The following is a 129,991-nucleotide window of genomic DNA, read 5'->3' as shown; positions in this document are numbered from 1 at the left end:
TTGGTATGGTTCCCAATCAGAGGCAGCTGTCTATCGTTGTCTCTGATTGGGGATCATATTTAGGCAGCCTTTTCCCACCTGTTTGTTGTGGGATCTTGTTTGTGTATAGTTGCCTTGAGCACTGCATAGCTTCTCGTTCGTTTTGTTCTTTATTGTTTTTTGCCGGTTCACGTAATAAAGATGATGAACCCAAACCACGCTGCATTTTGGTCCGATTCTTACAACAACAATCGTGACACATACCAGCAGAGGGCATAATTTGTCCACTGAAAGTGTGCCATAACACGTCTGTATATCAATCAGTGAAATCTTTATTTTTATTGCATAGAGACTTCAGTCAACGCTTTAGATTAAAATATTTCCATTTCCATATACAAACAGTTAAGATCAAGCTTGCATATCAAAATCCCTGTATGATACGATAAACCTCAAAACAAAAACACACAAATGCAAGATCACATAAATTGGCTCCATATTCCTCACTCCATTCCTCCAGGTAGTGCAATCAGTATAGGTACAGTAACAACAATTAGAGTCCCTGCAGTAATTATACTCTTCAAAGAAAGAAATCATACAAAAAAGAGATGAATAGCAGCTGTGGCACAGCAATGATACTTTTCAAGGCTTTGATATAAAATAGTGCACCAAAAGCTGCGTATACAAATGGAAACACTTGGATAGGAATAAAATGAAGTTATCGAATTTTTAATCAAAAACATTCCACACACTTGAAAATAAACAAAATAGCTACAAATACAATATCTTAGTAACCTGAGATACATTTTGGGAGTGGAACAAAGGCCACCTGTGAAAAGTATTATCAGTTTCACAGAGCTGGATGTATGCATGTATTGGTCATAATACAAAAGCACAATTTAAAATGTCTGAATGGTGCAATCAGTGTAACCGCTTTGGTGCATGTGAATCCAATGTCGGAGAGTGACAATACGGTACCACTTCCAACAACAGTGGTAAGGTAACATTGTTGGCTTCAAGTACTGATAAATGGGGCTGGAAATTGCTAGGGACCTTCCTCATGATACAATTCTCACGATACTTAGGTACCGATAGAATATGTATTGCGATTCGATACTGCGATTTGATGTTCCAAACATATTGCTCACAATACGTCTGCTGCAGAGAGACTAGAGAGCATGAGAAATGTTTTGATCAGTCAGGGAAATAAGTGCTGAAAACATGTTGGCTCACAATTTTAAAAGGAAATGGAGAACAAGCCTTGGATGAAGAATTCTGGAGTTCTGGCGCATGTACAGCAGACTTTATTTTTTACAAATCGATACTTTGAGTCAAATGTCAATATAATATTGTCCACAAATATTGCGATATGTACAGTGGTTGCTCCACTAAAAGTTTTGTGATTATGCCGTGGTACTTAGAGGTAGTTTGTGGTTTAGTACGGCACCCTGCGTCACTGCTTCATTGCTCCAGACCAGCGCAAGTGGGAGTTAGAGCACTGATTATGCTTTGGGGTCCTACTGTGTCTCTAACTGACAATGGGCGACATAAACCTAAATAGAAACTGATAATTGTGCACGACTTCAGTATTACTTACTAAAACTGTTGTTACACTAAGGTTTTTATTATTTTATTTTGTTCTTACTGTAGTAGTGTAGTCCACTCCCGACCGGTCACGTTGTACAGCACCTGAGTGTCGTGAAGGTCTAAGACATTGCTAAGCAGTGCAAGCTGTGTTGCTACAGATGCTGGTTTAATACCCGTGCCGGACTCGACTGGGAAACCCATGAGATGACTGTAGGTTTTTGGTTTCTCTCCCTCTAAAAACAGAAATAAATAATTCTAAATAACAATCTGGCTTTATTTACAAATTAGTAACAATGTCTCACCCCATGATCAAAAATGGCCTTTTTCTCTCATTTTACGTTTTTTGAAAACAAAATAATCTTCAAAATAGTTATTTTTTAACAAAGCAATTATTAATATTAATTTAGAGTGATATAAAAGCCCCTTGGATATTCTCAGATATATTATTAACTCTGTTAAAGGCAGGACAATATATATTGGTCATGGCTCCCGAGTTGCGTACAATGGGATTGCCTTGCAGTTCTCCAGCTGTATCCACTGAAAGCCCACGAGGTTCAAGGCACGAGGGCAGGGGGCACGGGATGGGCCTCAGAGCCGCGCACAGAAGACAGACCTAGCCCATGGGGAAGGGAGGAGGACGAAGGGAAGGGGGTGGAGCCCCACCCCGCCACACTGGGTAGCACAGAGCAACACTTTGCATTGCACTAATAATGGCGTTGACTAGGGATATGTTCCCGCTGTTCTTAGTGCCAGTCTGCACATTCAAACTCAAACAAGAATGGCATCTAAGAATGGCATCTTTATGCTTTCGTTAATAAAATAATCAAAATACACTTTCAAAATGCCAATCAATCAACTACAAAAACTGATTTCGAAAACATTCCCGAACTGTGAAAAACGATTATAAAAGACAAAGTGAAGAAGCTTTAGTCAGTATCATTCATACAGAGGTGCATTTCGAAGATTTGACCAGCTTTAACCCTTGAACCCCTGGCCCGTGTCAAGTATGGCTGGGGGAATCAGTTGTGTTTGACTCTGAGGCATTGTAGACAGATGCTGCAGAGCCAGAGCATATTCAGCCCACAGAACCAGGACACCAACTGGGGAACGGGGTAGGTCATCCTGGGGAAGTACATCCTCCAGTGTTTTGTGATGTCACTTCCTGTGAGCAGGTGCAGCGTGCAGTTGCTCCAGTGCTTGGAGTTGCCACAGATGGCAGTGACCGTCCTTCCCCTCTCCAACAACTAGACGGCGCAGTCCGAGTTGCAGTTATTCTCTGCCCACTGCAAGGTGAAGTCTCTGTCTACTATAGCTTGTACTGTGTGTGTGTGTTGTCATATATATATATATATATATATATATATATATATATATATATACATACATACATACATACATACATACATACATACATACACACACACTCAGCAAAAAAAGAAATGTCCTCACTGTCAACTGCGTTTATTTTCAGCAAACTTAACGTGTGTAAATATTTGTATGACCATAACAAGATTCAACAACTGAGACAAACTGACCAAGTTCCACAGACATGTGACTAACAGAAATGGAATAATGTGTCCCTGAACAAAGGGGGGGTCAAAATCAAAAGTGACAGTCAGTATCTGGTGTGGCCACCAGCTGCATTAAGTCCTGCAGTGCATCTCCTCCTCATGGGCTACACCAGATTTGCCAGTTCTTGCTGTGAGATGTTACCCCACTCTTCCACCAAGGCACCTGCAAGTTCCTGGACATTTCTGTGAGGGAATGTCCCTAGCCTTCATCCTCCGATCCAACAGGTCCCAGATGTTCTCAATGGGATTGAGATCCGGGCTCTTGCTGGCCACGGCAGAACACTGACATTCCTGTCTTGCAGGAAATCACGCATAGAACAAGCAGTATGGCTGGTGGCATTGTCATGCTGGAGGGTCATGTCAGGATGAGCCTGCAGGAAAGGTACCACATGAGGGAGGAAGATGTCTTCCCTGTAACGCACAGCGTTGAGATCGCCTGCAATGAAAACAAGCTCAGTCCGATGAGGCTGTGACACCCCCGCCCCAGACCATGATGGACCCTCCACCTCCAAATCGATCCCGCTCCAGAGTACCAGGCCTTGGTGTAACGAGGCCTTGGTGTAATCGATCCCGCACCGGGCCTTGGTGTAACGGTCATTCCTTCGATGATAAACGCGAATCCGACAATCACCCCTGGTGAGACAAAACCGCGACTCATCAGTGAAGAGCACTTTTTGCCAGTCCTGTCTGGTCCAGCGACGGTGGGTTTGTGCCCATAGGCGACGTTGTTGCCGGTGATGTCTGGTGAGGACCTGCCTTACAACAGACCTACAAGCCCTCAGTCCAGCCTCTCTCAGCCTATTGCGGACAGTCTGAGCACTGATGGAGGGATTGTGCGTTCCTGGTGTAACTAGGGCAGATGTTGTTGCCATCCTGTACCTGACCCGCAGGTGTGATGTTCTGATGTACCTATCATGTGCAGGTGTTGTTACACGTGGTCTGCCACTGCGAGGACGATCAGCTGTCCATCCTGTCTCCCTGTAGCGCTGTTTTAGGCGTCTCACAGTACGGACATTGAAATGTATTGCCCTGGCCACATCTGCAGTCCTCATGCCTACTTGCAGCATACCTAAGGCACGTTCACGCAGATGAGCAGGGACCCTGGGCATCTTTCTTTTGGTGTTTTTCAGAGTCAGTAGAAAGGCCTCTTTAGTGTCCTAAGTTTTCATAACTGCCTACTGTCTGTAAGCTTTTAGTGTCTTAACGACCATTACATGTTCATTAATTGTTTATGGTTCATTGAACAAGCATGGGAAACAGTGTTTAAACCCTTTGCAATGAAGATCTGTGAAGTTATTTGGATTTTTACAAATTATATTTGAAAGACAGGGTCCTGAAAAAGGGACATTTATTTTTTTCTGAGTTATATATATATATATATATATATATATATATATATCACACACACACACACACACACACACACACTGAACAAAAAATAAAAACGCAACATGCAACAATTTCTAAGATTTTACTGAGTTACAGTTCATATAAGGAAATCAGTCAATTAGGCTCTAATCTATGGATTTATACATAACTGGGAATACAGATATGCATTTGTTGGTCACAGATACCTTAAAAAAAGGTAGGGCATGTATCAGAAAACCAATCCGTATCTGGTGTGACCACCATTTGCCTCATGCAGCGTGGCACATTTCCTTTTTATATAGTTGATCAGACTGTTGATTGTGGCCTGTGGAATGGTGTCCCACTCCTCTTCAATGCCTGTGCGAAGTCGGTGGGAACTGGAATACGTTGTTGTACACGTTGATCCAGAGCATCCCAAACATGTTCAATGGGTGACATGTCTGAGTATACAGGCCATGGAAGAACTGGGACATTTTCAGCTTCCAGGAATTGTGCACAGAAACATGAGGTGATGGCTGCGGATGAATGGCACGACAATGGGCATCAGGATCTCGTCAGGTATCTCTGTGCATTCAAATTGCCATCGATAAAATGCAATTGTGTTCATTGTCCGTAGCTTATGCCTGCCCATACCATAACCCCTCTGCCACCATGGGGCACTCTTTTCAGCAGCAAACCGCTCGTACTTCAACATTTTCTAAATTAACGTTGGAAGCAGCTTATGGTAGAGAAATAACATTAAATTCTCTGGCAACAGCTCTGGTGGACATTCCTGCAAACAGCATGCCAATTGCACACTCCCTGAACTTGAGATGTCTGTGGCATTGTTTTGTATGGCTTGGTCCTAGATTTGGTGCTCCAGCACCACTTGCCGTGCAGTAGCAGAGAGAACAGTCTATGACTTGGGTGACTGGAGTCTGACCATTTTTTGGGTTTCCTCTGACACCACCTAGTACAGGCCTGTGCAACTCCAGGCCGCGGGGGCCTGATTGGTTTCACACTTTTTCCCCAGCCCCAGCTAACACACCTGACTCCATCAACTAATTATGATCTTCAGTTAAAAATTCAATTCGTTTAAATCAGGTGTGTTTGCTAGGAATAGGGGGAAAGTGTGACACCAATCAGGCCCCCCGAGGACTAGTCGTGGGTGAACAGGGAGTACAGAAGGGGGATTAAGCACGCACCCGAGGAGCCCCGGTGTTGACGATCAGCGTGGCAGGCATGTTGTTGCCTACCCTCACCACCTGGGGGCGGTCCGGAAGTCCAGGATCCAGTTGCAGAGGGAGATGTTTAGTCCCAGGGTCCTTAGCTTAGTGACGAGCTTTGTGGGCACTATGGTGTTGAACGCTGAGCTGTAATCAATGAACAGTATTCTCACATAGGTGTTCCTTTTGTCCAGGTGGGAAAGGGCAGTGTGGAGTGCGATTGAGATTGCGTCATCTATGGATCTGTTGGGGAGGTATGCGAATTGGAGTGGGTCTAGGGTATCCGGGATGGTGCTCTTGATGTGAGCCATGACCAGCCTTTCAAAGCACTTCATGGCTACCGACATGAGTGCTACGGGGCGGTAATCATTTAGGCAGGTTACCTTCGCTTCCTTGGACACAGGGACTATGGTGGTCTGCTTGAAACATGTAGTTTTACCGACTCCATCCAGGAGAGGTTGAAAATGTCAGTGAAGACACTTGCCAGTTGATCCGCGCATGCTTTTTAGTACACGTCCTGGTAATCCGTCTAGCCCCGCGGCTTTGTGAATGTTGACCTGTTTTAAAGGTCTTGCTCACATCAGCTACCGAGAGCGTTGTCACACAGTCGCCCAGAACAGCTGGTGCTCTCATGCATGCTTCAGTGCTGCTTGCCTCGAAGCGAGGTATAAAAGGCATTTAGCATTTCCCTTTGTAGTCCGTAATAATTTGCAATCCCTGCCACATCTGATGAGCGTCAGAGTTGTAGGATTCAATCTTAGTCCTGTATTGACGCTTTGCCTGTTTGATGGTTTGTCTGACAGCGTAGCGGGATTTCTTGTAAGTGTCCGTATTAGTGTCCCGCTCCTTGAAAGCGGCAGCTCTAGCCTTTAGCTCGATGCGGATGTTGCCTGTAATCCATGGCTTCTGGTTGGGATATGTACATACAGCTACGGTGGGGTCGACATCGTCAATGCACTTATTGATGAAGCCGGTGACTGAGGTGGTATACTCCTCAATACCATTGGATGAATCCTAGAACATATTCCAGTCTGTGCTAGCAAAACAGTCCTGTAGCGTAGTATCCGCATCATCGGACCACTTCCGTATTGAGCGAGTCACTGGTACTTCTTGCTTTAGTTTTTGCTTGTACTGTAAACAGGAATCAGGATAGAATTATTGTCAGATTTCCCAAATGGAGGGCGCTGGAGACCATTGTATGCATCTGTGTGTGGAGTAAAGATGGTCTAGAGGTTTTTTTCCTCTGGTTGCACGTGACATGCCGGTAGAAATGAGGTAAATCAGATTTTAGTTTGCCTGCATTAAAATCCCCAGCCACTAGGAGCATTTTCTTATGGGCTTATACAGCTGGTTGAGTGCGGCTACGAATAATATAGATGAGAACTCTCTTGGTAGATAGCGTGGACTACAACTTATCATAAGGTACTCTATCTCAGGTGTGTAATACCTTGAGACTTCTTTAATATTAGACATCATGCATCAGCTGTTATTGACAAATAGACACACACCCCCGCCCCTTGTCTTACCAGATGTAGCTTCTCTGTTTTGCCAATGCATGGAAAATCCCGCCAGCTCTATATAATCCGTATCGTCGCTCAGTCACGACTTGGTGAAACATAAGATATTACAGTTAATGTCCCGTTGGTAGGAGTCTTGATCGTATATCATCAATTTTGTCTTCCAATGATTTCACATTGGCCAATAGAACGGATGTTAGTGGAGGTTTACTCACTTGCCTACAAATTCTTAGAAGTCAGCCTGACCTCCACCCCCTTTAGTTCCGTCTTTTCTTCACGCAAATGACAGGGATTTGGGCACATTCCCGAGAAAGCAGTAGATCCTTCGCGTCGGACTTGTTCTGATGTCCAGAAGTTATTTTCGGTCATAAGAGACGGTAGCAGCAACATTATGTACAAAATAAGTGATGCAAGATTCTAGGTGTAATTTAGATGTGGTCCACAAGATGGCAGCAGTTTCAGACTGATCCATTGAAGAATTACATCACTACACAATATTTTGTATCAAGTCTGCCAGGTGTCCTACACGAGTTTGCCCAAATATACCGAATTGGTCAATTGATACATTTTCAAGTACATAACTATAAGGAACATACAAAAAGGCTATGGTAATAAAAAAAATAAGTTTACACACTTCCAGGAATATCATACATGATTAATCATTAGCTTCCCTACAGAAAAGACATTAACCTTCACACATCTAGATGGCATAGGCAGGGTGGGTGTGGAGCCAGAGACAGCAGTGGGGTCAAACTGTAGAACCCAGTTCCTATATTTGAATATAAAAATATATTTTATCAAACAAAACTACGCTACATTTTATCTCCGGGACCCTCAGGATGACAAATCAAAGAAAGATTACTGAATGACATTATTTACCTTCTGAGGTGAATGTATCAAACCAGTTGCCAAGATTAAAAGGGTTTTGTTGTTGTGCACTATCCTCAAAAAATAGTGTGGTATTTTTTCGCTGTAATAGCTTCTGTAAATTGGACACTGCAGTTAGATTAACAATAATTTCTTCCCATATAAGACATGTCTATGTCCCGGAAAGTTGGCTGTTGTTTACAACATCATTCTAGTCACATTATCGCATGTTGAGCAACAACTGTCTTGATTTAGGGACACCAATCTTGTAGAGGTACCCGGAAGCCAGCCGCACCAATGTGTCGGAGGAAACATTGTCTGGCTGGCGACTGAAGTCAGATTGCAGGCGCCTGGCCCACCACAAGGAGTTGCTAGAGCGCGATGGGACAATGAAATCCTTGCCGGCCAAACCCTCCCCTAACTTGGATGACACTGGGCCAATTGTGCACCGCCTCATTGGTCTCCCGGTCATGGCCGGCTGTGACACTACCTGGGATCGAACCTGGGTCTGTAGTGACGCCTCAAGCATTGCGATGCTGTGCCTTAGACCGTTGCACCACTCGGGAGGCTGGGACCAACATTTTACCTGTTGCGTTTATCTTTTTGTTCAGTATGTGTATGTATTTTGAATTTTTTGGGGGGTGTCCACGATCAACATTACCGGCTATGTAGCTTGGCTTGCTGATGAAAAACTTGAGTACATTACATTTGATAGTAGTTTGATGAATTATCTTAGCTAGCGAATAGCTATGGTTCACCCACCTTTCGGGTCGATCCATTGCAAGTCACCTCTTAATCTGTCGCATCTCTCCAACCACCCGCTTCCAGTAGTCTTTTGACCAATGTTCTCAATTTGAATTAAAAACTGGATGGTTCGAACCCTGACTGCTGTGGTATGTCAGACCGTATCAGACCCCGGGTATGACACGCCTGGTGCTCCTGAAGAGCTTTGAAAGGTTGGTCATGGCTCACATCAACACCATTATCCCAGAAACCCTAGACCCACTCCAATTTGCATACCGCCCAAACAGATCCACAGATGATGCAATCTCTATTGCACTCCACACTGCCCTTTCCCACCTGGACAAAAGGAACACTTATGTGAGAATGCTATTCATTGACTACAGCTCAGCGTTCAACACCATAGTACCCTCAAAGCTCATCACTAAGCTAAGGATCCTGGGACCAAACACCTCCCTCTGCAACTGGATCCTGGACTTCCTGTCGGGCCGCCCCCAGGTGGTGAGGGTAGGTAGCAACACATCTGCCACGCTGATCCGCAACACTGGAGCTCCCCAGGGGTGCGTGCTCAGTCCCCTCCTGTACTCCGTTCACCCACGACTGCATGGCCAGGCACGACTCCAACACCATCATTAAGTTTGCAGACAACACAACAGTGGTTGGCCTGATCACCGACAACGACGAGACAGCCTACAGGGAGGAGATCAGGGACCTGGCCGGGTGGTGACAGAATAACAACCTATCCCTCAACGTAACCATGATTAAGAAGATGATTGTGGACTACAGGAAAAGGAGGACTGAGCACGCACCCATTCTCATCGACGGGGCTGTAGTGGAGCAGGTTGAGAGCTTCAAGTTCCTTGGTGTCCACATCAACAACAAACTAGAATGGTCCAAACACACCAAGACAGTCGTGAAGAGGGCACGACAAAGCCTATTCCCCCTCAGGAAACTAAAAAGATTTGGCATGGGTCCTGAGATCCTCAAAAGGTTCTACAGCTGCAACATCGAGAGCATCCTGACTGGTTGCATCACTGCCTGGTACTGCAATTGCTCGGCCTCCGACCGCAAGGCACTACAGAGGGTAGTGTGAACAGCCCAGTACATCACTCGGATTAAGCTGCCTGCCATCCAGGACCTCTACACCAGGCGGTGTCAGAGGAAGGCCCTAAAAATTGCCCCAGCCACCCCAGTCATAGACTGTTCTTCTCTCTACTACCGCATGGCAAGCGGTACCGGAGTGCCAAGTCTAGGACAAAAAGGCTTCTCAACAGTTTTTACCCCCAAGCCATAAGACTCCTGAACAGGTAATCAAATGGCTACCCAGACTATTTGCATTGTGTGCCCCCCTCAACCCCTATTTTTTACGCTGCTGCTACTCTGTTTATCATATATGCAGTCACTAACTATACATTCATGTACATACTACCTCAATTGGGCCGACCAACCAGTGCTCCCGCACATTGGCTAACCAGACTATCTGCATTGTGTCCCACCCACCACCTGCCAACCCCCTCTTTTTCGCTACTGCTACTCTCTATTCACCATATCTACATGTACATACTACCTCAATCAGCCTGACTAACCGGTGTCTGTATGTAGCCTCGCTACTTGTAAAAGCCTCGCTACTGTATATAGCCTGTCTTTTTACTGTTGTTTTATTTCTTTACCTTTTTTTGCACTATTGGTTTGAGCCTGTAAGTAAGCATTTCACTGTAAAGTCTACACTTGTATTTGGCGCACGTGACAAATAAACTTTGATTTTACTGCTCTAATTACATTGGTAACCAGTTTATAATAGCAATAAAGCACCTCGGGGGTTTGTGGTATACCACGGCTAAGGGCTGTATCCAGGCACTCCGCGTTGCGTCATGCTAAGAACAGCCCTTTGCCGTGGTATATTAGCCATATACCACACCCCCTCGGGACTTATTGCTTAATTATAAAGACGACCAACCTTTTCTCACGAGCGCAATGCTGGTTCCAAAACAACCCCTCTTTTGAAGAGTTCTTCAAAAGCACCCTTAAGTCGACAAAGGTTAAAAAAACAAACTGATGGCAGAGTATATATTCTTACATTAACCTTAAGGTAATTTTTTTAACCTTATATTATCCCAAAGGACCCAAACCTTTTCTTTTTAGAGTGCAGTCGGTGATAGTTTGCCTTTGGCCGACTCCAATACCAGCAAGTGAAGAAGAGAGCCCATCTCATGAAGCCTGGTGATCAATAATAAATCATATATAGTCTACAGTAGCAACAACTTTTGACATGTAGCACATCTAGACCTACTGTAGAGTTATTCTCATCAACTGAACATTCAAATTACAATAGAAGTGAAACCTACTACACGTTCCTATATTTATGCTCAATACAACGACTCAAGTTCACCTCAGTCCTATTAAAAAAACTAAAACAGAATGGAGATCACAAAATCAGACATGGAAGCTGCATTAACATTCATTTATAAAATAGAATAACAACCATGCACACATTGTCCTGCAATTGTCAAAATCCTTAATACTGAAAATGAAGCTGTTTATGAAAGTAATGGAATCAAACTCTTGGAAGACAGATACAAAGATGAGTGTGTCACTAATTGCTTACTGGTACAATTCACAACCATCAAGCAAATTATTTGTAATGAGAAATGTCTGTCTTTTCTGTTACTAAAGATAAATAGTTTAAAGTACACCAAACATTAACTGACCAGAAAGTTATCTAGTTACAACGTATGTATAGCAAGTTGAAAGCAATATGTAATCATTATCAATGACAAATTACATCATTTAAACAAAACACATTGTTCTTAGGGTAAAACATTGAGCCAATTATACTTTTAAGTGGAAGCTGGTAGCTCATTTGTACAGTTGCACATAACACAATTATTTGGCAAAGAAAACCCATTGTATACTGCCAAGTGAAAAGTGTGAGTTTTCTAACATATGGGCATGAGAACCAGGACTGCAAAAACATTACCGGGGATAAGTAAGAAGGCACCTTTAGGATTTCAGGTAAACTGATGTGAGAACATTTGGGTACAGGTACATCATACTGATTATATTCATAAGGGCACGTCCCAAATGGCACCCTATTCCCTACATAGTGGACTAATTTTGACCAAGGTCCATAGGGAATAGGGTGCCATTTTGGGACGCACCCTATATTCCCCATGACTCATGGCAGCTGAGAGATTAGTCTACTATTTATGAAGTACATTACAACAAAACACTCATGCACACTCAACCTACATATCTCCACACACACACACACAAAAAAAGGAAATATCATTACAAATATATAACAAATGAGTATTTGTGTGCTAGTGTCATTGAGAACAACACAGAAACCTTCCCCATAAGGATACAGTACAGGATAAAGCTGGCTATTGCTAAAATGCACTTTGATGAGATCAGAGATTACATGACGAGACCGTGTGGTATTAGTGCAAAACCTCGAGGCGAATCTTTTGGAATTCTATTAGAGTTTATAAGACCATTTTGACAACTGTTTTGAGATAATACATTTTTTTAAGCAGAGTACACACTAAGTACTTTCATGTTGTGGATGAAAATACATATAAAAAGGGATAGTCAAATTAACTTACTGATGCAATGAATGACTCAGTATTTGTTGATACTATACTTATTCTACCAACCTATGAATGAAAAGCAAATATTGAAGAAAAAACCCATTTTGAATTCAGAAATTCTTCCTACGGCCAATGTTGCTCTCCTCAGATATGAAGTACTTTAAAGGAAAACAGTAACTGACAGCTAAAGCTGGTGTCTTAGTCGATATGTTTCACTTCAGTGGACATAGTGTGGTCAGTATAATTTGTCTAGTTACCAGTACCTATAGAGAAGCCAACAGTTACCTATAAAGAAGCCAAGACATCACTACAGACCTATTATTGATCAGATAATGAAGCCTAAATATTGTTCCTCACAAAAGTATTTTTTTTACAAATAAGGTTGTATTGAACATTGAAGGTAAGCTAACATCTGTGCATATTTACATAGCAGTTTCTTCACACCAGCAGAGAAAATAGAGCAATGACTATTTTGCAACACTCGTACCATGGTACACTATGAAAAAAACCCAACAGTTTCACATTAGGAAAAGTTGTTTTTTGTAGTTTTTTTTATTTTTAACCTTTATTTAACTAGACAAAGTAACTACATACATTAAGGTTCTGAAAATGCTACAAATATCACTTTAATTGTTATGAATCAGTGAAAAAGAGGCTGAAATAAAATGGCGTTGCCACACATCGTGTTGGACAAAACCAGTGTTCAAAAGTGAACAAAATCACATAGTTTGCTGAGTACGACAATGTTTTATTTTTTCTTTATATTTTGGAAAACTAAATGCACGCCAAGAATTAGAGAAAGCCTCGCCTGATTTACAGAATCAAGCATACCCCTCTTTCCATCTCAATCTTTCCACTAACCAAACCTGATAAACCTCTGTGGTATCGGTCTCTTTAAGAGGGATTTAAAGTCAGCGGCTTGCTGGCACTGAAGCACATTCACGGTTTAACTACTAAAACAAAGCCTTTGAAAGATTGACTGTCTTCTGTTAGTAGAGCGTGACAGATCACAAAGATGGGATGAAATGCAAGGGGCAGGCTAACTGCATCTATCCTGAGAGCATTCAGCTACCGTGTCTTCATTTTAAAAAACTAATTTATTTTGTGTGTGTGTGTGTGTGTGTGTGTGTGTGTGTGTGTGTGTGTGTGTGTGTGTGTGTAGTTGTGTTGAGAGACTAACCATGTAAGATATCGAATAATAAACAACTCACTTCTGTAAACTTATTTTTCTTTCACTCTGTGCAAACTGCGTTGTTAAGTTAAGGGAAAAGAAGAGTGTGAGAAGAATGCAGCAGGTTCATTTGGCAGCGCAGCAGTTGGGGACAGAGACAGCCGGTCTCAAATTGCTCCCCATCCCTCCCACTTGCCCCTCCCATGTTGCATGTCTGAAGGCTCTGGTTAGGTATAAGCAGTGCAGTGGCAAAGCTACAACAATATTGCTTTCCTCCTTTCAGATCTGCAAACATTGAAAGGTTAGGGCCAAGGGGAGCCTTAGGGATTGAATAAGGACTTAGAGAGTAGCTAGTAGGGTTTTAGCTCATCTAGCTCTGCAGCAGTATGGGGTCCTCCAGCTCGTGTAGGAAGGGCAAGGAACTGCTCTGACTCTCTCCTGAATCCGAGTCGTAGGGCGTGTCTGGCAGCTCCGTGAAGCCCCACGCCAGCTGGTCGTCCTCGAAGACGGAGTGGGCCTGAACCAGCACGTCTGTGTAGTCCTCCTCCTCGTGGGATTGGAAGTCCTGAGGGATGTAGAGCATCTCGGGGTAGTTACCGCTGACCAGGTCACTGGTGGTGGTCAGGGACACCTTGCGGAAGGCTATGAGGTGCATGTGGGAGAACTTGATGTACTTGCAGCGCCTGAAGCCCAGTGACTCCACCGCCACGCGCCAGCTGCGCATCATGAGGGCGTGGCGGTTCTGGTGGGAGGAGTCGGGGGTGATGATGAGCAGCAGGCCATGCAGTTCCAGCAGCTCGTGGGCCTTCTTGCAGCAGATCCAGCGCTGGTAAGGCGAGGGGAAGTAGGAGAGGAGCAGTGAGAAGACCACCACGTTGAAGAGTTGGGCGGGCAGCGCGTCGATGGGGCTACACAGCTGTCTCAGGAAGGCTTCCACTGCGTCACCAGCCAGCTGCAGGGGCTGCTGGAGCTGGAGGTTAAGGAAGTCACACTTGTATACACTCTGGGGTGGGGGAGAGAGAGCAGAAACAGATACTTTAGAGTAGCTCCCAAAAGAGTATCAAGTTGCAGTATTTTAGACTCACATTTAAAACCCATCATTCTTATTCCATTTGGTTACCCAAATCACTCTATGCTAATATTCTACCAGTTCCTTCACAGCAGGTCAGGTTTCATTGCAGTCAAGCGTTGACACTCTCTGCCAAGGGACGGCATTGTTTTGTGGTCTGATATTCACACAATGAACGAGCTACCAGTCTAGAAAACCCCTGACATTCTGTCGCGGCCGTAGAGGAGTGAGTAAGACGGTAAGAGTCAGGATTTTTTTTAAGCCGAGGGAGTGACCACTGACTGTAAATTGTACATACCTCGACCGCAGGCACTATGTCAATACCGACTGTGAGGAACTCGTCAAACTTCAGGAAGGGGTTAAAACAGCTGCCAACGTCCAGCAGCCGCATTTTACCAAGCTGGGAGATGGACCTGAAAGTGGAGAAATCAGAGGCATTAAAGAGTTAGTGTTAAGTCTGACACAGTGAGTGTGCTTAATGAGAGCAGTGGCTAATATAAGTCAATATGAATATTGAATGTCAATTATGAACGTACAACAGAGCATGCTGAAGTTGGGCAAAATAGTCATGAAAATCATCAGGGTTTGATTTAACATTGCAACGGTGCAGTACCTGGGGATGAAGGAGCTATAAGGCTGGGCACTCAGAGTTGCAGCTGAGGCGGCCATGGCAAGCCTGGCACTCTTCTCATCCTTCTTCAACATTCTTTTCATCCCACCATCCAGGAAATACTCCTGACAAACACTGGAAAAATAGTCCCAAAACATCACATCACGGTATTGATGCCTCACCGTTAAAACGACACGGATGTGCAGAAATTCAACGAGCAGAAGTTAGGATTTACCCAACAGCATTGATATCGAAAAGGCTTGATGAGTCATCGCACCTAACATTGGAGTTCTGAGCTAGTACAGCGCAGCCAGAGGGTTATTTGTTTACCTGCGACACCACTCGATGCGGCCCTCTCCCTCACAGGTCTTGGCCCAGTGGTTATCGGCCAGGTTCTTCATGGCCAGGGCGTATTCACTCAGAGTCTGCTCATCCTCACAGTGCTCTCGCCAGATCTTCTCAAAATCCCCCACTGTGGAAAGAACGAGATAGATATTTTCAAAAAGACAGGAAGAAGGTTGAAACAGAGAAAAGAAACCAAACACGCCTACCTCACAATATACAGTATGAGATAGCAAAACAAATAAGCAGAAATGAAAGTGGGCCAGGCAGAGATTTGTTTCCCATTTCATTTCATCACATTCAAATTCATCATTAGTAAATGGTAAGAAATGAAATTGAAAGTCCTGTCAGTTTTGTTTCTAAAAATGGCATGCAAGCATAGTACATACAGTACCAGTCAAAAGTTGACACACCTACAAGTTTTTTTTTTTTTATATATATTTTTTTTTACTATTTTCTACATTGTAGAATAATATTGAAGACATCAAAACTATGAAATAACACATATGGAATCATGTAGTAACCAAAAAAGGGTAAAAAAAATTCGAAATATATACATTTGAAGAATCTAAGTAGCCACCCTTTGTCTTTGGCACCTTTGCACACTTCACATTCCCTCAACCAGTTTCACCTGGAATGCTTTTCCAACAGTCTTGAAGGAGTTCCCACATATGCTGAGCACTTGTTGGCTGCTTTTCCTTCACTCTGCAGTCCAACTCATCCCAAACCATCTCAAATTGGATTGATGTCGGGTGATTGTGGAGGCCAGGTCATCTGATGCAGCACTCCATCACTCTCCTTGGTCAAATAGCCCTTACAGAACCTGGAGGTGTGTTGGGTCATTGTCCTGTTAAAAAATAAATAAAAAATAGTCCCACTAAGCGCAAACCAGATGGGATGGCGTATCGCTGTAGAATGCTGTGGTAGCCATGCTGGTTAAGTGTGCCTTGAATTCTAAATAAATCACAGACAGTGTTACCAGCAAAGCACCCCAACACACCTCCTCCTCCATGCTTCACGGTGGGAACCACACGTTAAGATCATCCGTTCACCTACTCTGCGTCACAAAGACACGGCAGTTGGAACAAAAAAATCTCACATTTGGACTCATCAGACGAAAGGACAGATGTCCACCAGTCTAATGTCCATTGCTCATGTTTCTTAGCTCAAGCAAGTCTCTTCTTCTCATTGGTGTCCTTTAGTAGTGGTTTCTTTGCAAATATTCGACCACGAATGCTTGATTAACGCAGTCTCCTCTGAACAGTTGATGTGTTTGTTAGTTGAACTCTGAAGGATTTATTTGGGCTGTATTTGGAGGCTGGTAACTCTAATGAACTTATCCTCTGCAGCAGAGGTAACTCTGGGTCTTCCTTTCCTGTGGCGGTCCTCATGAGAGCCAGTTTCATCATAGCGCTTGATGGTTTTTGCGATTACACTTGAGGAAACTTTCAAAGTTCTTGAACTTTTCCAGATTGACTGACCTTAATGATGGACTGTCATTTCTCTTTTCTTATTTGAGCTGTTCTTGCCACAATATGGACTTGTTTTTTTACCAAATAGGGCTATCTTCTGTATACCAACCGTAGCTTGTCACAACACAACTGATTGGCTCAAACGTATTAAGGAAAGAAATTCTCAAATGAACTTTTAACAAGGCACACCTGTTAATTGAAATGCATTCCAGGTGACTACCTCATGAAGCTGGTTGAGAGAATGCCAAGTGTGCAAAGCTGTCATCAATGCAAAGGGTGGCTACTTTGAAGAATCTTAAATATAAAATAGATTTGTTAAACACTTTTTTTAGCTACTACATGTGTGTTATTTCATAGTTTTAATGTCTTCAATATTATTCTACAATGTAGAAAATGGTAAAAATAAAGAAAAACCCTGGAATGAGTAGGTGTCCAAACTTTTGACTGGTATTGTACATTGTGTACACAATAAGCCAACATTGAGATGTACCTACTTGTAAAGTTTTTTTTACATTCATTCAATAGAGGAATCACTGTCATTCAGCCCCACATAGGCTAACACAACATTGCTTCAACATTTTCTAAAAACAGTTACTCATGTCATCCTTCCAGCAATATAGAGAGGTATAGCTGAAAACCAGTCTTTCAACATAAGTCTTCACATCTGTTCCTATATATCTTCACAAATTCCCTTCACCAGGTCTTCACAGGCGTACAGCAGAATGTGTTTAGCTTGTGTGAGCAAACATCCTGATAAAGGAAGAAATCCCATGACCACAAGAGGAAAAAAATGATATCAGATTGGCAGAAATAAAACGACAAGACGACCGGTTGGAATAAACAGCAGTGCCCTAGTACAAAGCATGACTACTGTGGTACCAATGCCAAGCAGACCAGATCATGCTTTACTTATTAACTAATCACGGTGTCAGCTGACAGGACAACTGCCCAGTGTCTTGTCTTTCAAGACCAGTTGCTAGGCCAGTCAGTCCTTCTGCTGGTAGAGTGGAAAATACCGGTTGTATGCCGTTTTTAAATTTGTGTGAAGATTGCAACACAGTGGGAAATAGACCTAGGCTATTCATAGATGTCGCTATTTTTCACCAGGCCGGTATCTAGCCAAACCGATGCTAAATAAACAAAATGAAAACATTGGTTGCAAAGTAAAATGAGTGGCTAATAGGCCTATATTCTGTCCAGGCTGACAACCACAAGAGCACATTACATTACACTATTAGCAGCCGAGCTACACACAGAATGCAGAGCTCCATTACGGTTTGACTAAAACTGAAAGTGTGGCCCTGGACATTCTTCCAGTAAGATTAGCCAATTTTAGGGTCCAAAATAGCTGAAGTTGACACGAGAGACTTGCCTCATGATAAACAATCTGTTAAGAATAGGATTACTGGCAGATTCCTCAACTGGTTGTCTCAACAACCCTACATCTGAATGCAAGACTAATTCCTGCAAAGGCCAATAAACTGAATTGAACCAGAAATGCATATCATGTTTTTACACAATCTTTAGGCCTATAGGCTACCCTTATCTTTCCTCCCCAATTATATGGGCCTATGTGGAAAACAGCCGAAGTAATAGAACATCTACCCTGGTGCCGAAAAAAAATAAAGAGAAAAGGGAAATCCAAGAAAATATATATTTTTTAAAGATCTGCTGTTGGGATGAAATGGAAGAGGTACGCATGTACAGTACCAGTCAGAAGTTTGGACATACTTACTCATTCCAGAGTTTCTTTATTTTTACTATTTTCTACATTGTAGAAAAGTGAAGATGTCAAAACTATGAAATAACACATGGAATCATGTAGTAACCAAAAAAGTGTTAAACAAATCAAAATATATTTCAGATATTTCAGATTCTTCAAAGTAGCCACCCTTTGCCTTGATGACATCTTTGCACACTCTTGGCACTCTCTCAACCAGCTTCATGAGGTAGCCACCTGGAATGCATTTCAATTAACAGGTGTGCTTTGTTAAGTTCATTTTTAGAATTTCTTTCCTTCTTAATGCGTTTGTGCCAATCAGTTGGGTTGTGACATGGTTGGGGTGGTATACAGAAGATAGCCCTATTTGGTAAAATACCAAGTTCATATTAAATGGCAAGAACAGCTCAAATAAGCAAAGAGAAACGGCAGTCCATCATTACTTTAAGACATGAAGGTCAGTCAATCCGGAAAAGTTCAAGAACTTTGAATGTTTCTTCAAGTGCAGTCGCAAAAACCATCAAGCGCTATGATGAAACTGGCTCTCATGCGGACCACCACAGGAAAGGAAGACCCAGAGTTACCTCTGCCGCAGAGGATAAGTTCATTTGAGTTACGGGCCTCAGAAATTAGAGCCCAAATAAGTTCAAGAAACAGATACATCAACAACTGTTCAGAGGACACCGCGTGAAATCAGGCCTTCATGGTTGAATTGCTGCAAAGAAACCACTACTAAAGGACACCAATAATAAGAAGAGACTTGCTTGGGCCAAGAAACACGAGGAATGGACATTAGACTGGTGGAAATCGGTCCTTTCATCTGATGAGTCCAAATATGAGATTTTTGGTTCCAACCGCCGTGTCTTTGTGAGACGCCGAGTAGGTGTGTGGTTCCCACCGTGAAGCATGGAGGAGGTGTCATGGTGCTTTGCTGGTGACACTGTGTTTATTTAGAATTCAAGGCACACTTAACCAGCATGGCTACCACAGCATTCTGCAGCAATACGCCATCCCATCTTGTTTGCGCTTAGTGGGACTATCATTTGTTTTTCAACAGAACAATGACCCAACACACCTCCAGGTTATGTAAGGGCTATTTGCCCAAGAAGGAGAGTGATGGAGTGCTGCATCAGATTACCTGGCCTCCACAATCACCCGACCTCAACAAAATTGAGATGGTTTTGGATGAGTTGGACCGCAGAGTTAAGGAAAAGCAGCCAACAAGTGCTCAGCATGTGGGAACTCCTTCAAGACTTTGGAAAAACATTACAGGTGACGCTGGTTGAGAGAATGTGAAGTGTGCGCAAAGCTGTCAAAAGCAAAGGGTGGCTACTTTGAAGAATCTAAAATATATTTTGATTTGTTTTAACCCTTTTTTGGTTACTACATGATTCCATGTGTGTTATTTCATAGTTTTGATGTCGTCAATATTATTCTACAATGTAGAAAACAGTAAAAATAAAAACTCTTGAATGAGTAGGTGTCCAAACTTTTGGACTGGTGCTGTATGTATGCATGCATGTATGTATGGCCTATAAATATATGTGTGTGTGGAGAGAAAACAGGTGCACATGTTTACTGGCTAAAAATGGTCAGAACTGCATGTGCTTTATTTCGGTCTTGCCCTGGCTGTGTCAGGGTTGATTATAAGTGAAATGTATGTATCCCTTCATGGGTAGTGTGATGTGTATGGCGGATATTCACTCGCAGTCATTTGCGCCTGTCAAAATATATCTTCCATCTTCCTTTTTGCGAGAACATAACAAGGACTACATGAAATACAGAGCGCACAAAACATTAAGAACACATTCCTAATATTGAGTCACATTGGTCAAATTGTCAAGAAATGCTACTAAAGTGTGACTTTGTCCTTGTGTTTCTTGGCAAGTTATATTGTTTTGTTCACATGCTAAGTTGTTTTTCAATGTTAGTTTAAAGCTACAATATGAAACTTTTTGGGCACATTGGACCAAATTCACAGAAATGTGTGTTATAGATCTGTCACTCATGGAAAGTAAGTCTAAGAAGCAGTAGATTTGTTCTGTGCGCTATTTCTATGCTTCCCATTATGTTCCGTTTTTGCTTTTTTTTTTACCTTCAGTTTTGTACAACAGCTTCAAACAGCTGAATAGACAAAATGTTTGATTATGGAAAGATATTTCACGACAGTGTAGATGGTACAATGATGCTCTGTACTATAATTGCTTGTTTTGTCAAACTGAAATTAGGCTATTAGAATTTTTGCAACCAGGAAATTACGGAGCGATTTCTGCATAGTGCATCTTTAAGTTTGCTGCAACGGTCTGCTGCTCGGAAGACATTGCAGTGTGAGATTTTTTTCATCACAGACAAGCGAGTGCCCAAGTTACCATGGTAACGGCCAGTCCCTTAAAGCAGCAGCTGAACATTTGTCTCACCTAATGATTGCGCTTGAATCATGGTTCACTCCTAAAAATAAATAATGAACTTTGTCATTTCTTATCATTAAAACACTCAAATACTTTAATTGTTCTCCTAGATTAATTTGTGTGCTTCTACATTTCTATTTAGGAGCACATTATGTACTCCTTGTAAAAAATGTCAGCGTAGAGGCCTGAACTAAACTCAGCAAAAAAAAAAAAATCCTCTCACTGTCAACTACGGTATGTTAATTTTCAGCAAACTTAACGTGTGTAAATATTTGTATGAACATAAGATTCAACAACAGACAAACTGAACAAGTTCCACAGACATGTGACTAACAGAAATTGAATTATGTGTCCCTGAACAAAGGGGGGGGGGGGGGTCAAAATCAAAAGTAACAGTCAGTATCTGGTGTGGCCACCAGCTGCATTAAGTACTGCAGTGCATCTCCTCCTCATGGACTGCACCAGATTTGCCAGCTCTTGCTGTGAGATGTTACCCCACTCTTCCACCAAGGCACCTGCAAGTTCCCGGACATTTCTGGAGGGGGATTGAGATCCGGGCTCTTCGCTGGCCATGGCAGAACACTGATATTCCGGTCTTGCAGGAAACGAGAAGAGCAGTATGGCTGGTGAACGAGCAGTATGGCTGGTGGCATTGTCATGCTGGAAGGTCATGTCAGGATGAGCCTGCAGGAAGGGTAACACAAGGGAAGAGGATGTTTTCCCTGTAACGCACACCATTGAGATTGCCTGCAATGACAACAAGCTCAGTCTGATGATGCTGTGACACACCGCCCCAGACCATGACGGACCCTCCACCTCCAAATCGATCCTGCTCCAGAGTACAGGCCTCGGTGTAACGCTCATCCCTTCAACGATAAACGTGAATCCGACAATCACCCCTGGTGAGACAAAACCACGACTCGTCAGTGAAGAGCACTTTTTGTCAGTCCTGTCTGGTCCAGCGATGGTGGGTTTGTGCCCATAGGCGATGTCGTTGCCGGTGATGTCTGGTGAGGACCTGCCTTACAACAGGCCTACAAAGCCCTCAGTCCAGCCTCTCTCAGCCTATTGTGGACAGTCTAAGCACTGATAGAGAGATTGTGCGTTCCTGGTGTAACTCGGGCAGTTGTTGTTGCCATCCTGTACCTGTCCCGCAGGTGTGATGTTTAGATGTACCGATCCTGTGCAGGTGTTACACGTGGTCTGCCACTGCGAGGACGACCAGCTGTCCGTCCTGTCTTAGGCATCCACAGGTGTATGTTCATTAATTCTTTATGGTTCATTAAACAAGCATGGGAAACAGTGTTTAAACCCTTTTACAATGAAGATCTGTGAAGTTATTTGGATTTTTACGAATTATCTTTGAAAGACAGGGTTCTGAAAAAGGGACATTTTTTTTATTGCTGAGTTTATAATAATAAATAAGCAATATCACTCAACCTTTTGTGGCAGGGTAGCCACTTTGTTGATTCTTGATGTTCATTAGTAAAACTGTTCTTATTATTGTATCTATTTGAACATAAATTGGTTAAAGATGCAGGTTACAGAAATGAAATTAAGCAATACACCCCATTACTTCTTACTAGTAATACATTTCTTGTTTTAGAAAAACAGAAAGCATGCTCATCCAGGGCGAGCGCAATGTAATTACATCAAATATTTTTGCTGGCTTGTGGACCAAAAAAGAAAAATCTCCCACCCTGGTCATGGAAAGAGCAGGTGTCCTTAATGTTTTGTATACTCAGTGTATATAGTCTAGTAGCAGAGTGAACAGTCTATGACTTGGGTGGCTGGAGTCTTTTGCAATTTTTCGGGTCTTCCTCTGACACCGCCTGACACAGAGGTCCTGGATGGCAGGGAGCTCAGCCCCAGTGATGTACTGGGCTGTCTGCACCACCCCCTGTAGCACTGTGGTCAAGGACAGTGCATTTGCCATACCAAGCGGTGATGCAGCCAGTCAAAATGCTCTCAATGGTGCATCTGTACAACTTTTTGAGGATCCGAGAGCCCATGCCAAATCCTTTCAGCCTCCTGAGGGGGAAGAGGCACTGCCGTGCCCTCTTCATGACTGGGTGTGTGTGGACCACTTATGTTCTTAGGGATGTGGATGCCAAGGAACTTGAATCTCTCGACCCGCTCCACAATAGCCCCGGTGATGTGGATGGGGGCATGCGCTCCCCTCTTTCTCCCTATAGTCCACGATCAGCTCCTTGATCTTTCTGACGTTGAGGGAGAGGTTGTTGTACAGGCACCACACTGCCAAGTCTCTGACCTCCTCCCTGTAGGCTGACTCATCGCCGTCGGTGATCAGGCCTACCACCGTCAGCAAACTTGTTGTTGGTGTTGGAGTTGTGCGTGGCCACGCAGTCGGGGACTACGCACACACTCTTTAGGGGGTCCCGTGTTAAGGGTCAGTGTGGCCGAGGTGTTGTTGCCTACCCTTAGATTCAAGCACAAAGACCAGGGAGGTTTTCCAATGCATCGCAAAGGTCACCTATTGGTAGATAGGTTCAAAATAAAATAGACATTGAATATCATGGAGCATGGTGAAGATATCTCCTGCATCGGAGTTAGGAAGGATGCCTGTATCCTTGTTGTGACTAGGTCTACTGATACACCTTCTTTGCAAGACATTGGAAAACCTCCCTGCTCTTTGTGGTTGAATCTGTTTGGAACTCATTGTTCGACTGAGGGACCTTACAATTATCTGTATGTGTTGGGTACAGAGATTAGGAAGTCATGCCATGAGGCCAATTGTGACGTTAACACAGTTACAAAGTTGAATGGCTGTGATAGGAGAAAACTGAGGATGGATCAACAACATTGTAGTTAATCCACAATACTAACCAAATTGACAGAGTGAAAAGAAGGAAGCCTGTTCATGCATCCTGTTTGCAACAAAGAACTAAAGTAATACTGAAAAAAAAAGTGGCAAAACAATACACTTTTTGTCCTGAATACAACACAATACCACTATCCATATTTTCAAGCAAGCTGCATCTTGTTGTGGGTATGCTTAATTGTTAAATACTGGGGAGTTGTTCAGGATAAAAAAAATAAACAGAATGGAGCTAAGCACAGGCAGAGGAAAACCTGTTTCAATATGCCTTCCACCAGACACTGGGAGATAAATTCACCTTTCAGCAGGACAATAACAAAGGGTAAATCTACACCTGAGTTGCTTACGAAGAAGACAGTGAATGTTCCTGATTGACCAAGTTTCAGTTTTGACTTAAATCTACTTGAAGATCTATGTTAAGACCTGAAAATGGTTGTCTAGCAATGATCAACAACCAATTTGACAGAGCTTGAAGACTTTTGAAAATAATAATGTACAAATGTTGCACAATCCTGGTGTGGAAATCTCTTAGAGACTTACCCAGAGAGACTCACAGCTGTAATCACTGTCAAAGGTGTTTCTACAAAGTATTGACTCAGGGGTGTGAATACCTACATAAAATAGATATTTCAATATTTCATTTTCAATAAATGTGCTAAAATATCTAAAAACATGTTTTCATTTTGTCATTATGGGGTAATGTGTGTAGATGGATGATAAACAAAATATATGAATACATTTAATTCAGGCTGTAACACAAACAAGTAACAACAAAATGTGGAATAAGTCAAGGGGTATGAATACTTTCTGATGGCACAGTATCCGGTGTGTGACAATAAAACATATTTTCCTCGTTATTTTCAGTTTCAGAACAGGTGACACAAAAGCCATACAATCCAGGCTCACCTGTCTGACAGTACCCATGAGCCAGTATGTTACGATCGAACAACATTCCCAAATGACTATGACTGTAGGTAAGAGGAGGCTATTATGAATTTTGTTGCCAAATCATACAATAAGATCCAAACAAGCCTAGTTTTAGTAAGTGCACACTGCAGCTTGAAATATTCTCAGGCGGCCCTGATCGAACGTTACATTAGTCTAGTTTGGTCATAAATAAAGTGAAATGTAGCCACACAAGCTAGCCACCTAACGTTACCTACTATTATATGACAATGTTTTTTTAAGACAGTAGTCGAGACTGACATGTTCCCCGTCACTTGCAGTATGTGCAAGGCACCCAAAATAATAAATAATGCTAGCAAGCTAGCTAATGTTACTTAGCGAACTACGTTAGCGTTCTACTTGGGGCCTTATTTTCACCAAGTTTAATGGCCTGTTTGCTGAGACAGACCGGACTCCTGAATTGTTCTAGCGGGTTAAATTAACTAACGTTAGTTAGATAAAGCTAGCGACGCGTAACTACCTTCTCGGTATTTTCTTCGCAGTTTTCTATGGACATTCTTGACGACTCCGGACAGCTTTTCCTGCTCCTTCTTCTTGCACCTCGTTTCCTTCGGAATAAGAACATATTCCGGCTCCAGTTCGGTTTCTGTATCTCCTGTCTCAGCATTGTTCACCGGGTCCATAGTCCTGCGCCGCTTCTCCTTCCTCACCAGGGCAAGGCTTGTATTTTTACAGACTAGCTACAATTCTTCACATTCTAGGTTAACTACCGGTGCCAGCCAGCACACCAGGGCCACAAGCGAACAACGTGCGCGCTGATTGGTTCCCCTGGACACACATGCTGCAGGGCTGACAGCTATATGACCAATCATAGAGCTGAAAACAGAAACACCTTCAGCGTTTAGTTGCATGCTTTATTTGCTGTTTAAATCGAAATAATAGCTCCATTTAGCGGTGGCAGCTTTATAATGTAGCCTATTGCGATCTAAAATGTGTGTGCAAATGAGGATGTAAGAGTACAGGTTGCTCTGGTTTTAAAATCTGTCCACATTAGCTACTGTATGGAGGCCTTTCTCCTGTATGATGTTCCTGGCACAAGAATTAGTCAAATAAATTCCATACTTTCTGCTTTAGGTTTGACGTTCCTAAATGAAGTCCCTTGGAGCCTCTCTAGCAGCTCCTGTAGAGGCCTTGCCTTTAGATACAGGCCTTGTAACACACAGGGTTTGTAGCATAGTTTGTGGCTACATACTGCCACCTTATGGTAGGTAATATTGAGACAGATTCCACAGACCTTCCAGAGTCCAACTTCGGAGGACATGTTAGAAAACTTTTTAGAAAAATAAATATATCTTTAAAAATAAATATATATATATATATATATGTTTACTCAAACAGGGATCTCAATTCAGCAGCTCTGGATGTACCATGTGCTCATAGTATTAGCATAGGCCTGTGGCTCATAAGATCCCATTATGGATTAGAGTGAACTTGACATTCGATTTATAAGATCTTGCTCTAGTCAGTTTCAGAACAGATAGTAATGACCTCACACAAAAGGCATTACAACCAAGACTCACCTGGGCCCATAATATAGGCTTAGGGGTAAGTGGGGTACGTTGAGCAATTTCTTACATTCAGCATCACTCCGTCAAGGGAAATATAGTATTCTTTCTAACAAAGATATCTACATACTGTATATTTCAGGATGTTGTGTATCCCTGGAATTGATCAGAATTCATGTAAACATTACAGTTTTGAAAACCTAGCTTGTCCTAAAAAACTGTTCTCTTGGTACAATTTACTCCGGGTATGGGGTAAGTTGAGCTGCGGGACAGGGTAAGGTGACGCTGCCTACAAAATTCTGTACTGAATAAAATATTACCACTATTCACTGGACGTTGATTCAACCAGTTTTTGCCCAGTGGGTACCTTTTTAAAACAGTGTCTATCTTTATTTCCCAAACATATTTTAACACAATCATAATTGCTTTTTTGTCTTTTAATAATTTTAAGCATATTTTAACACAGGCTTAACACCTAACAAACACGTTGTACTTTTGAAACACTTTTAATTAATTTGACTTAGTGAAAATCAGTTTTTCTGACCTAACTTGCTTACCACTTTTTCCATGTGGCTTCTTCCTTCACACACTCCATGAAATGATGACCTCTTTCTAAATATTTGGTCAAATTATAAATGTTGTGTATGGTTTCTTAGAAACAAGGGTGGCGTTCAACTTACCCCTTGTGCTCAACTTACCCCACTCTCCACTATGTGTGATTGAATAATCCATTTATGATTTAAGTAAAATGCTATCACCAATACATGTATTCACCAATTCAAACCTCATAGACCTGATTTCTCCCAGGAATGACCGGGTGGATGCATTTCTTTGAAAATATAGGCCTTCCATAGATTTAGGGCAGTCTAATAATAATAATACATTGTATTTAAAGTGCCTTTCAAAAAGAAGCAAGAACACTATACAACAAAAGAAAAGAGAAAAAAGCAAGGATAAAAACAAAACTGTGAGTACTGTGAAAGCTAAATGTCTCTTGTGTTCCAGATCTAGGCATTGGATCTAATGCTTAGTGTACACAGGATGTCCACTCTGCATGTGGCTGCCTCCCAGGGTCACTCTGAGGGCCCCATACTTCTAGTGGAGAACACAGGCGCCAGCTGCTCCCTCTCACACACACACACACACACACACAGCTCCGTCTTAGCCTAACAGTTAAGTAGAGGCACATAAATAGCACATATGTCAAAAATAACTCAGTACTTGTCGAGACACCCAAAAAGATATCGCTTTTCAGTAGATTGAAGAGATATAACACATATTTGATGGGATTTCAATGGGTTGTTTTTTTATTAAAAATCTATTTAGTTGTGGTCTAGGTTTTGGTCTAGGTAAAACTTTGAAAGTAACCAGTTGGCTCATACAATGTTGCAATCAAATGTACGAGATAATACAATACAAAAGTTTGGAGGAATAAAATCATTGCAGTCTCATGGTAAAAAGTTAGGTCAAACCTTTACAGTCACGCTTTCAGCCCTCTAAACTTTGGTTTACATGCTTAAGAAAAATTATTAAATTAAATTATGTTTTAACTGGAGGGGGATTTCTTTGGAAACATTTCAGAAAAATGAAAATGTTCCTTTTTATTTTAAATTGTTAGGATGTTTTTCGTATTCCAAACATCAGTAAGCACTGAGAAATTTGCCTAAAAGCTGTCATTCTAAACCATAACAATCTCACATATGCTAGTAGTACTACCACACAAGGCAGTTGTAATGTCTGTGGGTGGTTCATGTCTCTTTGTAAAGGCAATGATGGCTGCTGTAACTTGGCTGGCAAACTCATTGGCAGGATTCTGATTTTCACTTATCCTTTCTCCTTGTTTCCTACAAATAGAAACATGTTTCTACTTTTTCATCCTCGGCTTTTTCCACACAAATGCCAGTTGTTTTACTTTCACACAGTACAAAAGTAAACCAACATTTTCCATTTTAAATTATGAAACCAGGGAGTGTGACTGAGTGTCCAGTCTAAAGGGGCAAGTGTCAGTAATAAATAGATTCTCCAGTACTTTTGTATACTTTAGCCTGTAGTTCTGAAAGTAGTGCCCACGAGCCAAAGGTGGACACTGAAGACTGTGTACTACCTCACATATGTGAAGATATGTGCACCACTTCATTGCTTGCTCTCTCTGCTCTGTTGTGGGTGCAACATGTGCATCTGGCTAGCTGTCAATCATACCGCCTAAAATCTAAAAAATTAAAATAAAAAAAGACCTGTCAATATTATGGCGAGGGGCTGAAGCTCATTGGTTGAACTCAAATGACTAGGGGGCTGGCCCAAGTGGGAGAACATTTTGGGAAAATGGTGCCGTACAGCTTTCAAACTAGGGATTTCGTGGCTAATTGAGGTAAGACAGTAATTCTGCTCATAGATTATGCACGTATGAACTACACATTGACACATCCAGCCCAAAGAGGGAGGTTTAACAAATACTAAGTAGTCGCTAAAGTTCCAGAGCATGTCTTTAAATGGCTTCTGGTTTCAAATTCCCATATCCTTGATTGCCATTCATTTTGGTTTTGGGGACCAAAACCCCAGACTGGGGGGTTGCGTTTAAAACAGACAGGTGCTGTAGACAGTGACTTTGTGACTGATCTCCTGCAGAAGCTCTTTGATGGACTTCTCCAGATCCACCAACTGGTTGGCCTTGTGTTCCAAAGTCTTCTGGTTGTCCTCATACGACTTCTCTAAATCTAAATGGGAACCAAAAAGGAGAGTCATGCTTCCGTCAATCAAGGAACAAGATGTGTAGTATCCCTCCACACACCGGTTTTATAATCAGAACGTGGAATTTCACACAGTGAATAGGCACACTTGAGAAGAGAATGTTAGAGGGACTGCGTAATTTTATGTTAAACTCTGTATTGGAAAAAGTGAGTCAACATGGATATGGAACGCTCATAGGTATTATAAAGTGATCATGTTTATACTGTATATCCACTAAGTAGGCACCAGTGGCGCAGTGGTCTAAGGCACTGCGTCTCAGTGCTAGAGGCGCCACTACAGACCCTGGTTCGTTTCCAGGCTGTATCACAACCGGCCGGGATTGGGAGTCCCATTGGGCGAAATAACAATAATAAATAAGAATGTAAATAAGAATTTGTTCTTAACTGACTAGCCTAGTTAAATAAAGGTTTAAAAGTGTAGTGTTTGTGATAATGCCTCAATGTGTTGTAAGGACATGTCATGATTGGACCCCAAGGGTGTGTGTTTTAGGTAGTGAGTTGTGATTGTATATACATTACATGCAAGGCACTCTCCAAGCTGTTCTTGATGTGTGTGTGTATAGGAGTATGCATATGTACCTTTCAGTAGCTGCAGCTTGTCGCTGGCCTGTAGCAGCAGGTCTTTGGCTTCCTGCTGTAGAAGCTCCGCCCTCTTCTTGGCGTTGGCCACGCCCCCGGCCTTCTGTGTGATCAGGTCCTCCACGGTGCTGTACTTATCCTTCAGCTCCGAGTCCAGGTCCTGTACACACACACAGTCATATACAAGGTCGGACATTTATTTTAAGACGGACAAGGCCTGAAAATGAACCACAAACTCTCACATTTGTCCCAATATAACGCAGAGTGGATCACACACACCTTTTTGACCTGCTCAGCCACTTTGTTGATGCTCTCTGTGTCTTTTTCAGTTTGTTCAGAGCTGAGTGAGGTGTTCAGTGTCTTCTCTCTGAGCAGCGTGACGTCTCGCTCTAACCGCAGCAGCCTCTGGGTGGCATTGTTCAGCTTGTACTCCGAGTCCGCTGTCTCCGACTCCACCTGTTCCAAGATGTAAAGACGGGAACAGGGTTCATTTCTGTGTCTTTACCGTATTAGCTGTCAAGCAAAATACTTTCAAATATTTGAACTGCGCTTTATTTAGTTTTCCCAGTAGAATGGAACCAATGGATTAGTCCCAAAAGTTCAAACTCACTGTGTGCAGTAAAATGGAGGATGTTGACTCACTGAGGTCAGGAGGTCATTGGTGCCTTTGATGTCGGTGGTGGCCTGTTTGATGGCCTTGGCCGCTGCGCTCTGGGCACGCTCAGCCTCCTCTAGAACCTGCTTCACCATCTCTGCTGTGTCTCTCACGTTTGTCGCCTCTTTACTGTGGGACACACACACACGCACACACACAGAGGGGGAAAATAAGAAGCACACCAAGCATAACAGTGTGTGTATGTGTGGAGTACCTGGCGTTGCACACTTGCCTCATCTTCTGCGCTCTGTTCAAGGATGATCTAGAGGTGTATGTGTGTGTTACCTGACTCTGCGTGCCTGCTCCAGTAGGCTCTCGGCTCTCTGGATGTCGTCGGAGCTCTGGTTAAGGATGGTCTCCACGTGGGCTAGGTCTCCTACTCTCTTCTTGATCTCGTCTGTCAGGGTTTGGAGCTGGGCTGGTGTGGTGGGCATCTGCATGGCCAGCACCTCGTTGGCCACTGCCTCAATGCTCTCCAGGTCCGCTGCATCCTCTAGGGGGCGCCACAGGAGAGACAAGGGTTACGATGGGGGGACTAAGCTCATGAGGCATTTACAAGTTACATTCTTCTAGAATCAATGGGTGAAATTAAAGTAAAACATTTAATTGAAATGGCCATTGAACAGCTGCAGATTGTACCGTTAAATAACGGGGTAGTAAACATATGTAGGAGTTAAACTATGAGGGCTACGTGGAAGTTGATTGGAAGAGTACACATACGTGTGAGGAAGTCTCTGATCTGTCGGATGAGGCTGCGCAGCTCCTCGTTGCTCTGGTCCACACGCTGCTTGGTACCGTTGGTCTTCAGCAGCACGTTCTGGGCACTCAGCTTAGCCTCATCCGCCTTCACCTTGGCCTCCGACACCTGATCTCACACAGACAGGTTAGGAACCAGAGGAGAGGTAGTGGGGTGTATTTCTCGTCTAAAGAGGGTTGGTTCAGTTTAATTTAAAGACAGGGTCTCACCATTTTGGCGAGCTTGTCCACTTCCTCCATGGCCGTGAGGATCTCCTGGTCAAAGTCCTTGGCCTTCTGCCAGGCGTTATTGGCCAGGGTGACCAGACCGTCGCACCCCTCGCCACCGCACCTCCTGTTCCCCTCGGAGTCCACACAGCTCAGCCCCCCGCACGGAGAGTCCCCACACGCCTCATCAGCTGGGCTGCCACACGTCTGCAGAGAGAGGACCAGTAGAGTGAGAAGAGTTCAACTTGGATGCAAGTTCGTGGTTATCTTTTAATCAAACTTCCTGACCCACATAAAGAAAGCTTTGATTTAACAGCTCAAGAAAATGTCTTCTTTTTGGTGGTTTTATCTCGCAAACTGGGATTAGATTGAGTCCCATCTGTGTCAAACTCAGAGTCACACCTCTGTTATGTCAACATCAGCAAGCCAGTGTCAGGCCTCAGATATGGCCTTGTTTGGACTTACCTTCACGCTGAGTTCTGATAAGTCCAGTGTCTCCAGTTGTCCTGCCAGGTCGTCCAGTCTCTTGGCGTGTTCTTCCTGCCTCCTGTGGAACTCCTCCCTGGTGTCGTTCATCTTGTCCTCTGTGGCTTGCCGTAAAATGGCAGAGCTCTCCACAGGGTTGCCTGGGCCACTAGTGGAGGCGTTGGCGCGAGCATCTGCAGCCAGAGACTGCTGGTAGTACTTGGTGACACTGTCTGTCGCTCCTGTCATTACAAAAACAATGTTGAATGTCACAGAGTTGACAAATGGAAGTATAATGGAGATTGACATTGTATATCTCTTCTATATCATAATTCTCAACATGTACCCTTACCCCGAATGTCAGTGTTCTTGATGAACTCCACTTGGTCCAGCAGATCCTTGACAGTGCGATCCAGCTTCTGGGTGTCCTCTTTGAGTGAGTCCAGTTTGGTGTTGGTGCTGTTGTCATCAGATGATACCTGGGCCAGCGCCTCCTCAGTGAGGTTCAGCTTGTTGCTCATCTTTTCCATTAGATCTCTTAAGAACATAAATATATCATAAAAAAAGAATACAGTACATAATTGGTTTTGATGCAGCTACAATAGTTTTTGCCATTAATGAATATTGTCATTGACCCATTTTGACCCCAACTTTTTGACCCCACTTACGTGGCCTGCTCCAGTAGCTGCTGTATCTCTGACAGTGGCTGGGTAGCCGGGTTCTGGGCCAGGATAGTTCTTATGGCCCCGGCGCTCTGCTCCATGTTATCTATGGTGTGTTTATAGGGTCCGGTGATGCCGCTGGCCTTGATGGTGTTCACCTTGTTGACCAGCCTGTGGGTCTGATTGGTCAGCTGACCCACGACCAGGTCCCAGTCGGCGAAGCACTGGTGGCAGCGTTCGCAGTAGGGGAAGGTGCCAGAGTAGCCACGGATGCAGACGTCACAGCGGGGACCAGACACGCCCTCCACGCACACGCAGTGACCGTTGGCCTTGTGGCACTGCTGCTCGGCAATGCCTCGCGGGTCACAGTCACATGCTGCAAGGCAACAGGAAACCAGTTACTACAATTTTTAATGCATGACTCAACTCACAAAACATCACTTTTTCCACAAGTCATTAGCATTTTGTTCCATCCTGATCCTGATCAGTCAGTCACCCTCCAAAGGTCCTGAATGGGAGAGAGACATTTCAAACAGCTTGGTGAAATCCCATAACAAGGGGACAACAGCCTACACAGCGGTCTTACAAAGCCAGGGAAGTGCTTCTTAGCAGCCCTCCTCTCTCTCGCTACCTCTTCAAAGGACGCATCTGCCTCGTCAGGTCAACTCATGAACACATTTAGTCTATTGGGATCCTCTTAATCTAATTTTAAAGTGTGCCACTCGGGAAAGGAAGGGAGCTCCTGTCGCTTTATGGGACGGAACCTTTATGGGTTTATATTCACATGTTACTGCTATGTTTGGTGGTGTTCAGCACGATTAGCACCCTATTTAATGGTAGAAACTAATACGCCTTGCCATATCTTCCATTTTTAAATCTACTGGTAAGCCTATGTCTTTCTGGGTGAGTTAAGAGTAGCCAGGTGATGTTTTGACTTTTCCATTTTGGGAATTTCACCTAGTTTAGATAGTCTACTTAAGTTCTGGGGAGCCAAAGATCAATGAACTACAGCTACATTACCCTGGTGACGTTAAGCTTACTACAAGCTTTACGCAGATGCAAGATTTGGAGTGTTGCAATGTCGTTTTTCGTCACAAAAAGGGGCGGCTCCTTGTAATACGCTCCAGCTGTCGACGTGATTTTTTACTACCTGAAAATTGAGACACGCAGTTTCATTCCTTCCGCAGCCGTCAAGGCATTGTTGTCGCTTGGTTCCTTGATCTGGGCCAAGTTTCCCGATAGCGATGGAACTTACATGCTGACCACACCGCTCGTGTTGCTAAATAAATGTACACATACATGTTATTCAATCATTGCACCCACACTGCTCGCGCGCTTGACACCCTACAAGTCCTGCGTCTCCCATCTCCTCACTGGTTTTTAGGAGCATATACCCACGTGGGTGATTGAAAGATGAACTGAGGTCCACACTCCAGTCCAGTTGGTAGTGGTAATGCACCTTAAAGTTGGTTGTCAACCGCAATATAAAGTCCGAAGAAGAAGAAGCCAGAAGGAGGAAAGATTAATAGAAATAATTTTTACCCTTTTATCTATGGATCAATTGTCAGAGTAGAGGACCGTGTGCATTTCAGGTAAAATAGCAACCCAATGTTTATATCCCAGGACAAATTAGCTAGCAACAGCAAGCTAGTTAGCTAAATTGCCATAAATGTTTAATGCTTTTCGACCTGTCCCCAAATTACTATAGTTGGTTCAGAGTTCATTTTGATATTTCAACATGCGGACACGCGTGCGAGCGGTCTGGTCAGTATGTTAGGCTTACAAGTGTTTTAACGATGCCTCTTTCCTATAACGGCAGAAGATGTAACATTCGTTTCCCAAAACACCACGCAGAGAGAACGTTTGCTAACTGCATCGTTGAGGTATGTGTTGATACTGATAGGACTGCTCTCAGATCAGCGTTCTCCTTTCCAATCTTACCTTAACATTAGGAATTGCTGCGTCTCTCCCGAGCCCGTACGGGAGTTATAGCAATGAGACAAGATAGTAACTACTAACAATTGGATACCACGAAATTGGGAAGAAAAAGGGGGTCAAATTTTTAAAAAAGGAAAAAAATGGTTGTCGAAATCGGTGTGGAAGAACTTGACTGCCCTGACCTCAACCCCATCAAACACCTTTGGGCTTAGTGTATGTAGTGTATGTATTTAGCTAGGCTAAAGCCAGCTGCCAGCTAGCTTCTACTAGCAAGGGAAGGCTACTCTTCCTTATTTTCACAAAATGAAAACACAAAAAATAAAAAAAATCCCATCACCCTCTTGTGAATGGGATCATGCTACCAAAAGGTGTCCGCTACTCCAAAAATCCCATTCCACCCATGTGCACACACGTAGATCAACAGAGTGAAGCTTGTAGTAACCTTTAGGCGGGGCTGGTTGAGTGAATAGGGTGGGATAGAGAGAGGGAGGATGAGTGGTGGAGGAGGAATGGAGAAAGAGGGAGATGTTTGCCCACTTCAAAGCCTCAGAGTGGAGCGTGTGGAGAACAAAAGGGCCACCCTACAGACTCTGCAAACAACCCTACATGGACATTTTATGGGTCTCATAATAAAGACGTAATTTAACGGTAAAAATGAATGACCTTTTAATGTGGCATGAAAACAACCAGTCATGATGCTTTCACCTGATTCTCAAACAAATCACACAAAGTAGGCTACCTGTGCATGTTTGTCCACTCCAAAATAATCCAAACAGTACAATCCATGAACACTCATTTGATGAATGGAAATAAACATCTGTTTACAAAACACCCCAAAAAAGTGCCTAATGACATTCGGCAATTGTCATTGATTAGGCCTACGTTAATTGATGCATCTTGCTGACAAAAGATGTACCTTTTTTGTAGCCTGAAAAGTCAGGACACCTGAAATGGGTCTGAAACTGTCCGGGGAAAAATGGGATTGTCATCCTAACACACACAGTCAATTTACTGGACTAGGCTACAATGTGTAGGCCTATTAGTATGAACTTCAAATAGGCCTACCGGTAACCAGTGACGGTGGTAGAAAAATAGGTGGGTAAACTCTGATTGACGTTCGTTGAATGCTTTGAGTCTTCACAGATTGTGACATAAAACACAACATTTATTTTGTAACATGAATTGTATATATGACAGTGTTATTTGTAATTATTAAGCATTTAACAATTGAATTATGCGGCAGGTAGCCTAGTGGTTAGAGCATTGTGCTAGTAACCAAAAGGTTGCTGGATCAAATCCCCGAGCTGACAAGGTAAAAATCTGTCGTTCTGCCCCTGAACAAGGCAGTTAACCCACTGTTCCCCGGTAGGCCGTCATTGTAAATAAGAATTTGTTCTTAACTGACTTGTCTAGTTAAATAAAGGGTAAATGTAAAAATACAATAAAAATGTTTTACTTCTTCGCGATCTTGAAAAATGCACTGCCTTGGTCTAGGGGTGGAGGGGGGCAGAGATGGTTGTAAACTACATCTTCAATGGTCTACAGTTGGAGCAGTCTTTCATCATGGGCCAACACACACACACACTGTTTGGGACAAGGCTTTGATGTACAAGACGCAGTGGACATGGCTCCTAAGGAAGTGTATGTAGGTTTTGCAGAAAGCAAACTGCCTTCAAATCACTGCAAAAGCCACACAAATGGCGGGATGGACAACTGTACACCGTTACACTCAACATTTATAACATACTAACGAACTGCACCATTTGAAGCTAGTTTTATGTAATGTTTAGCTGTTGGGCTGCTCCAGATTGGGGGTAAATCAATATGAGGTGGGGTAGACGAGATAATCTGACATTGATGTTGTTTACCCGGATCACTCAGTTGTGCTCTGCCCAGCTGCTGGGGTTGCTGCGGAGACGGAGTAGGTCAAAGGGGGGTGAGTGTAACTGGTGTGAAATGATTAGCTTGTTAGCGGTGTGCGCTAGTAGCGTTTCAATCGTTGACGTCACACGCTCTGAGACCTTGAAGTATTTGTTTCCCTTGCTCTGTAAGGGCCGCAGCTTTTGTGGAGAGATAGGTAACGATGCTTCGTGGGAGGCGGTTGTTGATGTGTTAATAGGGTCCCTGTTCTATCCCAGGTTGGGGCAAGGAGAGGGACTGAACCAACACTGTTACACAGCCTGCCGAGAAGTTCAATGTTTAAGTCCTATGTTAAAGCCATCAAAGTCATCTCTACACCTTTTGGTTCGATCACTTTTGGTTTGATAATCACTTTCTAATTTCATTGATAACAATGTATACAGAAGTTTGAAGTAGATTCAACTACCACAGTGGACCCTTCATACTGTGACTGCACATTTCGACTCAAGGGACTAGCCTACATCAGAAGCCAATTCATGTGTCCTTCAGGAGATAATTCAGCAGGCTGCTCTGCTCCATTGATGCTACTCTGGGACAAAGAGTCCTTTGTGTCAGCAGCAGTCGCTGTGTTGGACAGCCGTCCCTCCAACAGGACACCCCATCAGAACAAAGGTGCATTGTGGGGCACCGGCAGGATATTGGGAGGCTTAGACAGATCCCCGCCTGTTTGTCATAGAAACACAGCCGTCGGGTGAGAGAGCACATCTGGCCTTAATATTGGCACCCACAGTAAGGAGAGGATGCAGTGAGTTTCTCCACCGCAGCTGAACCTCCTACACATTCCCATGATACGAAGCTAGGGGAATGTGGCTGCTTGTGATACCGTAGTGATTAACACTAAAGGCCTCCTTTGCGTGTGTTGCAATTTAAAATTGTCGGGTTGGAGCTTTCTCACACACAAACGCACATAGACACATGCGCACGCACACACCTCAGTGTGTGTCAAGATGTAGATTTAGTCAGTGGGTTGTCAGCACGAATAACTGCAATGCTTCTGATTGAGATGTGCCAACTCACCGTTGCATTTCACTTCAGGTTCTCCCCAGAACAGCTCTCTGCACTCCCGACACGTTTTACCCCCAAAGCCAGGCTTACAGGAGCATTGGCCACTCAGCTGTGGACAAAATACATGCATAAATACTAGAAATGTGACCTTTAGGACCCAACAGAAGATGGGAGTGGTCGTGTGAGAACCCACCTCATTGCAGGAAGTCCCAAATGAGTGGTTGGGGTCACAGTCGCAGGCGTCGCAGCCCGTCTCGCTGGCCATGTTCCAGGTGTCAGGGGCACACTGGTCACAGTGCTGACCCACCACATTCGGTAGACACTGGCACTGCCCGCTGCCCAGATCACAGTGGCAGTCACCCACCACTGGGCACGTGGCTGGATTGGTGCCCAGGTGGTTACAAACACACTCTGAGGGAGAGAAGAGGTGTTGCTAGCAGGTTAGCAATTGGACAATGACAACTACTTCACCTCACATTGATACGACAAACACATAACAAAGAAATGCAAGTTAACTTTTTTTACTCACTTCTGCAGTTTTGTGTGAGGGCATCTCCATAGTAACCCAGCTTGCAGCTGTGGCAGCCCTGACCCTCGGTGTGATAGAGACATTTGAGACATTCACCCGTCCTGGCATTACAGGACTCCTGGTCCAGCATGTCAATGTTGTTGTTGCACTGGCAGGGTTGGCACTGCCCGCCGTTCTCATGGGGGTTTCCATAGTAACCTGGGGCACACTCCTCACATCTGGCACCTGTAGGGGAGAGGGAACGAGAGGTAAAGGGCGAAGGGGGAAAAAAGTGCTTAATACCCCTTCACCAAAATGGTTGTGTCATCACTCACCTCTACAACAACAATCTATTCACCTATCCACACTATCAGAAATAATGACTGCCTATATATTTACTTCCACAATAACATACTGTATGCCAGGGTTGTGTTCAATTCAGAATTTTGGAAGACTCCCATTCAACTCATGAGCTGAAATTCTAATTGAATTGGCCACACCCCACAGGATGTAGAATTTGAGTTAGCATGACAGGAAGTATAATTGAATTCAGTGCAATGCAAAGAAATTCCAGTCAGTCGTAGAACGTGTTTAATTTAATTTGACAGGTCACACTTCCAGATACCAACAAATATATCACTTTTCTCTGGAAATAATGTTCAAATACTCTTTTAACCTTAGTGCTTAGAATAGCCAATTTTATTTCCATCAACCATTTCATTTGTTTTGCTTCTTTTTGAAGGCTTTAGGGTCAACTTGAGGGTTAAACTAATGCATTCTTGTAAATGTAGTATTTTCCCCACACTGAAGCAAATATAAGTGATTCATGAAATATAATAACTTAGAATATTCACATACAGGTTTTGTTTTCTTTGATCATTAATTTTAAGTTTGTCCTGAAAATAAAATGTTTCATCAATATTGGATATGCAAGTACAGTACCTGTCAAAAGTTTGGATACACCTACTCATTCCAGGGTTTTTCTACATTGTAGAATAATAGTGAAAGACATCAAAACTATTAAGTAACACATGGAATCATGTAGTAACCAAAGAAGTGTTAAACAAATCAAAATATATTTATATTTGAGATTCTTCAAAGTAGCCACCCTTTCTTTGCCTTGACGACAGCTTTGCACACTCTTGGCACAACACATCAGCAATGCACAACAGTCAGTAAGCAGTTACACCAGCGGCCCCGGTGGAAATAAATGAGTAATACCAAAAGATTACCTTGACTTGGAAGAGTTCCAGTGTTGTGTTGGAAAGTCATAGCCAGCTAGCATCCCTCTGTTTGAGCAGGGTGTTTCAGTAGGCTAAACTAGCTAGCTGCATTTGCTAGCTAAGTAAGTGAAACTGATTTTTTTTTTGTCTCTTTCTCTCTCTATTTCTCTCTTGCTGCTCCTTCATTTTGGAATAAATGTATTTGTTCAAAATTGTTCAACTATTGTCTTTCTCTCTCAACTACTTACCACATTGTATACACTGCTGCCCTAGCTAGCTGTAGCTTATGCTTTCAGTACTAGATTCATTCTCTGATCCTTTGATTGGGTGGACAACATGTCACAGTTCATGTTGCAAGAGCTCTGATAGGCTGGAGGACATCCTCCAGAAGTTGTAATAATTACTGTGTAAGTCTATGGAAGGGGTGAGAACCATGAGCCTCCTAGGTTTGTACTGAACGTAGCCAGAGGAGGACGGAAACTAGCTATCCTCCAGCTACACCATTGTGCTACCCTAAAGGGTGCTGTTGAGGCTACTGTAGACCTTCTTTGCATAATAGTGTGTTTTAATCAGTTATTTGGTGATTATTTAGCTATCTAAAAATGATAACTTTTAAAATGTTTTACAATTTAAATTGTTATGAAATTCACTGAGGAGGATGGTCCTCCCCTTCCTCCTCTGAGGAGCCTCCACTGACATCATGGAAAGTCACCCCAAGCTTCAACATGAATACATACAAATCTTCTGCTTCCTAGGGAAAAAGTCTGAACATAGGAAGCAGGGAACAAGTATAATAAGTAATCCTGCCATGCTCCGCTAGTTTACTACTGTAGGTGCTCTATAAATCTTGGCAGGTGGCTGTTATTGGCTGCCTACCTCTGTACCCGGGGCTGCAGATACAGAACACCTGGTAAGGGGAGTCCAGACCGCGGTAACATCCACCGGCAAACTGTCGCCCGCTTCCGGGCCCATCCGGACACATACAGAGCCGACAATGGTCCCCTGAACCCAGGACGGGGTCGCCATAGTAACCATCCAGACACCTGTAGGGAAAAGACAAAAGGTGGTATCTATCACTCTATCATTCACATACATGTCTTTATTATAGACAACAACAAAACAAAGTTGTCAAGTGGCTTTATGCTACAGGGAGATTTAGGCGACCGACTGACTTCTAAGGACCAATTCTAATGCCTACCCATCCAGCCATACACCAATGAGCCACCTTAACCATTGACGCCTGACTCCTCAACCCACATTGACCCCTGGCTGACCTCTCGCAGTTGTGTCCGGTGGTCTGTTCTCGGCAGCCCAGGCATTTTCCGGAGTAGGGGTCGCACTGCTCTGTGTGGCCGTTGCAGGTGCAGAGGCGACAGTTGGGGAAGCCCCAGTGACCTGGCAGACAGCGGTCACACTGACGGCTGTATGCCCCGGGGATACACACACACTGGCCTGTGGCCTCGTGGCAGAACGCATCCTCCGATCCCTGGGGATTGCAATCACAGGCTGGGGGGAGAGAGGAGGAGGGCAAAGGGAGTGATAAGTACCAGATTCAGTGCCTGTAATTATGCATTACTGACATGGCAGCCTTTTCATTTCAGTTAAACTTACGTCTGCAGCCGCTGGGTCCAAACAGGTAGGTGGCAGGGGCACACTTGTCACAGTTCCTGCCTACCACGTTGGGGCGACACTGGCACTGCCCGCCGCTGGCAGCACACACCGTGCTGAGGGCGCCCTGCGGGTCACACTGGCATGCTGGAAAAACAGAGACAGGAGGAAACGTTAGAGACAAAGTGAGGGAATGGGATTAAAAGTGAGTTGAACACACAATCTGGAATGATCTGTTCAAATGGGGGCAATAGTTGCTGCTGGATACACAAGTAAGGTATTTCACTCAAACAGTTTTTAATATGGTATAGGTACAGACTGTACATAAAACCCTGGTTAACCATTTGTCTCAATATATTTTGCCTCAATATATCTTGCCTTTGACATACTGACAAAGGTTTGTTTCATTAAGGGCGACTGGGGAATTTCACCAACAACACCTTCTATATCTATCACACTGACAGGCTCACAAAGGGACCATATCCTTCTCAACAGACGTGTGGAAAGAGAGAGAGGGGTACCAGACATTCCATAGAGGACAGTGAGTCCATGAGTGGAGGAGAGAGACGAGTGAACTGGTATTCACTAGGTCGTGTCAGGGGAGGGGGATTTTAGGCAGGCATGGGAATGTGTGTGTGTGCGCGCAAGTTTAAGTACGTGCAACCGTAGAGTGTGAGTTTTGTGTCCCTATATGAACTAAACATCCCCCAAGGTTCTTCCTGAATAGCGGGTAATGATATGCTCTGAGCCAGACTCTGCCAAAGCCTGGACTCCTTCAACACTATCCTCTGAAGTCTCTATGCTGTCCTCATAAATCAAAAGACGCCTGGGACTTCTGAAACACATCTAAACCGCTGTGGCTTGAAGCTAGAATTTAAACAATAACAAAGCGGTCACCCTGTCTGTGTTTGGTAAAAAGCAGAGAGATGGGCCTGGTGAAATGTAACCACTTTAAAAAATATATTAACAGTGCTATAGATGCAAAGACTGACCGTCCATGATATAAAAACGTATAGCTGTAACCATGTTTTGAGGCTATAACCCACTGGGCACAGATGTCAGTTCAATGTCTAGCTTTGATTTACCTTTGGTTGAGTTTGTCAACGAATGTGAATTCAGTGTGAAATCAACAAACATCACTGGATTAAAGTTAAAAGTTTGTTGAGAAAAAGATTTAATGTCCTTACATTGATGACTTTTCACAAATCCAGTCAGTTTTCCATACTGATTCACCATCATCACATTGGATTTTTGTTGTTGAAATGACGTGGAAACAATGTTGATTCAACCTGTTTTTCCCCCAGTGGGACATTGTTTCTTTACATGCACATTACAAACATTGGAGTAAAACAAGCTTCTATTTTGGCTTCTGATAGGGTACGACAGTTGAACTAAGCTCATGAGGCATTTAGAAGTTCTATCCTTCAAGAATCAATGGGTATATATATCATTAATGTATGTCCAAACATGGCTGTAGCAACTAAGGATTCTAACTTTAATAAGGAGACACCACAGCAATGTGAGGACCTTCAGATCTAAGGGAGGTGAACTGATCTGTGGGCTAGATTATTGCACACAGACCTTGAAGACTGGTTTGGAGGTTCTGATCTTTATCATCTACTAAGACTGGGGTAAGACTTAAACGGGACCTACGAAACCACATTGCCTTTGTGAAGACATGCAGCAATGTGCAGAAACTACATCTGTGCAGGAGACCTCAAACAACCTCCACATGGGACCTCAAACAACCGCCACATGGGACCTCAAACAACCTCCACGTGGGACCTCAAACAACCTCCACATGGGACCTCAAACAACCGCCACATGGGACCTCAAACAACCTCCACGTGGGACCTCAAACAACCTCCACGTGGGACCTCAAACAACCTCCACATGGGACCTCAAACACTCTCCACGTGAGACCTCAAACAACCTCCACGTGAGACCTCAAACAACCTCCAAATGGCAATTGAGACAAGATAATGTGACTTCCACAGCTGGGAGGATTTTAAATAATATTGACAGCATTCCGAGGGACAACGAATACAAAGCCAATCAAAGCAAATCACACTTATTTCAATCCTAACAATTACTTCTCTTTACCTAGACATCTAACTACAGTACTATGTTGCAAAGTAGGTGCCGTCATATACAGTTTGGCTTTGTTATAAACGTCTTTACTTTTTGCCGACCATGAGTGAGAAAAGTTCACCTCGAAGATAGAGTATTTGGTTCTATTATATATTTGATATTATGCTATACTCTTCCATTCTAAATCAGACCACCTGTGTGAACACTTTGATACGATAGCAGGAACCCTGCATATGCTATAGCCTGTCAGTAGAGACAAGTTCTCACTCTGTCTGACAGGGAAGGAGATTTACTGCTGCGGCGGGTTGAGAAAGTTCCTCTACGGGCATTTCAGGATCCGGGAGTGTCTATAATCAAGCTACAGGTCCATACATGAGGAGATTATAGAGAGATAGAGACGTAGTGTAACTGTTGATGAGTGGCATGGGCCGGAAACCGGAGATGACTGCAATATGCCAGAGACACCGGAGGGGATACAGTACAGAATGACAGAGGAATGACAGGAAAGGAAATAAAGGGATAGGAAAGGAATGGAAACTGCTGATGTATTAGAGGAGAGACCGAGGCTTTTAGTGTAGACAGTCTATGGGGAGATTGACTGATGATGATTGCCAGACAGAGGTGGCAAGTCAACGTTGGAATTAAATTCAGGCGTTCCAAAACAATGTCCACCACATGCAAACTTTAGGACAAAAACTAGAGTTTAATATTTTCCAGGTATTTTACAAATGTTCCATCCTGAGAATAAATCACTTTCCTACCGGTTAACCTGCTATTTCCCGCCAAAACCGGAAGTGTCTTTTTAAAAGCATATTAAGAATATACAGTGCCTTTGGAAAGAACTTTTCCACAAAAGAAACAGAAATATCACATTTACATACGTATTCAAATCAAATTCAAATCAAATGTATTTATATAGGCCTTTGTACTTCAGCTAATATCTCGAAGTGCTGTACAGAAACCCAGCCTAAAACCCCAAACAGCAAGCAATGCAGGTGTAGAAGCAAGGTGGCTAGGAAAAACTCCCTAGAAAGGCCAAAACCTAGGAAGAAACCTAGAGAGGAACCAGGCTATGAGGGGTGGCCAGTCCTCTTCTGGCTGTGCCGGGTGGAGATTATAACAGAACATGGCCAAGATGTTCAAATGTTCATAAATGACCAGCATGGTCAAATAATAATAATCACAGATTATTATTATTCAGACCCTTTATTCAGTACTTTGTTGAAGCACCATTGACAGCGATTACAACATCGAGTCTTCTTGGGTATGACCCTACAAGCTTGTATTTGGGGAGTTTCTCACAGCTATTTTCAGGTCTCTCCAGAGATGTTCAATTGGGTTCAAGTCCGGGCTGTGGCTGGGCCACTCAAGGACATTCAGAGACTCCAATCAAGTTGTAGAAACATCTCAAGGATAATCCATGGAAACAGGATGAACCTGAGCTCAATTTCGAGTCTCATAGCAAAGATTCTGAATACTTATGTAAATAAGGTATCTGTTTTTTATTTTTAATACATTTGCAAAAATGTCTAAAAACCTGGTTTTGCTTTGTCATTATTGGGTATTGTGTGTAGATTGATGAGGAACATATTTTTATTTAATCAATTTTAGAATAAGGCTGTCATGTAAGAAAATGTGGAAAAAGTCAAGGGGTCTGAATACTTGCCGAATGCACTGTATATGCCGATATCAATCTTGAACAGGATTATATATTTTGGATGCAATTTGAATGGAATTGAGAGACTGAGAGAGTGCTCGCACATGCACCGATTTAAAGCAACAATATTTGCGTGATAGGCTGTTTTAAAACTCTGCAGCTCCAATTAAAAACAACCATTTTTACAAATAAAATTACAATTACAATTAAAAAATAAGGTGACCCCCGAAATCCAGATGGAGATGTGTAAATTGGCAAGCATTCGGTCTTTATGTTACTGTAGCATAGGCTACGCTGCAGCAAATGTAGGCCTACCTGTCACAAGAAAAAAAGTTACCATGATGAGATGATAGGCCTACATGCCTAGTGAACTGCGCTCGATACTGAGATGGGCTGTATTTCCCCACACTGAGTGTTGATGAGTGATCATGCAGAGAGCGGTTTCTCGCAGTTATTTATCCCGGGAAAAGGGAGTGGTTTTGGGTGGTAAATCTCGGTAACCGGGTTCCAGTCATTCAACCCTAACAAAGACCTTTAGTTAAGAAACACATACATGAGCATACAAGTATGTTGAAGAATATTTAACTGTTGGGAGTGCGGTCCCATACCTTTAGCTCCCTGGTGCAGCAGAGCAGATACGCTGAAGATGAAGTTACGGCAGATGTCTGTGGACGGGGTCTTCACTACGCTCTGGCTGTTCTCCAGACAGCGGTAACGCTGGAACGTGTCCCAGGCACTGTTGGTGGCCACGTCACTTCCCACAGAACCAGTGAACATCTCCAGGTTCTTACAGTGGGGCATTAGCACAATCTACAGACGAGGAAGAGAGATACAGAAGATGGAATGAGATTTAGCATGGAGTCAGTAAAGGCTCAATCCTAATATGAAATCCGAGTAGCTGACATTTCTGCGTAAATCTACAATTGACATTGATGGGTATTTGAAGAAAGTCAGAGTTGTGTGTGTGTGTGTGGGGGGGGGGGGACTAACCGAGTCGATAAGTGTATATGGGGACTGGACGTCACTGAGTGCAGAGTAGAGGGGCAGGCTCAGACGAACAGTGTAGTTCATCCCTGCCTCGAAACACACTGGTCTGGGGAGCACCACGTATCTGAGGAGACAAGAAAAAGACGGATTTCAGAAAATAACACACACTTTTTCAAACACTCCTTTGACACACACACTAAATCTGTGTTCCCAGTGTGCTCCAGGGGAACCTCCAAGGTGCATACACAGAGTATACCTAGCACACAGACAGAGGCCATCACTCACTCTCACATGCACACTCACTCTCACAAGCATTTTCGCTACACTCGCAATAACATCTGCTAACCATGTGTATGTGACCAATACCATTTGATTTGATTAGACCAGTCACCCACCAGTCCCCCCTCCCACCAACACATACACACAGACAGAGGAGGCGGTGTGTGTTTACCGTGATCCGGGGTGAAGGGATATCATCTGGTTGTCGTCATCAGGCATGTTGTTGGCACAGCGACTGTCTGCTGAAATCAAACTGGGCCGCATCACCGTCATCAACACCTCCTCCCACTGGTCCGGTAACTACGCCAACACAACAGGTACATAGACATAAACAGGTAAACAAGGGTAGGGACATGACCCCATGAAGGTGGAGGGATATGTGATATGTGCTGAGGCCGACCTGAGGCTCGTAGCGGATGAGGACGTCGTACTCCATGGAGTGAGGGATGTTGTCAATAGAGAACTCCAGGTAGGCCCCCTCGGGAACGTTGACAAAACCTATCCCTGTCCAGGTGGGGCTACGGTCCTGCGGGCGAGGTCTCTGCACTACTGTCAAACCCTGGAGGAAGAAGAGAGGGAGAGAAAAATAGAGGGTGAGAAAGACAAGAGGTGAGTAGGCGTAGCGGACATGAATCGACCATGATCACGTGATGAGGTAGACCCAGTTTCTGCCCTCGCCCCAAAAGGGAAATCCTCATGGTCTAACGGTCTAAGACGTGGTTGGTCCCGTGGGAGACCTGGGTTCATATCCTGCGTGTTAAATTGGTGCCCAATGTGGGGTGGTCTCTCATGGGGGAGGAGGGTGGTGAATGTAGTGGACATGTCATGGTCACGTGATGAGGTAGTCCCGAACGCGAACTTAAAAACCAGTCTCGGCCCAAGAAGGAATTTCCTCTTCGGTCTAAGATGTTGGTTGCTCCCGTGGGAGGTCCATATCCTGCGTGTTACATAGGAATCACCACTGACCCCATAGGCCTTAGAAGAAGAAAGTCAACAACCAAAGTCAAAGGTAACTCACAGGTCCAAACTTGGCGTCCTCGGCCTCGTAGGTGTAGTGGTCCAGGGCGATGAAGTAGAAGCCTGACTCCACCTGGTCACAGCGCCGGCCAAACATGTGTTCTCTACACGCACACTGGCCAGTCTCCTGAGAACAGCTGGAGTCAGAGAGAGGACAAGGAGGGAATGTTACAAACCAAATTTAAAAGTTTCAACATCTGTTTTAAGACTTTTGTGGCTGTATCAGTGGTGGAAAAAGTGGTGGGAAAAGTATCCAATTGTCATACTTGAGTAAAAGTAAAGTTACCTTAATAGAAAATGAGTCAAATAAAAGTGAAAGTCACCCAGTTAAATACTACTTGAGTAAAAGTATTTGTTTTTCAATATACTTAAGTATCAAAAGTACATTTAATTGTTAAAATATACTTAAGTATCAAAAGTAAAAGTATAATTATTTCAAATCCCTTATATTAAGCAAATCAGACGGCACCATTTTCTATTTTTTAACGGATAGTCAGGGGAACATTCCAACACTCAGTCCGCCAGATCAGAAGCAGTAGGGATGACAAGGGATGTTCTCTTGATACGTGTGTGTATTGGACCATTTTCCTGTCCTGCTAAGCATTCAAAATGTAACTAGTACTTTTGTGTGTCAGGGAAAATGTATGGAGTAAAAAGTACACTATTTTCATTAGGAATGTCGTGAAGTAAAAGTTGTCCAAAATATAAATAGTAAAGTAAAGCACAGATACCCCAAAAAACAACTTAAGTAGTACTCTAAAGTATTTTTACATAAGTACTTTACACCACTGATCAAAAGAAGTATGAAGAATTTGTCAAGTAAATTGGGTAACAGACAGGCATTTAGATAAGAGAATTAGAGATGTGAACTTTGAACTCACTCGTTATTGAGGGCTCCACCCAGGTCACAGTCACATGGTCTGCAGCCATCCATATCATTGCTGAGCCCCCAGTGCTGAGGCTGTAAGACACACACACACACACACACACACCCATTGTTAAAAACACTCCTTTAATGACACGTTGTTAACGACCTCCCACTATGTTTCACTGCAAAAGCTGTTTCCAAGCTGTGGACGGATGTACCAGTCTCTTTACAAGATTTACAGCCCTGGTGACGACTAAACCAAGCCACCAAAAAACACTTACAGAATGAATGTATGTAGCAGATGTGTAACTAGCTGGCTAGTGAAGCGCTAGTGGCCATTGGTGATCGTAAGTCAACCGACTCCCACATAGTGACAGGGCTAACTTTTTGGTCTCTCAGTTTGCACAGTTGACTTCGAGTACAGTGTTGTGTACAAAGTAAGTAAATCATAATCGGGTTCCTTACCATACACTGGTCACAGTCTCTCCCTGTGACCAGGCTTTTGCAGAAACAATCTCCTGAGTCTGTATTACACGGACTCCCTCCAGGAACTGTCCCCAGGGTATTACAGGTGCAGGCTGGGAAAAACAACAACGAGTAGTTATTCCAATAAAATGCTGAAATACACAGCTTGAAAAAGCCTATGCAAGGACTTGGAAAAACCCAAGACATGTGCGTGAATGTGCGTGTGTGTCTTTACCCAGGCAGCCCAGAGGGTGGTCACCCAGGCCATAGTGGGCCTGCTGGCACTGGTCACAGCGCTCTCCCTCCACATTGGGTTTGCAGCGACACTGGCCAGTGATCAGTCCAGACGACACATCAGTCATCCTGTCACAGATCCCGCCGTTCAGGGAGCCCACCGGATCACAGTTACATGCTACGAAGAGATGGGAATCATCAGGAACATTGAGTTAAGAATTATTATGTAAAATGGGGTATTGTGCATGGAACTAGTGGAGTAGAAAAGCTGCAATTGTGACAAGCTAACAGGACGAAGAAAGAAATGGTCAAGGTCTATATCAATGTGAGGTATTTGATATTTTCCTCTTGATGAAGGGAATATACTGTAACTTCTGAAGGTTATTTGAAAATCTGCTTCAATAATTTGTGTGCTTAACTGTAGCTATCTACGGGCTAACAAAATGACCAAACTTAAAACAAAAGGGTAGGAAAAAAAGGCTTACAAAGGAATAACGGAAGTTCTCTCACACACCACACATACACAAGGACTCCAAACACTGGAGACAAATGTGAAAACCCTAACATGCCATTTATTCACACATCAACGCAGACTGCGATGAAGTTCTCACTAGATGCTAAACTGAGGCCAGTTAGCAATCTCCAGCGGCCTACCCAGAGAGCCATGAACGGGGGGGAGGTGACACATGAGAAGGGTCTCTTCTACACCATACAGTGGTTTGGGATTAAAAGAAGACCACACTGCTTTGGCTGTCATAGCCTCAAAGCCCAGGTGTTCTCGCTCAGATCCAGATCACAGCGGCAGGATCAAAGATCCAGATCGCAGATCCAGACGGGAGGAAGGGAAAATGTGAAACATCTATATTTCTTAAGAGAGACAGACAGAGTCACAGACGAGATGAGGAGGAGTGGGGGGGGTGGAGCAAAGTGGCGGAGAAGCGTACAAGGATGGAGGCAGAGGTGAAGAAACAGAGGATCAAGAGGTGGAGGAGTAATGGGGGAGAATATAACAAGGATGTATGGAGGTAGAGAGGTGAAGGCTGGGTTTGGATGGTGGGGTGTGGAGGGGAGCCGTAGAGGGGGTTGGAGTTGGAGGCTCGACCTACGTTCACAGATGCTGGGGTCGCGGATGTCCCTCTCTGGGTGCTGGTAGTAGAAAGGCTTGCACTGTTCACAGTTGTGACCCATGGTGTTGTGCTGGCACTCGTCACACACGCCGCCGCTCACATTACCCGTAGAGACGTAAACTGCCATGTCGAAGTGACACGAGCCTGAGTGCTGGTTACAGTTACACTCTGCAGAGAGAGAGCGAGCGAGAGAGAGATGAAGGCAAGCAGACAACGTTGATTCACAGTGTTTATAAAAAGCTAGTTGGACGGTTGTTAACTGACTGAGCAGACACTGCAGCCTGTCATCACAAGCGATCAATTATAAGGGGACCACAAGCTATAATATTTCCCTCTAGTAAAAAAAAAATATGTTAGGGTAAAGTGGCATACTTTTACAGGCGTTGGTGTTGCGTCCCTTTGCTGGTCTCCAGGGCAGCTCGTGGTAGAAGTCCTGACACTTCTCACAGTTTAGCCCCATGGTGTTGTGGTTGCACATACAGTGGCCATGGACCTTAGGAAAATCATTCAGAAATGGAGGTGAGCCACTGAATTAGACATTTACTAAGCACTTATAAGCAGTGAATATGCCATTACTTCATATCTTATTCATGTGCATAAACTACGAACACAAATAATCTATTGATATCGACCTTAAAATGATTTCACAGGCCATATTCAGGGTTTAATAGTATAGTTCAGGGACCTATCAACTACTGTGCAGAGACCCAGGCCTCTGGTGGAACAGTGGTATTTGAATCAGCTTCCCTTGGCCATTATGGTCAATTACAGCTGAGATATCATTACAAAAGCAAGGGGAAACTACAGACAAAAGGAACAGTTGCTCGAGATATCATTTTTCCTCCAGCTCTATCCGTGTATTCCCCTTCCAGATGGCAGCAGGACATGCTTACAGTGTTGGCTAACTCACATCTGGTCTGCAGACAAATGACAATACGTTGACAGACAGACAGACTCGGATCCGGTTAAAATGATTCAAACTAACAATTGAATAATAAAACCTTCAAGAAAATAGCAGATACGTGCCAAGTTTGGTGTCGTTATAACAGCCACTATGCCACTCTTATGACAGGGTTATGTAGCTTTTATGTTAGGCCTCCTCAGGCAAGGTGTTAATGTATCTAGTTTTGTTTTTAAGACATTTTAATGTGAGGGAATCAATTTGAAAAACACTGCAAAATGACTGAGAGGAAGAGGAGAGTAAATAGGGTTAATTTCCTCTTTCCTGGTGAATCGGCTGTATAATAAAAGTGACCAAAAGACAGAGTAGCCTTTCCGCAGACAGACAGACAGACAGACAGACAGACAGGCAGGCAGGCAGGCAGGCAGGCAGGCAGGCAGGCAGGCAGGCAGGCAGGCAGACAGACCGTAGCAGAGACCAAACAGGAACTGCATTGTTTGTCTTTTTCTCTCCAGAGCATACACACACACAGACAAACACGTACCCACACAGACACATGTTGTCCGCAAATACACAAACAGTCTCCCAAGCACACACAGATGTAGACCCACACGCTCTCGCCAACACAAACACAATTGTTCTTAAACGGCAACATACTCACACACACACACACACACACAAAGTGCACAAACGTCCACGCATAAGGAGACCTGATGAAAACTACAACAATCGTATCAGGGAGAACTCACCATGCCCTCCACTCCATCCCCAGCCCCAGCCCCGTCGACGGGGGCGCACTCGGAGGCGTGTCCGTAGCAGAAGCAGTTACCCCGGACCACCATGTCGTAGACAGCGTAGTAGTACTTCTCCTTGATCTCCATGCGGGAGTCCAGCAGGTTGTCTCCCAGGGTGTGCAGCTTGGTGAACTTCACCCTCAGGTTGGTGATCTTCAACATGTCTGAATCGTTCGGAGACATGTGTTAGCCGTTAGCGTGTAGATTATTAGCCCTGAGGTCATAATGCGTAATAATTGTGTTTTGCAGTTCTAGTTGACTAATAGGCAACACATAGCTGGCATTTACCCCCAAAAAATGTGAAGGATCAAAAGAACAGCTTACTAGCAGATATAAACCATTAAGTACACGTATCGTCACTGGAACTTACTTTGGATTCTGGGGCTGTAGGGATCTTCAATACGGAAAGCTGGATCCAAAACCCGGAAAATGACCTACAAAGACAGTCACTGCGATTACACTCGACTTTCAATGGCTTCTTTTCTCTCAAGACATCCAGCATATTGTGTCATGTATGTGATTAGTTATTACTTAGCTACAATAAATGACTTGACATACACTGAGTGTACAAAGCATTAAGAACACCTTCCTATTTTTGAGTTGCACCCCACCCTCCTCAGAACAGCCTCAATTCGTCGGGGCATGGGCTTCACAAGGTGTCGAAAGTGTTCCACAGGGATGCTGGCCCATGTTGACTCCAATGCTTCCCGCAGTTGTGTCAAGTTGGTTGGATGTCCTTTGGTTGGTGGACCATTCTTTATACACATGGGGAAATGTTGAGCGTGAAAAACCCAGCAGCGTTGCAGTTCTTGACATAAACCAGTGTGCCTGGCACCTTCTACCATACTCCCTTTCAAAGGCACTTAAAAATCCTTCTTTAACCTGTCTCCTTCCCTTCATCCACACTGATTGAAGTGGATCTAACATGTGACGTCAATAACATTTACATTTTAGTGATTTAGCAGATGCTCTTATCCAGGGCGACTTACAGAAGCAATTAGGGTTAAGTGCCTTGCTCAAGGCCACAGACAGATTTTTCACCTAGTCGGCTCAGGGACTCGAACCAGCGATGTTTCAGTTACTGGCCCAATGCTCTTAACCGCTAGGCTACCTGCCACTTTCACCTGGAGTCACTGGGTCAGTCTATGTCATGGAAAGAGCAGGTGTTCTTATTGTTTTGTCAACTCAAGTGTATAAACCTATCATTGATAGAACTTAGACTCTCTCAAAACTCAGTAATTCAGAACACACACCTCTCCCTCTGTTGACGGCTCTATGTCGGAGTAATGCGAATCGCAGATGATGTCATCCACTTTCTGCATGGGCCCCGGGGATATGGCAGGGTATGCCGCCGCACAGTCGTATGCAAAGTAGCGGTACACCTGCCATTTCTTCCCAAAGTCAGCCGAGCGCTCGATCACCATAGCAGCAGGCCGGAAGGTCTGTCGTGGAGAAGAAACCATACTTATGCACCTCGATGATATACCTTCACACTGAGGTTACTACCAGCAATTTTACCAGGAGTACATCTGGAAAATGGCAAACTTTTTCCAAACGAACATCATTCGCTGTAATCAAAGATGACGTGCCATGAGAGAATACAGGTGTGAACTATCTAATAAAATGATATACTACAATACCATAATTACAATGAAAGTTGAGTCATACTATGTGAACATGTTGATGTTGAAAGATCTGTGAACAACAGGGGCATATTCTGGCATTTTACTTTACATCCTTCTTATGAGAAGCTAATAGCCATTGGGAATGTCTGTTACAGTACATTTATTCATAACTGGAACTTTTGTATTTGTCACACAGGATTGATGACACAGTTGAGTTCAATATTGGCTGTATTTCAAAAGTGCTTTTACACAGCATAAATAGGCTGCAATTGTGAGTAAAGTTATACAGGCCTGATCTGTGTGGAGCGAACAATCCCGGACGGGAGGGCGGTCTGTTCCACATTCCTCACGCTCACACACAGCTGGGGGATATGTGTGTGTGTGGGGGGGGGGGGGGGGGGGGGGGGGGAGTCTTGTGCTAATCTCCTGAGTAGACAGGCCAGCCAGCATCCCCTTACACATTACCCATGCTCCCCCACAGCGAGCCCTCTGACCCAGCATCTCCATTGGTTACCTTGAAGGTCATGATGAGGTGGGTGAAATGAAACTCCGCCTCCAAGTTCAGCTGGATGGTCACTTTCTCAAGACCTGGTGAGAAAAGGAAGAGGGGTGGACAGAGACAGAGAGGAAAAGGAGAGGGACATTTAAAAAAAGAGATGTCCAAAAATGGAAAAGGGGAGGGAGAGATAGAGGGGCCAGGGAAGAGAAAGGGTCAAAAGGCAAGTGAAGAATAGAATTGCAAAAAGTCATGAAGTCAGAGAGGGTGAAACGGATGGAGAGGAAGGAGAAAGAAAAACAAAAAAATGAGTTTACAGGGTTCCACTTGAGCCAAGCATAACACAATCTGGAATGGTTAACACTACACGACACTTATCCACTCTTCCCAGTGCTTCCTCTGGACCGGAACACTTGGATTAACTCTTTGACTCTCCCTCCATAGTCTAATCATGGTTGGTTCCATTCTATGATATCAATCTCACGGCTGCCCTAAAGATTCCTGACATCCATCTTCTTTGCCACAAAACTACGCTGTGGGTTTTAAGCATAACCACTGGGCAGTTAAACAGCAAATAACAACATAACTGTTCCAAATGTCCCTATTTCTTTGGTAAAACTAATGTCAAGCGGCAATGTTTATTGAGTAGCAAAAGGAGCAATAAGAGCAACAACAAGCCACCACGTGTTCCAACAGACTATGTCATGTATGCATTACAACAACATAAGGCAACTAAGAAATAATAATACGCTTTCTAGCAACGATTGTTGAGTGTCAGTTTTACAGAGGGTTTGGGGGGAACCTTTTCTGTGCTTATGTACATAAGAGGTTGTGTTTTGGTCTGGGTCATACATGGCCAGTGTTGGAGCGGATCTAGTACGGTAATGTCTGGATTATGAATGAAAATTCCCTGCCTCTTTTCCAACCCCCATCGGTGGAGTTGGCCGCTATTCCTCTATACCAAACCTCCCCAAACTCCTATCAGATGACTTTCTGGATTCAATATCCTTGCAGCACTTTTGGGGAGTTAACTCTTTCAAGGCAAGGTGTACTTGGGATATCAAAATTCTTATTTAAAAAAGCTCCAATGCAGCCGTTTTAATTTCAATATCAAATCATTTCTGGGTCACAATTACCTTACTGTGATTGTTTTCAATTAAAATGTTCAAAAAGTAACAAAATGCTTTTTAGCAAAAAGCAATTTCTCAAGCAAGAATTTTTTAAGAACTGTGTGGGAGTCGTCTGAGTGAGGGACCTAATTGGAGGAGCCTAATGGGAGGGATATGTAACCAATAACTCTCTTTGTTATTGGTCTATTAACTGATATCGCCTGGTATTATCATAATTTTCCAAATGTCACTATTATTCCAACCTCATAGTGTGGAAATATATGTCAAATATAGGGAAATTAAGTTTTTGAACGCACTGCCCATTTAAAGTTGTGGATGATTTCAATGCTCATGGCATCCCTTTGGATGAGTAATCATTAAAGGCCAAGTGCTCAGAGAAGAGGCAGGCGAGCCGAGAACGGAGAGGAGAAATAACGCAAGGAAATCAAGACAGCAGTACCAGCAGTACAGATAACTCATCCAAAGGGCTTTGACTTCTCAAACACGGCAGAAAGCTAACACATTAGGATGCCCCGTCTCCTTATTAATTCAGCCACTTACTTAGATAACTAGCAAGTTAAACTTAGGGGTCGCGTTAATGCAGAATTATGCGCTTTTCAAGCAGAAAAAAATATAAAACACATAAGAAATATCTTTCTATGTTCTTTCTTTGATAAACATTCGAAATATGTTAGCCATGCATTGTTTTAGCAAAAAATACCTTGCTTTTTCATTGTAAGCTCATTTAATTGTGTGGCTACCACCCAAATAGCTTTGCAGTTCTGTTGTCATCTGATGAAAATTATGCTATTTTCTGCCTAATGTGTTGCACTAATGTATTTTCTGTGAAGGAAAACTATACTTGCACGCCCCTGATCACTCAATTGAAGCAAAAAAAACACTGTTGACTTTCAATATAAAACACGACCCCTGTCAGCTGGACACCTGCTCCTGCTTTCTCCCATCGTGCAATTTACAAACAAACATGTGACTGGCTCAACTGTTCTGGGGAACTACGGTAAGCTTCATAATGTAAAATAATGTGACAGGTGAAATGATCAACGCGATCTGCATTATCTCCTAACGTACTGCACAAGTTGACAGCAGGTATTTATTTAAATGGGTTGCTACAAATATTGAAATGTATTGAAAAACTTCAAAAAAAGAGTTTAAACTGTAATGTATATACGGTATACCGCCCAAGCCTAGTAAGAAGTGAGAACTTCCTTACTAGCATCCATTACATGGTGTACACGGTGTGTCATCCCAACGGCCACCTAGCTAATCATTCCCAATGGGTTCATCCTGTTATTCCAAAGTTTACGACAGGTCAGCCATTACTGCTTTCTCTTTGAAGTCTTCCCTCACATTGATTAAAGCTAAGGGATTGGAGGGTGAAAATATGCCAAGAGGCGGGAGTGAGAGAGTCACCATTAATTGAACTCCTCTGCCTACTAGCCCCCCACCCTTTTTTCCCACGAGAACTCACCATTCTCTGACTGCCACCAGGTTTTCAAGCGGTTGGGGGCGAATGTGGTCACGACGTTCTCCACCCGGTGGCCGGTGGTGGTGTTCACCACGCTTTTGACGTAGACGTCGGTGGAGTCACACAAAAAGCATTTCTTCTCATCCTGAAGAGACCGTGGGGGTTGGGAGAAAGAGAGAGATGAGACTGCCAGTGATGCCAAGCAGATTTCTCCCAATCGGGGACAGATAAGGAACAAAGCCCATTCATACAGAAGTGAATGAAAATGAGTTATTTTATCAAGAGTAGATATAGATGCTGAAATTAGTGATTGCGCCAAATAGGCCCTTAACTACTTTAAAAATAGGAGCCTATCTTGCCCTGGCCTCATCAGCGAATGCTTATCTGAGGCTGCTGACAATGTAGGCTTCATTTGGCCACCAGATGTTCAGAAGACACACAGTGTGTGTGTGTGCTTGCGAATGTGTACACACACTTAAGGGTTCAAATTCAGCACCATCTAGATATCCTTCCAGCGTCTTTTTACCACTTCACTTGAGAAGAAACAACTTTACAATATTCTAAATCTTCTACACATCCAGACCATGAAACATTGTGCCCACAGCCACACACTAGAATTTAAATTCCATTACATATAGATGTGTTTGATAAGACATGGAACCTCCACCCTCTCTAGGATCCTGTTGGATCACAATCTGGTTTCTCTCTGCTTTAGTGGTGACATACATTATAAAAAATTGTATTAGATTAGATTTCAATCTTAAAATGTTAGCATGCTCAGGACATACCATACTTTAAACAGATGCACGTCATGAAAGTATTCTCAAGTAGTACATTGGATATAGGAGGATATAATACAGACCGATGCGGGTTTAGAACTACAAAGCTGATAAAATAGGAATATTTCTCAAACAAGGAAAGGTCTGTCTTTTTATGTTAGGGGAAATAAAAGCCTTTGATGGTGGCTTCTCAAGTGTCCAGGAGCTTTGACTACACAGACGGGTGTTTGAGAGTTTAGATATCTCTAGCCATGTAATGTCTGTGTCAGTAGGCTACAATGAGCCCCCATGCGTCCAAGCTGCTGGCACAGCCACTTTCAAGTCATTGAAGACGTTCCAAAACTCTTTTGTTGGTCGGAACCTCAATAATGCTGCTAGAGTAATTGTGTGACTGAGCCAGGAAGTGGTCTAGACAACTCAGAGGGTTGTGCGACTCCCAAACCAATCCTTCCCAAATCACAAACATCCCACTCCTACGCTCACATTGAGAAAGCAGGAGTTTAAAGAAAACATATCTGAAAGGAAGTATTGAAAATAAAAGGACAAGGAATATTTTGAATATATACCATTTATATATTCCACCCCCAACAGACAAGAGATTGACTGTAAACCTTAAGGTGATTATTATAAAATCTCTATGCCAAATTGACCACGGCAAGAGCGTTTTAATTTTTAGAATGAATTTATTATCCATATCTCTTAATAAGTAAATAGATTTACTGTTGCTATCGAAGTAATTCCAAAGGGTAGGTTTAAAACTTCTTCGGGATCAGTGTCCCGTCCATGGGACGGTTAAGCTAAAGTAGGCTAATGCGATTAGCATGAGGTTGTAAGTAACAAGAACAGGACATAGACATATCTGATATTGGTAGAAAGCTTACATTTTTGTTAATCTAACTGCACTGTCCAATTTACAGTAGCTATTACAGTGAAATAATACCATGCTATTGTTTGAGGAGAGTGCACAGTTTTGAACATGAAAAGTTATTAATAAACAAATTAGGCACATTTGGGCAGTCTTGATACAAAATTGTGAACAGAAATGCAATGGTTCATTTGATCAGTCTAAACCTGTGTGCATACACTGCCATCTAGTGGCCAAAATCTAAATTGCACCTGGGCTGGAATAATACATTATGGCCTTTCTCTTGCATTTCAAAAATGATGGTACAAAAAAATACAAAAGAACGGTTTGTTTTTTCTTTGTATTATCTTTTACCAGATCTAATGTGTTATATTCTCCTACATTCCTTTCACATTTCCACAAACGTCAAAGTGTTTCCTTTCAAATGGTACCAAGAATATGCATATCCTTGCTCCAGGGCCTTAGCTACAGGCAGTTAGATTTCGATATGTAATTTTAGGCAAAAATTGAAAAAAAGGGGGCAAATCCTCTTAACAGAGTAAAATAAATGTAACCATGCTTTATAATACTTTATAAGTGATATATCATCTATTTAGGCCTATATAGCATTTGCAAAGTCATCAACAGCTATTGTTTCAATTCAACCAAGGGGTTCAACTAAAAATAGACAATAAATATAGTCCTAGGGTTTTTTACATTTAACCTTAATTTAACTAGGCAAGTCCGTTAAGAAAAAAATATTTTTTACAATGACGGCCTACCAGGGAACAGTAGGTTAACTGTCTTGTTCAGGGGCAGATGGACTGATATTTACCTTGTCAACTTGGGGATTCGATCCAGCAACCTTTTGGTTACTAGCCCAATGCTCTAACCACTAGGCTACCTGCCGCCTCTGGCTTTCAAGCTTTGGTTGATTTAAAATGTAATCTTCAAGTTAATTATTAATATGTTGGATTCATGTCTCCATCGCAACCAAAAATGTAAGTTATATAATAGGACTAAATCAAATCAAACTTGATTTAAAAGTGCATTTAAGGTTTGATTTGGTCCTATTCATTCAACATATCATTATTTTTTATATATATTTTTCACCTTTACTTAACCAGGTAGGCTAGTTGAGAACAAGTTCTCATTTGCAACTGCGACCTGGCCAAGATAAAGCATAGCAATTCGACACATACAACAACACAGAGTTACACATGGAATAAACAAAACATACAGTCAATAATACAGTAGAAAAATAAGTCTATATACAATGTGAGCAAATGAGGTGAGATAAAGGAGGTAAAGGCAAAAAAAGGCCATGGTGGTGAGGTAAATACAATATAGCAAGTAAAACACTGGAATGGTAGATTTGCAGTGGAAGAATGTGCAAAGACATATCATTAATATCCATGTTTGCTGTGTTCTAGTGTACTATGGAATATACTGCTTTCTTATTCTTGACACTTCTCCCAGTCATATTTAAGGTTAGAATTACCTTTCTAGGCGTTCTGATACTTCTAGCTTGGAGTTGAATTTTTTGATAACATAGCTACAGTATTTCACTTTTTAATGTGTATAGTATTTCTTACTAGGTGTGTCCAATCAATTTTGTAACCACTCCCTCTTCAAATTAGGGCTAATTGGAAAAGCTGTTCAAAAGAGGACATTGTATTATTTCTTTGTACTCCCTGACGAAGGTCATGCAGCCGAAGCGCGTCATATTTTTAAAACCTTGTTTCTATTGAACATGCCATACAAATAAAGGCATTTTAATTTATTATATGAAGAGTGCCTTGGTCTTCCTTTCTTTTTGATGACCAATTTACCCCTTTTACCAAAGAGCACATTCTGTCTACCAAAATGTACTATTGTGTACCTTAGTAGCGCTTCCCTTCCTCCTCTTTCTACATATCAATAATACATTTGTAAACAAACTGGATATTGAATTGTGTTTGGTTGTCAACGCAACCAAATATCAACATTCGAAGAACATGTAGGCTATCTTCTGCTTGAGTAGTTCTATCTGTGCCACTGTGAAGGTTTGGCTTTAATTCCAGTTTGTCAACAAATTAATAATTGGTATGTTGGATTCATGTATTCATCTCAACCAAAAATCTAAGTTAATGAATATAAGCCAGTGGCTCAGATTAAACTATTCAAGCATTAGATTCATCTCCTTTAAATGTTGATATTTGGTTGCGTTTTCAACCAAATACAATTCAATATTACTTTTGTAACACAGTAAATAGCCTAAAGTTAAGGCTCTCTCACAAACTAATGTAACTGTATTTATTCAACCGTAAAATAAGAAACATATCCATGGTCACGTTTAATGCACAGCAATGTGTACACGGCGGTAGCCCTGTTCTAAAATGCATACAACACATACGAGCGGTTCCATGGACCGAGATGGAAATATCTGTTAGAAATGTAGAAAGAGGAGAGATCTAAAGATGCAACAACTATAATGGGTTGCTAATATGACTAGGATGATGCCTTTGGCTGCTAGACAATGAAAGAAAGTTAATTTTAAAACCCGTAGAACATGAGAACGCATATAATGTTTCTATGGTGGGATCTAGTCTAGGCTACTTTGAAGCAAGGTAAGAAATGCCTCATAATATGAACTAAAATGTCCAGGTTTCAAACAATCAAAGAACAGGAAAAATATAGAGATGCTAATGATAGGCCTAACAGTCTTCTGGTAGATGGAAAGGCTTTGCCAAAAAATCTTCTCAATTAAATGTTAACTAGCTACAAAGTAGCCTAACCTGGCAGAATTATATAATGATTATTTGCATCAATCCAGTGGCCATTTGTTTAGCAAACTCCATCTCTTACACTACAGAAACGCTAACCAAACAACAGTGCTAGGTGCCTGCACACTTGAATTAAAGGTTAACTACACCATTCCCCGTAGACCTCAAAAGTGGTCCCCTGATGTGGTTTAAGCATTGTAGTGGACTTAGAACATCCAATTTGTTGTTTTTCTGTTAAAAAGTGCGACTGAGAGCGAAAATCTAATACAATAAAAATACATCTGAAACCTGTGAATTTGACTCAGTTGACAGCATCATTTGTTATTTTAAATAGTAGGCCACTGTTTCGCATACAATTTTCCACATGGCCTTCCCGGGAAATGTTGGCAAAATTACCCACTTCTCCAGGCACCACTGCTTATGAGTATACCCACTTCTCCAGGCACTACTACACCATTGCTTATCTCCCTCGCTACTACAGGCATGAATGAGAGACTCCAACTGCTGACACCACAAACCACGAGAGCTTGCTTGTGATGAATATGGTAGCTACTAGCCAGGCTAACTTTACTTAACGCGCTGGTGCCACTATAACAATAACGGAGCCTTTTGATAGTCTTACTGTATTAGGTTTTCACTGTTGCCAACTTGTCATAACAATATGAGTATGATTAAAAGCCTAGAGTTAATTAAGTCTATAGGCCTATAATAACATACTGGGCCTAGTTCAAATAAGTTCTTTATTGTGCCAGACACATTTACCTGTAAATGACTGACGATACAGAACGTCTCGGGCCGGTGGAGGCCACATGTGGAGTTGGTGGAGAGTTGGTGTGCTCTGCCAATGAGAAGGTCTCCGGTAGCCGGGTAGCAGCTCCCCTCCGTGCATACATCGCTGAACTCGGGTGTGCCTACCTGGGCAAGGACGCACGCCCCTGCGGCTATGCAAAGAGGAGGCAGATTTGAACAATGAAATTTATTCAGGCAAGGTTGTTTGAGTTCTTTTTTATTATCAAATATCTCTAATGAAAGTATAGGAATAGGCTACATTAGCCCACTCTCTTAAAGTGCTCAGAATGGTGTACCTATGCTAGGCCTACATAATAAAACAGTTTTTGTTGTTGTTGAAAACACAAGCCTATGAGCCTTTGATTTAGGCTATATTAATGTCACATGCGCTAAGTTCTTTAATTGTCTCGTGCTGAGTTTATAACAAGAACAAGATGGTTCACAGTGAAACAAAAAGCCAAACCACTCCACAATAAAACTTAATCAAATTATGAAGCGTTTACTATTCAAACCTTATAAGAATAAATGTCCCTATAGGAATATACAGTATTTTATGAATGACTTGCAACGTTATTGTGTTCTTTCAGTTGACTCAATGTTGGCCATGCGTTCTTAAGAAAACATTTGAAAAAAATGTAACTTACATAGCATGGTCGCAATCTGAAATATAAACATTTTTGTTGATATTTCCACCTCTTCTGTTGCGGTCCTCTCAGTGGGACTGTGTGTGGTTCCTTATAGTATAGTTTTGCCCCCCTCCTTTTTTCTTGTCGCGACTGAACAAACTGAGTTTTTTTCTTCCCCTCTCCTCAAGCATGCGCACAGTAACTAGCCCTCCCCCTATTCAAAAATCCCAGTTCAGTCAATAAAGTAAAAACCACCAAACTCCAAGTGCTCATCAACTTGTAAAATATGTTTAACTACGAATTACATAGGAGTTAAATCATTAGGCCTAGCCTCGGGTTATCTAAAATGTGGAGGATTATTTGTAGCTGACAGCATCTCAGCTACAAAGGATTATGCTGACAGCATCTCACTCTGCACACATTGAGAGAACTTTCAAAACACACACACACACACATTTCATGGGATTGTGAAATGGTTCTCTCTTAGATACTAACCCCCATCTATACCTACTCATCTAGAACAAAGGACGTTTCTCCACCAAGGCAGGAAGCTACCCTATGTCCCTAGGCACAGGTAAACCAGGGGGTACATCTAGGTACTGAAGCTATTCTACAAATTTACTGTACTGGAGGGAAATTAGGTAAAGAGAGCCTTGAACAGTGAGTTTCCCTCCACCAAGCGGAACTTAAAAGTATGTACCACCACTTATTACCCTGTTATTGGAGCTATCCATTGGATCTCAAATTGTAACGTTTTTCCTTGTAACTTTCCTGTACAGTTGTTGTTAATGACAGGTTAGCACCAAAGACTGAACTATCACCTACAGTGAATAACCTACCACCATAATTACATAACACGGTGTGTTGCTGCAAAAGCTCAGATGGCTGGAGAAGAAACAGGCCAGATGTCCTAATTCAATTATCTGTGAGAAGACAGAGGGGGACTGTGGGAACAGATTCAATAAGATTTTTGAGTCAAAGAAACTAGACCATGTTCACATCCACTAAGCATATTAAAGAAAGAAAGAAAGAACTTATTGACCGCATCACATGGCTTTGAAAACATAGTTGTGATATTCATGAACCATTCCTGGTTTTACTGCTGAAAATAACAAAGATGTATGATACCTGAAGGGACATGCGACTAGTCTTGCAACACAGAAAAGGGGTCTCATTTGCAAAAATAAATGTAGGCCTTCGTTAAATTACGCTAATACAGTGAACGCAATCTCTCATTCTGAAATAATTCCTAATAATCCATGGTAAGAAATACCATTGACAGCCTAAACATACCACAATCTGTCCATTCAAGAACAGACAAACGCAACCAAATACTTCAAAAGGTTTAAAAGGTTCTCAAATAACCATCGCCCTCTTCTGTAATTAGTTGCATCACACTAAACCAGTGGCGACCTTCAATCAGGCAGAGCAATCAGTGGTCTGTGAATTCCTCCCGTCTAAAAACACAACCAGGGGGCAGGGAGGGGATTCAGACCCCAGTCTGTGACACATTCTCGGGGGTGAGTGGACTAGCTGTGTCCTGGGAGGAATGGGATGGAACTCACCACTGACTAGGATTTGAGCAAACAATAGCCCTAGCGATTGTTCATACGCCTTCCGTCCATGTCCACACGTTTACTTTGATGAAAAGCCATCTTATTTCTACCTGTGAGGTACCCGGTTTTATTTCATACCCACATTCTGCAACGTCATTTGACTTTTGGAAGAAAAGTATAATTCAATGCTACTATGTAAATACTGTAGCCTGGCTCTAGATCTGTTTATGCTTTATTAGCCAACTCCTCTCTGTCGTGTTATTAGTCTGACAGTCAGAAGAGTTGGCTAAAGCATATACAGATCTAGAACCTGGCAATAAAGGCTGCTAACTCAGTTCAATTGTATAGAGCACAAAGTCTTACTGAAGCAAAACAAACATGGCACTTAACCATTAACAGCTGGATGGAAATTACATTAGTAGTAAGTGGTGTGTTCTCCTCACCACAAAACATGGTCAATGAGCTGGAAAGAGGTAGAGCGAGAGAAAGAGAGGTAGAGAGAGAAATAGGTAGATGGAGTAAAAGAGAGGTAGAGAGAAAGAGGCAGAGAGAGTAAAACCGAGAGGGGGGGGGGGGGGGGGGGGTCTTAAAGTGGATGCGGGAGCTTAATGCAACTGACATCTGGGATTTTACACATCAATTACAAAATTGACAATGTACATTTAATGCCCACCTGTACAAAAGGCAAAAGAGAGTGAACATTCCGGGCCAGAGTAGTGACCAATGGACGCATTCCAAACCCAGCTGGGACCCATTCCAAACCTGATAGTGTGTTAAATCTCATCACATCCTAAACCAGGCTGGGGGCAACATTGTTTCAAGCCAATAACAAGCTCACAAAATACCTGTCAAATCTTACAAAGAGGTCTACTTCCACCAAAGACCAGGGTACAAACTGGAAAATGATTGGAAAGAATGTAGAGGCAGAGTAGAGGTAGAATGTAGAGGTAGAATAACCTGAAAAGGGTCAGCAAGAAAGCTTTCCCCATTTTTTCACATTAGACCATGTAAGCAGATAAGTAGGCCAGGTTGGTAAAATAATAATTCACATTACAAGATAAAGTAAAGAAGAGCACACAAGAGGCTTCTCTCTCAACTGTCAGTTTCATGATCACCAAACGCCTCCCTGTGGAGCGTTAGGAGAACTACACTCTCAAATTCAGCAGCAAAACTCAAGAGCTTTTTATTTTATTTTATTTAACCTTTATTTAACTAGGCAAGTCAGTTAAGAACAAGTTCTTATTTACAATGACGGCCTATCCCGGCCAAACCCGGACGATGCTGGGCCAATTGTGCGCCGCCCTATGGGACTCCCAATCACGGCCGGATGTGATGCAGCCTGGATTCGAACCAGGTACTGTAGTGACACCTCTTGCACTGAGATGCAGGGCCTTTTGTGGCGCAGCGGTCCAGATCAGATGTCTGTGACCCTGAATCATCTCTTGATCCACCTGGGGGTGTTAGGAGGTACAGTTAATGTAACCATCCACACGCGCAGCAATCTCCTTTTGGAGGGCTTCTACCATCTCCAGCAACATGGCAACCTCCTTGGCCTTGTCCTCTTTGTTTCTGATGAAGTCTTGGATCTTTTTCTCCAAGTCTGAAGCAACAAAGAGAAAATGAAGACCATGATTAGTCAATTCTTTGAAACAGGTGTGTAACTGCTGGTGTGGAACAAATGCCTGCACACATAGTGGCTCTCCAGGATAGGAGTTGGATAGCTCTGTTTTAAAGTCCTGAGACTTACCGTCAATTTGTTGAATTTTATCTTGGACATCTTTTGCGACTTTCTCTGCCTCCATAGTAATGTTCTTCAGGCGTTCGTTGGCCACTTCATTATTGTTCTGGTTTGTGTTTCCCGTCTTTAGCCTACCAAACAGCGTAGTCACCTTGTCAAGCCCCTGGCAAATAAGTCGGAGAAAAACAAAAACCCATACCTATTTAGCATTATACTCACAGTATCACGACATCGTACCAAAGTGGTAAGTGAGTAGTGGTTATCAAGTGGAGACAACGTACCTTCTCTGCGTCAGTAGCGGCACCTATGGCTGCATCTGCATCAGCTTTGGCCTGCCCCGCCTGCTCTCTGTTCATCTCTGTCTTGCTCTTCAGAACCTCAATCTCCTCCAGCATCTCTGGAGTTCTAGTAGAGTTCAAGTTAGTCTCTATGTTGTTCAGTTTCTTCTCAATCTGCGGGGCCATGACAAATAGATCAAGTTATGCGAAAGAGTCTGATAGATGTTTAGACTAATACAAATACGCACCAGCAGGGATGGGTAGAGGGACAGAGACACAGAGAGAGCGCGCGAGAGAGAGTCTGAAGGTGTTAAGAGAGAATGACCTCTTTAATCATCTTGTCCGCCACGCCATTGCTTTCCTTAGCCTTCTCCAGGTCTTGCTCGACCTTGTCCTGTGTATTCTCAGTGTCCGTCATGGTTTTCTTGAGATCCGTAACATCAATACCCTTGGTTCTGTCCCTAATACATTGACAGCCATGGTACAAATAGGGTCATTTAGCCTGCAGGTTTATACAATGTGACAGTTACGCATATAAAAAACATGGTACTGGCTAACCTGATATCCTGAGCTTTCTCCAGCAGGTCCTGGGCTGTCTTGGCTTGGTCCTTTAGTTTTTTCAGATCCTCCTTGAACTCAATGAAGTTGGTCAGCACGCCCCGGATGTTCTGGATCATGGAGCGGATGTCGTCCGGAGAGCCCGGCAGCTGGATGGCCAGAACAGCCTTGACCAAATTCTCTATGTCCTCTGGTGTCACCATCTCATCTGTTAGCAGAGAAGTCGGCCACACAAGTCAAGTCATAAAATCTAATTTTTAAGGGATCTTTAAAAGCTTATATCCAGCCAACAATCACACTGACCTGTGAGGTAGTCTTTGACCCTATTGATGAGGTCCTTGGTGTCATTCTTCTCCCTCTTAAACATCTCCTTGCTGTCAGTGATCTTCTTCTGTAGATCCTCTGCCTGCTCCTGGGTGCCTTGGGTCATCTGTTTGGCCTCATTGATCTGAACAGGAGAGATTGAGACTTGTGTCATACACTATTGTGTATTAAATATATATTTTCCCATTTTAAAGCAGAAATAAAGTAACACATCTGTAGAGTTTATTTGGGAACATGCCTTGATCTTGGAGTCCTTTAGTTTTTGGAGCAGGTCGATAAGGTCATTCGCTACTTGCTCAGCTGTTTTTGTGGCGTTGTGGCTCACAGGGAAGCTGCCCTTGCACGTAGGACCCCCACATTCTCTCTGTCCCAGGAAGTCTCGACACAGCGCACCCCCACACTCTGATTTGGAGCATTCCTCATCACCTGGGCCTCCACAGATCTAGGAGGAGCCAAAGAGTGTAACATGGTTTATATCCAAATATGTCCATGCCTGACTACCAAAATGGTGCTGGCAACAATTGAAACAGACTGCCATTCACGCTAACGCATCACTCTATTGATGCATGCAGTGCAAGCACTACAATAAGGGACACTCACATTTTTGTTGAGTTTGGCCACACTCAGAGCCTTGACCTTCTTCTCCAGCCCCTCCATGTCTCCCAAGATGCTGCAGCTGGACAGATGGTCTTTGATTTCCTGCCGTGTGTCCATGGAGTTCTCCAGGGCCCTCTCGGCCTCCTTCACCTTCTTCTCATCAGCCATGAAGTCTGCATGCTGCTTCCGGATCTTACCCAGGGCCTCTGGATCAGCATCAAAATAAAAGTCCAGACAAATCAGAAACCCTTTACATTTGATCACATTACATTATATAGAGTTGCTCTCTACACACAGTGAAGTTACAGTGAATTCAATTTTATTTTGTAAACAATATGGCCCTATGTACCCTGCATTTCCTTTAGATCTAGTGTTGGAGCCTCGCCGATTTTGTTCCTTAAGTTATCCAACAGCATCTTGAACTCGTGGTGGATGTTGTCGATCTCAGTGTTCAGAAGAGATGATGAGTCCACGATGATGGCGTTGGGGTCTATGGAGTCTTTGAGTTTCCTGTGAGGAAGAAAAATGTGTACAGCTCCAAGATTACTGCTAAACGTACAGTGTAAATCATTTCACCTCATGGTTCAATATTCAGAAATGCTGTTTACGTACGAGATTCTGACACACAGCTTCTCCACGTCTTTCACCCGAGGTAGAGATCTCCCTGTCAGGTTCCCCAGATAGTCCAGCTTGGAGTGCATCTCCAGCATTCGTTGCAACTGACGACTGTGTCCAGGCTCCAGCTGTTCGCCGTGGTCAGGGATGAAGGTGCGCATCCTCTGGGCGGCACGGTGGACGTCGGTGACGTTGTCAGCCCACAGGACAGCACAGGGGTGGCACGGGAAGCAGGCGGGGAAGACTTGGTCATACCCAGGGGCACACTCATCACAGAAGATACCCATCACACCAACGCGGCACAGACACTCACCCGTCAATGGGTTGCAGGCGGGGCGGGCGGTACCCTCCATGTTACAATCGCAGGCTATGGAGACGTGATAAGGAGGGAAGGGATAAGTGTCAATCATTATTATTTCACGGTGAAACACTATTGTCTCTCTTTGTGGTGCTAGAAACTAAAAGACCCAATACTTAGCCATTTATCAATCGTCACTTTCGGCCACAACTTACAAACACACTGCAGGTCAGGGTTCCCAAAGTGATTTTCCCCACACTCATCACACTGTCTTCCTCCAAACTCAGTACGACACTGGCAATGACCAGTCACCTAAAGAGTCCAATATGAAGACATATATAGTGTGGACTAATAAATATCTCATTGTACCATGCTTTGACATAGAATAGTATAGAACAGAGTCAGGTCCATAATTATTGGCAACCTTGATAAAGATGAGCAAAGAAGACTGTATAAAATAAATAACACAAATACTGAGCTATATTGTATGCTACATTTTTTTATTATTATTTTATTGTATACTAATACAGTTGCTCAGAGAAAGCGATTTTGTTTAAAGGGGAGGTGCAGTCAAAAACGTGATTTCTCTGTGTTTTATGTACTCTGAGTATACAAAACATTAGGAACACTCGTAATATCGAGTTAAACCCCTGCCTTTTGTCCTCAGAACAGCCTCAATTTGTTGGGGTATGGACTCTGCAAGGTGTCAAAATATTCCACCGGGATGCTGGCCCCTGTTGACTCCAATGCTTCCCACAGTTGTATCAAGTTGCCTGGATGTCCTTTGGGTGGTGGACCATTCTTGATACACATGGGAAACTTGAACATGAAAAACCCAGTGGCGTTGCACTGGCACACTGGTTTGTGCCAAGAACTGCACAGGCACAGGCACTTAAAAATGTTGTCTTGCCCATTCACCCACTGAATGGCACATATAAACAATTCATGTCTCAATGCTTAAAAATCCTTCTTTATCCTGTCTCCTTCCCTTCATCTTTATTTAACTAGGGAAGTCAGTTAAGAACATATTCTTATTTTCAATGACGGCCTAGGAACAGGGGCAGAACAACAGATTTTAACTTGTCAGCTCGGGGATTTGATCTTGCAACCTTTCGGTTACTAGTCCATCGCTCTAACCACTAGGCTACCTGCCACCTCATGAAATCTATACTGATTGAAGTGGATTTAACAAGTGGCATCAATAAGGGATCATAGCTTTCACCTGGATGTTCCTAATGTTTTGTACACTCAGTGTATATTTAAGCATTAAGGCACGTGGGGGTATATGGCCAATATACCACGGCTAAGGGATGTACTTATGCACGACGCAAAGCGGAGTGCCTGGATACAGCCCGTAGAAGTGGTATATTGGCCATATACCACAAACCCCAGAGGAGGAGCCTAACGGGAAGGATGTGTTACCTGAAAACTAGTTGTTTTTGGCAGAGAGGGGAAAATCTCTGTTGTTGGTCTATTAACTTATACCGCCTGGTGAAGAAAAGAAAAACCACCCAGCCAAACAAACTGAAATTTCAGGCAGTCTTTTCAAACAGCACATGCACTAAAAGTGCATTATCATCATTTTCACGATATTATTCCAACCTCAGTGTTGAAATATACACTGAGTGTAAACAACAGGAACATCTGCTCTTTCCATGACAGCCTGACTAGTTGAATCCAGGTATGATCCCTTATTTAGGTCACCAGTTAAATCCACTTCAAATCAGGGTAGATGAAAGGGCGGAGACAGGTTAAAGAAGGATTTCTAAGCCTTGAGACAATTGAGAAATGGATTGTGTATGTGGCCAGACAAAAGATTTAGGCCAGACAAAAGATTTAAATGTCTTTGAACGGGGTATGGTAGTAGGTGTTTTTCTCACTCAACAGTTTCCCGTGTGTTTCAAGAATGATCCACCATCCAAACGACTTCCAGCCAACTTGACACAACTATAGGAAACATTGGGCCTGTGGAACAATTGACACCTTGTAGAGTCCTTGACCTGATGAACTGAGGCTGAGGGCAAAAGGTGGTGCAACTCAATATTAGGATGGTGTTCGTAATGTTTTGTACACTGTATATAAAACACAGGAAAATTGTGTTTTTGACCTCCCCTTTAAACAAAACCTTTCTTCAAGCAATTGTATTAGTATACTATAAAATAGAATTTTCCCCAAAAATGTGGAGCATACAATATAGCTCAGTATCTGCACTATTATTTTATACAGTCTTTTTTGCTCATCTTTAACAAGGTTGCCAATCATTTTGGACCTGACTGTATACAGTTGAAGTCAGAAGTTTACATACACCTTAGCCAAATACATTTAAACTCAGTTTCACAATTCCTGACATTTAATCTGAGTAAAAATTCCCTGTTTTAGGTCAGTTAGGATCACCACTTTATTTAAAGACTGTGAAATGTCAGAATAATATGTCAGAATTTTACACACTCAATTAGTATTTGGTAGCATTGAATTTTCCAAGCTGTTTAAAGACACAGTCAACTTAGTGTATGTAAACTTCTGACCCACTGGAATTGTGAATTATAAGTGAAATAATCTGTCTGTAAACAATTGTTGGAAAAATGACTTGTGTCATGCACTAAACTTCCAACTTCAACTGTATCTTTATTTATACATCCAAGTATGTAAAATGAAGTGCTAGGGTTATAGAGGCCATGCCTTGTCACAGTGGTTATTGAAGGAGTTAGCAGGGTCACATTTGCACGGTTGGCACCCGTACTCTCCCTGAATGTTCCAGAAGCCGGTGGCACACTCGTCACACAGCGTTCCCACCGCGCCCGCCCGACACGGGCACTGACCCGTCAGCGGGTCACAGAAACACGGGCTGCCCAGAGGGCACTGGGTCACATCCGTCCCCTGCCGGTCACAGGAGCACTCTGAGGAACACGCAAACAAAAATAAAGACAGTAAAACACACATAAATAGCCACATATCATATCCAAACAGTCATGGGATTTGATGACGATTTTGATACTGTGTGTCCCTGCTATACCTTTGCAGTCCTGGGCCAGTGCGTCTCCATAGTAGCCAGGCTTACAGCTCTGACAGCGGGGTCCCTGGGTGTTGTGGAGGCAACGCAAACACTCGCCCGTCACACTGTCACACGCGTCACTGTCAGCAGGGTCGATGTTGTTGTTACAGAGACACTCGTCGCAGCCGCCGCCCGGCACGGTCAGGCCGCCGTAGAAACCAGCGGAGCAGGCATCGCAGCGGAGACCTGAATGGAATGTGGGCGGGGAGGGAAACGTAGTTCAAAGGTCAGTATTGAGCAGTCAAACTAGCCAGTAGCTTTCATCAAATGTTGAAAAGAGTGCACATGCAGACACACACCTGTGTGTCCAGCCAGACAGTCACAAGTCAGGCTACCAGACTCTGGGTCCTTGTTGCAGGTGCTGGCAAAGAACCGTCCACTGGACTGAGTGTCAGGGCACAGACAAGGCTTACAGGGCTCCCTGGAGACTGGGTCACCAAAGTAACCCTCCACACAGCTGGAGCAACCAAACACACAACATTCATTGTTCAGTCTGATTGACACTGTGTGCACTGTACACTGGCAGATCTGTGACTGTAGAAATAATGATAATCAGACTAGTTGGCACACATAGATATGGAACCAGGCTATAGATATGGGTTGATTCTAATAGGGAAATGAATAAAAAAATGAAAGAGCCTTCACCTCTCACAATTGTATCCGGTGGAGTGTTCCCTGCAGTCCAGACAGGCTCCAGTGTCCTGGTCACACAGTTCAGCCAGGCCGTTGCACTTACAGGGCCGACACAGTGGGAAGCCGTAGTACCCTGACAGGCAACGATCACAGCGTCGCCCGCCCACCTCCATACGACACGGACACTGACCTCTGACCTGGTCACACAGCTCCGCCACTGCACCGCGAGGGTCACACTCACAGGCTGGAGGAGGGGAGGTGGGAGGAGGATGGAGAGAGAGAGAACACGAGAGAGAGAATATCTTCTCTTATTCAGGAAAAGGTTTGGTCACAATCAAAACACAACAAAGACCTCACAGCATCTTTTCAAACACACATATATATGTATATATATATTATGGTATGTAACCATAGAATGTAACCATAGGAAGCCGTTGTCATGGTGACATACGTGCACAGCCGTTGGATCCGAAGCCGAAGTTCAGGGGGGCGCAGGAGTCACAGCAGCGGCCAACCACGTTGGCCTTGCACTCACAGAGCCCTCCGAATTTACTGCAGTATGGGCCATGAGAACCCTGGATGTTACACCTGCAAACTGGAGACACAGGTAATGGCATTACCCATACACACTTTGGCTTTTTTCAAAGTCTCTTACCTTCGCTCAGGGCTCAGAGCTCAGAGCTAGCTGAAAACAAGTGCTGATTTCTGTCGCCAGAATGAGTATATACCCACAGTGTACACTGTGATAACGTGGAGATATTGTTTAGTGTAGGCCAGGCTTTACTCACGCATGGCACCGTTGTGTATGCGAGCCGACAGGCTTCCAATGAGGCCATAACACACATCAGGCAGGGTCTCCTGCTCAGCAGCCAACTCAAAACAGCGGAATCTTCTGAACGAGTCCAGCTCACTCTGCGAACAGAAGTCCTGCACAGACTCCATCTTAGGGATCAGACCCATCTAGAAACAGGAAGTTCATGGGTTTAACCGGGGTACCTCAGAAGACTACATCTCCCATGACAAATGATATTATGATACAAATGATAAGGTGATGGTATTCTCACTGAGTCGATGAGGGTATGTGAGCTGGACTGAGGGTTAGAGTTGGGCTGCTTCCTAAAAGTGATGTCCACATAATATCTACTTCCCGCATTCAGACACACAGGCGTATCCAAAATGGCAACCCTGGGGACAAACACACAATCATAATGTTATCAGACTTAGGGGTATACAGGTAAATACTGTACAATTCACCTCGGTGTGACCTCCGGTTGATATATTATGATAATGAGTGCAGTTGCCTTTTACCTGGCAGCCCCAGGTATGTTGAGGGTTTTCTCCCCTTTCGGGTTAGTGGGACAACCTCCGTCACCAGCCAATAATGGAACAATGCTCACAGAGGCCATCCAGTCATCTGGCGACTTCAGAGACCAAAGTAAGCACAGTGTCCAACTTTGAGGGCACAATAAATACAAGCTCAAACTCACACAGAAATGATTTCACACGAACACACATCGACACTTACAGCGTGTTTCCATGGTTTCAGATGTTTCTAGTTGCTATCGTTGCCCTCACCTCTGGTTCATAGCGGATGACTAGATGGTAGTCGAGGGACGCTGGGAGGTTGTCCACAGTGAACCTAAGCCCAGCACCATCCAGGACCCGCACGAATCCTGGACCGGTCCAAGTGATTGGTACATCTGGTGTCCTCTCCCGGGGCACAATCTGGAGTGCTGAGCCCGGGTCCAGGGGAATGGACCTCTGATGGAAAGAAACCCAGTGTGAGTTATTAATTAGTACCACACCAGTACTGTGTAAGTAAGGTATTGAGCCATTGCTAGTACCTGTCCCTGTCTTCTCCTCCTGGCTTGTCTTTTGCTTCTCCTGGTCAGGACCAAGCGGCCATTTTGATATTTGATGTCATAGCCCTGCTGTCTGTAGTATTCCTCACACACAGGCAGGTCTGTGGGTTTCAACTGGGGGAGGAACACACACAGACATCAACTTAGGGTTTTTGAATTGCTGCCAAAATCCAATATCAAAAGTGTGACACTGAAGCATTCCATCCACAGCCATTTGCCACAATGCTGGAGGTCAAATGTCATACTCAGGCCTCACCAGAGAGGAGGAGTTTTTTCCTTCCAGTGGGGCAGCGTTCTCTGCCTCGTACAGGTAGTAGTCTAGAGCAGCCAGGAAATGTCCAGGGGCAGGATCCCCACAGTTCCGACCCACCATGTTTGGCAGGCACTGACACTGGCCGTCCAATGAAGAGCACCTGTGGACATAACAGACAGGGAGATACAGCCAAACAAGGTTGGACAAGGGAGCAAGACAGAACATGCTTAGCCTGGGGTGTATTCTGTTTCAGAGGTGAAACGTTCAGAATGTTTACATAGCAATGTATTGAGTAGGACAGATGGGATTGATGATGAGTGTTTCACCTCACTGAATAAACCCCAGGTGTTACGTCAGTTTAGTGAAGCATAGGTCTAGTGTGGCCTAGGTAGTCTAGCGGTCTAGGCAGCTGCTTCTAGCGCACATGTACTGCTGCAGCATGGGTTCAAATCTGGCCCACTGCTATTCAGCACACTCTTCTCCATCTTTCAGCTCTGTCCAAGACTTAAAAATATATACTCTACCGTTTGGGGTCACTTAGAAATGTCCTTGTTTTTGAAGGCCAGCATCCCGGAGTCGCCTCTTCACCGTTGACATTGAGACTGGTGTTTTGCGGGTACTATTTAATGAAGCTGCCAGTTGAGGACTTGTGAGGCATCTGTTTCTCAAACTAGACACTAATGTACTTGTCCTCTTGCTCAGTTGTGCACCGGGGCTTCCCACTCCTTTTTCTATTCTGGTTAGAGCCAGATTGCGCTGTTCTGTGAAGGGAGTAGTACACAGCGTTGTACCAGATCTTCAGTTTCTTGGCAATTTCTCGCATGGAATAGCCTTCATTTCTCAGAACAAGAACAAGAATAGACTGAATAGTTTCAGAAGAATGTTCTTTGTTTCTGGCCATTTTCAGCCTGTAATCGAACCCACAAATGCTGACACTCCAAATACTCTGGTCCCGTGTGGCTCAGTTGGTAGAGCATGGCGCTTGCAACGCCAGGGTTGTGGGTTCATTCCCCACGGGGGGACCAGGATGAATATGTATGAACTTTCCAATTTGTAAGTCGCTCTGGATAAGAGCGTCTCCTAAATGACTTAAATGTAATACTCAACTAGTCTTAAGAAAGCCAGTTTTATTGCTTCTTTAATCAGAACAACAGTTTTCAGCTGTGCTAACATAATTGCAAAAGGGTTTTCTAATGATCAATTAGCCTTTTAAAATTATATACTTGGATCAGCTAACACAAAGTGCCATTGAAACACAGGAGTGATGGTTGCTGATAATGAGGGTCTCTGTACACCTATGTAGATATTCCATAAAAAATCTGCCCTTTCCAGCTACAATAGTCATTTACAACATTAACAATGTCTACACTGTATTTCTGATAAATTTGATGTTATTTTAATGGACAAAAAAATTGCTTTTCTTTCAAGAACAAGCACATTTCTAAGTGACCCCAAACTTTTGAACGGTAGTGTACATATATAAAAATAAAGTAACTGTCCAGATTTCTATGAAATATGACCTATAATGAATTAAAATATGAGTGAAATCGTGAGATTTTCACTGGACAGCAACTTTAAGAAGTCATTATGTACTGTACAATGATGTTTTACACACGTGCTGCTGTAGGCTCCTCCATGGTCACAGTCACAAGGTGAGCAGGTGTGTACAGTGTTCCCCAGACCCCAGTAGCCTGGCTAGAGAGAGAGAGCGAGACAGCAAGAGCGAGATATAGTGAGAGAGATCAATCAGGTCGTTGGTGGCAGTTTATGGTAAGAGCTAAATCACAATAAATGTGGCAGAAAGAATCAACTCCATCGCTACAACACTGGTTGTCATGGACACATGGTCCTACCAGACATTGGTCACACAGGGGTCCCATGGCGAGGCGTTGACATACACACTGGCCTGTCACCTGGTCACATGGGTAGGGGGTCAGGACACTACCCAGGAAGTTACACCTGCACCCTAAACACAGAGGACCAATCAGAGAGAGGGGATGCACCACAGGGAGGCCAGCATAGGTATAGAATGAGTCAAGCAGATCTGGCTCATGGTAAAGATTCTTACTCTGGCAGCCAGTGGGGTCCTCCTGGCTGAACCCGTAGAAGCCAAATTTACAGCGATCACACCTGTCCCCCGCCACGTTCTCCTTACACATGCAGCGGCCCGACACGGGGTCACACAGGCCATTATCCAGGGACCCCGTCAGGTCACAGTCACACGCTGGAGCAGAGGGAGCCAATGAGATCCACCGTTAGAACAGGATGGAGAGAGATTGAATGACGTCATCGATGCACAGCTTCATATAGGATGACATCAATGCAAGCGTCTATTGACTGCACTTCATGGGAGTAGTACAAGACTTACAGGGACAACTTCATATAAATCATTGGCAGATTATTTGCCAAGACCAAAAGCCCAATCTAGATCTGAACCTGCTAGAAGCTGACTTACGGATACAGCCCCGAGGGTCTTCCATGGAGAGCTGGGGGTCCTGATAGAGATAGGGTCGGCAGCGTTCACACTGGGGACCCATGCGGTCGTGTCGGCAGCCGTCACACACCCCCCCACTGACCCCCCCACTGGCCTGGTACTGGTCTATGTCGAAGTGACACGTCTCCGAATGACCGTGACAGTTACACCCTAAGTGAAGAAACAAACACCAATTTAATACTTATACAATGTAGTACACTCCCAATTATACTATTTTCCACATAAGCATCTCGGATTTGAATTCCAGTCAGTTCATGCATAAACACCAGTCAAATAGTAAATAGCCCATTAAAGTGCATTACTTCTGCAGACATGTGGGTCAGTTTGGCCGGCCGGCCTCCAGGGGACATCGTTGTAAAAGTCCTGGCATCTCTCACAGTTTGTGCCCACAGTGTTATGTTGGCATACACAGCGCCCGTGAATCTAAGAGAACAAGATCAGAGATATACGGCGGTAAACAATCCTCGAAGAACCCCAAAAAAGAAGAAGAAAAAACCCGTTCAGGATTCAATGTGGCCATTATGGATACAGTACAACTGCTACATTCCCTTTCTGCGCCATTCTCACCATGCCAGGCTCATTTAAAACGTCACCCCGGGTGCCATCCACCGGCATGCACATGCTGGCATGGCCATTGCAGAAGCAGCTGCCGCGCACCACCATTTCGTACAGGGCATAGTAGTACTTCTCCTGAGGGTTCCTCTTCTTCCGCCCCAGTAGGGTGTCACCCAGGGTGAACAGATGGGTGAAGTTGACCCGCAGGTTGGTCAAGGTGATCTGCTCTGAAGGGGAGAACATTTCAAATGGGTGAAAGTGTGTATGTTCTTTTTATATATATATATATATATATATATATATATATATATATATATACGTATAATTCTACATTGTTCCACTGATGGTAATAATGCAATGAAAAGTATAGGAGCTGTGTCTAACCTTGAATATGAGGAGCATATGGGTTCTCTATGTCAAAGCTTGGATCTAGAGCCTTCAACACCACCTGTAATGGAATCATAGATATGTGCCATAAGTTTGGTTATTGCGTTTTACATGTGTGTGTGTGTGTAAGTCACTCTAGATAAGTGTCTGCTAAATGACCAAAATGCAAATGCGTGTGTGTTTGTGTATCTCACCTCTCCGTCAGTAGATGGCTCTGAGGCGGAGTATCTGCTGTCACAGACGACGTCATCGGTGCTGCCAGCCGGCCCTTGTGAGACCCCAGGGAAGTGGGAGGCACAGTCCTCGGCAAAGTAGCGGAACACCTTCCAACTGTACCCGTAGTCTTTGGACCTCTCCACCAGCATGGCGGCAGGACGGAAACTCTTCAAGGTCAACAAAAGGAAATATTAGCAGAAAGTGGCAGTGCAGCCAGAGCGAAAATGGTTAAGAACACTGTGTTATGGTTTGGCTGTGAGAGGTCTTAGACAAGGGGTGTTAGATACCTTGAAAGTGAGGACGAGATGGCTGAACTGGAATAGAGTCTCCAGATCCAGCCGGATACTGACTTGATGAACCCCTACAGTTATGGATGAATAGTGGTATCAATGAATGTTGTAAGAATACATTTACTGGTGCCAAGGCCAAGGTCTTTTGTATCAGGTGTAGTCCAAAAGTCCCTAAAAGGGATTTTCCATAGCTGTCATTGTATAGTAAGCTCTAGCCGAGCCATTCTTAAGGTGCTGGAACATTCTTGCTCACCTCTTGATATGATCAGGCTTGGTTTAAATACATGCGTCAAATACTTTCAAGTGATTTAGTTAGCCCTGTCGGTACTCAGGCTATAGCTCACCTCAAATACTTTCACGTAAGTAACATTATATGTTTTTGACCCAGGCCTGGCTATCATACAAACAACATCTGGAGTGAGACCCACCGTTCTCAGACTGCCACCACTTCATCTTGCGCTCAGGGCCAAAGGTGGTGATGATGTTCTCAATCTGGTGGCTGTTTTGGTTGTTGTAGAGGTTGTAGGGCTGCCTGGAGTCACATTTGAAACACTTCTGCCCATCCTGAGAGACAAAAAGGGACATTTTCCATTTTGTCACTCAAAATAAAAGAGTGGTTTTACACATCTAATTGGTTTCTCATGGCAACAACTCCAATAACTGAGTGAGCGATTAAGTTAAAGTTTTGTTCTACAATTAGTTCTTAACTCCCCCCCCCCCCCCCCCCCCCCCAAAAAAAAGGAGGCAGTATTTTACGAACAAACGGAACTTATAAAGCCATAAGACCACAAATCATACAAAAGTGTATGGAACTTCCATGCGATGGTAGGCGTGTGAGGACAAGCATTCGCAAACACTGGAATAATCCCATTAAATCAACTCAGTCAGACAAGGTATGACTGGCCTCCTCTACTGTTATTCACAACTATCAATCGGTAGTTAGAGAACAACATTTGTCATGCATCTGTTCTGACTAACTAATAAGAAATTGAATCAAATAAAGAACCAAAATGAACTAGAAAATTACATGCAAAAGAGGAACACACCCCACATACCTATCACCTGTCAAGGGAGAACAGGGGGAAGAGCTGCGAGAGAGAAAGGGATAAGTAGAAGAAGGAGAGACAGAAAGTGAGGGAGAAAGGCAGAGAGTGAAAAAGACAGAAAAGTGAAGGGGAGTGAAGGGGAAGCAAGAGGACTATACACGCAATCATCATAGCGAGAGCAGAAAAATTAGTCCCAGAGCATGTTCAGGGAAAAGACAGGTAATGACCTATAAATGTAGCGGATCAAGACACGTCTGCAGTATGAGGCATTTTAAGGGCGAGCCACAGAGCTGTCAATCAAATGGAGAGAGTTGTTCTAAAACAACACTTTATATACTATTCTAACCTTCAACGTCTGGCTTAAAACCTGTTGAAAGTCTGTAGATAATACTGACCAGGTTTGGGTAGGTTACTTTCTAAATGTAATCAGTTACAGTTACTAGTTACCACGTTTTTTCAAAATGTGATAGTTACTTTTGGATTATTTTTCCCTTAAGAGGCGTTAGAAGACAAAAAGGATCCATCAAACGCATTTGGTGTGTCATCATAGCGGTCGCTGACTTGTGGTCAGACTCGCTCAGGTGAAATAAACTTAAACTTGAAAACTTTTTCAATGCTGAGCTAAATTTCATTGTGAAAACTAAGGCGTCAATGTATTTATTTTTTCTCGCAAACATCCTTTTTGAATTTAAAAGTAATCAAATAAGTAATCATCTAGTTTTCTAAAGTATCTGTAATCTGATTACAGTATTTTTTGCTGGTAAATTCACTGATGAACGTTACAGTTTTTTGTAATCAGGTTACATGTAATCAGTTACTCCTCAACCCTGGTACTGGCAAGCCTGATGTCTTTTTGCGTGGGATCACAGCTATAGTACCTGCACGCATTTGTCAATCTGTCTGTCTCTGTTTGTGGAACATATCTGTTATGACATTAGTACTGTGTACAGAGACAGGTAAACATATGCAGACAACACTGCCTTCAACACCACGTCTCTAGTTTGTATTTAGGAACGGCGCACCGCAGAGCCGCCCTATCAAGGTTTAAGTCCTGACCTCCAGGTATCCGAGGATGCAGTAGTTCTGGGGCCCGTTCCGTCCACAGGTGGAGGAGGCTGAGAGCTGGGCAGCGCGGCCCACCATCAGGTCCCCCAGCTGGGGGTGGCAAGAGTTGACATCACAGTCTTCTTGGAGGAGGGCCCCAGGCACCAGCACTGGAACAGAGAAACTGAAATGTTCTTATCCTTTTCTTTGGCTTTAACCTGTTTAGTGTTTATTTATAGATTAACACTAAATGTAATACAGGATTCTGAATTAAAAAATATGATGTCAAGGCAGCACTATAATAGCTAGATTATGGGAGATAATATTATGAGTATTGTGCTATTGTACTATTTGTTTTGGAAGGGTTTAAACCCTATGCTCACAAATGAACAGCATAGTGAACCAGACAAAAGGATAGACGCATTGACTATAATTACAGTATGTGTAAGCTGTCATTATGTAAACATTACAGGTCATTATTAAAGACTAGTGTGCTTTTGATTATATCCAGACACTGTAATCATACACAAGCCAGACGTTGTTCCTCATTTCATTTTCTAAGTAAACATTTTAAGTCAATTACAAGTTGTTTTAAAAGACATGCAGTCTTTGATGGGGCCTTTACGAAAATAAGTATTTTATTAAACAGAAATAAAAATGAACAAAAAAAACGAATACAACTTATGAGATGACCAAAGTCACTTTTTATAACACTCAAAATTTCTACTTGACAATAGTAAAGTTGTCCATACATGACGAAAATGATATCCACCATTTTGAATATTAGGGAAAATATGCAAATAAAAATGTCTCCCGCTAGAGAAAGCAAGTGCCAGCAAGTGGAAATATTCTCCATCAGTGTGCAGCAAGTGATCACACGCCTGTGGAAAAGAGGACTCATGGACTATAATGGCAAAGAGATTCTTCCTGCCAAAAACAAGACAATTTAATCCCGCCCCTGTTGAAACAAATAGCTGTGAGGATCTGTTTTTTCCTTTTTCTGCTACATGTGATTTGCCAGTCATCAATTCTAATAGTGCCAAAGGAAGGTGCATGCGACTTACACACGAGCAGGAACAGAGAAACCATCCTGCAGGTCGTCGGCTGCCAGACCTACTGAGCGGTAGAAAACAACCCAGAGTGTGAAAACACAATATATTTCCTAGATATCACTGCACTGTTGGAGCTAGAAACATAAGCATTTCCAATAAACTTTGATTTGATTTTGAAGACAGTCGCCATGTTTTCAGTTCACTGGACCCAGATTAAGCCTATTCCCTGACAAAGAAGCAAGACTCAATAGAGATGCTCTAAATGGGGGTGCTTTTTAGTCCGAGAATGAATAAGGGTCCAGTGAACCAGGCCAAAGTGGTTATCACTGTCAAGGAGAAGGGAGGGAGAGGGTCTGTCAAAATGCATTGAACAGAGTTCAAACAAACAGAGACGTAGAGTGGAGAGTTGATGTTCAGGACCTTTCGACCAGTACAAGTAGGTGAGGGTATTCACGTTATCACAGATACATCAAGGTTTCACCAACATGCTGATAAATAGGTCCAGACATGCTGGGCAGGCCATTATTTTGGCTATCATGACTATGGCCCCATAGGATGACAACGCCCCCATCCACAGGACACGAGTGGTCACTGAATGGTTTGATGAGCATGAAAATGATGTAAACCACATGCCATGGCCATTTCTGTCTCCAGATCTCAACTCAATTGAACACCTACAGTATGAGAGACACCAAATGATGGAATGGATGAATGGTGTCACATCCCTCTAATAGTGTTCCAGACATTTGTAGAATCGATGCCAAGGTGCATTGAAGCTGTTCTGACTCGTGGTGGTCCAACCCCCTATTAAGATACTTTATGTTGGTGTATCCTTTATTTTGGCAGTTACCTGTATATTGTCACAGCAAAAATAATCCTGCAGCAATAGGATTTGAACGTTTAGTCCATAATGTTACTTGATCGGTGGTTAGGCCTGAAGTAGGCTACATGAAACGTGCAATGCTGTTAATATGTGTTAGTGTGGGTTTTCAGTGAATTTATGTAAATCATCTGCATTTGCTGCAGCGCAGGAAAATTCTCAACACCAAAAGAGTGATCAAATTAAAATCCTAAACTACCACATCTTTAGGCAATGTATTGTAAACACAAAGTGGCTGCAACAGTAAAGTTGACACATACCACAGACGTCATTTGCTTCATCAGTAAATATTCCGATCATTCTGGTGATGTGATATTAGCTAAGCTGCAATGCCATTGGTGGTGTGACTGATTTGACCGTCTCCCTAATTGTATGGGCTACTTTTCTCACATCGTGGGTCATATAGCCAATGCACAATGGGAGACGTCAATGCATGGCAGCAAAATAATACGCCCAAGGGACTACATTGGAATGTACAATGCCGTATATCACTGTTCCCTGCAAAAGTGAACCCTCAAGGGAGGAATGAACCTCAATGGGAATGTATGGGCCTCAAGAGATAGTATGCGGATTTACTCTTAGGCTATGCTTCGACTTGCATTATGGAACCAATCCATACAGTAACTCAAATCTCAGGTGAAAAACAGTCTCTAGAATTTAACGTAAAGCCAGCTAACCAACATAATGTAGCTGACATTGCCTGAATGCACATCAAACAGTCATTTAACATCATATATAAAAGATTGTTGGCAATAATGTAGGTTTTAATGGACAGTATACTGTAGAACAAAGTGTGTACATATTTCCTTGGCATTGTGTTATCACTAATTGCATGAAAACAGAATATGGTTTTCCATACCTCTGTACAGCAGCAAAGATCTTCTCCAACAGTGTGCTGCGGAATCGAATGAAGATCCCACAAAAGTCCTCAAAGAGGCAGTGAAACAAGACGTCTCATCTCAAATACATCACACTAAAATGACTTCAAACCAAATGACTGCCAACTACTCAGGGGAAAATAGTATGAGATATTATATTTGAGATCTATGTGATACCTATATTTGATAAGTGATCTACTGCACCAGATTTGCCTCAAGCCAATTTCCCAATAGAGTATCTGATAAAAAAAGGGATGATTCAAGAACAAAACGCATGTCCCATTCAAAGCTTATTACAGGCCGTATCATAAGATCGGTGCAGCGTTACAGTAGCTTTCTCATATCATAACGCAGACAGTAGTAGTACTTACAGTATGAGCAGTCTTCCCTGTATGCTTCCAGAATCAGCGCTTACCTGCTCCAGACCCTGACTGTGATTAGGGCGGTAATGATATGGAGTCTCAGCATGTAAGAGCACACCTGAGCACCATACAGAGAGAGAGAGAGAGAGCAGGCCAAACGAAGGCCCCCGGGGGTAAAAGTGAAGGAGAAGAAGGATTAGGTTTCATTCAAAGCTGACACATCCCTCTCTGAGTTATAGCTGAGGTACAGTACAGCAAGAGGGAGGGATTTACCTGGACAAAGACATGGAACACAGAGTGCACACAGTTACTGAGGTATGCTCACCTTCCCTGGATGTAGTCCAGTATGAGTTACCGAGGTATGCTCACCTTCCCTGGATGTAGTACAGTATGAGTTACTGAGGTATGCTCACCTTCCCTGGATGTAGTACAGTATGAGTTACTGAGGAATGCTTACCTTCCCTGGATGTAGTACAGTATGAGTTACTGAGGAATGCTCACCTTCCCTGGATGTAGTACAGTATGAGTTACTGAGGTATGCTCACCTTCCTTGGATGTAGTACAGTATGAGTTACTGAGGTATGCTCACCTTCCCTGGATGTAGTACAGTACGAGTTACTGAGGTATGCTCACCTTCCCTGGATGTAGTACAGCATGAGACAGGGGTTTACTCTAACAAAAACATAGAAGACACCAGTGGTATTGTCACGTTCTGACCTTAGTTCCTTTGTTATGTCTTTATTTTAGTTTGGTCAGGGCGTGAGTTGGGGTGGGCATTCTATGTTGTTTTTTCTATGTTTTGTTCTATTGTTCTATTTCTATGTGTTTGGCCTAGTATGGTTCTCAGAGGCAGGTGTCAGTCGTTGTCTCTGATTGGGAGCCATATTTAGGTAGCCTGTTTGTCATTGTGTGTTGTGGGTGATTATATTTTCTGTTTGATGTTTCACCGTACAGGACTGTTCGTTTTGTCGTTTTATTGTTTTTGTTCAGTGTTCAGTTTCTTATTAAAACATTATGGACACTTACCACGCTGCGCATTGGTACTCCTCTCCTTCCACCCACGACGAGCGTTACAGGTATCTTATTTATGCTCACCATATCCTGTGCAGTGGAGTGGATACAATTCATAAAGCAATGAATTAGAACGCATGGAATAGTGTCTGAGTGCACCCCTTGCCTGGATGCCATACAGTATGAGGAAGGGGATTTAACCAACATCAAATAGTCTCTACTAATACATTATCTCCAAATACTGATACAGCTGTATCAAAGAAATAGAACACACATAGTTGTCAATCATAGGTAATGAAGGAAATAAAACCTAGGAGGTTATTCAATCAGAAACAGATAGCATCTCCAGAAGTGGATTTGATATATCGATTTAGAGCCTTCTTACTGGTTTTAATAACATTGTAATTTGATTTCCTTTTTATATACACTGCTCCAAAAAAATAAAGGGAACACTTAAACAACACAATGTAACTCCAAGTCAATCACACTTCTGTGAAATCAAACTGTCCACTTAGGAAGCAACACTGATTGACAATAAATTTCACATGCTGTTGTGCAAATGGAATAGACAACAGGTGGAAATTATAGGCAATTAGCAAGACACCCCCAATAAAGGAGTGGTTCTGCAGGTGGTGACCACAGACCACTTCTCAGTTCCTATGCTTCCTGGCTGATGTTTTGGTCGCTTTTGAATGCTGGCGGTGCTTTCACTCTAGTGGTAGCATGAGACGGAGTCTACAACCCACACAAGTGGCTCAGGTAGTGCAGCTTATCCAGGATGGCACATCAATGCGAGCTGTGGCAAGAAGGTTTGCTGTGTCTGTCAGCGTAGTGTCCAGAGCATGGAGGCGCTACCAGGAGACAAGCCAGTACATCAGGAGACGTGGAGGAGGCCGTAGGAGGGCAACAACCCAGCAGCAGGACCGCTACCTCCGCCTTTGTGCAAGGAGGTGCACTGCCAGAGCCCTGCAAAATGACCTCCAGCAGGCCACAAATGTGCATGTGTCTGCTCAAACGGTCAGAAACAGACTCCATGAGGGTGGTATGAGGGCCCGACGTCCACAGGTGGGGGTTGTGCTTACAGCCCAACACCGTGCAGGACATTTGGCATTTGCCAGAGAACACCAAGATTGGCAAATTCGCCACTGGCGCCCTGTGCTCTTCACAGATGAAAGCAGGTTCACACTGAGCACGTGACAGACGTGACAGAGTCTGGAGACGCCGTGGAGAACGTTCTGCTGCCTGCAACATCCTCCAGCATGGCCGGTTTGGCGGTGGGTCAGTCATGGTGTGGGGTGGCATTTCTTTGGGGGGCCGCACAGCCCTCCATGTGCTCGCCAGAGGTAGCCTGACTGCCATTAGGTACCGAGATGAGATCCTCAGACCCCTTGTGAGACCATATGCTGGTGCGGTTGGCCCTGGGTTCCTCCTAATGCAAGACAATGCTAGACCTCATGTGGCTGGAGTGTGTCAGCAGTTCCTGCAAGAGGAAGGCATTGATGCTATGGACTGGCGTTCCCCGTTCCCCTGGGGATCCCCGTTCCCCAGACCTGAATCCAATTGAGCACATCTGGGACATCATGTCTCGCTCCATCCACCAACGCCACGTTGCACCACAGACTGTCCAGGAGTTGGCGGATGCTTTAGTCCAGGTCTGGGAGGAGATCCCTCAGGAGACCATCCGCCACCTCATCAGGAGCATGCCCAGGCATTGTAGGGAGGTCATACAGGCACGTGGAGGCCACACACACTACTGAGCCTCATTTTGACTTGTTTTAAGGACATTACATCAAAGTTGGATCAGCCTGTAGTGTGGTTTTCCACTTTAATTTTGAGTGTGACTCCAAATCCAGACCTCCATGGGTTGATAAATTTGATTTACATTGATCATTTTTGTGTGATTTTGTTGTCAGCACATTCAACTATGTAAAGAAAAAAGTATTTAATAAGAATATTTCATTCATTCAGATCTAGGATGTGTTATTTTAGTGTTCCCTTTATTTTTTTTAGCAGTGTATTAGAGGTCGACCGATTATGATTTTTCAACGCCAATACCGATACCGATTATTGGAGGACCAAAAAAAAGCCGATACGATTAATCGTCCGTTTCTTTTAATTTATTTGTAATGACAATTACAACAATACTGAATGAACACTTATTTTAACCTAATATAATACATCAATAAAATAAATTTAGCCTCAAATAAATAATGAAACATGTTCAATTTGGTTTAAATAATGCAAAAACAAAGTGTTGGAGAAGAAAGTAAAAGTGCAATATGTGCCATGTAAGAAAGCTAATGTTTAAGTTCCTTGCTCAGAACATGAGAACATATGAAAGCTGGTGGTTCCTTTCAACATGAGTCTTCATTATTCCCAGGTAAGAAGTTTTAGGTTGTAGTTATTATAGGAATTATAGGACTATTTTTCTCTATATCATTTGTATTTCATATACCTTTGACTATTGGATGTTCTTAAAGGCACTTTAGTATTGCCAGTGTAACAGTATAGTCCCTCTCCTCGCTCCTACCTGGGCTTGAACCAGGAACACATCGACAACAGCCACCCTCGAGTGGAGGACAGAGGAGCCTCTTAAAGAAGAAGTTACAGGTCTGTGAGAGCCAGAAATCTTGCTTGTTTGTAGGTGACCAAATACTTATTTTCCACCATAATTTGCAAATAAATTCATAAAAAATCCTACAATGTGATTTTCTGGATTTTTTTTCCTCATTTTGTCTGTCATAGTTGAAGTGTACCTATGATGAAAATTACAGGCCTCTCTCATCTTTTTAAGTGGGAGAACTTGCACAATTGGTGGCTGACTAAATACTTTTTTGCCCCACTGTATGAGACCATCAACTGTGGGGAGAAACCTTTACAGATAACCAAGGTGTGTGCCACACGTTGGCTCTCCATTAAACAAGGGGTTTCACACATTTTGGACCAGTGGGAGGAGGTTAAGCCCTGGAGAAATAGAAAAAATAGCCAACCTCCTTGGCTACTCCCCTGCAGAGATAGACAAGATTGTCAAGCAATGGACTGCCATCCTTCTTAGTAAATGGAATGAGACAAAAAACACACTGGGCTTCTGGAGTGAGATTCGGAAGTTCAGGGATGCAGCTGATATCAACCCGTTTCAAGAACTTGCCATGGCTGCTGTGTCTGTGTTGTCCTTGCCACACTCGAATGCTGAAGTCGAGAGAGTATTCAGCCAGATGACTGTGGTAAAAAGCAAACTTAGAAATCGGATGTCCTTGCAGACCCTTAACTCAATCCTGTACATTCGATATGGACTGAAGCTGTCTGGTGAGGCTTCATATGAGCACCAGCTGCCTGATAATGTTTTGCAGCTTTTTGGCACATCAGCTGCTTACTCATTTAAATCAGCTCCCTTAGTTGCTGAACCTGCCATAGAGAGCCTTGATCAAAATGACGATGACCCACTCTTTCTGTGAGCCAGCACAGCCTGTGTGTGTGTGGAGGGGGGTCTGGGGGGAAAAAAACTATTAACCTGAATTAGGGCCAGACAAGTTACCATAATTTTCTCACATTGCCATTGACAGTTTTTTCTATTCTCTCTTTTTGGTCCATTTAGATTGTTAATGTAGATTGTATACAAAAATATATTTAAAGAATTATGGTTAAAAATGTTCATGTTTTAATGTGACTTGTTGTAGGCTCCTAAGTGGACCATAAGGTTAAAAACCAAACCAAATGAAGAAAACTAAACAAAAAAATACAATAAAAAATTAAATAAAAAACGAAGTAACTCCGCCAGTGTCTCTTTTGGGTCACTTTAGCCGGTCCCAAGCCCGGATAAAAGAGGAGGGTTGGAATTGTGACATAAAAAAAACAACAAGAATCGACAGAAGAAAGTTCATTTGTAGTTCTAAACATATTTAGGGTGTTTTTAACTCACTTTTTGTTTCCCACAACGTTATTCCTCTCTCATACAGCGTCCATCACAATTACATGTGCATGGCAAATTATGCAAATTAGGTGATTACATCATTTAGCGACTTCTAGCGACTTTTAGAACAGCCAATAGCTACTTTCCTTACTGAGGAGTTGGCAACACTGAAGAAAACACACACAACTACTACTATTATAGTATAGAAGTCAAAATACCTGTAGCTATGTTCCTACTTGGACATAATCAAAAACATTGACACCACAGTGATTCTCATTCTAAGAGGATGCTATAATAAATAGATAATTGCGATTTTCAGATTTATTTGAGTACTGGGAATTTATGTGTCGTGCATATATACTGATAAGTTGAATATGAAACTAAAATCGGGATTTTTTTTCCAAAGGCATCTGTGTGGCGTCAGCTGCAAACGTTCCACTCAGATGTTCAGTGAGCGATCGAGTTCTACTAAACTCACTAGGCCTACTCTCATTTTAATAAATTCAAAACCACTATTGTAATGAAAATAAATGCCAATAAACGGAATAATTACTGTCAAACTATTATTTCTATTCAATTGTTGAATTAGGCCTATTGTATTTAATTTTACATTTCATGCTTATTCAAGTGGTTTTGACTCACTTTTATGATGTGGACGGACGGCTGCTATGTCATAATGTACATGATGTCATAATGAAGCATTCTTTTGTTAAAATAAAACATTCCATAGACAGGTCATTGACGCTCTTCCTGAACTGAGGTAGGACCTATAATTTATTGAAATAATATGAAATACATTACTTTTATCTTATGACAACTTTATTTGACCAACAACTGTCGGAAAAAATGTTATGTTTTGTGATTTGTGACAAAAAAAGTATTTTTTAAAACTAGGTATTGTGGTCTTGTGTTTCTGTTTTCAAGAATATATTGCTGAAACTGTATAGTCAAATCCTAAGTGTGCAAATGACCTGGAAGTCCAAATTGAAGGTAGGCCTTAGTCTGTGAATCTTTCATTTTTATGAATTTACGAACATTTTGGCAGGAATTGGAATGTCCTTTGAAAGTGGAAAAACACTAGCTTATTATAACAACTTTGATCAAATTCTATTGTAATATATGTAATTTATTCTATATTCTTATTCTCAAACATGCTTTTTGTTGTTGTTTGCTCCTATACTGTGACTCTCACAGCCATGAAAGACAGAGTGAAGTCCAGGACTAGGACACAAGAGACCAGTCAGAACAGTTCTGAGAACAGCCTGACAGACATCCTCAGTGTCCGGAGTGCCAGTGATATTGTCCTACAGCCAATGCCACCAGGGAGAAAGAATAGCCAATCCCACTTCCACAACATGGATGTGACTAAAGAGAGGGCTGACATGGGAAGGCTTCCAATGGCCACTCCACCCATCAAGCTCCCAACGCTCACTGTGACCTCTCTCACTGTCCAAAGGATCAAAAACACCCTTAAAGTGCCTCGCATGCCTCGTCTGCAGCTGGAGGGACAGATGGGTAGCAAGCGTCTGGGTCCAATCAAAACCAAAACCGGAGGGAGCACATTTACCTCCAGCCACAATCAGGAGCCAGAGGTTAAATCCAGCAGACCACAGACACCAGGAAGCATCCCTAGGAGGCCCAATGTATGCTCCACTGCAGCCAAGGCAGTAGCTTTATCTGGGACTCCATGCAGCCAGTCTGAGGTCAGGATCCACGCCAATCCTCTCCAGATGTCTAACATCCAGGACCAAAGGCCCCGCTCTCCTCCTGCTCAGGCCAGAAGGTCTCTGTCCGACGGCAGCCTCTTGCAGCTGCCATGTTCTCCTGTGGATGTCCTCCAGCCGGAGGTCCAGGCCAGCAGAAGCCTGGCTCAACCCAAGACCGGGATAGCTAGGATAACAAGACATACTGACGGCAGCACTCTGAGGTTCCCTAACCAGACCTTAGAGCTTATAAACTCCATGGGTAGGAGGGAGAGCACCAATTATTTCCCTGTGCTGCCAACCATTGCAGTGTCAGCCTCACCTGCTCAGATGGCCATCCCATTGCCTACCCCAATGGTCAGCCATGTGCCTGACCTTCTGGTGCCTACGCCATCTGCTTCTCCGGTTCCTTCCAGCCGAGTGCCTGCCCCACCTGCCTACCCAGTGCCAGCCAGGCCTGCCAACGCCAGATCACGGCGTGTGTCAAAGAGGATCCAGCTCTTACAAATCCGGTCTGCTATGCTGGCTGTCACCCCCTGCCCAGACCTACGCCCAGCCACACAGGTTGCACCGACCACTCCGCTTTACTGACCAGTAGGAGAGCCGTGCAGGCGGGTGAGAAGTGCCCCTTTGACATCCTCTTGACCCCCTTGGTCCCACTGGCAGAACAGCCTCCTATCAAGCGGTGGCACATGCCCGCCTCCCGTGCCAAGGCTGAGCGGGAATGGGAGAATAGCCAACGAGGGCGCAGGAAGAGAGTGAAGCCCATTCACTGGGACGTTAACTTTAAGTCTGGGCCTTTCTTCCATGTGTGTGTCTCTCCATCACTGCCCTCGATCTTGGAGGTGGATGAAGAGTCTCTTTCTGAAAAGATGGAGCAAGGCAAGTTGTAGGGGGTCGCGCACACACACACACACATCTTTATTTTATTTACTTTTTTTACCTTTATTTAAATAGGCAAGTTAGTTAAGAACAAATTCTTATTTACAATTATGGCCTACCCCGTCCAAACCCTAACCCGGACGACACTGGGCCAATTGTGCGCCGCCCTATGGGACCAGTGCCTTAGACCGCTGCGCCAATCGGGAGCCCTATTGAGACCTCATGGCCTACCATGGACCAGAGAGGATCAGCCAGCATCATCCCAGCATCTGCCCTGCCTGCCATCCTAGTACCTCCACTGCCCTTTCAACCCCAAACCACAAAGGGCAGGTGACACAAATGATCCAGCGCCCACCGATCCAGGCTGTTGTGCATGAGCAGCAGCAGCAGCTACTGTCAGAAGTACTGTTGGAACAGACTTTTCCTATGAGATCCAACAGGAGCCACAAGCTGTCAAAGTACTTTCATCCCTGGGGTGTGTAGCTTCTCGAAGAGTGTTCTCTTCCTGAAGATGGACTGCTTCAACCCCTTGGGAGAATTCCGAGTATCTAGTACGCTAGAGTGATGGTAGAATATGTCCCTCAGTATCAACTAGAGATTAATATTAATCCACTTGTTATTCTAGTTAGGCAGATGTTAATTTATCCTCAGCATGTTCCAAAGAATTCTGTTTCTATAAAGTTTTATTGCAGTTAAAATTATCTGTGGTGTGTGTTGTTGGTTTCTTGTGAGCTATGAAGTATACCATTTTAGTAGAATGTTTATTTCTTCATTGGACTTGTTTATTTGTTGACCAAGGAGGAGGTAAGTGCTGACCGGACTAAAATAAGTGAAGGTCCGATTCAAATTTGTATTAATCCGAAGGAGGCACATCTGACTCACACCTTGGTGCCATAATTCTTCACATTTTCAATGTGTAGCAACACTGACAAATTCTCAGGTGGAACTATTTGTACTACATCATTGGTAACGAGGATCTGTCCAAACACAGTGTTTATGAAATGCGAGAACGCTGAACAATCTTTTCTGACCAATAGGTTTCCTCGGCATGATTTTATTCTAACATTATCCATGTTTTTTTTTGCAGCCCTCAAAAACATGTTGATCCCCATGTAATGACACGTGATATTCCACAGGGGGGCACTAAAGCTCTGCAACGAAAAGAGGTTGAACACATTGTACCTTGAACACCATCTGAATTTACACACAGCCTCAACTATTTAAATGACAGAAAACATCATATTCTGCTCTCACACAGTACATTAATAGATGATGATCCCTTGGGTTCTTCACACTCCATCATAATACATACTTTTTGGCAACTTATGTATTGTTGTCTAAGGTTCATTCTGAAACGCATTCTCTCCACCAAAGCCCAAAGCTTACTAGCATTATAAAGATATCACTCAAGTTTAAGAGGTGTTACCACATTTTTGTAGAGATTTATATGGGGGCCAGTGCAAAGACTCACATTGCACTGTAAGATCAGTCATGCATCGTACACAGTTTCTCTAGAAACATGCATGAGAAGCTATGACTAAGCAGAGAAGTATGGCTGTATCAATTGTTCTAGAACTGGTTCAAGAAAGAAGAGCCAGAGATAGAGAGCAAAGCATAGAAGGATGTTGGTTTACATATGAACACTTTCCATCATACTCTCAGGAAGGTTAGGTTAGTTAGGCTACATGTGATTGTGCGTCACCATAACTGAAACATGGCCTTCTTTCTTTCACGGTTTCACGTCATGGTTCAAATATTTGCATTAACTGGGAAACATGTGCATACATTTCAATTTCCCTGGCCGGCAGTGAAGGGGTTAATCAGCTATGTGCTCTCAGTGTACGCTCACTAGCAGAATCTGTCTGTCGCAAAATCTGTCTGCCGCAGCTGCTGCGCTAAGGCTAATCTTCTATCACAGAGAGCGCTGACAACCAGAGGTGTTTCCAGAGGACAACAACACAGAGCAGTTTAGAGAAGCTTCAAACCTAACCATGCACACACACACACACACACACACACACACACACACACACACACACACACACACACACACACACACACACACACACACACACACACACAAACACAGATCTAGGAGCAGTTGACCTCCACAGAATGTGAACATTAGCCACTAATATCTGACATCAGTATAGTTTATAAAAGTGTATCTGTCTGTCTGTGTCTTTCAGTTTCTGTTTAGACTACATCAAAGATAGAGAAGCTGTGCAGTCACACCATGTTCAATCATGTTACCTAATTAGCTAGCTAGCTAGCTGACAATCTGGTTGACCTGTAGCATATAAACATTTGTTGGCACAAATTAAAATAATTATTGCTCAAATTCCCACCGCCACTCTCTGACTGGGTCAATAACTTAATATTAAGTTAATATGGACCCATTGTCTTAGACTTGAAATCTTGGACCGAGATTCAAACAAATGGACTCTTATTTCAACCATAGGGACTTGTAACTCGACTCGACTCAAACATGGGTGACTTTGACTCAACTCAGAGTTAGCCATAGGGTCTTGTTGTCACGTTCCTGACCTGTTGTCCTTTGTCTTGTATTTATTTTAGTTGGTCAGGGCGTGAGTTGGGTGGGTTTGTCTATGGTTGATTTTCTATGTTGGGATTTTTGTGTTCGGCCTGGTATGATTCTCAATCAGAGGCAGCTGTCAATCGTTGTCCCTGATTGAGAATCATACTTAGGCAGCCTGGGTTTCACTTGTGTTTTGTGGGTGTTTGTTTGTGTTGTTTGTGTTTTTCACCACACGGTACTGTATCTGTTTTCTGCACTTCGTTTATTTGTTTTGTATTTTCAGTGTTCAGTTTTTCCGTTATAATAAATCATTCATCATGAACACTAACCACTCCGCGTATTGGTCCGATCCTTCTCGCCTCTCCTCGTCCGAGGAGGAGGAATATGACGATAGCCGTTACAGAAACACCCACCACCAAAGGACCATGCGGAGTGGAAAAGGGCAGCGACAGCAGCAGCAGAAATCCCAGGACTCCTGGACATGGGAGGAGATTTTGAACGGTGAAGGACCCTGGGTACAGGCTGGGGAGTATCGCCGCCCCAAAGCTGAGCTGGAGGAAGCGAAAGCTGAGCGGCGGCGATATGAGGAGGCAGCACGGCAGCGCGACAGGTACGAGAGGCAACCCCAGATTTTTTTGGGGGGGTGGCTAGAGAGGAGTGTGGCTAAGCCAGGTAGCAGACCTGAGCGCACTCCTCGTGCTTATCATAAGCAACACGTTACTGGTCAGGCACCGTGTTATGCGGTTAAGCACACGGTGTCGCCAGTGCGTGCCCATAGCCCGGTGCGCTATAGGGCAGCCCCCCGAAAGTGTCATGTGAGTGTGGGCATCCAGCCGGGGTGTATTGTGCCTGCTCAGCGGGTCTGGTCTCCGGTACGCAGTTTCGGTCCAAGGTATCCTGCGCAGGCTCTGCGTGCTGTGTCTCCGGGGCGCTGGGAGGGTGCAGTGCGTCCTATGCCTACGCTCCGCTCGTACCGGGCAAATGTGGGAGTGGAGCCTAAGGGAGAGGTGCGCGTAGTAGGCACTAGATCTCCAGTGCTCATCCACAGCCCGGTTCAACCTGTGCCTGCACTCTGGAGGGTACGGGCTGGAGTAGTATTCCAGCCTGGGGGAGTGGTGCCAAGGCTGCGCACCAGAGCTCCAGTGCTCCCCCACAGCCCGGTCCTTCAGGTGCCTCTTCTTAACATCAAGCCTCCTGTAGGTCTCTCCAGCCTGGTGGGTCCTGTGGCAGCCCCACGCACCAGGCTGTCTCTCCGTCTCCTCCCTACAGGTGTGCCCGTCTGCCCAGAGCCGCCTGCACTGCCAGTCTGCCCAGAACTGCCTGCCTGCCCAGCGCTGTCTGAACTGTCTGCCTGCCCAGCGCTGTCTGAACTGCCTGCCTGCCCAGCGCTGTCTGAGCTGCCTGCCTGCCCAGCGCTGTCCGTCTGTTCCGCGCCGTCAGAGCTGCCCGTCTGTCCCGAGCCGTCAGAGCTGCCCATCTGTCCCGAGCCGTCAGAGCTGCCCGTCTGTCCCGAGCCGTCAGAGCTGCCCGTCTGTCCCGAGCCGTCAGAGCTGCCCGTCTGTCCCGAGCCGTCAGAGCTGCCCGTCTGTCCCGAGCCGTCAGAGCTGCCCATCTGTCCCGAGCCGTCAGAGCTGCCCGTCTGTCCCGAGCCGTCAGAGCCGTCCGCCAGACAGGAGCAGCCAGAGCCTTCCGCCAGACAGGAGCAGCCAGAGCCTTCCGCCAGACAGGAGCAGCCAGAGCCTTCCGCCAGACAGGAGCAGCCAGAGCCTTCCGCCAGACAGGAGCAGCCAGAGCCTTCCGCCAGACAGGAGCAGCCAGAGCCATCCAGCCAGGACCAGCCAGAGCCGTCCAGCCAGGATCCGCCAGAGCCGTCCAGCCAGGATCCGCCAGAGCCGTCCAGCCAGGACCAGCCAGAGCCGTCCAGCCAGGACCAGCCAGAGCCGTCCAGCCAGGACCAGCCAGAGCCGTCCAGCCAGGATCCGCCAGAGCCAGCCAGCCAGGATCCGCCAGAGCCAGCCAGCCAGGATCCGCCAGCTAGCCAGGAGCTGGAGCTGCCAGAACCATCTGTCAGTCCGGTGCTGCCCCTCAGTCCGGTGCTGCCCCTGAGCTGGTCCTGTGGCAGCCCCACGCACCAGGCTGTCTCTCCGTCTCCTCCCTACAGGTGTGCCCGTCTGCCCAGAGCCGCCTGCACTGCCAGTCTGCCCAGAACTGCCTGCCTGCCCAGCGCTGTCTGAACTGTATATATGACGATAGCCGTTACACTTGTGAATTGAATCGGACTTATGCTTTAGTGACTCGACTACAACACTGCTGCCATTACATGGCTACTACTACTGCTACAACTAACAATTCTAGCAAGGGGTACCCCAGCTTGGATACACTTTTCTGCTGCTCCCTCAAAAGCATTAGGCAGACATTTTGATTATACCTCCCAACTCAACTCCTTGTTGGGGAGTCTATCTACAAATAAACGCAGCAAGAGGATTACAACAGTTAACACAGGAAGCTGAAATCCTGGGGTTCACCTTATGTTCCCTCAGTTCTACCCCATTTTGAAAAGGTGCTTTCATCCATGACCAGGCCATTTTTTGGCCGTTTTGCTGCACTAGGCAAGACAATTGCAGACATTCTCCAATCCGGCAAAGAAATAGGCCTATAGTGTACAGTGTCGGCCTATAATGTCATTTTATAACTAGGTCTACCATAAGATAGCCTCCCATTTGTAAAACATGCAGTTGCATTGGCTTTATTAACCTAGTCCTGATTCCTGACAAAAGCTTATAGGGACTTGTCCTTTAAGATATGAACATCAGTTACCCAAGTTTATTATGAGTTTTCTTGAGGCTTTTTGCAAAGAGATCAATGCTGATGTAAAGGCCTACGTCTTCACAGCAGTACAAACCTGAAATCACTTATTATCAGTACATTTTATTCCACCTTGTGAAACCAGGGGTCTAGTGGAGGGTAAATGCAAATAGGATTAAAAAAAGGCCTGTTATGAGAGAGAAAGAGAGCTGGTGAGAGTAGCTGAGTCCCTATAGCAAGAGATGGCTGTTAATATCACTAGGCTGTTTTGTCTGTGTGCAGGTAGGAAACCTGATTTTATTTATTTGTTTTAATTTCACCTTTATTTAACCAGGTAGGCAAGTTGAGAACAAGTTCTCATTTACAATTGTGACCTGGCCAAGATAAAGCAAAGCAGTTCGACACATACAACAACACAGAGTTACACACGGAGTAAAACAAACATACAGTCAATAATACAGTAGAGAAATAAATCTATATACAATGTGAGCAAATGAGGTGAGATAAGGGAGGTAAAGGCAAAAAAGGCCATGGTGGCGAGGTAAATACAATATAGCAAGTAAAACACTGGAATGGTAAATTTGCAGTGGAAGAATATGTAAAGTAGAAATAGAAATAAATGGGGTAAAAAATAAATAAATAAATAAATACAGTAGGGGAAGAGGTAGTTGTTTGGGCTAAATTATAGATGGGCTATGTACAGGTGCAGTAATCTGTGAGGTGCTCTGACAGCTGGTGCTTAAAGCTAGTGAGGGAGATAAGTGTTCCCAGTTTCAGAGATTTTTGTAGTTCGTTCAAGTAATTGGCAGCAGAGAACTGGAATGAGAGGCGGCCAAAGGAGGAATTGGCTTTGGGGGTGACCAGAGAGATATACCTGCTGGAGCACGTGCTACAGGTGGGTGCTGCTATTGTGACCAGCGAGCTGAGATAAGGAGGGACTTTACCTAGCAGGGACTTGTAGATGACCTGGAGCCAGTGGGTTTGGCGACAAGTATGAAGCGAGGGCCAGCCAACGAGAGTGTACAGGTTGCAGTGGTGGGTAGTATATGGGGCTTTGGTGACAAAACGGATGGCACTGTGATAGACTGCATCCAATTTATTGAGTAGGGTATTGGATGCTATTTTGTAAAGGACATCGCCGAAGTCGAGGATCGGTAGGATGGTCAGTTTTACGAGGGTATGTTTGGCAGCATGAGTGAAGGATGCTTTGTTGCGAAATAGGAAGCCGATTCTAGATTTAACTTCTTATGGCTGCAATCCCGTTAACGGGATGATATGACAACAGCCAGTGAAAGTGCAGGGCGCCAAATTCAAACAACCGAAATCTCATAATTAAAATTCCTCAAACATACATGTATCTTATACCATTTTAAAGGTAATCTTGTTGTTAATCCCAACAAAGTGTCCGATTTCAAATAGGCTTTTCAGCGAAAGCACCACAAACGATTATGTTAGGTCACCACCAACTCACAGAAAAATTCAGCCATTTTTCAAGCCAAAGAGAGGAGTCACAAAAAGCACAAATAGAGATAAAATGAATCACTAACCTTTGATGATCTTCATCAGATGACACTCATAGGACTTCATGTTACGCAATACATATATGTCTTGTTCGATAAAGTTCATATTTATATCCAAAAACCTCAGTTTACATTGGCGCCATGTTCAGAAATGCCTCCAAAATATCCGGGAAAATTGCAGAGAGCCACGTAAAATAACAGAAATACTCATCATAAACTTTGATGAAAGATACATGTTTTGCATAGAATTAAAGAAACACGTGTTCTTAATGCAACTGCTGTGTCAGATTTCAAAAAGCTTTACGGCAAAACACAATATTCAATCATCTGAAAACAGCGTTCAGCCACAAAAGCAAGCCATACAGTTACCCGCCAAATTGTGCAGTCAACAAAACTCATAAAAAGCATTATAAATCTTCACTTACCTTTGCTGATCTTCGTCGGAATGCACTCCCAGGACTCCCACTTCCACAAGAAATGTTTGTTTGGTTCGGTAATGTCCATCATTTATGTTCAAATAGCTAAGTTCCGTAACAGTCAGTAGAAACATGTCAAACGATGTATTGAATCAATCTTTCGAATGTTTTTAACATAAATCTTGAATAACGTTCCAACCGGAGAATTACATTGACTTCAGATGAGCGATGGAACAGAGCTCCCTCATGTGAACGCGCATGGTGAAAGCATGGTCAGGTCATGGCAGACCTGACTAATTCCCCTCTCATTTGGCCCCCCTTCACAGTAGAGGCATCAGACAAGGTTCTACAGACTGTTGACATCTAGTGGAAGCCGTAGGAAGTGCAAACTCATCCATATCTCGCTGTGATTTCAATAGGATCTTGGTTGAAAATCGACCAGCCTCAGAATTCCCACTTCCCGTTTGGATTTTTTTCTCAGGTTTTTGCCTGCCATATGAGTTCTGTTATACTCACAGACATCATCAAACAGTTTTAGAAACTTCAGAGTGTTTTCTATCCAATACTAATAATAATATGCATATATTAGCAACTATGACTGAGGAGCAGACCGTTTACTCTGGGCACCTCTGTGAACCTTTCATCCAAGCTACTCAATACTGCCCCTGATGCCATAAGAAGTTAACTTTGGATTGGAGATGTTTGATGTGAGTCTGGAAGGAGAGTTTACAGTCTAACCAGTCACCTAGGTATTTGTAGTTGCCCACATATTCTAAGTCAGAACCGTCCAGAGTAGTGATGCTGGACGGGCGGGCAGGTGCAGGCAGCGATCGGTTGAAGAGCATGCATTTAGTTTTACTTGTATTTAAAAGCAGTTGGAGGCCACGGAAGGAGAGTTGTATGGCATTGAATCTCGTCTGGAGGGTTGTTAACACAGTGTCCAAAGAAGGGCCAGAAGTATACAGAATGGCGTCGTCTGCGTAGAGGTGGATCAGAGACTCACCAGCAGCAAGAGCGACATCATTGATGTATACAGAGAAGAGAGTCGGCCCAAGAATTGAACCCGGTGGCACCCCCATAGAGACTGCCAGAGGCTCGGACAACAGGCCCTCCGATTTGACACACTGAGAAGTAGTTGGTGAACCAGGCGAGGTAATCATTTGAGATACCAAGGCTATTGTGTCTGCCGATGAGGATGTGGTGATTGACAGAGTCGAAAGCCTTGACCAGGTCAATGAATACGGCTGCACAGTATTGTTTCTTGTCGATGGCGGTTAAGATATCGTTTAGGACCTTGAGCGTGGCTGAGGTGCACCCATGACCAGCTCTGAAACCAGATTGCATAGCGGAGAAGGTGCGGTGGGATTCGAAATGGTCAGTAATCTGTTTGTTGACTTGGCTTTCGAGGACCTTAGAAAGGCAGGGTAGGATAGATATAGGTCTGTAGCAGTTTGGGTCAAGAGTGTCCCCCCTTTGAAGAGGGGGATGACCGCAGCTGCTTTCCAATCTTTGGAAATCTCAGACGACACGAAAGAGAGGTTGGACAAGCTAGTAATAGGGGTTGCAACAATTTCGGCAGATCATTTTAGAAAGAAAGGGTCCAGATTGTCTTGCCCGGCTGATTTGTAGGGGTCCAGATTTTGCAGCCCTTTCAGAACATCAGCTGACTGGATTTGGGAGAAGGAGAAATGGGAAAGGCTTGGGCGAGTTGCTGTGGGGGGTGCAGTGCTGTTGACAGGGGTAGGGGTAGCCAGGTGGAAAGCATGGCCAGCCATGGAAAAATGCTTATTGAAATTCTCAATTATAGTGGATTTATCGGTGGTGACAGAGTTTCCTGTCCTCAGTGCAGTGGGCAGCTGGGAGGAGGTGCTCTTATTTTCCATAGACTTTACAGTGTCCCAGAACTTTTTTGAGTTTGTGTTGCAGGAAGCAAATTGCTGCTTGAAAAAGCTAGCCTGTGTATATTGGTTTCTAACTTCCCTGAAAAGTTGCATATCACAGGGGCTGTTCGATGCTAATGCAGAACGCCACAGGATGTTTTTGTGTTGGTTAAGGGCAGTCAGGTCTGGAGAGAACCAAGGGCTATATCTGTTCCTGGTTATACATTTCTTGAATGTGGCATGCTTATTTAAGATGGTGAGGAAGGCATTTAAAAAACATAACCAGGCATCCTCTACTGACGGGATGAGGTCAATATCCTTCCAGGATACCCCGGCCAGGTCGATTAGAAAGGCCTACTCACTGAAGTGTTTCAGGGAGCGTTTGACAGTGATGAGTGGAGATCGTTTGACCGCTGACCCATTACGGATGCAGGCAATGAGGCAGTGATCGCTGAGATCTTGGTTGAAAACAGCATAGGTGTATTTAGAGGGCAAGTTGGTTAGGATGATATCTATGAGGGTGCCCGTGTTTACGGCTTTGGGGTGGTACCTGGTAGGTTCATTGATAATTTGTGTGAGATTGAGGTTATCAAGCTTAGATTGTAGGATGGCTGGGGTGTTAAGCATGTCCCAGTTTAGGTCACCTACCAGCACGAGCTCTGAAGATAGATGGGGGGCAATCAGTTCACATATGGTGTCCAGAGCACAGCTGGGGGCAGAGGGTGGTCTATAGCAGGTGGCAACAGTGAGAGACTTGTTTTTAGAGAGGTGGATTTTTAAAAGTAGAAGTTCAAATTGTTTGGGTAGAGACCTGGATAGTAGGACAGAACTCTGCAGGCTATCTCTGGAGTGGATTGCAACACCGCCCCCTTTGGCCGTTCTATGTTGTCTGAAAATGTTGTAGTTAGGGATCAAATCAAATCAAATTAATTTATATAGCCCTTCGTACATCAGCTGATATCTCAAAGTGCTGTACAGAAACCCAGCCTAAAACCCCAAACAGCAAGCAATGCAGGTGTAGAAGCACGGTGGCTAGGAAAAACTCCCTAGAAAGGCCAAAACCTAGGAAGAAACCTAGAGAGGAACCAGGCTATGAGGGGTGGCCAGTCCTCTTCTGGCTGTGCCGGGTGGAGATTATAACAGAACATGGCCAAGATGTTCAAATGTTCATAAATGACCAGCATGGTCAAATAATAATAATCACAGTAGTTGTCGAGGGTGCAGCAAGCCAGCACCTCAGTAGTAAATGTCAGTTGGCTTTTCATAGCCGATCATTAAGAGTATCTCTACTGCTCCTGCGGTCTCTAGAGAGTTGAAAACAGCAGGTCTGGGACAGGTAGCACGTCCGGTGAACAGGTCAGGGTTCCATAGCCGCAGGCAGAACAGTTGAAGATTTCAGAGTTTTTGGTGGTCTTCCTAAGCCAGGATTCAGACACGGCTAGGACATACGGTTTGGCAGAGTGTGCTAAAGCAGTGAATAAAACAAACTTAGAGAGGAGGCTTCTAATGTTAACATGCATGGAACCAAGGCTATTACGGATACAGAAGTCATCAAAAGAGAGTGCCTGGGGAATAGGAGTGGAGCTAGGCACTGTAGGGCCTGGATCCACCTCTACATCACCAGAGGAACAGAGGAGGAGTAGGATAAGGGTACGGCTAAAAGCTATGAGATTTGGTCGTCTAGGACGTCCGGAACAGAGAGTAAAAGGAGCAGGTTTCTGGGGGCGATAAAATAGCTTCAAGGTATAATGTACAGATAAAGGTATAGTAGGATGTGAATACAGTGGTTAGGTTGCTAGTTAGAATCTTAACCTGCCATAAGCTACTTCTGTGTCAACAAGTCTACAGACCATTCAAGTAGCTGCACTTAACACCTCACTGATACTGATTGTGTAAGCTACAAACCCAAATTGTCTAAGGAAATGTAGGTGACAGTAATAATATTGCACACATATTCAGAAATCTGGGCTGATGGAATCATTGTCTACTCTCCATCATTTCTTGCCCCTCCCCTATTGCAGAGTGCACAAAAGTACCAAACCACCAAAACTTTCACAGGTCAACACAGTTCCCCCTCCCCTATGCTGCAGTGACAAATCTCTCCCCAGGGTTGCCATGTACACTTTTTGTCTTTTATTGAGGTACTTTTAAAACTTTGCTGCAGGTGCAAGTTTTTATACTACTTCTATATTGCACCGTTACCAACATGGTATTTTAAAAAAAACATTCATTTCCCTGTAATCTGCTGAATTTAGTTTTCAGGCTTTGAAGGCAGGTTTTCACTGGATTTACTAGAAATGTGAAATGGGCCTGGCAAGCCTGTCTCTGCCTGAGCATGATCACAACAAAAGTAGCTGTGCAGCACGTTTTTTAAGGAAGAGGAGGATGGTTGCAGACGTTCACATTCATGCAAGAAGGTAAGCTATTAACTAAACTGTTAACCAATACTTTAACTAAAATTGTATTTGGTGTTTGGCAAGCAATGCATGTTCCCATTGTCTTTATTTGTAATTAATGTTAGCTCATGTAACGTTATGTCTTTCGGTGGAATCCAACATGCATTGACAATGTCCGAAAGCCGCATTGTGTCAGATATACTGCGTCATGAGATTGAAATTGGTGGGCTCATCCAAACAATTCATTATTGTGCAATTGTTACTTTGCATGTTTTTACCTTATACTTATTTACTGCTTGCTAATGGTTAGCGTGCTAGCTAATGATTAGCGTGCTAGCTAGGGGTTAGCGTGCTAGCTAGGGGTTAGCGTGATAGTTTAGCATAACTGGTAAACATGTCTTTGATTCAGAATACATGATTGTTGTTAACCCAATGTTACATACATTGGAAAATAATATTGCTAGTGTAACTTGAATTTGTTTACAAGCTAGCTAGAAAAGCCAGTTCCTTTTCATCTGTTTTGTCAAGTCATAAGCATGCATGTGTGCTGAAATATTTAAATAAATCTCCTCATTAAATTATTTTAAGTTTTGGCAGTTTTTTTTATCGCCCTTTCTTACCCAAAGAGAAATAAGTTGTTAGTTATTTTGGCTTTGCATGTAAAAGAGTGAAACACCACAACAGGAATAAGGATTGTGGAAAGTGTCAAATTTGGTAGGACTGTGCCAATTCACATGCCTTGCTTTAGCCATATCACTCATACTGTTTCTTGTTTAGTCCATCCATAAAAGCAGATCAGCTTTAGTTGCATCCAGGAACTTGCATACTGTGCTTATGTTATGCTTATACTTGCTTTTTTACTTTGAAAGTCGTCTTAAAAAAGGAAATTGTAATAGATGTTTGTAGGACATCTATCAGTCAATGATAACAGTCATTGGTGTCCACCAGCCCATCCCCTTTGTTGTGTGCAGAGCAATCTTGTCATTCTTTTAAGTCTCAACCATTCTTTTAGAAACTTGTCTTCCTTTACAAAGGCACTGCAGAGGCTAAGAAGACGCATGGAAACTCTAAAAGAAACATAATTCAACATGTAGGCCAGATTTGAAAAGGAAATAATAAATCCCGAAGCTCAGGTTTGTCAGTTGTTTAGAATGAGGATACTGGGGATGGTTGAATCATATTCAATTGCCTAATTTGCACATGACTAATTTCATTTGATTGTATCCTTAGATGTCAGACACCGAGGCTGCCTGCACCGCCGTTGATCAGAACAGACAGCGTATACGTAAGTTAGTGTCATTCAACACCAGCACATACTGTAAGTTCGTGTGAATCAGCTTTGTAAATCAAAGACAGGCAAGTCTGCACTTTCATCCCATATTCATTGTATTATAACAAAATGTAAAGTAGAGGAGCACAGAGCCATAACTAATCAAAATGTGCCAGTGTCCAAATACTTTGTGTTATCTGTCTAGTTGTCCAATATACTTTTCTTCTGCAATAGAGTTGACCAAAGCTATGCTTGGATACAGGACTGATGACTCAATAACCAGTATTGACAACAGTGAAGATGGTTATGTCCCAGGGCCATCAGGATCATCAGAGGAAGGCAAATTCTATGAAGAAAATCTGACTGGTGTACCTATACTTTACATACACATGGACCTATTTTTAATTACAATGTCCTTATCGACATGTTTTCCACTGATGTTATCCAGGAGAGATGTCAGCGATTCGGGCCAAACAGCCAATGACCAAGGGAAAGCTGGGACAAAAGAGAGGCTCACACGGTAAGCATGTTTCCTCTTGCCTTCAGTCAGTGCATTTTCACTCTGTAGTGTCAACTTATGGCCGTACTGTGCTGGTCCAGATCAATCCTGTCTTTATCAGTTAGTGTATATTCATCCATGCCAGCACAGAACGGTTCAGTTTGGATTGGACACAAGTCAAGACGTTAGATCTGGAACTAGTGTGTCAGGATAGATTATAACACAGAAGGATTACCACGCTTTACATTGTTTTTCTTGAGGGAGGGAACTTGATTTAATAGGTATTGCTTTTATTAGAAGGTTTACATTGCAAACAGACTGTTGGGCTTAGATTCCATACAGATTGAGTCTGCCTTGATGTCAGCATTGCACATTCTCCTCTCACATCCTTATCTCTGTAGTTATTTCGTTGGGATTGTTAGTTTAATCTCAACACACTCTCTGCAGATACAGCTGTAACCTTGTAGAGTTAATACAGAGAGATGTTCAAGTACTGTATTGTAGTCAACCTTTATTTAATGTAGTCATTTATAATGCCATCTCTTTCCAAAGGTGCCAAAGGAACAAAAAGGTATTGGTCGACAATAGAGGTGGATGCAGTTGAAGATTCCTTGATGAATTTCATCCGAATGGGATAAACGCCTGGAAAACAAGACTGTGAGAAATGCATTGCTGCTTCTCCCCAAGCACTAGTAAACAGGTACTGCAGAGCAGTAAAGTTCTATGTACACAACAGAATAGTTGCAGATCAGAGAAAATAAGTGTATGAGATGCTTCTGGTTATCTTGGTGTACTTCTGAGGATTTAATGGGACTTGCTTGACTTAAGCTCATAGACAGATGACGAATGTCCTCTATCTCACTGTTCGGGGGAAGTTTTTCCAGGTGGGTGGTTCACTTTTGTAGTGACTAAGGTCTCAAGAATACAAAGCCTGCTGACTTTGAATGTTACAGAAAAAAAAAACATCTAAACTATTAATCTGTTACTTGGATATATTGAATCCATTACTGAAATGGTTGTTCCAGTTTAAATACTTTACAGAAGAACTACACTACAGCCGTTGAATTGCCATCCGTGTTGCACCATTGTAGCATTCTACATGAATATTTTCAGCCATAAAATAGAATGAATGCGTCAAATATCGAGAATTTAAACTTGTTAATTATTTTACGCTTCCATTAGGTACAGCGTAGGCAGTTGGATAGCTTTTATAGATTTCATTGGAGGCATTCTCTCGATGGCTGATGGCAATGCACTGAGTGGCTGCTGCCAACATACAGACTCAATCTCTAGCGACTTTAATAGTTAATAATTCGATGTAATAAATGTATCACTAGTCACTTAAACAATGCCACTTTATATAATGTTTACATACCCTACATTACTCATCTCATATGTATATACTGTACTCTATACCATCTACTGCATCTTGCCTATGCCGTTCGGCCATCGCTCATCCTTATATTTATATGTACATATTCTTAATTAATCCTTTACACTTGTGTGTAAAAGGTAGTTGTCGTGAAATTGTTAGATTACTTGTTAGATATTACTGAACGGTCGGAATTAGAAGCTTACAAGCATTTCACTACACTCGCATAAACATTTGCTAACCATCTGCATGTGACCAATACAATTTGATTTGATTTGCAATGTACGGTCTCAAGTAGTTGGTAAAATTGCAAGTTAACTTTTGTCAAGGAGTCAGCAACTTTACGTGGTTTCCTCATAGTAAATATATTTTTTCTAACTCATGAGTGTAATTTCTGTGCTTCTATGATGTCTGGAAAGCATGGTCCTCAAAAGGTATGTATTTGTGAGGAGTCCTAAATTGGTTACAAATACAAGACTGTGTGCGTGCGTGCCTGTGTGTGTGTGGTTAGGTTTGAAGCTTCTCTAACCTGCTCTGTGTTGTTGGCCTCTGGAAACACCTCTGGTTGTCATCGCTCTTTGTGATAGCTGCTGCGCTAAGGCTAATCCTCTGTGGCAGACAGATTCTGCTAGTGAGCGTACACTGAGAGCACACAGCTGATTAAAACCCCTTCACTGCCGGCCAGGGAAATTGAAATGTATGCACATGTTTCCCAGTTAATGCAAATATTTGAACCATGACGTGAAACCGTGAAAGAAAGAAGGCCATGTTTCAGTTATGGTGACGCACAATCACATGTAGCCTAACTAACCTAACCTTCCTGAGAGTATGATGGAAAGTGTTCATATGTAAACCAACATCCTTCTATGCTTTGCTCTCTATCTCTGGCTCTTCTTTCTTGAACCAGTTCTAGAACAATTGATACAGACAGTGCAATGTGAGTCTTTGCACTGGCCCCCATATAAATCTCTACAAAAATGTGGTAACACCTCTTAAACTTGAGTGATATCTTTATAATGCTAGTAAGCTTTGGGCTTTGGTGGAGAGAATGCATTTCGGAATGAACCTTAGACAACAATACAAAAGTTGTCAAAAAGTATTTATTATGATGGAGTGTGAAAAACCCAAGGGATCATCATCTATTAATGTACTGTGTGAGAGCAGATATGACATTTTCTGTCATTTAAATAGTTGAGGCTGTGTGTAAATTCAGATGGTGTTCAAGGTACAATGTGTTCAACCTCCTTTCGTTACAGACCTTTAGTGGAATATCACGTCATTACATGGGGATCAACATTTGTTTTTGAGGGTTGCAAAAAAAAACATGGATAATGTTAGAATAAAATCATGCTGAGGAAACCTATTGGTCAGAAAAGATTGTTCAGCGTTCTCGCATTTCATAAACACTGTGTTTGGACAGATCCTCGTTACCAATGATGTAGTACAAATAGTTCCACCTGAGAATTTGTCAGTGTTGCTACACATTGAAAATGTGAAGAATTATGGCACCAAGGAAAGTGTGAGTCAGATGTGCCTCCTTCGGATTAATACAAATTTGAATCGGACCTTCACTTATATTAGTCCGGTCAGCACTTACCTCTTCTCCTTGGTCAACAAATCAACAAATCCAATGAAGAAATAAACATTCTACTAAAAGGGTATACTTCATAGCTCACAAGAAACCAACAACACACACCACAGATCATTTTCAACTGCATTAAAACTTTATAGAAACAGAATTCTTTGGAACATGCTGAGGATAAATTAACATTTGACTAACTAGAATAACAAGTGGATTAATATTAATCTAGTTGATACTGAGGGACATATTCTATCATCACTCTAGCGTACTAGATACTCTGGATACTCCCAAGGGGTTGAAGCAGTCCATCTTCAGGAAGAGAACACTCTTCGAGAAGCTACACACCCCAGGGATGAAAGTACTTTGACAGCTTGTGGCTCCTGTTGGATCTCATAGGAAAAGTCTGTTCCAACAGTACTTCCGACAGTAGCCGCTGCTGCTCATCAGCCTGGATCGGTGGGCGCTGGATAATTTCTGTCACCTGCCCTTTGTGGTTTGGGGTTGAAAGGGCAGTGGAGGTACTAGGATGGCAGGCAGGGCAGATGCTGGGATGGTGCTGGCTGATCCTCTCTGGTCCATGGGAGGCCATGAGGTCTCAATAGGGCTCCCGATTGGCGCAGCGGTCTTAGGCACTGGTCCCATAGGGCGGTGCATAATTGGCCCAGTGTCGTCCGGGATAGGGTTTGGCTGTGGTAGGCCGTCATTCTAAATAAGAATTTGTTCTTAACTAACTTGCCTATTTAAATAAATGTAAAAAATAAATTAAAATTAAGATATGTGTGTGTGTGTGTGCGACCCCCTACAACTGGCTTTGCTCCATCTCTTCAGAAAGAGACTCTTCATCCACCTCCAGGATCGAGGGCAGTGATGGAGAGACACACACATGGAAGAAAGGCCCAGACTTAAAGTTAACGTCCCAGTGAATGGGCTTCACTCTCTTCCTGCGCCCTCGTTGGCTATTCTCCCATTCCCTCTCGGCCTTGGAACGTGAGGCGGGCATGTGCCACCGCTTGATAGGAGGCTGTTCTGCCAGTGGGACCAAGGGGGTCAAGAGGATTTTAAAGGGGCACTGCTCACCCGCCTGCACGACTCTGCTACTGGTCAGTAAAGCGGAGTGGTCGGTGCAACCTGTGTGGCTGGGCGTAGGTCTGGGCAGGGGGTGACAGCCATCATCTCCGCCTACGTTAGCTGGGTGGCAGATTAAAGGTGGACCACAGAGGAACATCCTCTCAGTGCTACTGAACAACAGGGGCTCAGAGGGTAATTTGATTTGTTTGTCACCCAGTTCTGGTAGCTGCTGGTCCAGCATAGCAGACCGGATCTGTAAGAGCTGGTTCCTCTTCGACACACGCCGTGATCTGGCGTTGGCAGGCCGGGCTGGCACTGGGGAGGCAGGTGGGGCAGGCACTCGGCTGGAAGGAACCGGAGAAGCAGATGGAGTAGGCACCAGAAGGTCAGGCACATGGCTGACCATTGGGGTAGGCAATGGGATGGCCATCTGGGCAGGTGAGGCTGACACTGCAATGGTTGGCAGCACAGGGAAAGAATTGGTGCTCTCCCTCCTACCCATGGAGTTTATAATCTCTAAGGTCTGGTTAGGGAACCTCAGAGTGCTGCCATCAGTATGTGTTGTTATCCTAGCTATACCGGTCTTGGGTCGAGCCAGGCTTCTGCTGGCATGGACCTCCGGCTGGAGGACATCCACAGGAGAACATGGCGGCTGCAAGAGGCTGCCGTCGGACAGAGACCGTCTGGCCTGAGCAGGAGGAGAGCGGGGCCTTTGGTCCTGGATGTTAGACCGCTGTAGGGGATTGGCCTGGATCCTGACCTCAGACTGGCTGCATGGAGTCCCAGATAAAGGAGCTACTGCCTTGGCTGCAGTGGAGCATACATTGGACCTCTTAGGGATGCTTCCTGGTGTCTGTGGTCTGCTGGATTTAACCTCTGGCTCCTGCTTGTGGCTGGAGGTAAATGTGCTCCCTCCGGTTTTGGTTTTGACCGGACCCAGACGTCTGCTACCCATCTGGCCCTCCAGCTGCAAACGAGGCATGCGAGCTACCTTGAGGGTGTTTGTTCCTTTGGACAGTGAAAGAGGTCACAGTGAGCATTGGGAGCCTGATGGGTGGAGTGGCCTTGGGAAGCCTTCCCATGTCAGCACTCTCTTTAGTCACATCTATGTTGTGGAAGTGGGATCGGCTATTCTTTCTCCCTGGTGGCATTGGCTGTAGGACAATATCACTGGCACTCCGGACACTGAGGATGTCTGTCAGGCTGTTCTCAGAACTTTTGACTGGTCTCTTGTGTCGTAGCCAACGGTGAGCTGGACTTCCCTCTGTCTTTCATGGCTGTGAGAGTCACAGTGGAGGAGCAAACAGCAACAGAAAGCATATAGAATAAATTACAATTATTACAATAGAATTTGATCAACGTTGTTATTATAAACGTGTGTTTTTCCACTTTCAAAGGACATTCCAATTCCTGCTAAAATGTTCATAAATTTATAAAAATGAAAGATTCACAGACTAAGGCCAACCTTCAATTTGGACTTTCAGATCATTTGCACATGTAGGATTTGACTATACAGTTTCAACAATATATTATTGAAAACAGAAACACAAGACCACAAGATCTAGTTGTCATAAATCACAAAACATAACAGTTTTTCTGACAGTTATTGATTGAATAAAGTTCTCATAAAATAGAAATAATGTATTTGAGATTATTTCATTAAATTATAGGTCCTACCTCAGTTCAGGAAGAGCGTCAATGACCTGTCTATGGAATGTCTTATTTTAACAAAAGAATGCTTAATTATGACATTATGCACGTTATGACATAGCAGCCGTCCGTCCACATCATAAAGGTTTGTCAAAACCACTTGAACTGGCATGAAATGTCAAATTAAATACAATAGGCCTAATTCAACAATTTAATAAAAATAATAGTTTGACAGTAATTATTCAGTTTATTGGCTTTTATTTTCATTACAGTAGTGGTTTTGAATTTATTAAAATGAGAGTAGGCCTAGTGAGTGTAGTAGAACTCGATCGCTCATTGAACATCTGTGTGGAACGTTCGCAGCTGATGCCACAGACGCCTTTGGAAAAAAATTCACTATTTTAGTTTCATATTCAACTTATCAGCATATATGCACGGCAAATAAATTCCCACTACTCAAATAAATCTGAAAATCGCAATTATCTATTTATTATAGCATCCTCTTAGAACGAGAACATAGCTACAGGTATTTTGACTTCTGTACTATAATAGTAGTAGTTGTGTGTGTTTTCTTGTCGTGCATTCGTTTTGAGTCAACGCTAAACCCACAATATTTTGGTCCCATTCGGTATTAGCACCGTCAGCCAATGGGGGAAGTGACATGCCTGATGCCTAAATTGATGTTGTCGACCAAACACATTTCAATATCACTTTTGAAATACAATAAATAGCCTGTTAATTTGTCGACAAAACAAGTTAATAAATGATATGTTGGCTTCACGTCTCCAACTCAACCAGAAATAAAAGTTAAAGAATGTAATTAAGCCAGTGTCTTAGATTGAACTATCCAAGCAGTAAATATATCCTTTAAATGTTGATATTTGGTTGAGTTGTCAACTAAACACAATTCAATATTACTTTTGTAATACAGTAAATAGCCTACAGTTAAGGTTATCTTACAAACTAATGTAACAGTATTTATTCAACCTTAAAATAAGTAACAGATCCATAGACACATTTTGAGGTTACTGTAACTATACATTTATTTGTATGTAACGTTAATCATATAAAGCGTGCATGTTCAAGATCACATGCATACTGTTGGTTGTGGCAGATCTGTGGAGATATTCACAATTGCTGTAGTCTATGTAGAATCTCGAACGGCATTGATCACTTGCACCATGTACTTTTAATGTAATCTCAACTTCAAACCAGATCATTTGGATCTGCTATTTAATGAAGCACAGTGTGGTTTTGTCAGCAGTGTTGTGGGAGTGATAGTTGCTAAAATATACTTAAGTATCAAAAGTAAAAGTATGAACTTAAAATTACTTAAATTAAGCAAATCAGATAGCCAGGGTCACACTCAGACATCATTTAAAAACAAAGCATTTTTGTTTAGTGATTAGTGAGTCCGCCAGATCAGAGGCAGTAGGGATGACCAGGGATGTTCTCTTGATACGTGTTGGAATTGGATAATTTTCTGTCCTGCTAAGCATTCAAAATGTAATGAGTACTTTTGGGTGTCAGGGAAAATGTATGGAGTAAAAAGTACATCATATTCTTTAGGAATGTTGTTAAGTAAAAGTAAAATATGTAAAAAACACAAATAGTAAAGTACAGATACAGTATTTTTACTTAAATACTTTATATCAAAATAAAGAAAGTCACACACTCCATATATAAAGTCCCAGTAATTTATTGGGTATTTACCAACGTTTCAGCATCACTGCCTTCTTCAGGGTAATGTCATGAATACTTGAACCAGGTTATGTAGACAAACAGTGCAATTAGTGCAACCAATGACAATAGTGAGGGGTGTGTCATAATGATTAAGTTAATTAGAATTAATTAGTGAAACTGTTTAAAAAAACAATAGTTTATGGCATATTAAATATATTAGGCTATTCTTATCATATAGAAACATCATTGAATATAGTACATCATATTAGCATCCACATACATTATTGTTTAATTCAATTTCACATACGAAACAATTAAATATTTAATTTCATATTTGTTACATGTAATCATTTGGTTCAACCTTAATGTATAATGAGCATCATCAACAGGGGGAACATATTATGTGTACGCTAATAAGCTGTAGAAAGAATATATCAATTTATAAGACTTGTTCATAAAAGAAAGAATTGTTCATAGGAAGGGCCTGAGATCAAAGTTAATATTCAGACCACTAGGGGTCAATGTTTTTGGATAGGATATCCAGTAAGCCTCCCTTTGTAGGCTTTTTCACGTGAACAGGTGATGAGATAGATTACTTCCGTGGTCTTGCATGAGATGATACCCCAAACAGGGATTTTTCGACCTGTATGTGGGTGTCTGAAGAAGGATGTTTTTATAGTGCTATTGCACTGTGCGCATGAGCCACATTTGTAGTTCCCATTTGGAATAGGTGTCAAGAGTGTCTGAGTGAGCTCAGGGGGCAGGTCAGATCTCACCAAGCTATCTACAATATTGCGACCACGCTTATAGACCACCAGTGGGGGTTCCTTGAAGAGGTGTGCGATATTTTTGTTGTCTGATTGCAGAATATGCCCGTCCTTTTTCAGGACTGCTTTCATTTTCTCTGAACCCTTGGTGTACTTAGTGCAAAAGATGGTTGCTTTGTTTTTCTTCTTTGGTTGAGTTTGAAGTAATTCCTCTCTTGGTTTTTGAGATATTTTCATCATGGCAGCATCAAGAGTTTTATTCTTGTAGCCTCTCATTTTCGATTTATCTGTCCTTTTTTTAGCATTGCTGTCAAAATCTGTCTGGTGGCCACAGATTTGTTTAATCCTGCATAACTGACTGTATGGTAGACCATTCTTGAGGGGAAGGGGATGCATACTATTCACACATTGCGAGGTATTGTGGTCTGTGGGCTTTGTTTATAAGTCTGTGTGTACTGCATCATTCTCTTTGATGATCCATAAGTCCAGGTAGTTTATTTTTCTCTCATCAGTCTGCATGGTGAATTTGAGGTATTCAGAGCTCTCGTTTAGTAGAGTTTGGAATTCATTTGTTTCCTGCTGACTTCCTTCCCAGAGCACAAAGACATCATCTATATATCTCTTCCATTGGAGGATTTTAGAAACTTACCCTGAAGAAGGCACAGTGATGCCGAAACGTTGGCAAATACTCAATAAATTACTGGGAGTTTATATATGGAGTGTTCTTTATTTTGATAGTTTATCGTTTATTTCCCCACACAAACACATTTTTCTGCGTGTGCGCCAGCTCATGTTTTTTAAATCTACTTAAGTACTTTACACCACTGTAAATAACACACACACATATATATATATATATAAATACCTGACATTGTATTCCCATTTGAACTGTGCTGTGTTTTTAAATGGTTGAAAGCGCAGTGATAGACATTTGGGTGACAACTGAACCAAAAACCAGACATTGTTTTTCCATTGGATTTGGTTGTGCTTTTAGATGGTTGAAAGCATAGTGATAACACATTGGAAATTCAACCATCCTTTGGCTGTCTTTTTGAGTGGGTGAATATAGGTTGTAATCTCACTGATCAACGTCTCAACCAAATATTACCCAATTATCCACATTGAAATGACGTGGTGTGCCCAGTGGGTGGCTTGTTTGCATTAGCCATGCCTTATTCTCTTCTATTTTCTTCTATTCACACATCCAACCTGGCATTGGTCTCCACACTCTCATGCTCTTTAACATGTAGTAATATAATTGAATAAGATTAATAAAGACACTCATGCTCTTTAACATTTAGTAATATCATTGAATAAGATTAAATAAGACACTCATGCTCTTTAACATGTAGTAATATCATTGAATAAGATTAAATAAGACACTCATGCTCTTTAACATTTAGTAATATCATTGAATAAGATTAAATAAGACATTCATGCTCTTTAACATGTAGTAATATCATTGAATAAGATTAAATAAGACACTCATGCTCTTTAACATGTAGTAATATAATTGAATAAGATTAATAAAGACACTCATGCTCTTTAACATTTAGTAATATCATTGAATAAGATTAAATAAGACACTCGTGCTCTTTAACATGTAGTAATATCATTGAATTAGATTAAATAAGACACATGCTTGCAGCGCTGCACACAATTAGTGTATGAACTCTGTCAGTGTAAATTAATGTTAATTGTTATTGCACTGACCCTGCTGAATGGCCAGTGCACATGCTCATACCTTGAACAGTACTTAACTCTTAAATGCTGGTAGAGAACAATGGAATGCCCCGGGCTGCGTTCTCACCTCGGCATTCAGACATTGCTGTTTTACTTTCATACTCTATGTGCCTGCAAGTGCATCTAAATATTCATTATCATACAGTGAGTGTGTGTGTGTGTGTTCTTGTTTTTTTATTAGGACTTCAACTTATATAAACACCTAACATATTAGGACCTTTGGACAAGTTAGGTCCAAAAACATGGTCCTCACTAGGAAAACCACTGGAATAGCCTGCAAATAGCATGCTAATATGCCTGGTTTGAAAATCACATAAAACTGTCAGGGTCCTAAGAAGTAGGTATGTTTGTAAGCCACCTTGTGGTAACATTCAGTACTGCAGTATTGTATCAAATCAAATGTTCTTGTCACACACACACACACACACAATCTTGTATTTGTAACCAATTTAGGACTGCAGTAATATCTAACAAGTAATCTCACAATTCCACAACAACCATTCTACAACAACTACCTAATACACACAAATCAAGTAAAGGGATGGAATAGAATATATACATATAAATATATGGATGAGTAATGATCGAGTGGCATAGGCAAGATTCCATATATGGTATAACATACCGTACATAAATACACATGGTTAGCAGATGTTATTGCGATTGTGGCGAACGTTTGTGCACCTTGATCCGACAGTTCAGCAGTATCTAACAGGTAAATCTAACAATTCCACAACAGTAGCTAATACACACAATGTAGTAAAGGAATGAGATAAGAATATATTCATATACAAATATGGATGAGAAGTATCGGATAGTGTAGAATTGATAATATAGGATACAGTATGCAGTATATACATATGAGATGAGTAATGTGAGATATGTAAACATTCTTAAAGTGGCATTATTAAAGTGACTAGTGTTCCATTTATTAAAGTCGCCAATGATTTCAAGACTGTATTTAGGCTGTTGCACCTTCTTCACACACTGTCTGTGTGGGTGAACCATTTTAGTTTATCGGGGACATGTACATTGAGGAACTTGAACAGGGAGTACAGGAGGGGGCTGAGAACGGGGGCGACCCGTCAGGAAGTCCAGAACCCAATTGCACAGGGCGGGGTCGAGACCCAGGGCCTCAAATTTAGTGATGAGCTTGGAGGGCACTATGGTGTTGAATGCTGAGCTGTAGTCAATGAACAGCATTCTTACATAGGTATCCCTCTTGTCCAGATGAGATAGGGTAGTGTGCATTGTGATGGCGATTGCACCGTCTGTGGACCTGTTGGAGCAGTAAGGAATATCATTGGATGGCAGAGAACATCTGGATTTTTCTGATTGGACTGTAGAAGCTGGCTCAGGGATTTTTTGTGATTGTCAACATCCATATGCGCATAGAAAGGAGAGGGTTTTTTATGCTGTGTGTCACCAACTGCTACTAACAAAGCAAGCAAGGAGAAGCAAGAAGGGACCCTAAACGTGGTTTTAATTTCACTCCCTGCAGTTCTTGAAAACCACTGAATTCAACCCTCTGTAAATCAGTCAGTTCTTAACATAAAGACTTGAAACTCAGGATTCTGTAAAAGCCTACCCCAATGAGGATATGTGTTTACTTTCAGCTTCCTGTGACAACCGGAAGTGCCTTACATTGGGGTCATAGGGGCTGTTTCGAAGGGTTAAAAAGGTCACATCTTTCTAAAATTTCATATGTGTGATTAAGCAACCCTCATGAACCGGTACATATTAGAAAACCAGGTTTTTATCCGTTGTTTTTTGCCCTTTTTGGAACGCTTACAAATTCTCTCTAACTAAGGGTATTTGTACATTTCTAGTCTTTCAAGCTATTGAGGGGATTTGTCTGGGGGGTCACAGCTTAAACATGTCTATGGCGATGTGGGGAGATGCATCTGTGAGTCTCGAGCTAATCGGACCATGGATTTAACTGGTTGGCACAACGTGGCACTCCCAACATCATACTTGAGTATTGAGCCAATAGCAGAATTTATATATTAGAAATGGCCTTAGGCCCCATAAAGTTCATAAACGAGATGGGCTTGGCCACCCAACTTTCATACTTGAGTCTTTAGCCAACCGCAATATATATATATATACACAATGTAGAAAATAGTAAAAATAAAGAAAACCCTTGAATGTGTGTCCAAACATTTGACTGGTTCTGTATATATATATACAGAACCATATATATATACAGAACCAGTCAAATGTTTGGACACACATACTTATTCAAGGGTTTTTCTTTATTTTTACTATTTTCTACATTGTAGAATAATATTGTAGGCATCAAAACTATGAAATAACACATATGGAATCACGTGGTAACCAAAAAAGTGTTAAACAAATCAAAATATATTTTGAGATTCTTCTAAGTAAACACCTTTGCCTTGATGACAGCTTTGCACACTCTTGGCACTCTCTCAGACAGCTTCATGAGGTAGTCACCTGGAATGCATTTCAATGAACAGGTGTGCCTTGTTAAAAGTAAATATGTGGAATTTCTTTCTTTCTTAATGCGTTTGAGCCAATCAGTTGTGTTGTGACAAGGTAGGGGGCTATACAGAAGATAGCCCTATTTGGTAAAAGACCAAGTCCATATTATGGCAAGAACAGCTCAAGTAAGCAAACAGAGACAACAGTCCATCATTACTTTAAAACATGAAGGTCAGTCAATGCGAAAAATGTCAATAACTTTTTAAAAGTTTCTTCAAGTGCAGTCGCAAAAACCATCAAGCGCTTTGATGAAACTGGCTTTCATGAGGACCGCCACAGGAAATGAAGTCTCAGAACTACCTCTGCTGCAGAGGATAAGTTCATTCGAGTTAACTGCTCCTCAGATTGCAGCCCAAATAAACGCTTCACAGAGTTCAAGTAACAGACACATCGCAATATCAACTGTTCAGAGGAGACTGCGTGAATCAGGCCTTCATGGTTGAATTGCTGCAAAGAAACCACTACTAAAGGACACCAAAAATAAGAAGAGACTTGCTTGGGCCAAGACACACGAGCAATGGACATTAGACCGGTGGAAATTTGTCTTTTGGTCTGATGAGTCCAAATGTGTCTTTGTGAGACGTGGAGTAGGTGAACGGATGATCTACACATGTGTGGTTCCCACCGTGAAGCATGGAGGAGGAGGTGTGGTGGTGCTTTTCTGGTGACACTGTCAGAGATTTATTTAGAATTCAAGGCACACTTAACCAGCATGGCTACCACAGCATTCTGCAGCGATACACCATCCCATCTTGTTTGCGCTTAGTGGGACTATGATTTGTTTTTCAACAGGACAATGACCCAAAACCCACCTCCAGGCTGTGTAAGGGCTATTTGACCAAGAAGGAGAGTGATGGAGTGCTGCATCAGATGACCTGGCATCCACAATCACCCAACCTCAACCCAATTGAGATGGTTTTTATACTACTTCTATATTGCACCGTTACCAACATGGTATTTTAAAAAATCCATTCATTTCCCTGTAATCTGCTGAAATTGTGATAGTTTTCAGGCTTTGAAGGCGGGTTTTGACTGGATTTAAATTTGAAATTGGCCTGGCAAGCCTGTCTCTGCCTGAGCATGATCACAACCAAAGTAGCTGTGCAGCATGTTTTTTAAGGAAGAGGAGGATGGTTGCAGACGTTCGCATTCATGCAAGAAGGTAAGCTATTAACTAAACTGTTAACCAATATTTTAACTAAAATTGTATTTGGTGTTTGGCAAGCAATGCAATGTTCCCATTGTCTTTATTTGTAATTAATGTTAGCTCATGTATGTCTTTCGGTGGAATCCAAAATGCATTGACAATGCCCGAAAGCCACATTGTGTCATATATACTGCATCATGAGATTGAAATTGATGGGCTCATCCAAACAACTCATTAATGTGCAATTGTTACTTTGCATGTTTTTACCTTATACTTATTTACTGCTTGCTAAAGATTAGCGTGCTAGCTAATGATTAGCGTGCTAGCTAGCGGTTAGCGTGCTAGTTTAGCATAACTGGTAAACATGTCTTTGATTCAGAATACATGATTGTTGTTAACCCAATGTTACATGCATTGAAAAATAATATTGCTAGTGTAACTTGAATTGGTTTACAAGCTAGCTAGAAAAGCCAGTTCCTTTTCATCTGTTTTGTCAAGTCATAAGCATGCATGTGTGCTGAAATATTTAAATAAATCCCCTCATTAAATTATTTTATTTCAGTTTTGTGCTTATGTTATGCTTATACTTGCTTTTTTACCTTGAAAGTCGTCTTAAAAAAGGAAATTGTAATAGATGTTTGTAGGACCACTATCAGTCAATGATAACAATCATTGGTGTCCCCCAGCCCATCCCCTTTGTTGTGTGCCGAGCAATCTTGTCATTCTTTTAAGTCTCAACCATTCTTTTAGAAACTTTTCTTCCTTTACAAAGGCACTGCAGAGGCTGAGAAGACGCATGGAAACTAAAAGAAACACAATTCAACTTGAAGGCCAGATTTGAAAAGGAAATAATAAATCCCGAAGCTCAGGTTTGTCAGTTGTTTAGAATGAGGATACTGGGGATGGTTGAATCATATTCAATTGCCTAAATTGCACATGACTAATTACATTTTATTGTATCCTTAGATGTCAGACACCGAGGCTGCCAGTACCTCTGGGTCAATAGTCCATGTGTTGGATGATGCACCGCCGTTGATCAGAACAGACAGCGTATATATGTAAGTTAGTGCCATTCAACACCAGCACATACTGTAAGTTCTTGTGAATCAGCTTTGTAAATCAAAGACAGGCAAGTCTGCACTTTCATCCCATATTCATTGTATTATAACAACATGTAAAGTAGAGGAGCACAGAGCCATAACTAATCAAAATGTGCCAGTGTCCAAATACTTTGTGTTATCTGTCTAGTTGTCCAAGATACTTTTTTTCTGCAATACAGTTGACCAAAGCTATGCTTGGATACAAGACTGATGACTCAATAACCAGTATTGACAACAGTGAAGATGGTTATGTCCCAGGGCCATCAGGATCATCAGAGGAAGGCAATTTCTATGAAGAAAATCTGACCGGTGTGCCTAAACCTTACATACACATGGACCTATTCTTAATTACAATGTCCTTTTCGACATGTTTTCCACTGATGTTTTCCAGGAGAGATGTCAGCGATTCGGGCATAACAACCAATGACCAAGGGAACGCTGGGACAAAACAGAGGCTCACACTGTAAGCATGTTTCCTGCTTCCTTCAGTCAGTGCATTTTCACTCTGTAGTCAAATAAAATAAAATGTTATTTGTCACATACACATGGTTAGCAGATGTTTATGGGAGTGTAGCAATATGCTTGTGCTTCTAGTTCCGACTGTGCAGTAATATCTAACAAGTAATCTAACAATTTCACAACAACTACCTTATCTCTTCAAACGATCGCTGCCCACACCTGCCCGCCCGCCCAGCATCACTTCTCTGGACGGTTCTGACTTAGAATATGTGGACAACTACAAATACCTAGGTGTCTGGTTAGACTGTAAACTCTCCTTCCAGACTCACATTAAGCATCTCCAATCCAAAATTAAATCTAGAATCAGCTTCCTATTTCGCAGCAAAGCATCCTTCACTCATGCTGCCAAACGTACCCTCGTAAAACTGACTATCCTACCGATCCTTGACTTCGGCGATGTCATTTACAAAATAGCCTCCAACACTCTACTCAGCAAATTGGATGCAGTCTATCACAGTGCCATCATTTTTGTCTACTACCCACCATTGCGACCTCTATGCTCTCTTTGGCTGGCCCTCGCTTCATATTCGTCGCATAACCGACTGGCTCCAGGTCATCTATAAGTCTTTACTAGGTAAAGCCCCGCCTTATCTCAGCTCACTGGTCACCATAGCACAGTCCTTCTCAAAGTGGGGCACGCCCCCCTGGAGGGGGCTCGGAGCGATGCCAGGGGGGGTGCGTGTGACCCCGGGGAACATGCTTTTTTTTGCCGCAGGGAGTCGTACTTTTTTTTTGCACCGAACAAGAGCACACAGCACAGAGCAGGAGATATAATGTGCCGATAACAAACCCTTAAGAGACACCATGGAAAAATATTTAACAGGGATGAAAAGAAAGGCGGAGAGAGACGGAGATAATGAGACAAACGTAAGTCTCCCGAAAGCTAAGACGAGGAAATATGACGACGCGTATGTAGCGCTTGGCTTCACTGTGACTACGGTGGGAGACGAGGAAAGACCGGTATGTTTACTGTGTCTAAAAATGTTGGCAGCGGACAGCATGAAGCCAAATAAATTAAGGCATCACTTAAAGACATTACACCCCAATCACGCTGATAAGCCGCTTGAGTTTTTTCAGCGAAAACGTGCCACAATCGTCCCTCTTTGTGAATGCTACTTCAGTAAACCAGCGAGCACTTAAAGAACAGCTGGTAGATAAACTCAAACTCGTTTTGCCTTACAGTTCGATGAAGCAACTGACAGCAACAAAGACTGTTTGTTTATCGCTGATGTACGTTTTGACATGACAAACTCCCTGTGTGAGGATCTACTTTTTTGTAAATATGTCAGAGACAGAGCCACAGCTGAAGAGCTATTCAAAATGCTGGACTGCTTCCTGACTGAGAATGGGCTAAAGTGGGAGAACTGCATTGGTGTTTGCAGTGATGGTGCACAGACCATGGCAGGGATGAGAAAAGGACTTCGGGCACTCATCAAGAAGGCCTCACCTAATGCTGAGTGGACACACTGTGTTATACACAGAGAAGCACTGGCATCAAGGCACCTTTCCTCTAAATTAAGTGAGGTTATGACTGACATTGTAGGTGTAGTCAATTTTATAAAGACCAGACCACTAAAAACAAGAGTCTTCTCTGCTATCTGTGAGGAGATGGGAGCTGAACATCAAGCTGTGCTGTTTCACAGTGAAGCAAGGTGGCTGTCACGAGGAAAAGTCTTGTCCCGAGTTTTTGAGCTCAGAGAGCAGATAAGAATGTTTTCGGAGCAGGAGCACAAGTATGACCTCGCAGAAAAATGTAGTGATGAGAACTTCCTGGCAAAACTGGACTACCTGAGTGACATATTTGGAAAGCTAAATGAACTAAATCTACAGCTTCAAGGGAAAGATAAACACCTCCCTCAGGTCACAGACAAGATCAGCTCTTTCACTCGAAAGCTTGCAATGTGGGGCAGGCGACTTGATGAAGGAAATACTGATTCATTCGAGAACCTGCATGAATTTGTTGACACTACTGACTATGATGCCACCTCAGTGATTCCATATATTAAGGAGCATATTTCATCACTGATGGGATTCTTTACAAAGTACTTCCCTGAAAACAGTTCCCAATATAACTGGGTGAGAGATCCTTTCAATGCACCAGCTCCAACTGGTTTCAGCTCTGCAGAGGAGGACCAGTTCATTGATATGACGTCTGACTCCACATTGAGACTGAGGTTCACATCACAGACACTGAGTGAATTCTGGCTGAGTGTAGAGAGGCAGTATCCACTCTTAGGGCATAGGGCCATGGGCATTCTTCTTCCTTTTGTAACATCTTATCTTTGTGAGACTGGCTTCTCTGCTGTTGCTGCACTGAAGACCAGTACAGGTCCCAGCTAAACATTGAGCAGGAGCTGAGAGTTGCAGTATCATGCTTCAAACCCCGCTTCGAAAAGCTGTGCTCTGCAAAACGTGCTCATTGTAGCCATTAATCCTGACTTCCTCATTTTGATTTGAAAAAATCAGCACAAATTGTTTTATTCATTTTTGTTTTATAGGTCAAAGTGTTTCATATATTGTGCTCCTGAGTTAATGTTGCTGATCAATTTGAATTTATTATTATTTATTGATTATATTTTATTTTATTTTTCAGTATCAAATGGTCAAAAAAAATTACAGTTTAAATAAGGCTTCAATTTAATTTCATGCAAATTGATGCACTTTAAGTCTTTTCTGTTACAGACTAAAAAACAATGTTAATAAAGTTATTCTTTGTTGTAAGTTGATCTATATTACTTTCTTTTTTCTTTTTTTGTATTCTTTAATGTTAATAAGGATACAATGTTATGCAGAGGTGTACTTATAACAATGTTATAGACAGATTATACTATTTACAGTCGCGGCGGAGATTTGGGGGGGCGCTAAATTTTTACTTCTTCCTAGGGGGGGGGGGGGGGGGTAATAGCAGCACCCACCCGTAGCACGCACTCCAGCAGGTATATTTCACTGGTCACCCCCAAAGCCAATTCCTCCTTCGGCCGCCTTTCCTTCCAGTTCTCTGCTGCCAATGACTGGAACGAACTGCAAAAATCACTGAAGCTGGAGACTCATATCTCCCTCACTAGCTTTAAGCACCAGCTGTCAGAGCAGCTCATAGATCACTGCACCTGTAAATAGCCCACCTGTAATTAGCCCATCCAACTACCTCATCCCCATACTGTTATCTATTTGATTTATTTTGCTCCTTTGCACCCCAGTATCTCTACTTGTACACTCATCTTCTGCACAGTGTTTAATTGCTATGTTGTAATTATTTCGCCACTATGGCCTATTTATTGCCTTACCTCCGTTATCCTACTTCATTTGCACACACTGTCCATAGACGTTTTCTATTGTATTATTGACTGTATGTTTGTTTATTACATGTTTAACTCTGTGTTGTTGTTTGTGTTGCATAAAGCTTTGCTTTATCTTGACCAGGTCGAAGTTAAATAAAGGTGAAATGAAAAAATACACAAGTGTAACGGAATGAATAAGAATATGTACATGTAAGTATATGGATGAGCGAGATGCAGTAGATGGAATAGAAGCTGTTTTTCAGTCTCTCGGTCCCAGCTTTGATGCACCTGTACTGACCTCGCCTTCTGGATGATAGCGAGGCGACCATCTCTGTCAGCGCCATAAGTATTCTGGCCGTACTGTGCTGGTCCAGATCAAATCTATCTTCATCAGTTTGTGTATTTCCAACCATGCCAGCACAGAATGGTTCAGTTTGGATTGTACAGTGGTGTGAAAAAGGTTAGGATCCAACCTGATGGAGTCTGCCTTCATTTCAGCATGGTATTGCGCGTTCCCCTCTCAAAAATGTATGTGTGTGTGTGTGTGTGTGTGTGTGACCCACTACAACTGGCTTTCTTCCATCTCTTCAGAAACAGACTCTTCATCCACCTCCAAGATTGAGGGCAGTGATGGAGAGACACACACTGGGAAATAAGGCCCCGACTTAAAGTTAACGTCCCTGTGAATGGGCTTTACTCTCTTCCTGCGCCCTCGTTGGCTATTCTCCCATTCCCGCTCGGCCTTAGCACGGGAGGCGGGCATGTGCCACTGCTTGATAGGAGGCTGTTCTGCCAGTAGGACCAAGGAGGTCAAGAGGATTTCAAAGGGGCACTTCTCGCCCGCCTGCATGGCTCTACTACTGGTCAGTAAAGGGGAGTGGTCGGTGCGACCTGTGTGGCTGGGCGTAGGTCTGGGCAGGGGGTGACAGCCATCATCTCCGCCTACGTTAGCTGGGTGGCAGACTAAAGGTGGACCACAGAGGAACATCCTCTCAGTGCTACAAAACAACAGGGGCTCAGAGTGTAATATGATTTGTTTGTCACCCAGTTGTCCTGGTAGCTGCTGGTCCAGCATAGCAGACCGGATCTGTAAGAGCTGGATCCTCTTCGACACACGCCGTGATCTGGCGTTGGCAGGCCGGGCTGGCACTGGGGACGCAGGTGGGGCAGGCACTCGGCTGGAAGGAACCGGAGAAGCAGATGGAGTAGGCATCAGAAGGTCAGGCACATGGCTGACCATTGGGGTAGGCAATGGGATGGCCATCTGGGCAGGTGAGGCTGACACTGGAATGGTTGGCAGCACAGGGAAAGAATTGGTGCTCTCCCTCCTACCCATGGAGTTTATAAGCTCTAAGGTCCGGTTAGGGAACATCAGAGTGCTACCATCAGTATTTCTTGTTATCCTAGCTATCCCGGTCTTGGGTCGAGCCAGGCTTCTGCTGGCCTGGACCTCCGGCTGGAGAACATCCACAGGAGAACATGGTGGCTGCAAGAGGCTGCCGTCGGACAGAGACCTTCTGGCCTGAGCAGGAGGAGAGCGGGGCCTTTGGTCCTGGATGTTAGACATCTGGAGAGGATTGGCCTGGATCCTGACCTCAGACTGGCTGCATGGAGTCCCAGATAAAGGAGCTACTGCCTTGGCTGTAGTGGAGCATACATTGGGCCTCCTAGGGATGCTTCCTGGTGTCTGTGGTCTGCTGGATTTAACCTCTGGCTCCTGCTTGTGGCTGGAGGTGAATGTGCTCCCTCCGGATTTGGCTTTGACCGGACCCAGACGCTTGCTACCCATCTGTCCCTCCAGCTGCAGACGAGGCATGTGAGGCACCTTGAGGGTGTTTTTGATCCTTTGGACAGTGAGAGAGGTCACAGTGAGCATTGGGAGCCTGATGGGTGGAGTGGCCATTGGAAGCCTTCCCATGTCAGCCCTCTCTTTAGTCAAATCCATGTTGTGGAAGTGGGATCGGCTATTCTTTCTCCCTGGTGGCATTGGTAGGACAATATCACTGGCACTCCGGACACTAAGGATGTCTGTCATGCTGTTCTCAGAACTGTTCTGACTGGTCTCTTGTGTCCTAGTCTTGGACTTCCCTCTGTCTTTCATGGCTGTGAGAGTCACAGTGGAGGAGCAAACAACAACAAAAAGCATGTTTGAGAATAAGAATATAGAATAAATTACATATATTACAATAGAATTTGATCAAAGTTGTTATTATAAACTATTGTTTTTCCACTTTCAAAGGACATTCCAATTCCTGCGAAGATGTTCATAAATTCATAATGGACTTTCAGATTATTTGCACACGTATGATTTGACTATACAGTTTCAACAATATATTCTTGAAACAGAAACACAAGACCACAAAACCTAGTTTAAAACTTGTGACTTGTGCAAGTCATGTTCTGGGTGCGACGGGTTTTGTATCCTTTTATATTATGTTTGTATATATTGGTTTTCAGATTTTTTTTAGCATTTATTAAACTGCTCCGTTTATACCAAGTTCACTCTCCCGCGCCTGACTTCTCTGCCACCAGCACGCACCCATTACAGAATCACCGACCAAATTATGGAGTCAGCAGGACAAGGTACCCCGGCCATAGAGGTGGAGGAGCGCGTCCAGGAGCATGCAGCAATACTTCACCATCTTGGTATCGCCATGGACCGCGTTGTCCAGAAATTGGACCGCTGGGAGAGACAGGGAGTTCTTCCAGCGCCTCCACCAGCACAACCGGGGTCTCCCCTGAGCGCCCCTTTTCCACCTGGGTCCAGTGGGATTCGTCTCTCCCTGCCCCAGGAGTATGACGAAGAGGCTGCGGGCTGCCAGGGGTTCCTACTTCAACTGGAGCTATACCTGGCCACCGTCCACCCGGCTCCATCTGGCCATGAGAGAGTGTCTGCCCTCGTCTCATGCCTCACCGGGAAAGCCCTGGAGTGGGCCAACGCCGTGTGGAGAGAGGGAGATGCGGCGTTGGACCAGTTTGAGGAGTTCACCCGTATTATTCCAGTATTCGACCACCCGCCCGAGGGTAGAGCGGCGGGTGAACACCTCTACCATCTGAGGCAGGAGACGAGGAGTGCCCAGGAGTTCGCACTGGAGTTTAGGACACTGGCTGCCGGCGCGGGATGGAACAACAGGGCCCTGATCGACCATTACCGCTGCAGTCTGCGCGAGGACGTCCATCAGGAGCTGGCCTGCAGAGACACCACCCTCACGTTTGACCGCCTGGTGGACCTGTCCATCCGGCTGGACAACCTGCTGGCTACTCGCGGACGTTCAGATAAGGGTTCGGTGTTTCCATCCTCTCGCACCCCCTCTCCGACACCCATGGAGCTGGGAGGGGCGGTGCGCAGAGAGACCGGAGGGGGTTCCCGCTCGTGCACCATCTGTGGCCGCAGAGGTCACACTGCCGGTCGGTGCCGGGTTGGTTCCTTTAGGAATCGAGGCAGCAGGCAGGGCGCTCTGGCGTCACCCCAGGTGAGCCGGCACCATTCTCACCCAGAGTCCTCTGTTGCACAACTGTTTGTGTTTTTCACTTTTCCTGAGTTTTCCCTGCATTCCCAGCATAAGGCGCACGTCGATTCAGGCTCGGCTGGGAATTTCATTAATAGAGCATTAGCCCATAATTTAGGGATCCCCATTGTTCCCGTGGATGTGCCTTTCCCCGTTCACGCCTTAGATAGTCGACCATTAGGGTCAGGGTTGATTAGGGAGGTCACCGCTCCTTTGGGCATGGTGACGCAGGGAGTCACACGGAGAGAATTATTATTTTCCTTATTGACTCTCCTGCGTTTCCCGTGGTGCTGGGCCTACACTGGTTAGTTTGTCATAACCCCACTCGCGAGAGTGCTCAGGTAGGTGTTTAGGGGTTTCCGTTGGTGCTACTACGGTGGAGAGTCATGACCAGGTCTCCACCGTGCGCATTCCCCCTGAATATGCCGATTTGGCTCTCGCCTTCTCCAAAAAGAAGGCGACCCAATTACCACTTACATTTACATTTAAGTCATTTAGCAGACGCTCTTATCCAGAGCGACTTACAAAGGCGACTCAATTACCACTTCACCGACGGGGCGATTGTGCGATAGATCTCCTGGTAGACGCTGCACTTCCCAGGAGTCATGTGTATCCCCTCTCACAGGCGGAGACGGAGGCTATGGAAACATATGTCTCCGAATCCCTGCGTCAGGGGTACATTCGGTCTTCCACTTCACCAGCCTCCTCGAGTTTCTTTTTTTGTGAAGAAGGAGGGAGGTTTGCGCCCGTGTATAGACTATCGGGGTCTGAATCAGATCACTGTGAGGTATAGTTACCCGCTACCGCTCATATGCACAGCGATAGAGTCAATGCACGGGGCGCGCTTCTTCACTAAACTAGATCTCAGGAGCGCTTACAACCTGGTGCGTATCCAAGAGCGAGACGAGTGGAAGACGGCTTTTACTACCACCGCAGGGCACTATGAGTACCTTGTCATGCCGTACGGGTTGGTGAATGCGCCATCAGTCTTCCAAGCCTTTGTAGATGAGATTTTCAGGGACCTGCACGGGCAGGGTGTAGTGGTGTATATTGATGACATTTTGATATACTCTGTTACACGCGCCGAGCATGTGTCCCTTGTGCGCAGGGTCCTTGGTCGCCTGTTGGAGCATGACCTGTACGTCAAGGCTGAGAAGTGCTTGTTCTTTCAACAGTCTGTTTCCTTCCTAGCGTATCGCATTTCCACCTCAGGGGTGGAGATGGAGAGTGACCGCATTTCAGCTGTGCGTAATTGGCCGACTCCCACCACGGTAAAGGAGGTGAGGCGATTCTTAGGGTTTGCCAACTACTACCGGAGGTTTGGTCAGGTAGCGGCTCCCATTACCTCACTGCTGAAGGGGGGCCCGGTGCTCTTGCAGTGGTCAGCTGCGGCAGACAGGGCTTTTAGTCGCTTGAGGGCTCTGTTTACCTCGGCTCCCGTGTTGACCCATCCGGATCCCTCTTTGGCGTTCATAGTGGAGGTGGACGCGTCTGAGGCTGGGATAGGAGCTGTGCTCTCTCAGCGCTCAGGTACGCCACCGAAGCTCCGTCCCTGTGCCTTCTTCTCGAAGAAGCTCAGCCCGGCGGAGCGAAACTATGATGTGGGGGACCGGGAGCTGTTGGCTGTCGTCAAGGCCTTGAAGGCGTAGAGGCATTGGCTTGAGGGGGCTCGACACCCTTTTCTCATCTGGAGTGACCACCGCAATCTGGAGAACATCCGGGCGTCGAGGGGACTGAACCCTCGCCAGGCAAGATGGGCCATGTTTTTCACCCGTTTTGTGTTTACCCTTTCTTATATACCAGGCTCCCAGAACATTAAGGTAGACGCATTGTCCCGGCTGTATGACACAGAGGAGCGGCCCATGGATCCCACTCCCATACTCCCCGCCTCTTGCCTGGTGAACGCCGGTAGTGTGGGAGCTGTACGCGGACATCAAGCGGGCGTCACGTGCAGAGCCCGCTCCCCTCCAGTGTCCAGCTGGGCGTATGTACGTTCCGTCTGCTGCCCGCGACCGGCTGATCTATTGGGCCCACACGTCACCCTCCTCTGGTCATCCTGGGATCGGTCGGGCGGTGCGCTGTCTTAGTGGGAAGTACTGGTGGCCCACTTTGGCTAAGGATGTGAGGGTTTATGTTTCCTCCTGCTCGGTGTGCGCCCAGTGTAAGGCTCCTAGGCACCTGCCCAGAGGTAAGTTACAACCCTTACCCGTTCCACAACGGCCGTGGTCGCACCTTTCGGGAGATATCCTGACCGATCCTCCTCCTTACAGGGTAACACCACGATCCTGGTCGTTGTGGATCGTTTTTCTAGGTCCTGTCGTCTCCTCCCTTTACCCTGTCTCCCTACGGCCCTACAAACTGCGGAGGCCCTGTTTACACACATCTTCCGGCACTACGGAGTGCCTGAGGAAAATTGTCTGATCGGGGTCCCCAGTTCACGTCGAGGGTCTGGAGGGCGTTCATGGAATGTCTGGGGGGTCTCGGTTAGCCTTACCTCAGGTTTTCACCCCGAGAGTAACGGGCAGGTAGAGAGAGTTAACCAGGATGTGGGTCGGTTTCTGCGGTCTTATTGCCAGGACCGGTCGGGGGAGTGGGCAGCGTTCGTGCCCTGGGCAGAGATGGCCCAGAACTCGCTCTGCCACTCCTCCACTGGCCTCTCTGTGTATTGGGGTATCAGCCTGTTCTGGCTCCTTGGCATCAGAGTCAGACCGAGGCTCCTGCGGTGGATGACTGGTTCCGGCGCGCGGAGGAAACATGGGACGCCGCCCATGTGCACCTTCAGCGCGCCGTGCTGCGCCAGAAAGTTGGCGCAGACCGTCACCGCAGTGAGGCCCCGGTGTTCGCACCGGGGGACCGGGTCTGGCTCTCGACTATAAACCTGCCCCTCTGCCTGCCCTGTCGGAAGCTGGGTCCGCGGTTTGTGGGGCCATTTAAAGTTCTGAGGAGAGTGAACAAGGTTTGTTACAGGTTACAGTTTCCCCCCCGATTACAGCATTAACCCTTCGTTCCATGTGTCTCTCCTCAGGCCGGTGGTGGCTGGCCTGCTCCAGGAGTCTGAGGTGCGGGAGGTTCCTCCACCCCCTCTGGATATCAAGGGGGCCCCGGCGTACTCAGTTCGTTCCATACTGGATTTGAGACGTCGGGCGAGGGGCCTTCAGTACCTTGTGGACTGGGAGGGGTATGGTCCGGAGGAGAGATGCTGGGTTCCGGTGGAGGACGTATTGGATCCTTCTATGCTGCGAGAGTTCCACTGTCTCCATCTGGATCGCCCTGCGCCTCGCCCTCCGGGTCGTCCACGAAGTCGGTGTTGACGTCATGTTCTGGTGTGCGACGGGCTTTGTACCCTTTTATATTATGTTTGTATATATTGGTTTTCAGAGTTTTTTAGCATTTATTAAACTGCTCCGTTTATGCCAAGTTCACTCTCCTGCGCCTGACTTCCCTGCCACTAGCACGCGCCCATTACACCCCAACACAGGAACACCCCACTCCCTCCCATCTACCGGTATTAGCTTCACTGATTAACAACAAAAAAGAAACAGAATGACCTTCACATTCCATGCTAGAAAATAAATTATTCAACACAAAAACAAATAATAATAGATTAATGAAGAAAGTAGTAATGAGGCAGCTACGGTGACGTCTCTAGAAACTGCTGAAAGTCCCCCCAGACATCAGTAAATTCAAAGGGTTTATTACGTAATGTCACGCCCTGACCTTAGAGATCCTTATTATTCTCTGTTTGGTGAGGTCAGGGTGTGACTTGGGTGGGAAAGTCTGTTTTCTATTTCTTTGTTTTTGGCCGAGTGTGGTTCCCAATCAGAGGCAGCTGTCTATCATTGTCTCTGATTGGGGATCATATATAAGTTGTCATTTTCCTTTTGGGTTTTGTGTGATCTTGTTTTCTGTTTAGTGTCTGACCCTGACAGAACTGTGCGCTTTCGTTTTCGCTTTTGTTATTTTTGTTTGAGTGTTGTTTGAATAAAGAATCATGAACACTTTCCACGCTGCGCTTTGGTCTACTCATTCTTCCAACAACGAGAGCCATTACAGAAGATCACACTAAAAATGGACCAAGCAGCGTGGCCAGGATGAGTGGACATGGGAGGAAATCCTGAATGGAGAAGGACCCTGGACGCGGGTCGGAGAGTATCGCCGTCAAAGGGAGCAGATGGAGGCAGCGAGAGCGGAACGGCGACAATACGAGGAGTTAGATCAACAACGGAAGCCCGAGAGGCAGCTCCAATTTTATTTGGTGGGGGGGGGCACACGGGGCGATTGGCGGAATCAGGGTTTAGACCTGAGCCAACTCCCCGTGCTTACTGCGGGGAGCGTGTCACCGGTCAGGCACCGTGTTATGCGGTGATGCGCACTGTGTCTCCAGTGCGCATTCACAGCCTGGTGCGCTCTGTGCCGGCTCCCCGCATTTGCCGTGCTAGAGTGGGCATTCAGCCAGGACGGATTGTGCCGACTCAGCGCTCCTGATCTCCGGTGCGTCTCTTCGGCCCAGGATATCCTGCGCCGGCTCTGCAC

The 129,991-nt window shown here is 43.7% G+C and overlaps 3 protein-coding genes across 3 annotated transcripts; all 3 read right to left on the bottom strand.

Annotated features, from left to right (window-relative positions):
• Positions 1-11,272: 11,272 nt before the first annotated feature.
• LOC120054139 (S-adenosylmethionine sensor upstream of mTORC1-like) lies at positions 11,273-25,735 on the bottom strand. Its single transcript, XM_039001553.1, has 5 exons — positions 25,480-25,735; positions 15,603-15,744; positions 15,276-15,407; positions 14,961-15,075; positions 11,273-14,596 (listed from the first exon to the last, which is right to left on the bottom strand). Exons 1-5 carry the CDS (start codon positions 25,640-25,642, stop codon positions 13,964-13,966), a joined length of 1,185 nt encoding a protein of 394 aa, XP_038857481.1. The 5' UTR covers positions 25,643-25,735; the 3' UTR covers positions 11,273-13,963.
• A 1,779-nt stretch (positions 25,736-27,514) lies between these two features.
• On the bottom strand, positions 27,515-61,840 carry LOC120054138 (laminin subunit beta-1-like). Its single transcript, XM_039001552.1, has 33 exons — positions 61,755-61,840; positions 61,084-61,262; positions 55,937-56,078; positions 53,357-53,430; positions 52,471-52,659; positions 51,588-51,651; positions 51,173-51,381; positions 49,895-50,015; positions 49,502-49,690; positions 48,397-48,573; positions 48,162-48,274; positions 47,710-47,789; positions 46,830-46,965; positions 46,212-46,370; positions 45,984-46,111; positions 45,536-45,656; positions 45,154-45,355; positions 40,801-40,944; positions 40,464-40,695; positions 40,066-40,232; positions 37,988-38,212; positions 37,652-37,869; positions 37,471-37,567; positions 32,602-32,971; positions 32,286-32,470; positions 31,934-32,175; positions 31,472-31,675; positions 31,226-31,370; positions 30,791-30,998; positions 30,493-30,634; positions 30,130-30,306; positions 29,851-30,010; positions 27,515-29,238 (listed from the first exon to the last, which is right to left on the bottom strand). The coding sequence occupies exons 1-33, from the start codon at positions 61,783-61,785 to the stop codon at positions 29,099-29,101; spliced, it is 5,370 nt and encodes a 1,789-aa protein (XP_038857480.1). The 5' UTR covers positions 61,786-61,840; the 3' UTR covers positions 27,515-29,098.
• Positions 61,841-64,752: 2,912 nt separating this feature from the next.
• Positions 64,753-80,621, bottom strand: lamb4 (laminin, beta 4). The gene is made up of 34 exons (XM_039000429.1): positions 80,597-80,621; positions 79,545-79,702; positions 77,871-78,006; positions 77,440-77,513; positions 77,131-77,319; positions 76,934-76,997; positions 76,562-76,776; positions 76,297-76,417; positions 75,956-76,144; positions 75,569-75,724; positions 75,354-75,466; positions 75,116-75,195; positions 73,504-73,660; positions 73,230-73,361; positions 72,961-73,146; positions 72,694-72,806; positions 72,450-72,570; positions 72,174-72,345; positions 71,837-71,980; positions 71,398-71,629; positions 71,052-71,209; positions 70,714-70,938; positions 70,380-70,597; positions 67,916-68,012; positions 67,400-67,769; positions 67,137-67,297; positions 66,791-66,993; positions 66,429-66,632; positions 66,170-66,314; positions 65,867-66,074; positions 65,634-65,769; positions 65,312-65,482; positions 65,040-65,193; positions 64,753-64,892 (listed from the first exon to the last, which is right to left on the bottom strand). The coding sequence occupies exons 1-34, from the start codon at positions 80,619-80,621 to the stop codon at positions 64,753-64,755; spliced, it is 5,367 nt and encodes a 1,788-aa protein (XP_038856357.1).
• Between the last annotated feature and the right edge of the window lie 49,370 nt (positions 80,622-129,991).

Source organism: Salvelinus namaycush, chromosome 9 (genome assembly GCF_016432855.1).
Source record: "Salvelinus namaycush isolate Seneca chromosome 9, SaNama_1.0, whole genome shotgun sequence".
Lineage (NCBI taxonomy): Eukaryota > Metazoa > Chordata > Actinopteri > Salmoniformes > Salmonidae > Salvelinus > Salvelinus namaycush.
The sequence above is the reverse complement of the archived record's forward strand: the minus strand, read 5'-3'. Positions and strand labels throughout refer to the sequence as shown.

What these genes read in the sequence shown, in the direction of transcription:
- LOC120054139 (XM_039001553.1), bottom strand. Translation starts at nt 25,642, where the DNA reads ATGGACCCGGTGAACAATGCTGAGACAGGAGATACAGAAACCGAACTG. An exon ending in GCGAAGAAAATACCGAGAAG is followed by an intron (nt 15,745 to 25,479) that starts GTAGTTACGCGT and finishes TTCTTTCCACAG; the next exon opens with TGGGGGATTTTGAGAAGATC. An exon ending in CGCATCGAGTGGTGTCGCAG is followed by an intron (nt 15,408 to 15,602) that starts GTAAACAAATAA and finishes CTATTTTTCCAG; the next exon opens with TGTTTGTCAGGAGTATTTCC.
- LOC120054138 (XM_039001552.1), bottom strand. Translation starts at nt 61,785, where the DNA reads ATGTTTATATTTCAGATTGCGACCATGCTAT. An exon ending in TCATCCGCTACGAGCCTCAG is followed by an intron (nt 46,112 to 46,211) that starts GTCGGCCTCAGC and finishes GTGTTGGCGTAG; the next exon opens with TTACCGGACCAGTGGGAGGA. An exon ending in GATCAGAGACTTCCTCACAC is followed by an intron (nt 30,999 to 31,225) that starts GTATGTGTACTC and finishes GGCGCCCCCTAG; the next exon opens with AGGATGCAGCGGACCTGGAG.
- lamb4 (XM_039000429.1), bottom strand. Translation starts at nt 80,621, where the DNA reads ATGGTTTCTCTGTTCCTGCTCGTGT. An exon ending in CCCTGTGTGACCAATGTCTG is followed by an intron (nt 75,196 to 75,353) that starts GTAGGACCATGT and finishes CTCTCTCTCTAG; the next exon opens with CCAGGCTACTGGGGTCTGGG. An exon ending in TAAAATTCAACAAATTGACG is followed by an intron (nt 64,893 to 65,039) that starts GTAAGTCTCAGG and finishes TTGTTGCTTCAG; the next exon opens with ACTTGGAGAAAAAGATCCAA.